Raw genomic sequence first — 117,381 nt, forward strand, 5'->3', positions numbered from 1 at the left:
TCTCTGTACTGCGGTTATTAAACAGAATGTCCTTGTTCTTAGCAAATACACACTGAAGTATTTCGGGACAAAGGGGCATGGTATCTCCAATGCTTTCTCAAATATTTCTGGAAAGGTAAATACATAATAATATATAGACATAGAGGGTGAATGAGAAAGCAAAAGGGAGTGGGAAAAGCGATAATCGGGAAGCCTAGTTAAGGATATATGGAGTTCTTTGTACAAATCATTTTTTAAAATAAATTTATTTATTTATGTTTATTTTTGGCTGCGTTGGGTCTTCGTTGCTGCACGCGGGCTTCCTCTTGTTGCAGCGAGCGGGGGCTACTCTTCGTTGCGGTGCATGGGCTTCTCATTGTGGTGGCTTCTCTTGTTGCGGAGCACTGGCTCTAGGCGCACAGGCTTCAGTAGTTGTGGCACACGGGCTTAGTTGCTCCGTGGCATGTGGGATCTTCCCGGACCAGGGATCGAATCCATGTCCCCTGCATTGGCAGGCAGATTCTTAACCACTGCGCCACCAAGGAAATCCCTACAAGTCTTTTTTTAACTTGAGGTATAGTTGATGTACAAATTATATAAGTTTCAGGTGTACACCATAGTCATTTATCATTATAAAATATTGGCTGTATTCCCTGTGTTATACAATATATCCTTGTAGCTTATTTATTGTATACATAGTAGTTTGTACCCCTTAATCCCCTGCACCTATCTTGCTCTTTGTATGAGTCTTGAAACTTTCCATAAGTTCAAAATTATATCAGGTAAAAGTTACTCCTACCCCAAAGAAATCCATGCTACAGCCCCTATTGCTATCTTGCCTCTTTCCAAACATCCTTCAAAATGCATCGATGAGCTTCTAAGAAGAAAGAGAAATCTCCAGGTCCTCTCCCCATCCCACCCATGAAAGAAAGAAAGAAAGATTGAAAGGAGGGAAGGAAGGAAGGGAGAAAGAGAAAAGAAAAAAGAAAGAAAGAAGGAAGAGAGAGAAAAAAGAAAGAAAGAGAGAAAAGAAAGAGAAAGAAAGAAAGGGAGAAAGAAAAGGAAGGAAGAGAGAAAGAAAGAAAGAAAGAGAAAGAAAGAAAGAGAAAGAAAGAAAGAAAAAGAGAAAGAAAGAAAAAGAAAGAAAGAAAGGGGGAGGGAGGGAGGAAGGAAGGAAGGAAGAAAGGAAGGAAGAAAAGGAAAGGAAAGACGGTGAAAGCAAAGGTGAGAGAAAAGGAGGAGACAGAAGGGGGAAAAAAACATAAGGAATAAGTGAAACTCCAAGTGGAAAGTGTGAATCACCACGCGGCTTCCTGGAATCTGCTGATTCTGTGATAGGGACACATTTTCAAGGCGAAGCTTAAAGGGCCACAACTTCAATGAAAACCTGGTGTTTGAAATCCCACCAACCCACATACAGTGGAATGTTATTCAACCTTGAAAAGGAAGGAAATTCTGAAGCATGTTAACATGGATGTATCTTGAAAACATTTTGCTAAATGAAAGAAGCCAGACAGACACATGAGGATAGATACTGTTTGATTCCACTGATAAGAGGTACCTAGAATAGGCAAATTCATAGAAACAGGAAGTAGAATGGTGGTGGCCAGGGCAAGGGGGGAATGGGGAGTTGTTGTTTCATGGGTACAGAGTTCCAGAGTGAGGTGATGAAAAAGTTCTGGAGATGGATAATGGGGGTGGTTGCATAACAGTGTGAATGTACTTAATGCCACTTGTAAGTAGTTAAAATGGTCAGCTTTACATCATGTGTACGTTGTCACAATTTTTTTTTTTTTTTTGCCATACTGCACAGCTTGTGGGTTCTCAGTTGCCCAACCAGGGATTGAACCTGGGCCATGGCAGTGAAAGCCTGGAACCCTAACCACTAGGCCACCAGGGAACTCCCATCACAATTTTTTAAAAAAACCACCAAACTACACTAAGAAAACTTCAAGGAGATTTTCCTGTTTCCATTTGGGGTCTCAATGGAAGAAACATGGTTCTCTATTGAAAGCTGTGTCACCACCAGACCAGTCTCACATGGAAGGGGTATAAAATCAAATTCAGTGGTGGAGGCACTCCCAAGATGAGAAATTAATAGTATCGATATTGGGCTAGTGATAGCTCTAGGGCTTCTGGCTAAAGCAAAGCAAAGCAAAGCAAAGCTTCTCTGGAGAGATGCTGCTCAACTACATCATAGAGGAAGTCTTGAAAGAGCTTATAATCCAAAGTCACCAAATACACAAGGGAACTAGGCACAAGGTAGATGCCAGCAAATGTATTGAATGACAAGGCTAGAGAGGCTCGCCCCACCCCATCTTGCAATAAATTTAAAGGGTAGAGCCGTGAGAGGAAAACGACCGTTCAAGATCTTTTTTATAAAATCATGATCTAATACACACAACATGCAATTTACCATCTGAACCATTTTCAAGTGTACAGTTCATTAGTATTGAGTATATTCCCATTATGATGCAACCAATCCCCAGAACTTTTTCATCTTGCAAAACTGAACCTCTGTACCCATTAAACAATGACTCCCCATTCCCCCCCTCCTCCCAGCCCCTGGGCACGACCATTCTACTTCCTGCTTCTATGAATTTTACTACTTTAGATACCTCGTATAAGTGGAAACACACAGTACTTATTTTCTGATTGGCTTCTTTCACTTAGCAAGATGTTTTCAAGGTTCACCCGTGTTGTAGCAGATGTCAGAATTTCCTTCCTTTTTGGCTGAATAATATGCCATTGTATGAATAGACCACATTTTGTTTATCCGTTCACCTATCAATGGGCATTTAGGTTGCTTCCACATTTTGGCTATTGTGAAAAGTACTGCTGTAAACATGAATGTCCAAAGATCTCTTTAAAAACCCTGATATCCAGAATTGTATTGCTGGATCATATGGTAATTCAATTTTTAATCTTTTGGGGAATTGCCTGTGATGGTTAATTTTATGGCTCAACCTGACTGGACTAAAGGATGCCCAGATAGCTGGTAACACATTATTTCTGGGTGTGTCTGTGAGGGTATTTCTGGAAGGGATTAGCGTTTGATTCAGTAGGCTGAGTAAAGACGTCCACCCTCATCAGTGTGAACGGGTGACATCCAACCCATTGGGGGTCCAAATGGAACAAATAGGCAAAGGAAGGGCAAATTCTCTCTAGCTCTTCTTGAGCCAAAACATCCATCTTTTTGTACCCTTGGACATCAGAGCTCCTGGTTCTCAAGCCTTGAGATACCAGGCTCCCAGCTTTTCAGATCTTTGGCCTCAGTATGAATTATACCACCTGCTTTCCTCCTCCTCCAGCTCATAGATAGGAGATTGTGGGACTTAACCTCCACAGCTATGTGAGCCAATTCCTATAATAAAATCTCCATATACATATATATAGTATATATCGTATATATACTATATGATGCATATATGGTATATATACTCTACACTGATGTATTTCAGCTGTGGAAGTAGTCAGCAAACATTTAGAGGAAAGTTGATTGTTTGAAAATTAACTAATTACCAAAAAACCCCAAATAGCTGTGAACATTTATGTGAGGTGATATTGTAGATTTGATTTGCATTTCCCTAATGATTCGTGATGTTGAGCATCTTTTCTTTTTTTTAACGCAAAGCACTTTATTTATTTATTTATTTATTTATTTATTTATTTATTTATGGCCATGCCACATGGCTTGCAGGATCTTAGTTCCCTAACTAGGTATCAAACCCAGGTCTCCTGAGTGAAAGTGCCAAGTCCTATCCACTGGACTGCCAGGGAATTCCCTTGAGCATCTTTTCACACATATATCTTATATATATATATATCATATAGATGTATATGTATATCTTCTTTGGGGAAATGTCTATTCAAGTCCTTTGCCCATTTTTTTTAATTAGGTTGTTTGCTTTTTGTTGTTGAGTTGTAAAAGTTCATACTATATTCTGACTACTAACTCCTTATTAGGTATATGACTGGCAAATATTTTCTCCCACTCCATAGGTTGACTCTGTAGATTGTGTCCTTTGATGTACAAAAGTTTTTAGTTTCGGTGTAGTCCAATTTATCTATTTTTACTTTTGCTGCCCATGCTTTTGCTGTCATATTCAAGAAATTCTCGCTAAATCCATTGTCATGAAGATTTTCCCCTAAGAAAAGCTCTCTTCTAAGAGTTTTAGGTCCTTGATTTAATTTTATTTATTTATTTATTTGTTTGTTTGTTTGTTTTTGGCTGTCTTGGGTCTTCGTTGCCGCACGCGGGCTTTCTCTAGTTGCAGCAAGCAGGGGGCTACTCTGGGTTGAGGTGTGCGTGCTTCTCATTACAGTGGCTTCTCTTGTTGCAGAGCTGCGCTCTAGGGTGCATGGGCTTCAGTAGTTGTGGCTCACGGGCTCTAGGGTGCATGGGTTTCAGTAGTTGTGGCGCCCTGGCTTAGTTGCTCCGCGGCATGTGGGATCTTCCCCGCCCAGGGCTGGAACCGTGTCCCCTGCATTGGCAGGCGGATTCTTAACCACCGTGCCACCAAGGAAGTCCCTTGTGATGAGATCTTTTAATGTGAGAAGAGCTTTTGTGTTCAGGCACAAATATTCACAACTATTTAGTTTTTTGGTAATGATTAATTAATTTTCAAACAATCAACTTTCCTCTAAACATTCACTGACTACTTTGACAGCTAAAAATAGCAAGCTGTGAGTTTCACAATTTCAGATTTCCCAAAACATTTGAACACGGATTGCAAATTTAATCAACAAACCACAAATCTGGGATCTCAGATTCCCTTAAATGAGTTAAGAACCTTGAAGAGAAGAAAAAGAGTAGGGACTTCCCTGGTGGTCCAGTGGCTAAGACTCCAGGCTCCCAGTGCAGGGGGCTCAGGTTCGATCCCTGGTCTGGGAACTAAATCCCACATACATGCTGCAACTACGAGTTCACATGTTGCACCAAAGATGCTGCATGCCGGAATTAAGACCGGTGCAACCTAAATAAATAAATATTAAAAAAAAAAAGAGAGAGAGAGTTAGTGTAGCTTAAAATTTATTTTGAAAAAGAAGAAAAAGAGTAATACAATCCTGTTTTTTTTTTTTTTAATGAAAGCAAGTTTATTGAGAGAGATACGCATTCCATAGGCAGAATGCGGTCCCTCTCAGGAGGCGAGAGAGGCCCAGAGTAATACATTCTGGATCATATTTTTCGCAAGTCTAATATAACAGATTCTCACAAATGCTTTAAATACCTTCAAAGACAGACAAGTAGGAGTACAATGATTATCACATTGATCGGTTTCCTTACAGTAAACTGGTTACAAATATGTTTATATCATATTTATATCATGGATATAAATTTGTTTCTTCAATACCTCGATTTTGATCAAAGATTTTGATTCAACAATCTTGATACTTACCTGTGATACTTCTTACCTTCAAGAGAGTTAATCTTTGCTCCTCTACCAGCTGAGTTAACAGTTTGACCATTTGATGGTTGAAGATTCAGGCCTGGGGTTGGGGTCCCTTCTAAATTGATTCTCATCAAGCTTGAGTTCCAGGAAAATTAGACTTTGTTATGACCCCATGACTGCATGAGTTAGGAAATTGACTTGGGTGATCCTGATTTATTTCCCACAGCTGTTTGTTCAGAGTGTCATACTTTGTAGTACAGCCTGAAGAACATGTTTTAAGAGTCATATCATTTTATAAATTTATTTATTTTATTTTTGGCTGCATTGGGTCTTCACTGCTGTGGGCGGGCTTTCTCTAGTTGCGGCGAGAGGGGGGTACTCTTCATTGCAGTGCGTGGGCTTCTCATGACGGTGGCTTCTCTTGTTGCAGAGCTTGGGCTCTAGGTGCGTGGGCTTCAGTAGCTGTGGCTCGTGGGCTCAGTAGTTGTGGCACGCGGGCTCAGTAGTTGTGGCGCACGGGCTTAGTTGCCCCACGGCATGTGGGATCTTCCCGGACCAGGGCTCGAGCCCGAGTTACCTGCATTGGCAGGCGGATGCTTAACCACTGCGCCACCAGGGAAGCCCCAAGAATCATATCATTTTAATAGGCTATTATTTAGCAGCTGTTTGTTCTGGAGCCTTCCCTGTTAAATGTGTGGAATATGTCCTCTTTATTTTGCGCACACAGTGAGCCTGTTTTCCCTCTGTTTGTTCTTGGGAGGCTGTGCTGCTGTGTCTTTAGTGTGAATCTCACCTTCCAACTCTGTGACCCCTTTTGACAACTAACCAGAGTGACAGGGAGGACCTGGCAGGAGACCGGGAGCCAGGACGAGGGGCCAAGGAACTTCTTTTCCAGCTCCAGTCTGCATCTTGCCAGCAGCCACAGGCAACAAGGGCTCCTGCTGCTTTGGGCACTTCCAGCAACAGCCAGCTGCATGGCCTTGGCAGGGAGATTTCCAGTTTCCTTGGACAGAGGTACTATCCCTCACAGGCCAGAGCACCTGCTGCCTGGACCCCCCACCCCAGAGGTCTGAGTTCTACCCTGCAGAGAGCATTCCTCCAAGCTCCTGCAACCCCAAGGGTTTGAGCTGCTTCAGGTCACTCCTGACTACCTCAGAGAGCATGTCTTGTTTACTCTTCCAGCCTCCTGCCACGTGTGTAACCAATTCCCTTTAATGAACTCCCTGTATTTTAAATACCTGGAGTGGGGCTTCCCTGGTGGTGCAGTGGTTAAGAATCCTCCTGCCAGTGCAGGGGACACGGGTTCAAGCCCTGGTCCGGGAAGATCCCACATGCCGCGGAGCAACTAAGTCCGTGCACCACAACTACTGAGCCCACGTGCCACAACTACTGAAGCCCACGCACCTAGAGCCTGTGCTCCACAACAAGAGAAGCCACCGCAATGAGAAGCCAGGAAAAACTCAGAAGAATCAAACAGCAGGTTAGAAACAGCAAAAGGGAGATTTCATGAAGTGGAAGATGGATCTCAGTGTATCACCCAGAAGGCACCACTGAGAGGCACGTTGATGGAAAAGAGAAGAAAAAATTAAGAGACATGGAAGGTAGAATGAAAAGGTCCGATAAACTTCCAGAAGAAAAGGTAGAAATGAGGGAGAAGTAAGCTTCGAGTAGATAATGGCTGAGCACTTCAAGAATTGATGAAACAAGTGATTTCTTAGATGCAGGAAGCACAACGTGTCCTGGCAGGATAAAAGAAATGCACACCTAGATGATCTGCAGAACATCAAAGACAAAGAGGAGACACACTTAAGAAGCCAGGGGGTGGAAAACTTGCCTACAAAGGACAATTCAATTGACAATGGACTTGTTAATAGCAACAATGGAAGCCAGAAGTCAGTGGTATAATATCTCCAACGTGCTGAGAGAAAATAATTGTAAACCCAGATTGAATATAAACCACATCAACTTCCCAAAATGAGGACAAACTAAAGACATTATCAGACAAATAAAAACTGGAAAATGGGGCTTCCCTGGTGGTGCAGTGGTTGAGAATCCGCCTGCCAATGCAGGGGACACGGGTTCGAGGCCTGGTCGGGGAGGATCCCACATGCTGCGGAGCAACTAAGCCCGTGTGCCACAACTACTGAGTCTGCGCGTCAAAACTACTGAGCCTGTGTGCCACAACTACTGAAGCCCGCGCACCTAGAGCCCGTGCTCCACAACAAGAGAAGCCACCGCAGTGAGAAGCCCGTGCACAACAAGGAAGAGTAGCCCCCGCTCGCCGCAGCCAGAGAAAGCCCGCGTGCAGCAACGAAGACCCAATGCAGCCAAAAATAAATAAATAAAATAAATAAATTTATTTTTAAAAACCCTGGAAAATGTTTACTCTACCAGTCCCTGAAAGAACTACTGAAGAACGTAAATTTACCAAAAGAAATTGAGACAACCATGGCCTCAGACTGTTAGACAGCAAGCATTACTTCAAGAAGAAAGTGCAGCAATGCTTGTCATGACCACAGGAAATAAAGTGTGATCCTAAACTTTCATACCCAGGCAAACAATGTAATGTCAAGAGACAGTATTTTTATTTTTAATTTTATTTATTTTTTTATACAGCAGGTTCTTATTAGTTACCTATTTTATACATATTAGTGTATATATGTCAATCCCAATCGCCCAATTCATCACACCACCCACCCCTGCCACTTTCCCCCCTTGGTGTCCATATGTTTGTTCTCTACATCTGTGTCTCTATTTCTGCCCTGCAAACTGGTTCATCTGTACCCATTTTTCTAGGTTCCACATATATGCAATATACGATATTTGTTTTTCTCTTTCTGACTTACTTCACTGTGTATGACAGTCTCTAGATCCATCCATGTCTCTACAAATGACCCAGTTTTGTTCCTTTTTATGGCTGAGTAATATTCCATTGTATATAGGTACCACATCTTCTTTATCCATTAAGAGACAGTATTTTTGAACATGAAGCTTTGTATACCATATACGTATATATAATGTATGTATTATATACTGGGTGTGTATATATATGTAGATACACACATCTATACATTAGGTATATATACATATGCACACACATATATATTAGGCGTATATATTATTATATTATTATTTATATAATTCGGTATCTATGTATGTTGAAAACCATGAATTTACGATGATATAGCCAATTCAAGTCTGATACCTCTAGTTTTCTCCCTTCCATATGTACACCCTCCTTCCTCCACAGTGAGAAATCTGACTTCCATTTTCCTTAATTTACTTCTTTGATCAATTCCCCTGTATGTTATCCTTCCCCTCCCCAACTCCCACCCAAACCCTCATCATACAGCTGGGGTGTTTACTCCCCAAGCCAGAGCCCTCTCCCAGCACACCTCCCACTGGGGTGCTCCCACTGTGCTGAGTTGCTCCAGAAGTAGATGCCCTTTTTACCCCACTAAGGTCCTGACACCCCATTCTGGGCTATTGTCTCCACCCCCACTCCAAGCTGGCCTTGCCTGCCTCAAACAAGAGCCTTAGGACTGTATTGTTTAGGAAGAAAAGGAAAGGGAAGAGGAAGAATATTTGACCCTATTTCATGCATTTAAATATATCAGTGCTTTCTTTTTTTAAAAAATATATTTATTTATTTATTTGGCTGTGTCGGGTCTCAGTTGCCACACGTGGGATCTTCGTTGCCGCGTGTGAGATGTTTGTTGCGGCATGCAGGATCTTTAGTTGTGGCATGTGAACTCTTAGTTGCGGCATGCATGTGGGATCTAGTTCCCTGACCAGGGAACGAACCTGGGCCCCCTGCATTGGAAGAGGAGTCCTAGCCACTGGACCACCAGGGAAGTCCCTCAGTGCTTCCTTTTATGGCTTCTAGATTTTGAGTCATAGTTCAAAGGTTTTCTCCTCAGCCAGGTTATAAAGGAATTTTCCCATGTTTACTTTTCATTCTTTTATGGTTTCATATTTTACATTGAAATCTTTGAGCCATTTGGAGTTTATCCAGTGTATTATTTTGTCTCTTCCTCGCTTCTATTGGGTTATGGGGTTTTCTTTATTCCCCTTTTTTCATATTTATTTTTTAATCAAAGTTATATATGTACCTGGTAAAGTCACAAAGTGTTATGTGTTCTGTTTAAACTTCCACATCTTGTCCCTTTGGCAATTGATCCCTGTAATTAGCAAAAACCATGTTAATCACTGACGCAGGTAAGCTCTGATATATCAATGGTTTAGGCAATTGATTTTTAATTTTCCTTCATGTAAAGTCCAATCAGCAGAGAGGAAGAGGGACAGGAACCCAGGCTGATGGCAGCTGTGTTGTCTTAACATGTATCTCCCAAGGTCTCCCTGGATATAGTAGCCAGGCTCCAAGATGAACCCCAATCATTCCCACCTCCTTACAGCTACATGCTGTGTAGTCTTCTCCCACAAGAAGGGTTGGTTTATGTGACGGGATGTCACTTCTGCGATTAGGTTATAGAGACTGTGGCTTTCATCTTGGGCTCTTTCTCTCTCATCGCCTTCCCTGGGGGAAGCTAGTGTTACCAAGTCCAAGCTCATGCTGCTCACCGCACAACACGCCAATAAATCGAGAGATGCATTTTGGGGGCAAGGAATAGCGACTTTTTATTCGGAAAGCCCACAGTCTGAGAAGATGGCGGGCTAGTGTCCCAAAGAACCACCTCCCCTGAGTTAGAATTTAGGCTTCTTTTATACTAAAAGGGGAGAGGGTAAAGTCCTCGTTCCAGTCAGACCCCGGAAGGGGTGTGTTAATTTCTTTCTTCCCACAGCCATTCACAGGTGGGCCTGGTCAGGAGGTTTCCTATGAGCTTAACAAAGGTATTTTAGCTTAATGTTCATTACCTGGGAGGCAGGGTTCCCAGAAAAGGCCATTATGTATAATTTAAGGTTATAGGCAACATCCCTTTAGTGATTAACTTGTAGCAAAAGCAACAGAATACAAAGGTTAAAGTAAAGTAAAAGAAACCGGTCCAATATGGAGTCAGATTTGTTCTTCCCTATTGTACAAGCTCCTGTGCCATGAGGACACCCAAACAATCTATGGAGACACCTTCAGACAGAGAAGAACTGAGGCCTCCAGCCAACAGCCACACGAGTGAGCTTGGAACTGACTCTTCCAGCCCCACTGAGCCTTCAGATGACTGCAGCCCTGGCTAACAGCTTGACTGAAACCTCATAAGAAAGCCTGAGTCAGAACCACCCAGCTAAAGCTGTTCTGAATTCCTGACCCTCAGAAACTCAGTGAGATAATAAATGTTTGTTATGTTAAGCTGTGAGGAATTGGGGCAGGGGAGGGGGGCGGTAATTTGTTACACAGCAATAGATAACTAATACACTAGCATCCACATCCAATCAGCAGGTGGAGAAGAGAGATATGGACACATTGGGAGATTTTTATGAACCAGGCCTGGAAGTGGAGCAGAGCTCTCTTGCTTGTATTCCATTGGCCAGAACCAGTCACATGACCTCACATGACCCAACCTTCATGCAAGGAAGGCTGGGAAATGTAGTCTCTCCTTGGGCATTATGGAAAGGGAACACAAATTCTTGGTGGTCAGCTGACCTTCTCTGCCACCAACATTCCTCTGCCTGGAGGATTCCTCTCCATCATGACCCAGTTCAAATGTCACCTCTTTAAGGACAACTTTCTCAGTCCATTAGCCCACACCACCTCTCAATGACAACTCTCACTCTACTTGATCCTCACTGAAATGTGTAAAATTGGGGTCAGGGTTGGGTTTGCTGCTAAACATATCGGATTCACCATCCATCTGTACATCCTCCGCACAGCCCTGTTTCCTGGGGCATTAAAAGTGTGTTTGGGGCTTCCCTGGTGGCGCAGTGGTTGAGAATCTGCCTGCCAATGCAGGGGACACGGGTTCGAGCCCTGGTCTGGGAAGATCCCACATGCCGCGGAGCAAATGGGCCCGTGAGCCACAACTACTGAGCCTGCGCGTCTGGAGCCTGTGCTCCGCAACAAGAGGGGCCCCGATAGTGAGAGGCCCGCGCACCGCGATGAAGAGTGGCCCCCGCTTGCCACAGCTAGAGAAAGTCCTCGCACAGAAACGAAGATCCAACACAGCCATAAATAAATTAATTAATTAATTAATTAATTAAAAAAACAAAAAAGAACTTAGCTAAAAATGGGCAAGCTCTCAAGCAAATGAGATGCTATTAAAAAAAAAAAAAAAGTGTGTTTCAGCATTGCTTCTGGGATTTTTTTTCCAAGCTGCTGATCTCCACTCAGCACTGCGAAGCTCATACCTTTGATGCTCACACACAGGCAGGCAATGAAAACTTGTAAGACGCCATGGATTATAAGATACATCCTTGGACTTCCCTGGCGGCGCGGTGCATAAGAATCCGCCTGCCAATGCAGCAGACACGGGTTCGAGCCCTGGTCCAGGAAGATCCCACATGCCGCGAAGCAAATGGGCCCGTGAGCCACAATTACTGAGCCTGCGCGTCTGGAGCCTGTGCTCCGCAACAAGAGAGGCCGCGATAGTGAGAGGCCCACGCACTGCGATGAAGAGTGGCCCCCACTTGCCACAACTGGAGAAAGCCCTCGCACAGAAACGAAGATCCAACACAACCATAAAATAAATTAAAAAAAAAAAAAAGATGCATCCTTATTTCAGAGGTTAAAATGCGCCCCTTAGATCAATGAAGCAGGGTATATCAGATATTCTGCCTGTTTGATTCATTTTGCCCTTTCACGGCATCCAAGCTAGCAGGTGGCTGCTTTACCTATGCAAGACTGAGTTGTAAATTAGAGCGTCAATATTTTGAAATACTCAGCAGGAGAAAGTTCCACTGAGGTTAAAATCCATTTGCCTTATCACAAGAACTGTCAACATTACTTTTGCCAATGAAAGAAAGGGGAAAGCTGTTAGGTTAATTTTTTTTTTTTAGGTTAATTTTTAAACTTTTTATCCTGACATATAGCATAAATACTTACTACATACATAAAACTGAAATGTATGGTAGATTAGTTTCTTAAAGTTGCTGGACCAAAGTATTATTAATTGGGTGCCTTAAAATAACAAGAAATTATTCTCTCACAGTTCTGGAGGCCGGAGGTCCAAAATCAGAATCTCCAAGTCGAAGTCAAGGTGTGGGGACTTCCCTGGCGGTCCAGTGGTTAAGACTCCGCGCTTCCACTGCAGGGGGCATGGGTTAAATCCGTGGTGGGGGAACTAATATCCCGCATGCCGCAGCACCATGCGGTGAGGCCAAAAAATTTTTTTAAAAAAAAGAAAGAAAGAAAGAAATCAAGGTGTTGGCAAGGCTATGCTCCCTCCAGAGGCTCTTAAGGGAGAATCTGTTCTTTACCTCCTCTAGCTTTTAACAGTTACCAGCAGTCCTTGGCTTGTGGCCACATGACTCCAATTTTCAAGGCCAGCATCTTCAAATCTCTCTCTGCTCCATCTTTACATCACCTTCTCTTCTGTGTGTGTCAAATATTTCTCTGCCTCCCTCACATAAGGATACATGTAATTGCATTTAGGACCTGCCCAGATAACCTAAGATTATCACCCATCTCAAGATCACTAATTTAATCAGATTTGCAATAATCTTTTTTTGTTATATAAGGTAACATTTGCTGGTTCCAGGAATTAGGACTTGGATACCATTTACAAGGACATTTTTCAGCCTACCACGTACAATTTAAGAAATAAGTATGAAGCAAACTCCTTAGCCACCACCACCCAGGTTAAGCAATAGAACATTGCCTGACCCAATTTCTTCCCACACGCACTAGAGGAAAATTGCTGTATAGCCTAAGCATGAGAAAATATTAGACAGACTGAAACTGACGGGCATTCCGCAACATACTCAACCAATATCCTTCAAAACTGTCAAGGTCATGAAAGACAAGGGAAAACTGAAAACTCACAAATTGGAGGAAACTAAGGACATAGGACAACTATATACAATGTAGCATCCTCGATGGATCTTGGAACAGAAAAAGGACAATTGTGGAAAAATTGATGACATTCAAATAAAGCCTGTCGTTTTGTTAATAGTATCATACTGTTAATTTCTTAATTCTGACAAATACACCATTGTTATATAGTTTGTTTGCATTAAGGGAAGCTGGGTGAAGGGTACAGGAAGTTTCTGTACTAGCTCTGCAAATTTACTTTGTAAATATGAAGTTATTCCAAACTGAAAAGTTGATTTGTAAAATAATCAGTATCCCACCAGAACGGAAGGAAAAAATGAAAAAACAAAACACACACACACACACACACAAAACCCTAAACTAAACTAAAAATATAAACAAAACTGAAAACACCAGGTGTTTAGCCATTCATCTGTTGATGGACACTTAGTTTGTTTCCATATCTTGGCTATCGTATATAACGCTGCTATGAACGTCAGGGTGCATGTATCTTTTCAAATTAGTGTTTTTGTTTTTTTGGGATATATACCCAGGAGTGGAATTGCTGGGTCATAACGTGGTTCTATTTTTAATTTTTTGAGAAGCCTCCATACTGTTTTCCACAGTGGCTGCAACCTCCTGTGTACTTTAAATCCTCTCTAGATTACTTCTAATACCTAATACAATGTAAATAGTTATAAATAAATACCATGTAAATGCTGTGTTAATAGTTGCCAGGACGCAGCAAATTCAAGTTTTCAATGAGCCAACTAATACAAAACAGCATGAAAAAAAAATCTCACAAAACAGCGTTGAGTGAAAGAAGTCTTATTTTATTTCACTTTCGCCTCTCATACGTGGCTGGTACGGGTGTGAATTAATACATCAGCAAATCCTGTTGGTCTGACCTTTCACCTGTACCCAGAATCCAATCACTTCTTGCCCCTGCCACAGTTACCAGCCTGGCTCTGCTGCCACCCCTGTCACCTGGACTCTTTCCATTTACAGCAGGTCAAGGTCCTTTTCTGCTCCGACCTCTTTCCTGGCTCTGGGCTCATTCCTAGAAAAGCTTTCATGCTCACCGTGGGCTTACAAGGTTCTGAAGGATCTGGCCACTCTCGTCTTTGCCCTCATATTCCACCCTCCCCTGGCTTGCTCACTCCGTTCCAGCCACGCTAGCTTCCTCCAAGTTCCTGGGACACATACGGCACCCTCTAGACTTAGGGCCTTTGCACTGGCTGTTCTCTTGGCTTGGAATGCTCTTCCCCCCAGAAGCCCTCATGGCTCACCCCTCACCTGCTTCAGGTAGCCTCTCCAGTGCCACTTTCTATGGGGAATGAGATGCTATTAGGTAACTGTTAATTTCATTAGGTGTGGTGAAAGGATTTATAGCAGAGGAGAATGTCCTCATTGTTGGAAATACAAAGTGAGGCTGGGGGGGTGGAGGGAGTGAAGACGTGTGAAATGAATTCTAATCTGGTTCAACAAATATAGAAATATCAGACAGAAGAAGCAAATGTGGCAAATTGCTGAATGCTGGTGGTGGGTATAGGAGTGAACTGTACTATTCTTTCTACTTTTCTGTACATTTGACATTTTTCGTAACAAAAAGGTTTTCTGAATGACACCTAAGTGAGGCTTTTCCCGGCCACAGTATTTAAAATTATACTCCCTTCGAATACTCCATCATCTTTCCCTGCTTCATTTTTTTCCATAGCACTCATCTTTAACATACATGCATATGAGTTGTATATACTTTATAATAAATATATACATTTAAATGTACAAACATATTATACTTCATGAAATATAAATGAACTTCATGATATAACACCTAAACATATTATACTTAATAGTTTATAAGTATGTAAATGCTTACTAATATATAATAAACACAGACTTTATAATATACATATATATACTTTACAAGAAATATAAATATATAATATATAAATATACTTATATAAATATACAATAGAAAGTATATAACTTGTAATAGTAATTTCACCAATGTGTGGTATTTACTCTTGTCCCCTGCTCGATCTCCAATCCCAGCCTAAGGGCCTGGCACACAGTAAGCTCTTAAACAACATTTGTGGCATGAATTAATTCCCCTTCCTGGGCCTCAGGAGCAGGATCAAAGTTCCCTGGGAGCACATAGTTGATCACCTGGGATGTTGGGGTGCCTGGAGGGCAAGGCCATACTTCCTCTGCTCTGTGTGTGTCTAGCTGGGCCCCACCAACTCTTAGTGCTCTGTTGCTCCCGGTCGCTGCCTGGTCCCGGACAGTGTGACAGGCACAATTGTCCTATTTAATCTCCCAACAAGCGCATGAGCGAAGTGCTATTATTATTCCCATTTTATAGATGGGGAAACTGAGGCTCAGAGAGGGGGTCACTTTGCCCAAACCCACACAGCTAGAAAACGGAAGTGTTAAGATTTTAACCCATAGTCTAGCCGCGAAGTCCACGTTCTTAACCACTAAACCTTACTTCCTGGGGAGGGCGCGCGGAGGGGTGTGGGTTAAGTCTAACGTACTTTGCACCTTCTTGCCTTTAATAAATTTAGTTTCTTGGAAGAAACATTTCCTGGTCACTGGGATTTGAGTATGTGTGTGGAGAGGGATCCCATTAACCCTCCCTGGCTGCTTAGACTGTCTCCCATTAACCAAGGCCCAATGCCACCTGGGTCACTTTCAGCATCCGCAGATTTCCACCGACCCAGAGCCGCGACTTGAGGCCTAAGCCTAGCGACCACTGACGTCATGAGATTTCAGCCATCCGATTGGCTCGCCGAAATTGGCAGGGTGGGCTGGAATAGGGATTCTTTTTTTTTTTTTAAAAAGGTGTTTTTTTTTTGGGCTGTGTTGGGTCTTCGTTTCTGCGCGAGGGCTTTCTCTAGTTGCGGCGAGCGAGGGCCACTGTTCATCGCGGTGCGCGGGTCTCTCACTATCGCGGCCTCTCTTGTTGAGGAGCACAGGCTCCAGACGCGCAGGCTCAGTAGTTGTGGCTCACGGGCCCATTTGCTCCGCGGCATGTGGGATCTTCCCAGACCAGGGCTCGAACCCGTGTCCCCTGCATTGGCAGGCAGATTCTCAACCGCTGCGCCACCAGGGAAGCCCGGAATAGGGATCCTTAATCAGGAGTTATGGATCAGGGCTGGACTCCTAAATCTTTTGAAATCACATGCAAATTGTGGGCATATAGCATAAACCTTGGTTTAGGACATAGGCGCGGGTTGGTGAGGGGCTCGGGGGAGAGACACCCTGAGTTACCCAGCCCCTTATCACTGAAGTAACATGGGCAGAGAACCTCTGAATCTTAGCATTCCCATCTGTAAATGGAGAGGAAAGAAATACTGTAGGGTAGGTGCCTAGTACTCGTTCAGAGAAAGCCTCGGAAAAATGCTAGCTATTATTTGACTATTATGGGCAGCCTTTAGCATTCTGTACATTTAACACATTGTGCATGTGTGTTAAAATTCATATAACATAAAATTCACCATTTTAGCTATTTTAATGTATACAATTCTGGGAATTCCCTGGCGGTCCAGTGGTTAAGACTCGGCGCGTTCACTGCGGAGGGCCCGGGTTCAATCCCTGGTTGGGGAAATAAGATCCCGCAAGCTGTGCGGCCAAAAAAATAAATAAATAAACAATAAAAAAATAAAGTATACAATTCAGTGGCATTTAGTCCATTCACAATGTTGTGCAACCGTCCTATTATCTATCTAATTCCAGAACATTTCATCATCCCAAAAGGAAACCTTGTCCCCATTAAGCAGTCACTCCTCTGTTCCTTCCCTCCCTCCTGCAAAACACTAATCGGCTTTCTGTCTCTATAAACTAACCTATTCTGGAGATTTCATATAAATGGAATTATACAACGTGTGGCCTTCTTCTGGCTTCTTTCACTTAGCTTGATGTTTTCAAAGTTCATCTGTGTTGTAGTGTGTGTATTTCATTCCTTTTTAAGGTTGAATAATATTCCACTTTTCCCCAGCAGCTGCACTATTTTGCAATTTCACATTCCCATTGGCAAAGCTTAAGAGTTCTCATTTCTCCACATCCTCACCAACCTTGTTTTCCTTTTTTTTGTTGTTGTTACAGCCATCCTAGTGGTGGTGAAGTGCTATTTCATTGTGGTTTTGATTTTCATTTCCTTAATGATTTGTGTGTTGAGTATATTTTCATGTATGTTTTGGCCATTTGTATTCTTCTTTGGAGAAATGTCTATTCAAGGTCTTTGCCTGTTTTTGATTTGGGTTGTCTCTCAAGTTGTAGGAATCTTGTGGGAGGAGCAGGGAGTTGTAGGAGCCTTTATAGATTCTGGATCTAGTCTTTTACCAGATATATGATTTGCAAATATTTTTCCCATTCGTGGGTTGTCTTTTCACTCTCCTGATAGTGTCCTTTGATGCACAAAATTTTTAATTTTGATATAGTCCAATTTATCTATTTTATTCTTCTGTTGCCTGTGCTTTTGGTGTCCTAAGAAACCATTGCCAAATCAAAAGTCATGATGATTTATCCCGATTTTTTCTTCTAAGAGTTTTATAGTTTTAGCTCTTACATTTAAGACTTTGATGATTTAATTTTTGTATCTGGTATGATGTAGGGGTACAACTTCAGACTTTTGCATGGAGATATCCAGCTGTTCCAGCACCATTTATTGAAGAGACTATTCTTTCCTCCATTGAATGGACTTGGCTCCCTTGTCAAAAATCAATTGGCTGGGACTTCCCTGGTGCTCCAATGCATAAGACTCCACGCTCCCAATGCAGGCAGTCCAAGTTCAATCCCTGGTCGGGGAGCCCGCATGCATGCTGCAACTAAGACCCAGTGCAACCATAATAAATAAATATTTTTTTTAAAAAAATCAATTGGCCGTTGATGTATAGATTTCTGGACTCTCAGTCTACTCCACTGATTTCTATGTCTTTATGCCAGTACCACATTGTTTTGATTACTGTAGCTTTGTAGTCAGGTTTGAAATCGAGAAGTGTGAATCCTCCAACTTTGTTCTTTTCCAAGATTGTTTTGGTATGTGGGGTCTCTTGCAATTCCATATGAAGTTCAGGGTCACCTTTTCCATTTCTGCAAATAAAGGCTGGGTTTTTGTTTTGTCTTGTTTTGGCATTTTGATAAGGATTGCATTGGATCCCTATATTTCTTTGGGGAGTATTGTCATCTTAATAATATTGTCTTCCAATCCATGAATGCAGGACACCTTCCCATTTGTTTATGTTGCCTTTAATTTCTTTCAGCCATGTTTGTCAGATTTCAGTGCATGAGACTTTTCTCTCCTTGCTCAAATTCATTTATACGTATTGTATTCTTTTTGATGCTATTGTAAAGGGAACTGCTTTCTTAATTTCCTTTTCAGATCGTTCATTGCTAGTGTAAAAAATATAGCTGATTTTTGTGTGTTGCTCTTGTATCTGCAACTCTGCAGAAATTATTTATTAGCTCTAAAAGGTTTTTTTTTTAATTTATTTTTTGGCTGCGTTGGGTCTTCGTTGCACGTGTTTCTCTAGTTGCAGCGAGCAAGCGGGGGTCTGACAGGTTTTTTTGTATGGATTCTTTAGCATTTTCTATGTATAAGATCATGTTATCTGCAGATAAAGATAGTCTTATCTGCCTTTACAACTTAACTGCCTTTTATTTGTTTTTCTAGCTTAATTGCTCCGGGTAGAACTTCCCCTAGATTTTTGAATAGACGAGGCAAAGGCAGCATCATTTTTTGCTCCCGATGTTAGAAGGAAAGCTTTCACTCTTCCACCATTGAGTGCGATATATGCTGAGGGCTTTTCTTAAATACCCAAGCCAGTGTTTCTTTTCTAAAAAAAACTTATTGAAATATAGTTGATTTACAATGTTGCGTTAATTTCTGCTGTACAGCACAGTGATTCAGTTATACATATATAATATATACATTCTTTTTCATATTCTTTTCCATTATGGTTTATCACAGGATATTGAATATAGTTCCTTGTGCTATACAGTAGGACCTTGTTGTTTATCCATCCTATATATAGTAGTTTGCATCTGCTAATCCCAAATTCGCAATTCTTCCTCCCCCAACCCCCCACCCCTGCCTCAAGCCAGTGTTTCTTAAACACCTCCTAAGAGGAGTCTTCTCAAACAGGTGTCCCTCCAGATGTTTGTAAATTTTTATAGTGCAATAAAACTGTTTTTAGTCAATCACATTGAAAACTGCTGAAATTTTTTTGGGTGCTCCCACTGTAGATCCCCTTTCTGCTCTTTCCGCCTTTGAGGCTTTAGCCCAACATTGGCCACCAGATGGCGGTGGAGGCATCTCGCAGCAGCGCCTGAGACCGGAGCTCGCAGTGATTGCTACTAATTTAGCTGAGATTTCTTTACCATTTATTTTATTTTTTAAATTTATTTTTGGCTGCATTGGGTCTTCCTTGCTGCGTGCGGGCTTTCTCTATTTGCGGAGAGCGGGGGCTACTCTTCGTTGCGGTGGGAGGGCTTCTCATTGCGGTGGATTCTCTTGTTGCAGAGCACAGGCTCCAGGCGCGTGGGCTTCAGTAGTTGTGGCACACAGGCTCAGTAGTTGTGGCTGGCAGGCTCTAGAGCGCAGGCTCAGTAGTTGCAGCGCACGGGCTTAGTTGCTCTGCGGCATGTGGGATCTTCCCGGACCAGGGCTCGAACCTGTGTCCCCTACATTGGCAGGCGGATTCTTAACCACTGCACCACCAGGGAAGTCCCCTCAATTTAATTTTATTCTTCATTATTTTGTCTTATAACAAGGAAGAGTTATTTATTTATTTGCTTATTTATTTATTTATTGAATATTCACATCATCATTTTTATATATTACTGGATGTTCCTGCGTAGAACATAAGTGATTTTTATAAATTTCTTTGATTGTTTCATCACTTAGAATTGGTGTTTAGCGTTCACAGTTAGACTAAATCTGATTTTTTGGACTTATTAATTATTGTTTGCTTTTTAGAAACCAGTAACAATGTTTGCATCCAAAAGCATGATTGTCAAACATGATTAGTGAAATTGAGGCATTTACAGCTTCAGATAATCAAATTTACAAAATGGCTTTATTATATATGAATCCAAGGATTTTTTGGTGACCTTTTCAGAATTCTGATTAAACTAAACGAAGATTCCCATTTTGGTTCTTTCCACTTAGTGTATATTTATTATTTTCTAATGAAGAACATCCTTAAGCATGAAGATGACAGAATATTTTGAACAAAATCAATTTTCTACAGCCATTAAGATCTACAGTCCCCTAAGTATTAAGCTGTATTAAATACCTTAATCTATACAAATGTTCATTTTTCCACAGAATTCAACAACTTTTTCAATAAAGCTGAAAACTCAGAATCACAAGGCAAATTCAGTTGTCAAAAATAATAAGAGCAATTTTATAGTGCTTTCTACATGCCAGGTCCTGTTCTAAGCACTTTACATTTAATCACTCATTTAATCCTCAGTATAGCCTTAATGGGTGGGTACTATGATCTTCATTTTAGAAACGAGAAAACTGAGGTTCAGAGAGGTGCACTCACTTCCCCAACATCACACAGCTGTTAGGGGATTAAAGGGAAAAAAAGTTGATCTTTAATTAGGCAACATATGAGGGTTATCTGAAATGTGAATGTGTGTACCCCAGTAATTCTCATCTGCAACCTAAGTGTCTTATTCACATTGAAAAGTGATCAAATGGAGCAATAATGATAAGGAAGGCTGCTGGAATCTTCCTACAGAATGTCTGTCTCAAACAGAAAAAGCTTGGACCCTTTAAAATGTCTACGAATGCAAAACAAGAAACAAAGTTCTTTTATGTGATAAATTGCAACCATATCAGTTTTGTTGCTTATTTTGTTATTTAACCAACACTGACATCAGTTTGCTAAGTGCCAGGCATTGTCCGTGGACAGCAGTTCTTAAACCTTTTGGTCCTGAGACCAAAAATCACTTTACACTCTTAAAAATCACTGAGAACATTTAAGAGCTTTGGTTTATGTGGGTTACATCTATCCATATTTATAGAATTAGAAATTATGACAGAAAATTAACAAAATATTCATTCATTCACTTACGAATAACAATAGTTAACCTACTGCATGTCAACATATGTCTCTGTTTACTCTCAGGTGCTTCTGCCTCAAGTGACTTTTAAAAAGTAAGTTTAGGGGGGCTTCCCTGGTGGCGCAGTGGTTGAGAGTCTGCTTGCCAATGCAGGGGACACGGGTTCGAGCCCTGGTCTGGGAAGTTCCCACATGCCGCGTAACGGCTGGGCCCCTGAGCCACAATTGCTGAGCCTGCGCGTCTGGAGCCTGTGCTCCGCAACAAGAGAGGCCGCGATGGTGAGAGGCCTGTGCACCGCGATGAAGAGTGTCCCCACTTGCCGCAACTGGAGAAAGCCCTCGCACAGAAACGAAGACCCAACACAGCCAAAAATAAATAAATACATTAATTAATTAAAAAAAAAAAAAACCGGCCTTCCCTGGTAGCGCAGTGGTTACGAATCCGCCTGCCAACGCAGGGGACACGGGTTCGAGCCCTGGTCCGGGAAGATCCCACATGCCGCGGAGCAACTAAGCCCGTGCGCCACAACTACTGAGCCTGCGCTCTAGAGCCCGCAAGCCACAACTACTGAGCCCACGTGCCACAACTACTGAAGCCCGCGCACCCTAGAGCCCGTGCTCCACAATAAGAGAAGCCACCGCAATGAGAAGCCTGCGCACCGCAACGAAGAGTAGCCCCCGCTCACCGCAACTAGAGAAAGCCCGCGCGCAGCAATGAAGACCCAACACAGCCAAAAATAAAATAAAATTAAAAAAAAAAAACCTAGCTGTTTATCCTCAAGCAACCGCTCTCTTTAAAAAAAAAAAAAAAAGTAAGTTTAGGGACTTCCCCGGTGGTCCAGTGGTAAAGAATCCGCCTTCCAATGCAGGGGACGCGGATTGCATCCCTGCGATGAACTACGATCCCACGTGCCACGGGGCAACTCAGTCCGCGCACCGCAACTACTGAGCTCGCATGCCTCAATGAGAGCCTGTGTGCTGCAAACTACAGAGCCCACGTGCTCTGGAGCCCGCGCGCTGCAACAAAAGATCCCATGTACCTCAAAGAAGATCCCGCTCGCAGCAACTAAGACCCGACACAGCTAAAAAAAAAAAAGTAAGTTTATACTGTATAGCACAGACAACTATATTCAATATCCTATGAGAAACCATAATGGAAAAGAATATTTTACAAAAAGAATATATATATGTATCACTGAATCACTTTGCTGTATAGCAGTAATTAACACAACATTGTAAATCAACTATACTTCAATAAATATACATATATAAATAAAATTTTAAAAAAGAAATGTAAAGTGAGTTTACCTCTCTGAGCCTGTTTCCTCAGGAGGGCCTCTGCCTTTTTTATCTCATAACAATGGCTATGTCAATAAAAAAAAATGTTGCCTCCCATATCGGTTAATAAAGAATGCTGCAGCCATCAAGCCTTTATGTTACAGCCGCCCTAATGGTGAGCCCTGAGGGATCTCAAGATAGAAACAGGATGCCAGCCATCAAGCAGTCTACTGCTGCCGCCACCCCACGCCCCACCCCCCTGATGGTGCACCCAGAGGAGACTCAGGATGAGAAAGCACAGGATACTGGCCCCAGATAGCTGAGGTGCATATCAAAGGAATGATTTCAGTGAGCCCAGACTCTTGCATCTTCCCATACATAGAAAAGTGTGGGAGTTCCCTGGTGGCCTAATGGTTAGGATTCTGGGCTTTTACTGCCATGGGCCAGGTTCAATCCCTGGTTGGGGGTCTGAGATCCTGCAAGCCAGCATGGCTGGGCAAAACAAAAACAAAAACAAGGCACTAAATTCCTTAACTTGAGGTATCTGGTTTTCTTTCTTTTTTTTTTTTTAAGATTTTTTTTTGATGTGGACCATTTTTAAAGTCTTCATTGAATTTGTTACAATATTGCTTCAGCTTTATGTTTTGGTTTTTTGGCCACAAGGCATGTGGGATCTTAGCTCCCTGACCAGGGATCGAACCCGCACCCCCTGCATTAGAAGGCAAAGTTGTTACCGAGTCCAAGCTCGCTCTGCTCGCCCCACGACAGGCCAATAAATCGGAGACGAGGTGTTGAGGCAAAGAATAACAACTTAATTCAGAAAGCTGGCAGACTGAGAAGGTGGCAGACTAGTGTCTCAAAATAACCATCTTATTGGGGTCTGAATGCCAGTTTCTTTTATAGAACAGAGATGGGGAGGGGGTGAGGAAGTAAAGTAAAAAGGCCATTCATTTGGCCTGGCTCGGCCAGCCTGGGGAGGGGATGTATTAATTTCTTTCCTGCAGCCACTCACAGGTGGGCAGGGTCAGGTAGTCTCCCTGTGAGCTGAACAAAGGCACTTTAGTCTAACATTCAGGCAGAGGGGCCGGGTTCCCTGAGGCAGGCCATTATGTATGATTACAATAACAAAAGCAAGAAAAGCAAAGGTCAAAGTCAAAGAAACAGATCCAAAGTGGAGTCAAAATTGACTCTTCCCTGTTACAAAGTCTTAACTACTGGACTTCCAGGGAAGTCCCTGGTTTTCTTTAATTAACAGTAATCTTTTGATGTTCTGACTACCCCGTCTTCGTTGCAAAAACTCCTATATACCCTGGCTCCCCCCACCCCCTTGCCTCTTCAGAGCAGTATCTTAGAGCGATCTAAGATGCTGTGTCTCTGGCTTAAGTCCCCAGTTTTGTCTGCCAAATAAAACATAATTCTCAACTTTTAGTTTGCGTATTTTTTTCCCCAGGCAACAGCTACTTACCCCTTCCTGATCATTCCCTTAGGATTCAAATCTAAGATAAAAATCTGGCCTAGGTCTTCATTTGGGACCGAGTCACCGGCCAGCAACCCAACTGGCTACTAGAATCAGGGATTCTCCCTGGATGCAGTCAGCTCTGGCCATCCGGAGATACACGGAAGCAAAGAAGCTTTTGACTGCAAGTCACACACACACACACACACACACACAAGTACAACTGCAAATAACAAAAGATAAAGGACCTGACAAAAGTGACTTACATGGGTTTTTGTTTTGGCTTTTTTTTTTTTAACAAAACAATCCAGAAATCAGACATTTCCCAGTTGGAGGAGCTGGGTCTTCTCTTCGTGCTTTGCCACTTTCAGTGTGCGGGCCTTGGCACTCTTGGCCAAGAAATGGCTGCAGCAGCTCCAAGCATCACACTTGCACGTAATCCCAGACAAAGCAGGTAGAGAAGAAAAGAAGAGGTAGCCCTTCTGCAGTGTTTCATCGAGGGAAGACAGCTTTCCCAGAGGCCTCCAGTCAAATTTCCCCGTGTCCCCTTGGCCTGTGGCCTTCCCTTGAGCAACGATTGACAAAAGGGAATGAGGGAGTGTGGCATTGGTTGGCTGCTGCCCCCAAAATCAGAATTCTAGTCCCAAAGTTGATGGCTGCCGGACAGGCCACAGACAGAGTCTGCCCAATAGTCCCACGGGGTCTCCCTCCAACAAACTGGATCAGAGGTCAGGTGGCAGACCCCAGGTTACACACCAAGCAGATAACAGAGGCAGGTTTGAAGCCAGATCTGCAACCAGTTATATCTGGTCCTGCAGGGGCGGCTCTGGGTGTAGAAACACCCCTTCTGGGTCAAACTGGAGGCCAGGAGAAGGGTCCAGGCAGGAGACAAGCTCTGAGCTGAAGCCAAGAAGAAGAGACAGGGCAGAGTCTGGGGAAAGAGGACAGGGCTGGGGACTCATGGGCTTTGGGGGAAGGGGTACAGTGCTGAGGGGTCTGGCCTAGTGACTGGAATATACTAGGGGGCTGTCCCCAAGATGCGGCAGCGGGGGAGGCACGGCTTAGTGGGGGAAGATACTAAGCTCAGTTTGTGAGGTAGTGGAAAAATCTCTCCCGTCAGAGAAACCGCCGGGACACTGGGGGCTTGGATTTCTGGGCCCTTGAAAATGAAATGGGCTGAACGCGGGGATTCCTGGTTAAGGCCCTAGAGTCCCTGAGTTGCATCATTGGAGATGACACCTAATGGCTTGTTCTTTGGCATTTTATTTCAAAATTGCAGCTAGGAAAAAAAATCAACGGCAGCACCGGTTGATCCGGCCTGAAAACGGAGATGCAGAGTCCGAGTCAAGGTGTATCCTTGACCCCACAACACGGAGCAGCGGGGAGTCCTGGTCCCCAAGGCCTGAGTGGCAGGGCTAGGGGCCAAGACGCCTGGGTCGGGCCCTTATGGCTTTGGGAGTGTAACGTGGGGGCACCGGAAACCCAGGCGTCCCGGCCCGCCGCCTTTTATTTCATATTGCACTTCAGGTGAATCACTGGTACGGAGGCGAAGGTCCAACAGGGACTGTATGCTACAGGTCGGTGGATCCGTGGAGCGATCCGGCACAGCCCGCAGCATCACACAGGTAACATCCACTCGTGGGCTTCTGTTCCATACTGCGGGATAACACAGGCGGAGGTGAGAGGAAGCCACACTACAACTCCCAGCAGGCCCTGCGGCGTCCCAGGCTGAGTGCTGGTGAAGTTGCGCCCCAGGACCTCATGGGAAGTGTAGTCCACTTCCCAGAAGCCCACCAACAATCACGGGGAGGGGGAGACGTGGCAAGGATGGCGCAGAGGCTCACGGGAGATGTAGTTCTGCAAAGAAGAGTTCTTGTAAGACCCTGAGGGCTCTGGGAAAAAGTCGTTTTCAGCTGAGTCAAGAGGTGTAATTCTAGGTCCGGATGCACAGGAGTTTACAGACGCTCACAGGAGTGCCAGGAAAGGCAAGATACCTCGGTCCAGACGAATGAAGATACCTCCAGAGGCTTATGAGAGGAAACATTCCTAGGCCACAGAGGGGGCCACGGTCCAGAGGCTTGTAGGAGCAAGACTTTTCAGGCCAGAGGAGTAGCCCAGGGCTCCTGGGGATCCTTGGGGATCCGACCTCAGTGGCCAGAAGGCTGGCTTAAGGTCCCAGAAGCTCATGGGATGGGGATTTCTCAAGCCAGGGCTCCAGAGGCGCACAGAAAAGGACCATTTAGCCCCAAGAAGTGTGTTAGGCCACAGAGGCTCAAGGAAAGCAAACTCAATCCCGGGCCCAGAGGCTGATGGGAGGAGCCATTATCAGCCTGTGGGACTATGGGGGAGGGGGAGGGGAGCATCAGTCCAGAGGCTCACGGGACGTGAATTTCTCTGCGGAACAAGCATCCAGCCCATTTCCCAGCAAGTGCACCTCACCTGGATCGCCTTCAGCTCCTTGTGGAAGCGGAGGATAAGCTCAGGCCCGTTTTCCATGGTGGGAATGTGGAGGTGCTGGGGAAGAAAGGGCCGTGAGGAGGCGTCCCTCCCCCTTCTTCTCTCTCATGGCCAAGGGCAGCCCTTCCTCACCTTGCCTTGGTACAGGATTCGGTGCACAGGGCAGACCTGGCAAGCGGTGCCTGAACCAAAGACCTCTCGAACCCGGCCGTCCTCCAGCGCCTGCAGGAACTCCTTCATGGTGATCTTACGCTCTGCCACCCGGAACTCACCCTGCGAGGCAAGACACAGATACGTCTGAGCCCAGTGGGCTGCCCTGCTGCAGAGCCCTGTCGCTCCCTCTGTAAGGACAGTGAGAACAACAGAGTCCCCCCACCCCGCCCCGCCCTGTCCCGCCGGGGGGTGGGGCGGGGGAGGGAAGACATGCCATTGTGCCCCAGCCCCCCCCCCCGACCGCCCCTCCCATACTCTGGCCCCCCAACCTAGCAGTACCCCAGCATGCCAGCCACCCGAAGACACCGTGCCCTCACCCAGGTCCGAGCCAGGTCCAGCAGACTCTGTCGAACTACTCCAGGCAGGATGACACCGTCCAGTGGGGGGGTCACCAGTTCCAGCGCTGGGTCAGGTGTGCGAGATGGGGGCGTTACCTCACACCCTCAGGCACACCCTCCCATCCTCTTAGGAGCCACCCCACCCACCCCTAACCCCTGAGACCTGCAATCCACTAAGCGTTCTGCTCCCACCCACTTCGGCCAGGGCTTGGCTTGGGTCATGGGTGGGCTCACCCCCATCCTCGTGGGTCCAGAAGACGAAGATGTTCATGGTGCCCACCTCAGTGAGCTGGTGGTCAGGCCCGTACAGCCACAGGACCTGTTCACACCCCTTCTTTTGGGCCTCCTGCTGCACAAACACGGTGGGCCCGTAATTCCTGGTGGATGGCAACACGGTGGACCAGGGTGAGGCACTCCCATCCTCCCCCAGCGTGGCCGACATGGGTCCTTCCCGACCAGGGCTGACCCTGCTCCTCCCCCACTCACAGCCCTTCCATGGCTCCCTAGTGGCCCCAGGACAGAATCCCTGGCCAGTAGCCTGGGGTCAAGGCTCTCAATCACCCCTCCTCCATCTCTCCCCTCTCCAGATCACAAATGCACCACTGTTTCCTCTGCAGATCACCCTCCTCACCCAGTTCCTCAACTGACCAAATCCCCCAATGTCCCTCAAAACCACCTGTGATGTCACGTCCTCTGAGAGGCGTTACTGAACCTCCAGGATGGGTTTCAGGCCTTCTCTGGGCTCTCCCAGTAAACTGGGCCACCTCTGTGTTTTCACATATCGCCCTGTTTTAACACTCACTGTCTCTCACCCAGAGCGGACCTCACCCCTTGCCTGTTCACAAGCCTCCCATGGCTCCCCACTGCCTCTGGGACAAGATCCCAGCCCTTCAGTCCAGTGTTCAGGGCTGGGCCTGGTCTGGGACTACCTGTTAAGCCTTTTGCAAAAACCAGACTCATTTTTCCTTCCCTGACTCTGCCCCTCCTCCCTGCCCCCACACATGTGTTCCGAGGATTAGAAATTGTTTACCATTTTTGTATCCAGGAAACCATCTCCTCTGTACCCATCAGACCTCCTCTGTGAAGACTTTCACAATGTCCTGGTCACCTCCACCAGAGCACATGCTGCCCCAGATACTGGGGCTCCCACCAGCCTGGGAGCCCCTGGAGGGCAGGGTCTGGATCTGATTCATCTGTATCCCCCAGCTTCACCCAGCATAGGGCCTGGCCCTCAGGAGACCTCACAAGATGTATTTTGAAAGGACCCAAATGAACTCCCAGCTGGGGCCACACTTGCTGTACACCCTTACGCCGCCCTCTGCCTTATCCCCATCCTAAGTCTCCTTGCCCTGCTGAGCCAAGGACCCTGGAAAGACAGATGTACACAGAAAGTCCACACACAGGGTGACGGGCGCTGGAGCCCCAGGGAACTATGGGAGCTGGCGGAGGCTGGGTTTTCAGGGGAGGCTACCTGGAGGAGAGACCAGTGAGCTAAGTGTAAACTTCATTTCTGGAGGCTTCCCTGGGGGCCAGTCCGAGTCTCTCCACTTACCTCCACCCAACCCCTTCCAGTCTCTGGGCCGATTTGTCCACAGCACTTAGCACACACCCTCGTACCCACCCCTCCATCCCCGCACCACGGTGCCAATGACAGTACACCCCAACATGCAAGCACAGCGGTCCCCAGCCACGTGAAACAGGACGAGGAGGCCGGTGGACATCCAAAGACACACCTGTGTCTCTGACAGCCAGTGCCCCAGACCCGCGGGCGGGGGGCGAGGGACTACTTACCCCCCCAGCTTGCAGTCACCGACCCCACCCACCCAGGCCCGGATGAATGATGGGTCGGCTAGGAGAGAGACGGGGCTCAAGGCATCTCCAGGGAAGTACGCGCCCACCGGGCAGAGAATGACGAACAGGAGGGCTCGCGTGGGCTTGCCGACACCTAGCGAGGGCTGAGATGGGCAGAAGCGGGCATCAGGGATCCAGGAGTCCAGGCCCCCGGCCGCTCCCCTGACCCACGTCTGGGTCCCCAGCCCTCCCCTTCAGGAATGCACCCCTCCCCCAAGCGTGGCTCCCCACCCCACCCCCAGCCCTGGGAGCCAGCCCACCTCGTTCCCAATTAACACAGGCCGCACGTAGAGGCTGGTACCGGAGCTGTCGGGAACCCAGGCCTTGTCCACTTCCACCAGCCGGCGGATGCACTGGAGCAACTCGACCTTGTCAAAACCCTGGGCGGGATGAAGACGAGTCAGGGGGCCCTCGCGACCCTGGACCCAGCCCGCCGCTCCCCCTCCCACCCGCTCACCGGCAGGCAGAGGCGCAGGGCCGAGCGCAGCATCCGGTCCATGTTGAGCCAAGGTCGGAAGAGGCGCACGCACTGGTCCCTGCCTTTGAACGCCTTCATGCCTTCAAAGAGCTGCAGGGACAGGCAGGCGGGCGATCAGGGCTCGGGGACCAGCTCAGCCAGCCAGGGACAGAGGCCGATACACAGGGATACAGACACAGAAAAAGGCAGAGAGCGGCGGAAGAGACTAACCTACTAGCACAGAGAGAGGGGGAAAAAGAGAAAAGAACCAGAAAGACCAAGAGAGGAGAGAGCAAAGGGCAGAGGCCAGAGAAAGCAGAACAGAGAGACCCAGAGCAGGGAGAATGCTTTGCTTAAACCCTTCCCATGTTATTAGGACTATTTCTCAGGAATGAGGATGATGTGGAAGTTACTTTCTTTTTAAAATTAATTAATTATTATTATTATTATTATTTTGGCCGCACCACAGGGCTTGTGGGAATCTTAGTTCCCCCACCAGGGACTGAACCCAGGCCCTCAACAGTGACAGCATGGAGTTTGTTTTTTTTTTAAATATTTATTTATTTGGCTGCACTGGGTCTTAGTTGTGGCACACAGGATATTTGTTGCAGCGTGCGGGATCTTTAGTTGTGGCATGCGGGATCTAGTTTGCTGACCAGGGATCGAACCCGTGCCCCCTGCATTGGGAGCGGGGAGTCTTAACCACTGGATCACCAGGGAAATCCCAGAAGTTACATTTTTAAAGAGCCTTTGTGGGGATTCAACATCACTAGTGATGCTCAACATCAGTAATTATTAGAGAAATGCAAATCAAAACTACAGTGAGGTACCACCTCACACCGGTCAGAACGGCCATCATTAAAAAGTCTAGGGCTTCCCTGGTGGCGCAGTGGTTGAGAGTCTGCCTGCCAGTGCAGGGGACGCGGGTTCGAGCCCTGGTCTGGGAGGATCCCACATGCCGCGGAGCGACTGGGCCCGTGGGCCGCAACTGCTGAGCCTGTGCGTCTGGAGCCTGTGCTCGGCAACAAGAGAGGCCGCGGTGGTGGGGGGCCCGCGCACCGCGATGAAGAGTGGCCCCCATTTGCCGCAGCTGGAGAGGGCCCTCGCACAGAAACGAAGACCCAACACAGCCAAAAATAAATAAATAAATAAATTTATTTAAAAAAAAAAAAAAAAAGTCTACAAATAACCAGTGCCAGAGAGGGCGTGGAGAAAAGGGAACCCTCCTACACCGTTGGTGGGAATGTAAATTGGTGCAGCCACTATGGAAAACAGTATGGAAGTTCCTCAAAAAACTAAAAATAGAGTTACCATATCATCCAGCTATCCAGACAAAATTTTAATTCAAAAAGATACATGCACCCCTATGTTCATAGCAGCACTGTTTACAATAATCAAGACATGGAAGCAACCTAAATGTGCATCAACAAATGAATGGATAAAGAAGATGTGGTATATATATATATATATATATAATGGAATATTACTCAGCCATAAAAAAGAATGAAATAATGCCATTTGCAGCTACATGGATAGACCTAGATAGTATCATACTCAGTAAGCCAGAAAGAGAAAGACAAATACCATATGGTATCATTTATACGTGGAATCTAAAATATGACACAAATGAACTTATCTACAAAACAGAAACAGACTCACAGACATAGAGAACAGACTTGTGATTGCCAGGGGGAGGGGGAGTGGGGGAGGGATGGATTGAGAGTTTGGGATTAGCAGATGCAAATATTATATATAAGAATGGATAAAAAAAAAAAAGAATGGATAAACAACAAGGACCTACTGTATAGCACAGGGAACCATATTCAACACCCTGTAATAAACCATAACGGAAAAGAATCTGGAAAACATATATATATACATATATACATTAATATATAACTGAATCACTTTGCTGTACACAAGAAACTAACACAGCATTGTAAATCAGCTATACTTCAATAAAATTTTAAAAAATACCATGTCCAGGAATTCCCTGGCGGTCCAGTGGTTAGGACTCCACGCTCTCACTGCCGAGGCCCTGGGTTCAATCCCTGGTTGGGGAAATAAAATCCTACAAGCCACGTGGTGCGGCCAAACAACAACAAACAACAACAGCCAGGATTTGCTTCCAAATCATACAGAAAGGGTAAAGTGTTAGCGAAGTCCATATGAAAGAAGATTGTGACCAACCAGGGCTAACTGATGAAGCAGGGGTTTGGGGGGATGGCGGAATTATTATACCTTTATGTTTTGAAATTTCTCATAATAAAAACTTTTTAAAAGAATAATTTAAAAAAGTTGGTCCCCACCCCCGCGCTATTGTTCTCAGGAGAAAGCCCAAAACCTCCCCTTGGCCTTCCAGGCCCCACAAGGTCTGGCCTCTCTCATCCCCAGCCTCCTATACTCAACGACTACCGCTGCCTGCTGGGCCTCCGTTGCTGCCACCATGATGCAGCCTCACTCCCAGACTGGTCAGGGCACCCTGATTCCTCCCGCATGGTTTCATTTTGCTTCTTTCATGTCTGTTTCACTAGAGACCCGAAGTGCCAGGGACAGGGACCAGACCTGAAGTGTCGCTAGAGAACCACCACTCCTAACCCCACTATGCCCAGGGCAGTGCTGGGCTCATAGTAGGCTTCTGTTGACTGAATGAATAGATGAATGAATAAAGAATGCAAAATAGGGCTTCCCTGGTGGCGCAGTGGTTGAGAATCTGCCTGCCAATGCAGGGGACATGGGTTCAAGCCCTGGTCTGGGAAGATCCCACATGCCGCAGAGCAACTAGGCCCGTGAGCCACAATTACTGAGCCTGCGTGTCTGGAGCCTGTGCTCCGCAACAAGAGAGGCTGCGATAGTGAGAGGCCCGCGCACCGCGATGAAGAGTGGCCCCCACTTGCCACAACTAGAGAAAGCCCTCGCACAGAAACGAAGACCCAACACAGCCATAAATAAATAGATAAATAATAAAGAATGAGGATTAAAAAAATTTTTTTTAATTAAAAAAAAAAAGAATGCAAAATAAACGAGAATAGTCGGAATATTTTGGAAAAAATTTTAAAATAAGGGCAAGAGGTAGGAGGGGGAAGTAGCCTTATCAGATATTAAAACAGCTTATACACCTACAACACTTAAAACAAAGTGACACTGATATATGAATTGACAGATTGAACAATGGAAGAGACTAGAAAGTGCATTAGAGTGTAACTGAATCACTTTGCTGTACACCTGAAACCAACACAACATTGTAAACCAACTATATTTCAATAAAAATTTTAAAAACATGATTAATTCAGTTAAATGGTGCTGAACAACCAAATATCCATCTCTGGAAAAAACAAAAATTAAGTTGGATCCCTATCTCATACTTCACATCAGGAAAAATTCCAGGTGGATTAAAGGTTTAAATGAAAAGAAATTTTTTAAACCATAAAAGCAACAGAAGAAAACAAAAGATGACCGTTTTATACTTTGAATTGGTGATGGTGTTCTAAATAAGACAAATCACAGAAACCAAAAAGAAAAGATTGATACATCTCACTGCACAAAAATAAAACGAACTGGGCAGAGACTTTCAACACATACCACAAATGGTTTAGCTAATATACAAAGTACTCCTACAAATAAACAAATATTGAAACCCACCCTGATAGAAAAATAAGCCAAGAAAATGGACAGTTCACAGAAAGGAACTAAAAATGGCTCTTATGCTTGTGAAAAGATGGTCAACTTCATAATTAGGGGGAAAATGCAAGTTAAAATTACTTTGAGGTACCTTTAAAACCACTTAGGAGATTGGAAGAGATCTAAAAGTTTGACAAGGGTCACCCAGGGTATGGAGAAAACAGGGCCGGCTAGTTAAGTGTGGAAATCGACACAACTTCTGTAGAGGTGACTATGATTCAACATCTGTCACAATTACAAGCACACATACCCTTTGAGCCAACAGTTGCAGAAACTGAGAGGAGAGACACACTTGCTCTTAAGGAAGTGAGGTGTTTCCTGGTTTATTGTAATGCTGTTTATAATAGCACAAGACTGGAAACAACCTAAGTGTCCAACGATAGGGGACTGCCTAAACAAGGCGTTGTTAGGATGGAATACTACACAGCAGCAAAAAGGAGGAAAAAGCTCTTCAAGGGCTGCTCAAGAATCCCCAGGCTACATTAACAGAAGGAAGCAGGATGCCAAAGAGTGAGCGTACCATATGCTGACTTTTATGGGGGAAGAATGGAGTGAGACAGTTATACACATCCATGTTGCCATCCGGAAAGCAGAACTCTGGAAGGACCCGGGCACTGGAACTGGGTGGGGGGCTGCTTCAGGGAGGGCAGTGAGGTGGCTGGGGGGCTGGGGAGGTATATTTGTTCCCTCTTTTTTGAACTGTGTAAATATATGAATATATGACCCCTTTTTCAAAAGAGGTGTTTTTAATTGAAAAACACTCCAAGTAAAATTAAAAGTTTAAAAATAGGGGGAGGAACTCCCTGGCGGTCCAGTGGTTAGGACTCGGTGCTTTCATTGCTGGGGCCCCGGGTTCGATCCCTGGTCGGGGAACTAAGATCCTGCAAGCCGCGTGGCCAAATAAATAAATAAATAGATAGATAGATAAATAGATAAATAAAAATAAAAATACGGGGAGATAAGGACAGAAGGCAGATTAATGGTTGGCAGGTGCTGGGGTCAGGGGCTTGGGGAGTGACTCCTTGATGGGTGTGGGGTTTGTGTTTTGGATGATGAAAAAGCTCTGGAATTAGAGAGTGGAAATGCTCTCTGCCCAACATGGGGAATGTACTAAATGCCACTGAACTGTAGACTTTCAAATGGTTAAAATGGTACATTTTATGTTATCTGTATTATTATGTATGTGCATTATTACCACGATAATAAAAAATAACAACACAAGTGGTTGGGTGTTATTCTACACAGTCCCCAGAGTCAGGATGACATGAGGATGTAATTTCCCGTGCCCTCAGCTGGCCTCAGGTCCCCAGGCGTCCTGTGTGAGAGGCATCACAAAGAACGCTCAACCCCTTCATCGGCACTCACTCCACTAAAGTAAAAGTACTGGGTCCCCAGCCAGAGAACATCCTGGCGTGTTGGGCTGAAAAGAGAGGTAAACAAATGGTGGTCTCCAAAAGCCACCTTCCTGGGGGGATCTGTGGACATGTCCTGACTGTCCGTCCTTCGCATCTAACTGCTCCCCAAGCTGGGTCTCCTCTGCACAGAACTGATCGGTTCTAGTCAAATGTCCCAAGTAGGTGGGAAGAAGAAAACTGTCAAAATTATGAAAGGAAAAGAAAAAAAAGGAAAACATCCCTAATGTCACAGAACCAAATGCCCTAAGGGACAAAACCTGCAAACCAGCTAGTAGAACTGCAACGTGTTCATTCAAATTTTGTCACAATTAAAGCTTCCACAGAAAGACCTTGCTTTCGGCCATAGCATGAAGTCTGAAACCAAATGCCTCTGGGTCTCTCCTCACGGGTCCCTCACCAAGTCCTGCAAAGTCGATCCTCCTCCTGTGTCCCCGTATGGGGACAGTCCCGTGGTCTACAAGGTCACCTGACTAAACCTCTGGGCACTGTCCTCGGCCCTCCCTGCTCTTCTCTCGCCCAACCGGCCAAATCCCTCGTGTCCCTGAATCTCTCCGCCCCTGAATCTCTTTGCCTCCTGGCCACCCCCCCAGCTCTGGACCGAGCGCATCCACCACATGGCCTGAGAGGGGTCTTTCTCTACCTGCTCCATGCCTGTTCGGAGCCCTCCAGGGCTCCCAATACCCTTGACAAGATCCCAGCTCCTCTGTGGTCCTGATGACATCTTCAGCCACCCCTACCAGGCTCCAACCCCATGCTTCCCCCCAGACATGCTGGGCTCTTCTTTGTACTATGTCTGTACTGATGTCTCTTCTCCCTCTAAGAGCCTAAGCTCCCCTCTTTGCAGGAAAGACCCCACTTCCTGTCAAAGTAGACGGAGGGTGGGCATTCCTCCTCTGGTCTCCCACAATGCCTCGGCTGCCTCCATCTGAGCACAGATCCCACTGGGTGGGGTTTTCAAGCGAAGAAGCTGGGTCTGCTCATCTCGGGGAACCCTGCATCACCCAACACGGGGCCTGGAACATGACAAGCCTCAGAAAACGGATGAGGAGTGCACGGAAATGAGAAACACACAAAAAGCAAACCCAGGGAGGTAAACCCAGCAAGAGACACGGCAAGAGGGAAGAGATGCGGAGAGAGATGGGGATGGAGGGCAGCCGCCCTGCCACCTGCAGGGAGTAGTGGAGAGCGGAGCAGGCCGGGTGCAGTGTGAGGTTCTGGAAGGGCTGGATTCGGGGCTGGCCCCAGCCCTTCTCCCGGTTCCATTCCACCATCAGCATGTGGTCGGTGAATGTCTTGCCGAACAGCAGGGGCTTGCTGGGGTCAGGCTTCTTATGAGGCTCCTGTGTCATCTCCAGCTGCAGGTCTGCAGCCTGAGAAAAGACGGGTGTCCTGGAATCCAACCACAACCTCCAATCTAAAAAACTAAAAACTTAGCCCCACGAATCCCTGGGGCTAAGACCCAGTGAGAAGAGGGAACTGTAGCCCCAGAGGCTTCTGGGACATGTGGTTTCTTCTCTTTCCCACGGCCTGATGGCGGGCAATTAGGCTACCCCATTGCCACCCACCTTCACCTTTGGACCTTGGACCTTTTGGAGATGCCCAAATCCAGCCCCCAGCCCTTGCCTCCCTCAGACCCAGTGGTCCAGGCTCCCAGCCCCTCTTCCTTGAGATCCAAAAGTATAGTCCCCTCCTGTCACCTTGAAGCTGGATGAGTCATATCTTCTGGGACCACACAGGAGCCAAGGGACAGGGAGAAATTTTCGGGTCCAAATCTGGGGGTGGGGACAGAAGTAAGAAAGGTGGTGAGGCCAGCAGACAGAGAGGGCAGGGGCCCCTGGCACCATCTTTGCCACCTCCTGCACTTGGCAGGTCCCTCCAGCTGGCTCTGTCCCAGGCCCAGTACATTCTAGACAGGGCACGTGGCCCTGGCCAAGTCCCTTCCCCCGTCCTGATCAGCATGTAGCAGGAGGAAATCTCAAAGGAGGCCAAGTCCCCTCCCTACCCCCACGAGGGCCATCCGATAAAGAGCTGAATCAGCTCCCATCCCTTCCTCCATGCTGGGGCAAAGTCAAACACAGGCGCCTCCTACCACAGGGAACTTTAGCCCCAGCCCTGAGACCAGATCAGACAGAGGACGACACAGGAAGGTGTGCAGGTACGTGAAGGCCTCCCCGGGGGACCCAAATCCTGAAAAGAGTTAGAAAAGTGATGGGCCTATAGGTCATGCTTCCCCAGGACCCAGGAGCAGGGCCCCCAGGCCCCTCCCCCTTCAGAGCCAGGATTCCAGGCCCCCAGCCTGATCCTCCCTTAGATCCAGGATTCCAGAACCCCAGTCCCTCCTCCCTCAGACCCAGGATCCAGGCCCCCAGTCCCTCTTCCCTCAGACCCAGGATCCAGATCCCCAGCCCCTCCTCCCTCAGACCCAGGATCCAGGCCCCCAGCCCCTCCACCCTCAGACCCAGGATCCAGACCCCCAGCCCCTCCTCCCTCAGATTCAGGATCCAGGCCCCCAGCCCCTCCCCCCTCAGACCCAGGAACCAGACCACCAGCCCCTCCTCCCTCAGAACCAGGATCCAGGCCCCCCCTAGCCCCTCCTCCCTCAGACCCAGGATCCAGACCCCCAGACCCTCCTCCCTCAGATCCAGGATCCAGGCCCCCCCGCCCCTCCTCCCTCAGCCCCAGGATCCAGGCCCCCCAGCCCCTCCCCCCTCAGCCCCAGGAGTCCAAGTCCTTCTCTTTCAGGGTATTAGATCAACCGGGCTCAGCTTACCTGAAGCCTCAATCCCACACCCTGGACACCAGCAGTTCCAATTCCCTTCAGTTCCCAGGGCTGAGGGGCAGCCACATGGACCTGAGGACCACCCCGGTCATCAAGAGACACTGCTCAGATGAACACTTCCCTTGTGGTCCTGCCCGAGGCCAGCAGGGGAGAGCAGGTCTGGTTGTGTCCAGCAGGATAGCTTCTCCCCAGTGGTCTCTGACCTCATAATACTCCTTTCCCCAGCCTGGTGGTAAGGCAGCTGTGTCAGGAGGTTTTGAGGGAGACAGAACAGCCTAGCCTGCTCCTGCCCTGTGAGCTGGGGGAGCTGAGAACGGATGTGAATGGCAAAAGTCACTGGTCAGTAGGTGAGTCATGAGGAGAGGGGGGCTGCGGAGTTGTAATGTCCTAAAGTCTAGGCCAGGAAGTCTGAGGAGTGGTCCTGAATGGTATGGGGCCCAAGAGCTTCTGGGATGATCAGAGTGTGGGTGTGGGTCCTGGGCATGGCCTCTAGGTGGCGCTATGTAGCCTGCCCAAGCCACTGGCCAGCTTCTTTCCAAGAGGGGACAGGACACCCATGGAATGGAGAAAATTGGGATATGCAGGGCGGAGGCAGCCAGCATGTGGGCAGGAAAGCAGCCCTCAGACTCAGAGGGAGGCCGAATGGGAAAAAATAGGGAAGCGCAAGAATGAGAAAGAGAGGCATGGAAATAGAAAACTTTAAAGAACAGAAATCAAGGCCAAGAGATGCCAAAATAGATATGATCATAAAGAGAGATCGAAACTGAGACAAGAGACAAGAGGGAGAGAAATTCAGACAAGGTAAAGCCCAGAGAAATCAAGAAAAAATAATGAAGGCAGGATAAACAGAAGCCATGAGAGAGGGAACAGGAAAAAGGAGAGAAACAGACCAAGACCCAACTTCAGGTGACAGCACAAAGTGAAAGGGAGACCTAGGGAAATGAGGAAACACTGGGAGAGACAGAGCAATGCCAACAGCTGGAGAGAAACTGTCTCAGTGATACTTGGAGACAGAGATATCCAGGAGAGACAGAGAGGAGAGGCAGAAAAACACACCCGCAAGGCAGAGAGAAGGTGCCAGGCACTGTTTCCAGATTATAAATCTGTACTGGCCATAAAGACCCTGTCACACTGGGAGAATCTGCCTTCATCCTCCCAGGACATTTTTCTGGGGGCAGGGGTCTCACTTCAGTTTGGGGAAGGTGCCCCACCAACTGATACCCCAAACCATGGGGGGTGGGAATTGGGCCCAAAGGAGATCTCAGATGATAGATGAGCCTTTGGGACAAAGAGTGTAAAAGGATTGGGGCTGAATCAGGAAATGAGAAATGGTTCGGAGTGTGGTGGGGTATGCACAGGGCAGGGCTCTGTAATATGATGGAACCTCCATTGACCCAGTCACAGCCCAGGGCTGACCTGCCAACACAGCCCAGGAGTGTCATCATCAAAGCCCAGATTGTCCCAATCACAGCCCAGGCCTGTCTCAGTCATTGAGACTCAGAAAGTAAACATCTGTCCTGCTATCCATCAGGCTGGGATAAAAGTCCCAGATAAAGTCAGGTGCAAAGTTAACAGGAACCACGTCTCCCAACGTTATGCTACAGCTGTCAAGGGTCGTAAAGATCCCCTTCTTTGAGTTGTTATTGTTTTCTTCCTCACTGAGAAGTCCTGTTCTCTAAAATCACAGACTCTCGGAAGCTCTGCCTGTTGACATCCTATCAGTAATAATGGAGGGTACCACTCTCGCCTGGAGGATCTCCGTCACTGACAATGAGATGCTGCCTCGATTTCCAACCCAGGTGCAGAGTTTCAGATAAGGGGTTTCGGGGACACAACATTCTACTTCTATCTTTAGTTCGAAGAAAATAGCGCCTTGGGTCCAATTCCCAGTCCAGACCTGAGACTGAACTCTGTGCCTTCATCCTACTCCCACTCCAGAAGTTCTGGGCGCCTTATCCCGGCGCTCCCAAAGGCTGACTATTCCCTCCTAATCCATCCCGCCAACCCAACCCCATGCTTCTCCCATTACCGTCTCCTCCTCCATGTATCCTTCCTTATATGTCCCATCTGGGTCCCCTTCCCACCGATTATCTCTCTCCCTTCACCCCCTCTTAAAGCCTCGTGCTCCTTCCAAGGGGCCCCCTCCTCCTCGGCCCCGCAGCGGAACCCGAGTGCGGGAGGAGCGGCGCCGCGCCGGACTGGCCACCGGAGAGGGGTCCGCCCGGAAGTGCGCCGCACCGCAGGGCTCCCTAGCCCCCGGGCACTGGGCCGCGAACCCACCTGCCTCAACGCCGCTGCAGCCATGGTCTGTGAGGCAGGTATCTGTGCCCGCCCAGGGCGCGGCCCGGGAGAAAGACGTTCCTGCCCCGCCCCGCTCACGCCTCCTCCCGTGGGATGGCTGCCCGCCTACCACCAAAGGCCGGCCTGGCCTTCCCAGTTACAGGGCGCCCGCGGGGAGCTGGGCCCTGCTGCAGAGCGCATGCGCTGGAACCCGCGAGGCGAAAGGAGTACGTGGAAATACACCCTCCTCCCAGCCCCCACGCTAGAGCGTGCATTCAAAGGTTTTCAAAAATGCATTTCAGTAAGTACAGTACTGTTGTGGAGCGCTGAAGAGGATAAGCAACCCGAGGGAAAAGAGGGGAAAGGCAGGGAGCAGAAACCTTCACATACCATGATTCTTGGTGAAAAGCAAAAGCACACTATAAATGTCGGTGGGCGCAGATATTAGGTAAAAATGCACCGTTAAAGGGAAAGGACTCTGAAGAGGGTGGCAGGTAGGGATGAAGGGGGAGCTTCACTCTGTCGAGATACTTCCCTGGTTGAATATAGGTTTTCTTTCCAACGAGAAGATATATGTGTATTCTTTGTAACTTTTTGAGGTATAAATACACACTCGGTTCACCATGCCTCCTCCTTCCAGCTCCCTTCATAAGTGACACCCGAAAATTTTCAATCCCCCAGTTCATCAATGAGCTTCAATGAGCAGCCCGTAGAGCAGAATTTCCTGGTTACTCCCCTTCAAGAGTGTCTCCCCAACTTCATGACCCCCAGAGGCAGAGTTAGACGATTACAGCCCCTCAGGATCCCTCTAATCGATAGCAATTCAAACCTGCACCAGTGTTCCCTACATCGTGCTCCGTGGTCACTGTGCCCCCCAAACCTTCCGTGGTCAGAGTTCCCCCAACTCCTGCATCCAGGTTACTGTGACACCAAAATATTGTTCCTCCTCTATCCTCAAACTCCGGTCCCTAGGTCACTGAGTCTGCGTAATTCTACCCTGGGACATTTTGCTCCCAAATTCTGTTCCCCAGTCCTAAAAGCCACAGGCCCAGCCAGTCAAATTCTGACCCCTCCCCCGCAGGGTGTCTCCCTGTTTTCCTTCCCTCCTCCCCAGTCCTCCCCCACCTCCTCGGCTGGAAGCAGTCAGGGCGCGGCGCCGAGACAGCGCCCGCCTCCGCCGCGGCCAATCAGCGATTGCCTCACACGCCCCCACCACCCCCACCGCCGCGGCCAATCCGCAGCAGCGATGCAGCTCCACCTCCACACCTGGGGGACTTACCCCCAACTGGGCCCCTCACCCTACCTCGGGGAACCGAGTCCGCTTCCTCCCAGCTCGGGAGTCCACGCCCCTTAGTTTCCTCCTCCCTAGTTTCCTCCTCCCCAAACCCAGGAGTCCGACCCCCAAGCCTTTCCTCCCTCTGACCCGGGAGTTTCAACCCCCCCGGCTTTCTCTTCCATCAGGACTTTTGGTGCTGGCCACCCTCCTACTCCGCGGGCAGCAAGGTCAAAACTCCTTTACCCTAAGGGCCAAGAATAAAGCGCAGATCTTTTTGCTTTACCTCCTCCATTATCTCCTAATCGGAGCTTAATTTACTCTCCCCTACGGGCCTTTTTAATTAGCGTGCTGGCGAAGCCGACCTGCAATACTTTTCCCGGGAGACCCTGGCTACAGGCTCCTGCCGCAAAGCCTGCCGGGAGTTGTAGTCCCTCGGGTCCAGGCCACGCGTGGGAATGCGTGGGGCTGGGTGGGGCGGGGGGACGGGGTCCTGGTGTGGTAGGACTCATAAAGGGCCGAAAATAAACGTAATGATGGCTTCCTCCTTCTGGCTGCAGAGCGCTTTTATGGGAACCTGTGCGGTGGTTTGGCACATTGGTAAGTGGGCTTATGTCTAGAGTTGGGGGGGAAAACTGGAATTTGGGAGACTGAGTTTTGGGTGGGAGAGCCCTAGTCAGGGAGGCCCAAGTGGAAATGTGGGAGATCACGAAGGGATGGTGGGGGCCTCCGCGGGGGCGCCCCGACCTGCCTTGCACCCATACCCCAGCTCCGCACCCCCAGTCACTAGCAGCTCAATCCCAGTGCAGAAGCTGGCTTCGGAGGCCAGGAACACAGCGGCAGCCCCCACCTCCGCTGGCTGGCCCATGCGGCCCAGGGGCTGGGGAGAGACAAGGGGAAAAGGAGGGTCAAGAGGAGCCACCACCTGACCGCCACCCCCATGCCACCTGGCCCTGGCCCCCACCCCTACCTGGGCCAGCGTGCCCTCTCGGATTGTGACTGTGGGGTCAGGCGTTGAGGCTGCCAGCTCTTCCCACAGTGGGGTCCAGATGTTTCCTGGGGAGATGCTGGGGTGAGGCAGGAGAGGGGGTCAGGGAAGTCTGCCGCAAACACTGCCTCTTGGGCTCACCCGCAGTCTTCCCAGCTCCCCCAGGAGACTCTCAGCCCACGTGGAGCTGCTCACCAGTTGGCACGGACACCATATTGACTCTCATCCAGGGCCAAGGCTTTGGTCATGGCTGTTACTGCCCCCTGCAGAAGACGGGGCATGGAGAAAGTTCAGACCAGAGAAGATGAGGTTCCTTTTGTCCTCTCCTCCCAACCAGGGGGCATCAAGCAGGGGCATCAGAAGAGGGAAGTCACGCTCTCCCTGCAGGTTTCATTGGGCTGCACCAGGCTCTGTCTCTTGGGAGACCCTTGTATAACAACATGTCACAGGTGGCGGCCATGCCTCAGGTCTGAGGCTCCTGAAGGAAGGGGCAGGGTACCTCAGTGGTGTACCTTGGTGGCCACATAGGGAACCGCCTGGGACTGGCCAATTGCCCCGACCAGGCTGGAGATGTTGATGACATTCCCCCGGCTCTTGCGCAGGTGAGGGAGAGCGAGCTGGGGAGACAGAAGGCAGAGTAAGCCACCCAAGCCCCTGGATCTCCCCCCGCCCCGTTGAAATGCATCCTGATGACCATCTCCCGGGTATGCTCACTAGTTGATCTGGGTACCTGTAGGGACAGCAGCCAGGGTTCTGGGTGCACCCTCTCTGGTTTGCCTCAGGGTCTCTGGGTCTCACCCCTTAAGGAGTCTCTCCTTGTCTGGAAGGGATTTTTCTGTCTCTTCTACTGCCTGCCTCTCTCTCTCTGTCTCTGCCTCCCCTTTCTGTGTCCTTGTCCCCCTCTCTCAGGGTCCCTGTGTCTCTCTCTCTAGGCGTTTGTATATTACTCAAAACTCCTGTCCATAACAAGATAGGAAAATGCAAGAGAGCCCAAGATGGCTGCATATTTTACAAAAATGTGAGGAATCTCTTTTATCCGTGGAGAGGAAGATGGTTTCTCTGAGTTTTAGGGAAAGCTCTGTGGTCAGAATGTGCCATGGGAAGACTTCATGGAATGTACTCCGTATTCTGCCACCAGAATTGGCAACCCCTGGCTATCCGGAGGTCCCTAAACTAACTCTCAACTCTTTCCCTCTCCCTTTCCTTCTCTCTCCCTCCCAGTTGGTCTCTCTGTTCTTCCATTACACATGACCTTGAATAAACTCAAATTCTATCCCTCCCCTTGCTTGCCTTGGGCAAGGACTGTTCCTGCCACGAAAGATTAATGGACACAAGCTGGCTCACCCAAGGGATACTCAGAATGGGAAGCTAAATTAGCTCTCTCTCTCCGGTTCACCCCACCAGCTCTTTCTAACCTCCACTCCCTCAGAAACGGCCTCCACCCTGTCCCCAGTGCTGTATCTTCAAACACTCCCCAAATTCCAACCTCAGGGCCTTTGCATTTGCTGTTCCCTCTGCTCAGAATGTTTCTCCTGACATAGCATGTGACTCACTCCTAGGGTGACCAACTTTCCTCAGTTTGCCCAGGACTGAAGGGTTTCTGGGGACATGGGACATTCAGTCCACAGTTTCAGGGCTAAAGTGGGACAATACTATCCCCTCAGCAACTTCAAATCCTGTTCAAATGTCATCTTCTCAGTGAGGATTCCCTGACTGTTCTATTTAAAACTGCAACCTGCCTACCCCTGGGTCCCCAGCCCTCTTCCTGATTCCTTTTCCCTGTGTCACACACCTCCTTCTGACATGCCATATATTTTTCTTTACTTACTCATTTGCTTATTCTGTGTCTCTCCCACCAGAATGCAAAAACCCACGAGGGACGGTTGGAATTTCTTATTTTGATTCATCCCCCGTACTAAGGTGTCTGGCACATAGTAGGTGTTCAATAAATATCTTTGGCATCAATGAATGAAATTTATTGAGGATCTATTATGTGCCTGCCCCTGTTCTCAGCTTTTTTTTTTAAAATAAATTTATTTATTTATTTCTGGCAGCGTTGGGTCTTCGTTGCTGCACGTGGGCTTTCTCTAGTCACGGTGAGCGGGGGCTACTCTTCACTGCAGTGCGCAGGCTTCTCATTGCGGTGGCTTCTCTTGTTGCGGAGCATGGGGTCTAGGCGCGCGAGCTTCAGTAGTGTAGCACGCGGGCTCAGTAGTTGTGGCACGTGGGCTCTAGAGCGCAGGCTCAGTAGTTGTGGCACACGGGCTTAGTTGCTCCGCGGCGTGTGGGATCTTCCTGGACCAGGGCTCCAACCCGTGTCCCCTGCATTGGCAGGCGGATTCTTAACCACTGCGCCACCAGGGAAGTCCTGTTCTCAGCTCTTTACACAGATTAGCTCATTTAATCCTCACGACAACCCCAAAATAAGGTCTAGTCGACAGCCCCTTCCTCCAGGTGAGGAGACCAAGGAGCGAAAGGGTGACTGATGCTCAGAGGGTCACATGATCGGTCACGAGCCAGTATTTGTGGCTTGGCCATCTGAGACCAAAACCCATAAGCAAATAAAAACTTCTGACAACTTGGGACTTCCCTGGCGGTCCAGTGGTTAAGACTCCACTCTTGGGCTTCCCTGGTGGCGCAGTGGTTGAGAATCTGCCTGCTAATGCAGGGGACACGGGTTCGAGCCCTGGTCTGGGAAGATCCCACATGCCACGGAGCAGCTGGGCCCGTGAGCCACAATTGCTGAGCCTGCGCGTCTGGAGCCTGTGCCCCGCGACGGGAGGGGCCGCGATAGAGAAAGGCCCGCGCACCGCGATGAAGAGCGGTCCCCGCACCGCGATGAAGAGTGGCCCCCGCTTGCCGCAACTGGAGAAAGCCCTCGCACGAACCGAAGACCCAACACAGCCAAAAATAAATAAATAAATAAATAAATAAATAAATAAATAAAAATCAACTAAAACTTTAAAAAAAAAAAAAAAAGAAAGAGGATAGGTCAATTCTTTAAAAAAAAAAAAAAAAAAAGACTCCACTCTTGCACTGCAGGGGATACAGGTTCGATCCCTGCTCGGGGAGCTAAGATCCCACATGCCTGGCAGCCAAAAAACCAAAACATAAAACAGAAGCAATATTGTAACGAATTCAATAAAGACTTTAATAATGGTCCACATCAAAAAAAAAATTTTTTTTTTAAAAAAAAGAAACTTCTGACAACTTTAATTGTTCTCCTCCCTGCCTCCCCTCGCTCTCACCAGCTTTGAAACCCTGCCTCCCCAGGCCCTGCCCTGGCCATATTTCTCTCCTTAACCCTCCTCACTCCCTGCCCAGCTGTTTAACTCCCTGCCCTCCCCCACCCTGCAAAGGTGAGGTCCATGGGGGCTGAGACAGGTTTATTCACCACCCTCATCCCAGCACTGGGTACACAGCTAGCGTTCAATAAATATTTGTCCCACACTCCTTGTGGCCCCTTTCCAACCCTAACCCAGGCATTCCTTGGCAGGTATCCTCCCCCACTCCTCCTGCCAAGGTCGCCTGTACCTCTGTGTAGCTGCATCAAGGACCTGCTGGTAAGAGACCTGCTGACTCCCTGTGTCCCTCCTTCCCTTCCTCCCTTCAGACGACCGATTTGAAACAGCCTGGCTCGCTCAGAGGACTCCTGCAGGCTCTCCCTGGCCTGACTCCAGGTCTCCTAAATGTTCAGGTTCCTGGGTCTGCTTCTCGCTCTCCACGCCCTGCCATGGGACCTCCCCCCTCACACTTTGCTGGGTTTCCACCAGCATCTCCTAAATCTTCCCTGGAGCCCCCTTCTGGAGCTCCTGACCTGGCCCCCTCGGGCATTTTCATCTCCATGTCTCGAGTGCAAGACTTACCCCATTGTCTCCCCCTAAAATCTGCCCCTCTTCCTGGTTCCCAGCCTCTGACATGGGGCCTGCTCCCACCCAGTTTCTCAAGCCGGAGACCCGGGAGATCTGGGGGTCTTCTGGAGCCTCCCTCACCCTCAATTCCTCATCAGACCCATCACCAAGGAGCTCTTGAATCTCTACAATTCCCTCCGCCTCGTTAATTCATTTAACAAACATTTCTTGAGGATATATTATGTGCCAGGTACTGGGGTAAATGCTGGGGATACTGCAGGAAACAAGACCGGGAGAGATTTCTGCCCTCGTGGAGCCCAAGTTCCATGGGGAGGCAGCAAGAAACAGACACAAGTGCACTATGGAATGTTCTAGAGTGTAATTAGGGATATGAAACAAGAAGGAGAGCAGGAGGAGGGGGAATGGGAGTGTAGTGCAGTTTCAAACAGGGTGCCCAAGGGAGGGCTTTGGGAAGGTGAGATTTGAGATTTTTTTTTTTTCATTCTTTTTTTTTTGGCCTCTCCTCACAGTTTGCGGGATCTTAGTTCCTGGACCAGGGAATGAACCCGTCCATGCCCCCTGCAGTGGAAGCATGGAGTCTTAACCACTGGGCCGCCAGGGAAGTCCCAGATTTGAGCATTTTGAGTCCAGGTGTGAGCTGTAGGCATTTCTTAGAGAAAACCATGCTGGGCAGAGGGAACAGCGAGTGCAAAGGCCCTGAGGCAGAACAAGGCTGGGTGTGTTTGGCAGCAACGAGGCCACTGCGGTGGGAAGTGAGATCAGAGGAGCAACAGGGGCCAGAGTGTGTGAGGCCTTGAAGGCCACCTCTTCTCACGTGCACAAGTGCGATCATCTCCTGATACGAATTCTCACCCCACTTTGCCCACAGATTTGTTCCTCATACAAGAGACAGAATGATCTGTTACTGCTAATGATCTGTTAGTATTAATGGGCTCACATCACTTCCTTGCTCAGATATCTTCTATAGCTTCCTTTTGCTCTTGAGGTCAAGACCAGATGCCTCAGCATGGCCATCCAAGCCTGATATATCTGCCCCCAACCCCCTCCTGTACCACCCCCTTCACTCACTGCACTCAGCACCTTGAGAGCTCCTAACTCTCTCCCACGGCCAGGCCTCTGCACAGGCTGTTCTCTGCCAGGAACAGCTGCATCTCCGTGTAGCTCCATCAAGGACCCACTGGACTCTTAATGGCCTGATTCCCTCCCTGTGCCCCACCTCTCCACTAGTTAATGTCATTCATGTTTCACTTCCTCCAAAAAGCCTACCCTGACCCCCAGAACCAACCAGCACCAGAACACAGTCACCCATATAAACTCGTCTCTTGTTTATTTAGTAACACTTGGCTGCCCCATGACTATAAACTCCACAAGGGCAAAGACCACGTGGTGTGTCTCCAGCACCTACAAATGCTTGGTCAGTCTTTGATGACTAAATAGATGAACGAATGGATAGGTCTCTAAGAACCAATCCAGCTCTGAGAGTCTACAATGGACACTCCTGTGCTCAAACATCTTCTGTGATCCCTACTGACAAGATCTCATTTCCTTAACTATATAAATATCCCTAATTCCTCTGTTGTTTTCTCTAGCCTAGGGAATGGCTAACTTTGGCTTGTGTCAGAATCCACCAGGGAGGCCAAAGACCCAGAGATTCTGATTCAGGAGGCCTGGGGTCCCAGAATCAACATTTAAAGAGCTTTCAAGGGACATTGGTGGTGATGATGATGATGGTGATGAAGGTAATGATGATAATGATGGGGGGATGATGGCAATGATGGTGAAGATGGTAATGATGGTGGTAAATGATGATGATGATGATGATGGCAGTCATGGTGGTGATGGGAATGACGGTGATGATGGCGATGATGGTGATGTTGGCAATGATGGTGATGATGGTGGTAATGGCAATGATGGTGAAGATGGTCATGATGATGGTGGTAAATAATGATGATGATAATGGTGATGGCAGTGATGGTGGTGATGGTTACAATGATGATGACGGCAATGATGGTGAAGATGGTAATGATGATGGTTTAATAATGATGACAATGATGGTGATGGCAGTCATGGTGGTGATGATTATAATGATGAGGGTGGTGATGGCAGTGATGATAATGATGGTAATGATGGTGATGGTGATGATGGTTATGATGATGATGATGGTGATGACGGCAATGATGGTGAAGATGGTTATGATGATGTTAATGATGATGATGGTGGTGATGGGAATGATGGTGATGATGATGATGGTGGTGATGGCTATAATGATGACGATGGTGATAATGGCAGCAACCTACACATGTTGACAAATTTCTTTACAACAGGCACTGGGATAGAGGCAGGAAGAAGCAGACAAAAGTCTCTGCCCTCTGAAAAACCAAATGCAATCGGCAGACTTTGGAGCTTGGTGTGAACAAACCAACTGTAATAAGACATTTGGGAACAACTAGGTGAATTTAAATAGGGCTTGGGTATTAAATGGTATTAAGAAATTACTGTTAATTTTCTTAGGAGATCTAATAGTAATTTGGTCATGTAAAAATGTCTTAATTTTAATTATTAACAAGAAGTTAAATTTTTTTTTTTTTTTTTTGGTCACCCCACACTGCTTGCAGGATCTTAGTTCCCAGACCAGGGATTGAACCCAGGCCCTTGGCAGTGAATGCATGAAGTCCTAACCACTGGACCACCAGGGAAGACCCCCAAGTGTATTTTTAAGTTAAAACAATATTTGGCTCTCCCTTGCCTCTTAGATGGGGGGATAACTCTGAGGTGCATGTTTCTCGCTGGCTCCCAGAGTGCCCCCAGGGGATGGTGCCCCACCTGGTGGTAACTTGCTTGGTGACGCCCTTCATCAGCTGCCTGGCAACTACTCCCCAGGCTGAAGGCAGCGATTCCTGGGATCGCCTTCCATCCATCCTGCCCTTCAATCCCCACCTGGACTCTGCTTCTGGGGGAACCCCAACTAACACAGGTGTGGCAACGGTACTGTGATAAGAATTGTAATAATCTGAATAAGAAAGTCTCTAGATTAGCTAAGATTATGATATCAATGTTAATGTTACTATGATTGTGTAAGAGAATGTTCTAGTTTTTAGGAAATACCCTCCAAAGCACTGAAGGGTAAACAGACATCATGCTTGCAACTTACTCTCAAATAGAGAGATAGAAGAATAAAGCAAATGTGGTAAAATGTTAACAACGGGGAGTCTGCGTATACAGGACTTCTCTGTATTATCCGGGCAATATTTTGTAAGTCTTAAATTATGTCAAAATAAAAATAAATAAACGTTCTAATCCATTGGTAGTATTTATGAAGTTCTTACTAATGAAATTATATGATGTCCGGGTAGGGGATGGCAGGAGGCAGTGGATAGAACAAGCTTAACAAAATGCTTATAATTGCTAAAGGGAGATGGAGATGGAGGTTCTCCTGTTCTTAAAATACACCCAGGTAGTTTCTGCCCCAGGGCCTTTGCACACTCTTTTGACAAGTGAAACACCCTGTGTCCTACTTCTCTACTTCCTTCCCTCCCATTCAAGGTTCAGCTCAGGGCTTCCCTGGTGGCGCAGTGGTTGAGAATCTGCCTGCTAATGCAGGGGACACGGGTTCGAGCCCTGGTCTGGGAAGATCCCACATGCCACGGAGCAGCTGGGCCCGTGAGCCACAATTGCTGAGCCTGCGCGTCTGGAGCCTGTGCCCCGCGACGGGAGGGGCCGCGATAGAGAAAGGCCCGCGCACCGCGATGAAGGGCGGTCCCCGCACCGCGATGAAGAGTGGCCCCCGCTTGCCGCAACTGGAGAAAGCCCTCGCACGAACCGAAGACCCAACACAGCCAAAAATAAATAAATAAATAAATAAGAAAATCCTTTAAAAAAAAAAAAAAAAGGTTCAGCTCAAACTTCACCTTTTCCCTTCTACTTCTCCCAGGATTCATTTGCCCAATATGTATCTCAGAGACTGCAAACTGAGTGAGGTGGATTGGCCGCAAGAAACAGAATGGGGCAAGGTTCACGATAAACAATAATACCTTGCAGACAGTAAACTCTGTGCCAGGTATGTTCTAAGGGCTTTGTGGGTATTTAATTTAATCTCATTCAATTCTCAGGACAACGCTGTAAATAAGCTACCACTATTAGCCTCTTCTACAGATGAGAAAACCTAGGTGCAGAGAGACTGAGTATCTTTCCTGATGTTACAAGTAGGAAGTGACAGAGAACCCAGGCAGGTGGACCCCAGATCTAGACCCTCATGTGAGGCTTCTGCACCAGCCACTCACAGGTAACAGAGTCAGGAGGCCAAGGAGGGAGAGCTGGGGATTGGGGTACAGCGGGGAGCCAGGCCACATTTAGCAGACTGTCGCCCTTGCCATGGGTCCAGTTGGACAACTTTTCAAGAGAAACCAGAAATCCAGTTGTTTGTGAGAAATTTCTCTCTTTTTAAAAATGCTGGCAATTAATGAGGGAGGGAGAGAAAGAAACACACACACACACACACACACACACATGGGAAACCCCTGGTGGTCCAGTGGTTAAGGCTCCGTGCTTCCAATGCAAGGGGCTCAGGTTCGGTCCGTGGTGGGGCAGCTAAGATCTCACATGCCGCTGGCATGGCCAAGGAAGGGAAAAAAGAATACACACACACACATACCCTTTACGGGCTGTGGTGTGTGCATGCCTTATTGTACAGAGGTGCCAATCTTTATTATTATTATTATTATTGTTTTGGCCACGTACCACTGACTTGCGGGATCTTAGTTCCCAGACCAGGGATTTAACCCGTGCCCTCCACAGTGAAAGCGCGCAGTCCTAACCACTGGACAGCCAGGGAATTCCCAGGAGGTGCCAATCTTAGAAGGTGAACAGCTGGGGACAGGAGCCAGGGTTGATTGGTTGAGAGACAGATTATCCAACTGCCCGGGGATATTTCACCTGGATTTCGGATGAGATCTGGGGAAGCACCTGAGCTTCTCCACACAGGTGACCCCTGACCCACTCCATGCCCCTCTCCCCTCTGTTTACATTCGCTTTCCTGAGCTCCTCTAGCCTCAAGCTGGTGCGCTCCAAACTGATGTCTCCAGGCCTCAACCTTTGCCCTAGACCCATGGCCCGCACGCAGATGTCTGGGCGGCATCTCTCACTCGACAGCCCCCCACCCCGCCTGCTCCTCCCCGGGCTTCCCCAGGGCAGCAGATGGCAACGCCCTCCTGCCGGTTGCTGGGGATTGGGGTTGGGGGAAACAAACAAACAAACAAAAACCCCACCCACTCCTTTCTTTCTCAAGTCTGCCGCCACATCTAGTCTATAAGGAAATCTTAACAAGCCTACATTTAAAATGCATCCAGGGATTTCCCTGGTGGTCCAGTGGTTAAGAATCCGCCTTCCAACGCAGGGAACTCGAGTTCGATCCCTGGTCAGGGAACTAAGATCCCACATGCCACAGGGCAACTAAGCCCGCGTGCCACAACTGGAGAGCCCTAACACGGCAACTACTGAGACCATGCACTCTGGAGTCCCAGCACCACAACTAGAGAGAAGCCCGCAAGCAGCAATGAAGAGCCCGCTCGCTGCAACGAAGATCCCGCGTGCCACAACTAAGACCCGAGGCAGCTAAATAAAAATAAATAAATAAATAAATAAACAGAAAAACTTATGAAAAAAATGTATGCAGAATCAGACCATTTCTCACCAAATCCACAGCCACCAGCCTGGTGGGATCCAACATCACCTCCTCTGGCCTGGACCATCCCATCGTCACCTCCTCACTGGCTTCCTGGCCTCTGCCCTTGCCCCCCCACTTTGTTCCCCACGCGGCCACCAGATGGCACCAGATCCCACTTAACAGCAGTTCGAGTTCCTCTGCTCCGAACACTCTATGGCTCCCAGCTCAGACAGTGTCAAAGCCAAGTCCTCTCCGTGGTTTACAACACCCAGCACGATCTGCCCTCAACTTCCAGCCTCTCGCTGCCTCGTCTGCTTCAGTCACGCTGCCTTCCTCGCTGTCCCTCCTACACGCCAAGCATTCCCACCCCAGGGCCTTTGCACTGGCTGTTCCTCTGCTGGACTGCAATTGCCCACATACCTCCTTGGGGTCTTGACTCAAATGTCACCTCTTAGAGAAGCCTTCTGACCACCCACCCTGTCTAAAAGAGCACACAGATTCACACTTAAAAAAAAAAAAAACCTTATCTAGTAAAGATCATACTGAATTATTTTATTTATGAGTGAAATAATGATAACTGAGATTTGCTTTCAAATACTCCAGAAAAGGTAAAGAAAAGAAAAAGCGAGGAGTCAACAAGAAGCAAGAATGACAGAATGGGGGCTTCCCTGGTGGTGGAGTGGTTAAGAATCCGCCTGCCAATGCAGGGGACACGGGTTCGATCCCTGGTCCGGAAAGATTCCACATGCCGCGGGGCAACTAAGCCCGCGCGGGCGCGGCAACTAAGCCCGCGCGGGCACGGCAACTAAGCCCGCGCGCTCTAGAGTCCGCGCTCCGCAGCAAAGAGAAGCCACCGCAATGAGAAGCCCACATACTGCAACAAAGAGTAGCCCCCACTCGCCACAACTGAAGAAAGCCGGCGCGCCGCAATGAAGACCCAACGCAGCCAAAAATAAATTAATTAAATAATTATTTTTTAAAAGTATTATAATGGGGAATTCCCTGGCGGTCTAGTGGTTAGGACTCTGCGCTTCCACTGCAGGAAGCAAGGGTTCGATCCCTGGTCGGGGAACAAAGATCCTACAAGTCCCGCAGCGCAGCAAAAAAAAAAAAAAGTATTATGATGATAAATTAAATAAATAAGTAAAAAGCACTTTGATGAAAATAAGTTGTTATCGTAGAGAACGAATATGTACATGTAGGTGCCGTATGAGCAGGGTAGTCAGGAAAGGCCTTTCTGAAGAGATGGTATTTGAACTGAGTAAGTAGGAGGCGATTTTGGGAAGATTCAGAGGAAAGGCATACAGGTAGAAGGAGATACTCTTTGCTCCTAATAGCTATTCACTGGGTAGCAAAGCTGTAACTGTCTATTACTGATTCCTTGTCCTAACTCCTTTCTCCAGATCCTTAACATCCCCCACCACTACCACCACACCACTTTGGAAGGTTCTGGAAGGTTCCTAAGAAGACCGGGCTATGTAGCAACACAGGTAGCTTTGGCCAGATGTAGGGATCTGCATGCATTTCTTTTCTACAGAAATGGAGTCCTTCTGGAATAAGATCAAAGCAAGGCACAGAAAACATTTGGCTCTGAAACAAAGTGGGTCTGACAATCTCACTGTCAGGCGGCTGCTCACCGTGGTCAGGGTGTACGTCCCCAGCAGGTTCAGCTCCAGCAGCTGCCGGAAGCCCTGGGCAGAGGTCTCCTCGGGCCACTGCGGAGGTGGATCTAAGGGTGGGGGTGGAAGAGAGAGAGAGGAGAGGATGAGGGCCATGAAGACAGGAGAGCAGGGAAGGGAAATAGGCACTGCGGGGTGCAGAGGGGAGGAGTGGCAGACAAGAGGGTCAGGGGTCCTGAAAAGGAAAGGAGGCTGCATAGTGGTTACTTAAAAAGTCGTCTCAAAATTGGATTAAGAAGATGTGGTTTGTATGTGCACTTGGAATATTAGCCTTAAAAGAAAGAATGAAATATTGCCATTTGCAGCAACATGGATGAACCTAGAGAAGAGTATGCTTAGTGAAATAAGTCAGAGAAAGACAAAAACTGTATGATATCACTTATATGTGGAATCTCACAAATAATACAAGTAAATATATATGCAAAATGGAAACAGACTCAGATGTAGAAAACAAACTTGTGGTTACCATAGGGGAGAAGGAACGGGAGAGGGACAAATTAGGAGCATACAAACTACTGCAGATACAAACTACTATGTATAAAGTAGATAAGCAACAAGGATATATGGTATAGCACAGGGAATTATAGCCATTATCTTGAAATAACCTATAATGGAATATAGTCTGCAAAAATACTGAATCACTATGGTGTACACCTGAAGCTAACATAAGACTATAAATTAACTATACTTCAATAAAAAAAATTAAAAGGAGCAGGGACTTCCCTGGTGAAGCAGTGGATAAGACTCTGCGCTCCCAATGCAGGGGGCCTACGTTTGATCCCCGGTCAGGGAACTAGATCCCACATGCATGCCGCAACTAAGAGTTTGCATGCAGCAACTAAGGAGCTGGCAAGCGGCAACTAAAGGAGCCCTGGAGCCGCAACTAAGACCTGGTGCAACCAAATAAATAAACAAATATTTTAAAAATTAAAAGGAGCAGCAAAAGAAAAAACAAACAAACAAACAAAAAACCAGTCTCAAGACCAGAAGGCCTGGGTTCAAATCTTAGCTCTGACACTTCTTGGCTGTGTGACTTTAGGCAAGTCACTTTGCCCCTCTGTGCCTGTTTCCTCATCTGCAGAATAAGGATAACACTTTGTTCTCAGGCTTAGAAATTTCACAAGTCAATATTTGTGCCTGACACTTAGTACTATAAATGTGTTTGTTAAATAAATAGAAAGAGGGGACTTGCCTGGTGGTCCAGTGGTTAAGACTCTGCACTCCCAATGCAGGGGGCCTGGCTTCGATCCCTAGTCAGGGAACTAGATCCCACAAGCCACAACTAAAAGATCCCACGTGTTGCAACTAAGACCCAGCACAGCCAAATAAATAAATATTTTTTTAAAAAATAGAAAGAACTGGGTGGATGGAAGAGGGACAGACAAATCAACATTCAGAAGAAAAGAAGCAGGAAAGATAGGAGTAAGAACAGGAAAAAAAAAATAGAAACTGGGAAAAATGGACCCTGAACCTTCCAAAGGCTTTAAGAGTCAAAGTGGATGAAGGGACAGAGAGATGGGAAACAAGACAATGGAAAGTTAATGAAATATTGGATTATTCCTCCTGGAGACCCAGGGCTTATGGCCTTGCTTCCTTCAGAGAACAGTTCAAACATCTTCAGAGAATCCACCCCAAACCCTCTGTCCAAAACAGCCCTTGCCATTCTCTAAGCCCTCAATCAGATTTATTTTTCTTCATAGCCTTTATCACTACCAGACATGCTAATATATACAATCAATTCTCCTTATTCGAGGCAGCTGTAGTCCACAAAGTCACAGCGAACACTGAATTAGTGACTATTGACCCATTGCTCCTAGGGGAAATACATATATATATAATATTACATTATAACATATACATGCTATTAACTGAAAGTTAGTGTCCCCCCCCCCCCAAATTCCATATGTTAAAATCCTAACCTCCAATGTGATGGTATTTGGAGGTGGGGTTCTTTGGGAGTTAAGTCATGAGGATGGCTCCCTCTTGAATGGGATTAGTGCCCTTATAAAAGAGACCCCCGTGAGGTCCTTCGTTCCTTCCATCATGTGAGGCCCCAGCAAGCAGGCCCTCACCAGACACCAAATCTGCTTCTGACTTGATCTTGGACTTTCCAGCCTCCAGAACTGTGAGAAATAAATGTTTGTCATTTAAGCCACCCAGCCCATGGTATTTCTGTTATAGCAGCATGAACAGACTAAGACAGGACATATATGTGTATGTATATATGTACATATATGTGTATGTATATATGTACATATGTATATGTATACAGTTATATGGCTATCTAACATAAATATTATAATCTTAAATCCTAAAAACAACCCATACTGGCAGACTCTATTTTATTTATTTTGCAAATAAGGAAGTGTTAAGTGACTTGCCTGAGGCTGCCCCATTCACAGATGCCAGAGCTGGGATTCAAACCCATCCAGCTGGCCCCAGAGGGAGCTCCTTACAGACACTGCCCTCTCCCGTCTCCGCCTCTGGGCATCTCTCTGTTTGAAAGCTGAACCCAGAGGGCAGAGCATCACCATGTTTGACCTTAGCTGGGAACATGTGCTACGAGCAACCCAAATTTTTGCCTCTCTGCGCATGTCCGTGAATACCGGGAAAGCGCAGTGAGTACTGATTCTGGGGTTACAACCCACCTTGCAAGGAGGTGAGTTCGCAAATACGGAATCCGCGAATAATGAGGATTAACTGTATCTGTCTTTTATTGTCTATTTCCTTACTCTACAATGTGAATCCCATGAGGACAGGAATGCTTGGTCAATTTTGTTCACTGCTAAATCCCCAGTCCCTAGGACAGAATGTGGGGCATAGTAGATGCTCAATAAATATCTGTTGAAAGGATCAAGGACACAGAGAGAAAAAATGCACTAGTATCTGCCGTCTCTAAATTCTTATAACAAGAGAAGGGAAGTGCAGCCCAGAGAGGGTAAGTCAATTGCTCAAAGTTGCCCAGCCAATAAGAGAGGCTTCTTTCTACCATGGCCTTGCTGTGTGACCCCAGTCCAATCAGTTCACCTCTCTGAGCCTCGGTTTACCAATGTGAGGCATTCTTATGAAGGGTAAGCATGAAGCTGATGGCAATTTCCCTTCAAAGCCTCCACACCAAGCCCTATAGACCATGTGTAGAGAGTATATCTTCTCAGTCATGGAAAAAGAGAAGGGCCATCAGTCTCACTTCATAGATAAGAAACTGAGGCTACAAGATGGCAGCTATTTGCCCAAGACAGTTCCGGTAATTATGAGGCTGAGCAGCTACACTATTCAATACTCACAATGACCCTATAATGATGACAAGGATGGTGATTTTCATTTTAGAAATGTAGAAACGGATGCATAAAAGGGCTAAGGGCACAGGCCTGGGGGCACACAGCAGGGATGGAACAGAGCCAGCATTGGGGTGGGAAGCCAGGAGGTGGGTTGACACCAGTGGAGAACAGCCCTCAGGACTCATGACTCACGGTAGCCAGCGTTGTTGACTACACAATCCAGGCGGCCGAAACGGTGGATGGTCTCAGAAATGAGGGTCTGGGGAGAAAGATATCTTGTGAGCGAGCAGTGCTGGCACCAGGCCTTGTGGAGCCGAGGGTCCCAAAAGCGAGGTGAGGACAGGAGTCACAGCTGAGGGGCCAGAGACCAGAGGGCTGGTGACATTCACACTGTGGTCACTACTCCAGAGACCTGGGGCTGCGGTGCAGGGGCAGATGTCAGAGATACTGGCTAAAGAGGACTAGAAACCCTGAGGAAAGAGAAAAACTCTTACAGAAAGAGACCCACTGTGAGGAATTTATTTGTCCCAATCCACATGACAGGTGTGACAAGAGCCTCGAAGGAGTGGGAGATAAAGGAGAATCTTCCCAGGAGACACAGGACCTGGCCGGCAGAGTTAGGGAAAGCCTTGAAATGATACTGAGCTGAAACCTCTGGGACGGGTACAATTTAGCCAGGAGAAGGGGGAAAGGCAGAGGGAACAGCATGTGCAAAAGCCTGGGGCGGAGTGGAGAAACAATTGGAGATACCGGGGGTAGGGACAGAAAATACGCTCACCCTCACATCTTCCTCCTGAGTCACATCACAGGGCAGAAAGACAGTGCCAGGAAGCTCCCGCTCCAGCGCCCGACCCCCGGACTCTGCAGGAAGAGAAGGGCTGGGGGTCTGGACTCCTGGGTCTGAGGGAGGAGGAGGCTGGGGACCTGGTTTCCTGGGTCTGAGGAAGGAGAGGGCCAGGGGTTTGGACTCCTGGGTCTGAGAGAGGAAGGGTCTGGGGGCTTGGACTCCTCCTGGAGGGGTGGGAGTGAGGACTGAAGGACCCTCACTTACCATCTTTGTCACAGATAACCACTTGGGCACCGCTTTCCACTGAGGATGGGAAGAGAACAGGTTACCCCAGCACAGGCCTTTGCGAAGCCCTCTGCTGCCCTCTAGTGGCCACCTGAAGTTGGGCCGTTTCCCACTATGCTCCCCTCGTGACCCCAAAGTCTCATGATAATCCCCTAGGACAAAGGGCAGAAGTTTTGACACATATTCTCCTTGGCTGCTCCAGGTGCTTGCTGGAGCTGCTGAGCCTCCATCCCTGGGTTCCAGAGTAAACCCTAAATCTGCAAGAGGCATGTTCCCCCAAACCACCCGTTTTGTAGCTATTACTGAGACCCGCAGAAAGGGAGTCAATGGCGTTTGGAAATCCGCCAAAATCTCAGGCCCCAGGCTACCACTGCCTATCTTTTCATTAACTTTGCAAATGGGATTTTATAAGATAAGAATCTAGATTCCAGTACAGAAGATACTTCTTTCCACACCCATTAATTATCCCCCCAGGGTCCCTCCTCTCCCAGACTCCCAATATTCAGAGCCAGCCAGACCCCACTCACCGAAGGCTCGAACGATCCCGGCTCCGATGCCGCGCCCGCCCCCGGTCACGACGACCACCTTCCCAGCATAGCGCGTTCCCGTTGCCATTCCGCGTGAGACTGTCTCTCCCTCTGTCACTCACTCCAGGCTTCTATCCACCTCAAAGTCCGGTGAGGTCGTGGGGTCGAACGGTAAATAGGGGCTGGATCCTGGAAGCCCGGCCCTGGGGGGCGTTGCCAGGAAAGCCAGAAGCCTGGAAGGTTGGTCCCAGCCCCGTCCTCCCTCAGACCCAGAGGTCCGGATCCCCAAACTCCTCTTCCCTCAAACTCAGTATTCCTGGCGTCTGGCCCCCTCTGCCCTCGGACCCAAAACTCCAGGTCCCTAGTCTTCTCTTCTTTCAGATCCAGGAATCCGGGTCTCCAGCCCCCTCCTCCCTCAGAACCAGTAATCTGGACCCCGAGCTTCCTCCTTCCTCAGACCTACAAGTCCGAGGTCCTTGTCCCATCCTCCCTCGGGGCCCAGAAGCCCACGACTCCGGCTCTACCCCTCAGAGACACCAGTGTAACAACCTCAAACAGACAGAAAGTTCTTGACTAAAAGGTCAAAGTTTTAATCCAAACCTGGACAAGTGTTGGGAAAACCAAACTTTGGCCATAGAAACCCCTCCCCTTCTAGGCCACCTGAGGGGACCAGATCACGCCCCCAGGTTCCCGGAGAGGCTCCAGATCTCCGGGAGGTACCTCCAGGCCACGCCCTCACTCTCTGATTGGTTGCCACTTTTAGGCGGGTCAGAAGCTGGACTGCAGCAGAGTGACTCGAAGAGGCCACGCCCCCTCGTCTTGGGTTAGGGCGGGAGGGGCGATCCCGGAATCCCACGTCGGCTCCCAGGAGGCGGGGCCTGCGCCGCGCCCACTACCTCTGCGGGAGAACCCCGAGGAGCGGGAATTGGCAGCTGGAGGAGATCTTGGGGGGGAGGACACCTGGGGCGGGGGCTCTGACGGAGGCGGCGGGGCAGGGGGAAGAGGGTCTCCTCGAGACTCCAAATTTCCACCTGGAGAGGACGAATGGGGTATGAGAATGGCAAACTCTGGGACCCAGAAGTTCAGACTCCCCCAGGCCTTTCCTCTCAGACCTAGGAGTCCGACCTCCCAGCTCCCTCCTCTCCCAGACCCAGAATTCCTGGACCCTGGGCCCCTCCTTCCTGGGATCTAGAACTCCCAAGCCCTGTCCAGCTCTTTCCTCATAAAGATAAAGGATTCCTCAGACCCCTACCCATCAGCACCTACGATTCCAGGCCTCCGACTCCCTCTTCCCTAAAACCCAGGAGCCCAAAGTCCCCAGCCCATTCTCACCTGTCATCATTCTGTGCCACTGCGACGCCTCAGTGGCCAGGGCTTGAGAGAGGCTGAGAACTCGCTCCCGGTGCCCTTCGGATGTCGGCAAATAAGGGGTGGTGTTCCTTGGACTAGAAAGAAAGAGATTTGGGGAAGTTGTATAATTAGCCGGTACAGTAAGGACCACAGTGCCCCGCGTGGCCTTCTGGGAGTTGTAGTCCCTAGCACGTGTCTCTAAAGGATTTTAAACTGGGCGCGACCCTCTTTTAAAAAGCCCGCGTGCATTGTGGGATTTGTAGTCCGGTTGCCGGAAATTTTCTCTGATTTCCTGATGGAGGGGCGGAGTTTGATATCGACCAAGGAACTGCAGTTCTCACTGCGAACTAGGGCTTTCTGATTCCTCAGGAACTCAAGCGTCTCTAAAAGACTCTGCGATCTGTACTTTAGTACTCACGAGTACTCAGGAGACATTAATAGCAATGCTACTCTCCTTCCCTTTGCTGATTTCCCTGCTCCTTGCCCCGATCTCCAATTCCTTACCTGCTCCAGGACCCCGAGCTTCTAAGCCATTTCTGGGCTCCTGAGTGTCCCAAGACAGGCTGCAAAGGAATTGGGGCATTAGAATTCCTCATCTGGAAGTCCTCATGTTCTCATTTTGAGGGTGAAGGGGCTCAGAAAGGGGATAAAACTGCCCCAAAGACACTGCCAATTTTTAACTTTACCTGAGCTCCTGGAAAACAAGGGGAGTTCGGAAAATCACCGCCCGCCACCCCCCCCCCCAGCCCTTTTGCATTCTGGTAAAAGGCTTACTGCAAAGAACCCCTCTTCTCTATATGACTTAGATAAGACTGATGAAGTAAAATTGCTATTTTAAGACAGGACAAGAAAAATTAAACATAAAATTCTCTCTGTGTGCTTGAGTCTCCTCCATCCCTCCCTAATGTGCAGCGTGCATCTGCATTACACATTAACCAGAGCTCCTCAGAGATGGCAGTGCCTGCTCTATCGTAAAGATCATTTTTTTTCCCCTTTCTTTCAACACTACCAATGTAACTTCTTAAAGGAACAGTATTCTTTCCCAACTCTGTAGAAGATCATGGTGACTTGCTGCTGGCTTTGTATGTTCTTCCCTAGACTATGTATCCTTGGTGAACTTTTTATGTAAAAATATCAGTATGTCATTTTTTTTAAGTTTTTTTTTTTTTACATTTATTTATTTTATTTATCTTATTTTTTTTTGGCTGCACTGGGTCTTCGCTGCTGTGCTGGGCTTTTCTCCGGTTGGGGTGAGCAGGGGCCATTCCTGTTACGGTGCACGGGCCTCTCACTGCTATGGCCTCTCCTGCTGCGGAGCACGGGCTCTAGGTGCGTGGGCTTCAGTAGCCATGGCATGCAGGCTCAGTAGCCGTGGCACGCGGGCTCAGTAGCCGTGGCATGTGGGCTCAGTAGCTGTGGCATGTGGGCTCTAGAGCGCAGGGTCAGTAGCTGTGGCGCATGGGCCTAGTTGCTCCGCGGCATGTGGGATCGTCCCAGACCAGGGCTCGAACCCGTGTCCCCTGCATTGGTAGGCGGCTTCCCAACCACTGCGCCACCAGGGAAGCCCATCAGTATGTCATTTTGATGTACGATCCTTTGTCTGGAAAATGGATATGAGTGTGCCTTTTGACTTCTAACACATGGAACAGTTCTCAGAGCGTTCTGAGAGTCTGTCTTCCAGGTTATAATCCTGTTTGGCTCAAATAAAATTCCCTTTTTTTCTTGTTAACTTGTTTTTAATAGAATTTTCATCGACAAGATTCACAGATGACCCCCCCCACCCCGTTTACCTGTGACAAGGCCAGAAACAGACCCTCCAAATTCACATTCCTTTTGTCATAAATGATTAGCTGAACTCTTTGTCCCCCCCAAACTAGCTAGACATAGAGATAAATGTTTGGTGTTCAGCTGACTTGAGATGCTCCCTGTTTACAAAAACAATCCCAACTGTAAAATCACCCCACTTGTCTAATTCCTCCCTAGAAAAGTCTAAGATGAAACCATCCATGGGGAACTCCCTGGCAGTCCAGTGGTTAGGACTCTGCGCTCTCACTGCAGAGGGCCCGGGTTCAATCCCTGGTGGGGAAACTAAAATCCCACAAGCCACTGCGCAATGGTGTGGCCAAAAACAAACAAACAAACAAAAACCCACCAACAACAAACCAACCAAACAAACAAAAAATACCATCCTGCCCGGACCACTCTGATCTTTGGATCTAGAGTCCTCTCCCCATCACCATAACGTGAATAAAATCTATTTCCTTACTTGATCAATTTTTCTTCTTTTCATTTTGCCTTTGACAACACATAGTAACTGAAAAGGAAAATTGGGCTTCCAATCCAGACCTGTGACCCCCACCCCCTCCCCGAGGAGGGAGAATGCTGGTGAGGTGGAGATGTTGTCTCTGGCCCACCCTGTCTTCCACCGATAAGGGAGCCAGGATGCTGATTTCAGCACAGGTACAAGCGGGGTAAAATCTGGAAACCTGTTCTGGGTACAGAGGAAGGAAACATCCCCATTTTACAGAGAGGGAAACTGAGGGTCCAACTAGGAACTAAGAACCCACTGCTGCTTCACCGCCCCACCCGTTTCCCTCACTTTTTGTTCTGCCTCAGGCTGGCGTCCGGCTGGGGACAGTGTCCTCCCCAGAGTGAGGAGCCGGGGGGAGGCTGGGCGAGGGAGAGGCCGTCCATACTCCTGGTGTCTGCGCATTCTCTCCAGTTGCTCCTGAGCACTCATCCGGGGCCGGGCCAGGGGGACCTGGGGAGATGAGAAACACCGCGATACTCCAACCTTGGCCTCTGTTTTCTCTCTTCCCTAAACCTCTCAGCCCCCTGCCTTGCCCTTCCCAATAAGTTCACCCCGGATCTCGAGGGCTACTTCTACACCCAGAGCACAGGCTGTCCCTCTGCTGCTCAAGTCCTTCCATGGCCCCCAAGCGCTTTCAGGACAAAGGCATTGGAGGCCCCTTGTGGCCTGGTCCCTACCCACCTCTCCAGCCTCAACTCCATCAGCTGCCCTGTTCAAACCCGAAGCCCCAGACTGACAAACACCCGCACTTCCCTGGACAGATCAAGTCTCTTTGCAGTGGTAGTCAGGACTCCGGGTTGCTTGTGATTAAAAAAAAACAAAAAAATACTCTGAATCAGCTTTGAAAACATTAAAAGGAAGAATGAGATTTATTGTGTAACTAGATCGTCAGGAGGATCACTTTGGGTTTGTCTGAGGGAGGACTTTACAAGCTCTCTCTCGCCCTCAAAACCAGAGGGAAGAGACACACAGGGAGACTGTCATGTGACAATTGCAGTTATGCTGCCACAAGCCAAGGAACTTTACCAGAAGCTACCAGAAATATGGTTCTGATGACACCTTGATCATGATCACTTACTTATAGCTTTAAGAACTTAAAATGCAAGAGGACAGAGATAAATCAAGGAGGAACTTGAACTTGAACATTTGGAACATCCGCAGCCTATGTGTATTGCAAGGAAGCTTGTTCTGAAGAGAACACCAAGGGTGTGTCCGGAAAACCATTTGCTGAGAGATTAGGCATGTGATGATGTGTGGACCCAGTAAACCAACTCAGTAGAAAAGCTGCTAAGTCAAACTGAAGGGGACAGAGATGGGACAAAATGAAGGAAGGCTGTCAGACATCTGGGATGCTACAGGCAGGAAACTGGCCAATAGAGCTGCAAACGTGTTATCCTTCCGGAAAGGGGGTAATTTGGACACAAACATGCACCTAGGGAGAACGCCACATGACAACTGAAGTTATAATGCCACAAGCCAAGGAACGGATCCCTCCCTAGCTGCTTCAGAAGGAGCATGGCCCAGGACTTCCCTGGCGGTCCAGTGGTTAAGGCTCCAAGCTTCCACTTCAGGGGGCGCAGGTTGGATCCCTGGTCAGAGAACTAAGATCCCACATGCCGTGCAGCGCGGCCAAATAAATAAATGAATTAAATTAAAAAAAAAAAAAAAGAAGGAGCATGGCCCTGACGACACCTTGATTTCAGACTTCTAGCCTACAGAACTGTAAGACAATAAATTTATTGTTTAAGCAAAAAACAAAGGGGATGAGGGTGGGGAGAGAACTCTCCACTGCAGTCTCCAACTAGAACATTCTAGGCAGACAGCTTAGATCTGTTGCTATTGTAGGACCAATCACTGCAGTTTACTCTACTTGACTCTGATTTGGTCGATCCTGAGTCACATGCCCACCTGTTAGATACATCATGGTCCCTGTAAATTGACCCTATGTCATTTATTTCTTCATGGCAGGCCAGACCAATGACCCGAAAGCCTGCTAGAGCCAAACTGAAACTTTTACACATCTCTTGTTTCAAAGATAGCTCAAGCAGACGGATATTTTTAGCCATTTAGAGCCTGCCTGCTTTGAATACTCCGTGAAGCTGTACCCAGCATCTGCTAGCCATAGGTAAGATCAACCTGTAGCTATAAAAGCCCCCAACAGGGGAATTCCCTGGCGGTTCAGTGGTTTTAAGGGCTCCGCGCTTCCACTGCAGGGGGCACGGGTTTCATCCCTGGTCGGGGAGCTAAGATCCCGCATGCCTCGCGGCGGGACCAAAACAAACAAACAAAAAAAGCCCCCAACAGGCTGCTGCCCTTAGGAGCTCTCTGACCCAGAGACTCCCCTCTGTGCTACTAAGCACATCACCTAGACCCTTAAGTCCCTTCTCTAATCTCCTTCTCTCCTGGGAGTTCCCTTGTCCCGCCCCCCACCCCCTCCTGGGCAGTGGCCCCCAAGCAGTAACCTCTGGAGGGTCTCATGCTGTGAGGGACTTCTCCCACAGGCAAATCTGTCAGTGTGGACCAACTAAAGCTCTGTGTGCTACTGCCACCTAGTGGTCATATCTTTTTCCTTGATCAGCTCTGAAATACCTAGAACCTTACACCACCCCTGGATGCTGGCCGCGGTACGGCTGAGGGATGAGCCATTCCCAAGATTAAGTGTTATTCGGCGCAGCTCCAACAATCCATGTCCTTTATACACACCACTGAGAATAAAGTTCCTCTCCTCCTAAGAAAGGACAGATTGATTACTTGGTTTCCACGGATAATAAGGAAGCACCAAAAATGCTTTTAAACTTATTCGAGGGGATTTCCCTGGCTGTCCATCGGTTAAGATGCTTCACTGCAGGGGGCACAGGTTTCGTCTCCGGTCGGGGAGCTAAGATCCCGCATGCCGCGTGGCACTGCCAAGGGAGGGGGGTGGGGGAAAACAACACCACCTATTCGAACAAGCAATCGTAACTGGCATCCCCGGAACCGCGCTCCTGAAAGCCAGACAATCAGCGATGGCCCCGCGTTTCTGAAAATCAGGCAATCAACAACAGACACAAAGTTTCCACATCTTAAAGTCGAACAACTCCTAAACCCGAAAGTCCACCGGTTTCCGAGCTCTACGCCGTATGACGTCAGCTCTCCGCTTTGCTCAGAGCGACTGTCTCTTACAAGAGGTCTGTCTTGCTTAAGCAAGTAATAAATTCAGCTTTGTTTCCGATACAGAGCTGCAGCTTCTGAATCCCCTCCATGCCTTTGCGTACATAGCCTGTTCCCTGTTTGGAGTACTGTTTCCTGCATGGCCAAACTTTTTTCATTCATCCAGACTCACCTTACCTAACCTTTAAAAGGCTTCCCAATGCTCTGAGCCCGCCTAGGAAATGGCTCATCCCTGTCGGATGTGTATGAGGATTGCATTCATGCCTCTCCCCCATCAGACTCCAGCATCAGGACTAATTCATGGCAGGGCGCCCCCCCAACACCTTCCACAGGGGCTGGTCCCTAGAAGACCAGTATGACAAGCAAATAAGGGAATTCGGGATTTCTTCCGGCACTGGCCAAAGTTTAGGGAGAAGGGGAGACATAGCAACTGCTCCTGTCACTCTACTTGGATTGGTCATCTGCTGATGGCTTAGTGGGCATCGGAGTGGTCCTGCCAAGTCCATCAGCCATACTTTTCCTGCCGGACCCCTTTGCCAGTTTCAGGATGGGGGAAGCCCCAGAAAAATAGGGATTGTGGTGCAGAGATTCACTACACGGCAAGCTCGTAAGAGTAGGTCCTTGAAAACAGGGACTGGTCTGGGGACCTCGCCTTGTAGAGCCTGGCAGTCAAGAAGGGTCTGAGGAATTCGTGGACCTGAACTGAACAACCCTGCCGTTGGCAGATGGCATTCCAGAGGTCAGAGCTCTGTGCTCCCAACTGACCATGTGCGGTTGTATGGGGTTGCTCACTGCCCAAGGGCTAAGCCCTCCATTGACCACGCCAGGTTCCGTCCACTCAGAAGGGGGCGCCTGTCTCTAATTCACAAAAAGGCATTCTGTAGGCTAGCAGAAGCCCTAGCTTCCTAAATCCCCACCTCAGTCTGGACATTTGCACTAGCTGTTTCCCTGCTTTGCCAGAGATAAATTCTAACTCAATCTTCAAGGTCTGTCTGCCTCCAGGAAACCATCCCCAACATGCCCAGGCTGCCTGGGAGCTGTCCCCTGAAGTCCCCCAATGCCTCGTGCTTTCCCCATCTCAGCACACGCCTCTGCCTGTTCTGATAGTACTTGTGTCTGAGGTTCCTGATGCCTGGGATCTGGCCTGATTCAGTTCAGGAACCCCAGTGGCCGGACAAAACCCAGTCCACAAGAGGCCAAGGACCACCCCAGCACCAATGAGAATGGCAAACTTGTTGGCTCCACCTTCAAAGTCAGTTCCCCAAATCTCTTATCTGTCATTTCCAAAAAAAACACAAAAATCTGAAACTGACATTTGTTTTTCTAAATCGGTGCCAAAATGCACCCAGTGTTCGTGATGTGAGGCATCGCCTGAGTCACACCCATCGGGCTTCTGCCGTCAACTGCAATTTTCTTGCTTGGTGTTTTGTTTTGTTACTTATGACTTCTAGTTTAATTGCTCTCTGAAGGTGTCAAAAAGAGCCAAAGATCGCCCCAAAGAGAGTGAAAAGAAACAGAAGCACCTGTCACTTCCAAGAGCTCAGAAAGTAGAATCACGTCAGGAACAGGATTGTGGAGCCTCTGCAGGGACATCTCACTAAATAGGACCCTCAAGATGTGATGTGACACAAACAGAAAGACACGTTGCGGAAGTTTTACTGGGACAGTGACACCAGGAACTGATGACAAGTAGAGAAACTCTGCAGAGGGCAAAACCTGGAGACCCGGACCCTGTGTTCATGAGGAAGTAACTGGATGCCCCCTGAATGGCCTTTGGTCATGAAACAAGCTAGAACATTCCATGAAGACCAAAACATTGATCCTGAGCATCAGCTGGCAACACTAAAGAAGGATATGATGTCAAATATTTTAATACCTGGGTGGCAGAGCATCTGCAGGTCAGAAATTACAAATGATGAGTTTGCTAAGATAACAGCTGATGAAAACTGAGTTCTGAAAAAAATGTATATGGTGGATCAAAGAGCTCCATAATGTCGCTGTGCTCCTATAAAAATGTCACCGAGGGAATTCTTTGGCGGTCCAGTGGTTAAGACTCTGAGGGCCCGGGTTCAATCCCTTGCCAGGGAACTAAGATCCACAAGCTGCACGGTGCAGCCAAAAATAATAATAATAATTGCCAACAGCAATGAGAGATAACAATGACAGGCTTGAAGGATGCCAGGCTCAGGTGGCCTGCTCATGGGCGTGCTGGGGCCACAGGCACACACACAAGACACAGGTGGCAGTGCCTGGAAAAAGCCGACATCCAAAATGTTTGGAACATGTCTACGATTTTCCTGGGCATTATTATTATGCAAACAAGAAATTGTGGCATTCCCCCCCCCCAATGTTCATGGCAGCACTATTCACAATAGCCAAGACATGGAAGCAACCTAAATGTCCATCAACAGATGAATGGATAAAGAAGAGGTGGTACATATATACAATGGAATATTACTCAGCCATAAAAAGAATGAAATAGGGGCTTCCCTGGTGGCACAGTGGTTAGGAATCCGCCTGCCAGTGCAGGGGACACGGGTTCGAGCCCTGCTCCGGGAAGATCCCACATGCTGCGGAGCAACTAAGCCCACGTGCCACAACTACTGAGCCTGCGCTCTAGAGCCCGCGAGCCACAACTATTGAGCCCACGTGTCACCACTACTGAAGCCCGTGCGCCTAGAGCCCGTGCTCCGCAACAAGAGAAGCCACCGCAATGAGAAGCCCGTGCACCGCAATGAAGAGTAGCCCCCGCTCACCGCAACTAGAGAAAAGCCCGCGCGCAGCAGCAAAGACCCAAAGCAGCCAAAAATAAATAAATTAATTAATTATTTTAAAAAATAAAAGTGCTATTTAAAAAAAAAGAATGAAATAAAGCCATTTGCAGCAACAAGGATGGACCTAGAGATTATCATACTAAGTGAAGTAAGAGAAATACCATATGATATCACTTATATGTGGAATCTGAAAAATGACATAAATGAACTTATTTACAAAATAGAAACAGACTCACGGACATAGAAAACAAAATTATGGTTACCAAAGGGGAAAAGGGAGGGAGGGATAAATTAGGAATTGGGGATTAACAGATGCACGCTGCTGTATATAAAAGAGATAAACAACAAGGACCTACTGTATAGCACAAGGAACTATAGTCAATATCTTGTAATAACCTGTAATGGAAAAGAATCACTTTGCTGTACACCTGAAACTAACACAACATTGTAAATCAACTATACTTCGATAGAAAAAAATGTTTAAGTTTAAAAAAGAAATTGTGGCATCTCTGCATACAGCTTGTAACAATAGAATTTCACACTCCGTGAAGAGCAAGGATAAACCACCCACCGCCTTAAAAAAATCAAAAAACAAAAACTGCATACTGGCTGCAGGCATCTGGAACCCAGGACCTTTTCCTTAGAAATAAAAAGCGCCTGGGGAAGAAATTGAGACACAGATGTAGAGAACAAATGTATGGACACCAAGGGGGGAAAGTGGCATGGGTGTGTGGTGGTGGTGGGATGAATTGGGAGATTGGGATTGACATATATACACTAATATGTATAAAATGGATAACTAATAAGAACCTGCTGTATAAGAAAAATCAATAAAATAAAATTCAAAAATTCAAAAAGATAAATAACTCTCCAAAAAATAAAAAGCGCCTGATATTTATAAGCTATTTTTATTCCCCTGACTCCATTTAAGTAATTCACTGCTATTTTTTTTAACTTGACATTTAAATGGTGATGTTATTTATAGCTTTTATCCCATTTCGTATGCATATTCATACATTTTATTGGAGAAATGGTAGTGCGTTTGCTTAAGTGTGCTGCTCCAGACATGGCAGGCGGTGTTATAGAACGCAGAGTACACAGTATACGCACCGAATTACTAGAATCTGCAAAACTTTGCATTTTAAACAACATCTGGTCCCAAGGGTTTTGAACAAGGTTTGAAAACCGGTATATCTAGAATCCGACTCTGTCTCGACATCTCCACTTTTTCTAACCTAGTGCAAACAACTGTTCTCTCCCCGCTGGACTAGCCCAATCACCTTCTCACTGGTTCCCTGCCTCAGCCCTTGTTCACTGTCTGTTCCCCCATGTGGCCGCCAGAGGGCGCTAGTTCCCATTTACAGCATCTCAGTGCCTGCTCAGATCTCCATGGCTCTGGGCTCACCCAGTGTCAAAGCTAAGTCCTCACCACAAGGCCCAGCACGATCTGCCCCTATTACCCCTCTGTCCTCATCAGCACCCCTCTCTCTCTTGCTCGGTTACTCGGTTACGGCCACACTGGCTTTCTAGCTGCTCCTCCAACACGCCAGAGTCTTCTGCCTCGGAACCTTTGCAAACACTCTTCCCTTTGCCTCTAATGCTCTTCCACCGGACATCCCCAAGGCTTGCTCCCTTACCTCCTCCGGGTATCTGCACAAGCATCACCTCTCCAGAAGCCTCCCCAGACCAAGCCATTGACAATTGCACCTCTTCTCCAAGTATCCCAAATCCCCTCACCGTGCTGTTTTTATTTATTTAGCACTTAGAACATATAAAATAATTTATAGTAAATTATTTATTACCTGCCTCTTCCCACTAGAATGTCAGATTCATGAGAGAAGGATTTTTTTTTCTCATCTTGTTCACGTTTGGGTCTTGAGCACCTAAACAGCTGTGATAGAACTTTCCTGAATGATGGAAATGTTCTCTATTTTCACTGTCCAACAGGGTAGCCACTGGCCATTTGTGTCTCCTGAACACTTGAAATTTAGCGAGTGAGAGTGAATTTTTTATTTTATTTCATTTAAATTCATTTAAATTTAAATAGCCCCATGTGACTACTGGCTACCTTATTAGACAGTGAAGAGGGTATTTAATAAGTATATATTGAATGAATGATTGATAAATGAATGAATGAATGAAGTGCTTGCTCTAAGGCACTACTTTCAAGCTTTATGGGCATTCATCTAATTTGACTCTTCACATCAGCCCTAGGTGGTAGACACCACTATTAGCTCCATTTTGCAGATGAGAAAATGGAGGCAGAGAGATTTCATAACTGACCCAAAGTCACACAGCTTGGAAGTGGCAGAGACAAAATTCAGTCCCAACGCTCTTAACAAATCTCGCTGTCTCTGCTCTGGGGTGTGGCCTTAAAACTCTTCTCTCCCAGATGTTTCCCCAAGACTGGGGACAGGGGGTCCTTCCTGTGGTGGTCAAAGGGTTACAGTGGACCTGAGGAGGCCAGATGGACTGCCTACCTTGGTTCCTGGCTGTGGGGAAGGGGGGCGGCGACCCTCAGGGCTGGAAGCCCGGGAGACCCTTGGCGATCCAAGACCTGAAGGAGCAGAATGGGACTGGTGAGGACCAGGAATGCCGAGCAAGTCCCTCCCGACTCCAGACGCTCACCTGAGCGAGGGCTGGCCAGCTCTCTGTCGCCCCCTGGGGGCCGCCCCCAGTCAGCCTCAGGGGACCGGGGTAGGCTCAGTTCCAAGGACTCAGGCAGGCTCTGGAGAGGTCAGGAAAGGGGAATAATAATTATCATTACCACTATTATTACCATTTTCAAGCACTTAGCAATTGAGACACTGCATAAGTAGGATTAAGATTGAAAACCAGGAGCCAGATCTGGTTTCCAAACCTCAGCTCTGCCATTTTTTTTGCTGTGTGACCTTGGGCAAGTTACTTTACCTCTCTGTGCCATATTTCACCTTTTGATATGAGGATTTTAACCTACGGCTTTTTTTTTTTTTTTTTTTTTGGCTGCGTCAGGTCTTAGTTGCAGCACACAGGATCTTCTTTGAGGCATGTGGGATCTTTCCTTGTGGCACGTGGGCTCTTCATTGCAGTGCGCAGGCTACTCTTTAGCTGTGGCGCACAGGCTCCAGGGCACGTGGGCTCTGCAGTTGTGGTGCGAGGGCTTAGCTGCACCGTGGCATGTGGGATCTTAGTTCCCTGACCAGGGATCAAACCTATGTCCCCTGCATTGTAAGGCTGATTCTTTACCTCTGGACCACCAGGGGAGTCCCTGATTTGAGGATTGAATCGATACAAGTAAGGCACTTAGAACAGTGCCTGGCACATGGCAGGGCATTATACATGTGAGGTTTTATAATGATTATGTATCTGGCACGGTGCTAAATACTTCACCAGCATTATCTCACTGAATCCCCTCGGTAAATCTATGAGACAGCTAATATTATCCCTATTTGATATATGGGGAAACTGAGGTTCAGAGAATGAGGTCAATGACTGATATCACAAAGATAGCAAAGCTGAGATCTAAACCCAGGTCTCCCGGATACATGATCTGATGATCAGCTATGACCATTGTGGCTCCTGATTCCTGTCGGCTTACTCTATGTCAGGCACATTCTAGTCAGTTTCTCCTTCTTACAGTACCCTGCAAGGTAGGGGTTAAGATCAGCGGTGTCTGGTAAATGTTTAACAAATGCCCTCTGGGAGAAAAGAGCACTGGTTTGTAGCATTTGCCAATTTCCATGGTGTAAATACTCCTACCATGGTCAATTTCAAGCTACCAACATGACATCACTGAATGTGGAGTTGAGAAGAGATGCAGGCAATTGGACCTTGGGAGGTGCTGGAAATTGGGTCCAGCACACCACTGGACAATTATCATAGTATAACGAATAAGAAAACAAAGGCTTCCAGAGCTTAGGATACGTGCCTGAGGTTGGTTAGCTGCTCAAGGGAGAGAGAAAGAGGTGAGTAGGTAATGAGTTGGGCCGGGGCAGCTGGAACAGGAAGCTGGGGGTGAGAAAAAGGTGAGTCTCACCTCCCTCTCTAAGGACTCCTCGCCTTGGAGTGCAGGGGATGGGGAGTCAGGGTCAGTGTGGTGGGGTGGTTTCTGGGGGCCCCCCAGACCTGCCAGTGTGTCTTCCACCATCCACAGTTGCTGTTGAGCAGATGCTCTGTCCTGGGGAGAGGAAAGGAATTTGTTACTCACAGGTGGGAAAATGCAAGGAGGGTTAAAGTTGATAGGCCATGGAAAGGGTCTGAAATTTCCATTTAGATATCCCACTTACCCATTATCATTTATCATAAACATTGTTTTTTCTGTATGGCTCTGTAGTGTTACCTCTGTTATAAATAGGTGACCATAGAAATATATGTGAGTCTGTTTCTGAATATTCTATTCTTTCCTTTGTTCCATTTGTCTAATGTGTCAATACTATACTGCCCTCTTATTAACTATAGCTTTACAGTCAGACTTGATTGATATCCAGTTGTGTTAGTCCTCCAGCTTTGTTTTTGCAGGTTGCCTTGTCTACATTTGGCCTTTTGCACTTCCAGATAGAATTTAGAGTCAGCTTGTCAAACTCCACATAAAAGCCTTCTGGATTTGTATTGGGATCGAATATCCCCACTGGGGAAATCAATTAGGGGAGACCACATCTTTACATTAGTGTCTTTCCTATCCAGGAACATGGTACATCTCTCCATTTATATCGGTCTTCAATTTCTCTCAATGACATTTTGTGGCATTCAGAGTAGATGTCGTGCATATCTTTCATTATATTTCTCCCTAGATATTTAATCTGTTTATGTTAATTGTAAACACTATTGTTTATGAATATTTATTTTCTAATTGTTTGTTATTAGCATACAGGAAGACAATTGATTTTTGCATGTTATCCTTGCATTCAGTTACCTTGCTGGATTGGCTTATTCTACCAATCTTTCTGGAGATTGTTTTGGATTTTCTACATACACAGTTTTGTCATCTTTAAATAAAAACAGCTTTACGTCTTCCTCTTTGGTCCTTATACCTTTGATTTATGTCTCAGACTCCCTTGTACTGCCAAGCAATGGGGCTTCAGGAGTGGGGCTTGAACTAAGGGATTGGATTTAGAACTGCAGCCTCCAGAGGATAAATTTAAAAGTGAAAGTCAGGATGCAGAATGCAAGAGATGAACTTGCAGGATGGGACAGGGCTGAGGGGCAGAGTTTTGACCCCAAGGGTAGGGCTTCAAAGTAAGAGGAGAGATTTAGAACCAGACAGGGCAGTGGTTCCGAATCTGAAGATAGGTCTTGAAATTAAGGGCACTGTCTTAATTATTGGGTTTTAAATGAAAGGAAAAGGCAGAGGGGGAGGGGCTAAAGATCACATGGGAGGGGCTTTGATTCTATGGGAGGGGCTTAAATGCCAAAAGGGTTTCCAAGTGATCTCGGAGTGCAGGGTGGGGCTTGGGGGCTTGGGGCAGGGGTGTACCTGGGGGGACCCGAGGTGCAGCAGGTACTCAAGGGTCTCTCTCAAGGTGCTCAGCTCCTGCTCCAGGCTGTTGTACGTGTCCCAAACCCGCTCTCGCTCCTCAGGTCCCAGAAAGGGGGAGAAACAGAGTTAGCATGCCCTCCCACCAGATCTTTCCCAATCCCATCTTTTCCTAGATTAGCAGGAGGAAGGGTGGCCTGGCCCCAGGTGCCCTGGGGGGTATATGGACTGCAATTCCCAAGGGCCTCTTTGCTCAGACTACTGGGAACCCCAGAGTCTGTACTGAACCTGCCATTCCAATGAACTGCTAGTGTAGACAAATAACAGCTTTCCCTGAATCTTCTGGACTACCTCTGCACTCCTCTAGGATGGCAGAGTCTACAGATCTAATGAATTCTTGAAACAGACAAGACCACGAGACCTATACACCCCTGGGCAGCAGAAACTTCCTTGCCAATACCAGTAACAATAGCAGCTAACATTTACTTGGCACTTACTATGTGCCAGGCACTGTTCTTAGCTCTCATTTAATTCTTTTGAGGTAGGTACTATTAATGTCTCCATTTTACAGATGGTAATAATTACAGCTAACACAAGTATTGCTTACCATATACTAGGTACAAAAGTGTTAAACATTCACTCATTTACATATATTTATGAAAACTTCACGATAGCCCTATGAAGTAAATATTATTTTTATGATCTCAAGTTTATATGAGAGGCATCTAAGGCCCAGAGGGATTAAGTAAATTCTCTAAGGTCACACAGCAACTATGAGTGGAAACTGAGATTCAAAGCCAGGAAGTCTGTATCAAAATCACCCCCTTGGGACTTCCCTGGTGGCGCAGTGGTTAAGACTCCACCTGCCAATGGAGGGAACACGGGTTCGAGCCCTGGTCCGGGAAGATTCCACATGCCGTGGAGCAACTAAGCCTGTGTGCCACAACTACTGAGCCTGCGTGCCACAACTACCAAAGCCCGTGCACCTACAGCCCGTGTTCCGCAACAAGAGAAGCCACCGCAACGAGAAGCCCGTGCACCACAACGAAGAGTAGCCCCCGCGGGCTTCCCTGGTGGCGCAGTGGTTGAGAATCTGCCTGCCAATGCAGGGGACACGGGTTCGAGCCCTGGTCTGGGAAGATCCCACGTGCCGCGGAGCAACTGGGCCCGTGAGCCACAACTACTGAGCATGCGCGTCTGGAGCCTGCGCTCCGCAACAAGAGAGGCCACAATAGTGAGAGGCCCGTGCATCGCGATGAAGAGTGGCCCCCGCTTGCCACAACTAGAGAAAGCCCTCGCACAGAAGCGAGGACCCAACACAGCCAAAAATAAATAATAATAAATAAAAATTTAAAAAAAAGAAAAAAGAGTAGCCCCCGCTCGCCGCAACTAGTGAAAGCCCTCGCGCAGCAATGAAGACCCAACGCAGCCAAAAATAAATAAATAAATAAAAAAGAACTTACTAGACTGGAAACTAAATCTATCTCAAAAAAAAAATCTCCCCCTTAAATGGCTAAATTAAATACTACTGTTTCTTGGCTGCTTGCCCCTCACCCTCTAGGAATGTCAAGCTCATTGGCTTAAAATTGGGGGGATTCTCAAGAACCACCTTCCCAAGAGCCTTTGGGGGCAAGTGCTCTTTAGTAACAACCTGTAGAATCCTGGGGTCTCCTTGGAGGTATGCCCCTTCCCAGATGCTCACCTGGGTCAGGTGACAAAGAGCGGCCCTCACACTGACCAGTCGGTCCTGCAGGAGGCGCTGGCGCCCCCAAGCCCTCCCAGGAGCTGCAGCCTCCCTGGTTGTTTGGCCCAGCTGCTGTCGAGTCAATTCCAGGGCTGCTTCTAGCTGCTCCTGCACCGAAAGGGAAGATGGTTAGACTTCTGAAACCACCCCCAGCCTCAGGAAAAGAGAAAAGGTGTCTTCCCATATCCTTGGGTATGCTGGGGATCAGGATGGGCTAAGGGCAGGTGGAGAGGCCAGATGTTCCTCCCCTGTCCCAGAGCCCTGTACCTTCTCCTCCTGCCTCTGATCTATCTCCTCCTGCAGCCTCCTCAGGAGCCGGTCCTGCCCACACAACTTGGTCAACAGAGTCTGGAGAAAGGAGGACAGGAGCTATTTATGGACCAGATCTGGCTCTTCCCCCTGCCCCACAATTTAAACATTCTCTCCCCAGCTCTGGGAACTCAGCAAGGGTTCGATCAGGAGAACTTACATCTGTCTCCAAGCTTTGGTGGAAGGTTGAGTCCAGAGGGGGACCCGGCTGAGGAGAAAGAGAAAAGTTGGAGGTCACATGCCCAAACAGGTCCTTATTGTAGCTCAGCACTGAGCTGAGCCCTGTTTCTACTAACAGACACCCCTGTCCTTATTAGATTTGTTCCAAGCTTTAGCAAACCTCAGTAGACCAATTGCCAGACTTTTGGCTTTAGGAAGTGGTGTTTGCTACCAAATAGCTATAGCAAATAGATAATTAATGGAGAAAACTCAGAGAGTTCCTTTATGACTGAGAATATAATAAGGATGCTCACTACCACTGTTACAGTTTAACACACTATTAGAGATCTTGACCAATGCTATAAGATAAGAAAAAGAATAAAAGTGTAAGGATAGGAAGGGGAATGATAAAACCATCATTATTTATGGATGATGTGCTCATCTACCCCCCAAAAAACAATAGCATAAAAAAATTATTAGAATAAATAAGAGAATTCAGCAAGGATGCCAGGTGTAAAATGAAGTTACAAACATTAATAGCATATCTCTACACCATCAATAACTAGAAAATATTTTTTAAAAAAGAAGAATATACCATTCAAATAACTATAAAAACTATCAGGAGGGAATTCCCTGGTGGTCCAGTGGTTAGGACTCGGTGCTCTCACTGCCAGTGGCCTGGGTTCAAACCCTGGTCAGGAAACTAAGATCCCTCAAGCCACATAGCGTGGCCAAAAAAACTCAAAAAACTATCAGGAATTTAGGAATTACCTTAACTAATAGCACACAAAATCTCTATGGAAAAACTCAAATGACAGACCTAGAAAATTATATGAATGAATGGAGAGATATTCTATACATATATGCCACCCAGTTTTCAGCAGCCCTAGGAAACTAATATATATCCAGGCACCTTGAAATACCCAGTCTTCTCTAGGCACACTAATCCAGGAGATGACATTCATCATAACAAAGAAAGCAAGGGAGGGGGCTCTGGCAGATTCGAGGTGCCCCAGGATACCTACCAATAAAACCATGGAAGCCCGGGTCCCAGGAGGCCTCGGAGGGAGCTGGAGATATGTGGAGGAACCAGAGGGGGCCTGGGAGGAATACTGAAATAGAGATGTTTAGAAATTGGCATGTCTTAGTAACAAATATTAGAATGGATGTGTCCTGAATTGCAGTGCCTTAGGAGACTCTTTGAGGTTCAGAACTGGGCCCCCAGAACTTCCTCAACTATCTGCTCTCCAGCTGTGTGCCATTGTGGGGACACAGAGAATGATAATAAACGGAAAGCCTGGCAAAACAGTCCCAGGGACCAATGGAAGTTGCAGTCTACTCTCACTCTCACATTCATGGTTAGCTGTGGATTTTCTGGACTACAGTCCCATGATGTTCAGAGGAAATAGTAGGTGACCAACTTGGAAAGATAAACTGGAGACACAAGGCAGATGCAATCGACGCTACCGCTCACAGCACTGTCCTAGAGGAGAGTATTCTGGACTACAATCTCCATAATGCTTAACGGGTAATGGCCAAAGACCAGCCTGAAGAGAGCCCTGAGAACTCATGGGAGTTAAAGTTCACTCTCCCTTTCACATCTGAACCCAGCTGTGATTATGCTGAACTACAATCCCCATGATACCCAGGGGCCAGTGGCCTAGAGACCAGCCTGGAAAGACAGGCCCATGGCCAAATGGGAGATTTAGTCCCTCTCCCCATCACCTCTGCTCACCGGTGTTCTGGCCTCCTGACTCCAGTGCTGGGGACTCCTAGGGTCCCTTCCTCCCCCAGCCTCGGAGGAGGGTCCTCGTCGGGGAGTGGGGGGCCTGGAGAGTGTCTGGCGCTGGGGGCCCCAATCCAGGGGAGGCCGGACATCGATGCGACTCAGGGGGGTATGGGGTCTGGCAGAAGGTGCTGTGTCTCCAGAGGAGAGAGGGGGTCTGCGCGCAGGAGCAGAACGGGGCCGGGGGAGGCTCAGAGGGGAGGGAGAGCGAGAGAAGGGTGTGAACAGGCTGTAGGGAAGAGAGAATAGGCGAACTGCGTCAACTAGAGCCCCCTCATCCCACTACCTATCAAGCCAGCCTCAAAGATGTGTCTCCCTTCAGGGTGTCTCACTGTCCCTCTGGAGTAGAACCCTCCTCTAGTAGCCAGATCCTGAATAATTTCCCTCTTTGTGGCATCCCTTCCTTGAGATTTCTCCCCGACAGGCACTGACCCCACAAGAACCCAGCAAGTCACACACATCAGTGAGAAAGCACTAAGTCACTCCTCTAATCAGTCCCAGCCCCGCCCTTCGGCCACGCCCACAGCATTTCCTCTGAAGCTCAGCCCTATAGAACCTTCTCGTCCCAGACTCCCTCGTCCAACTCACTCTGGGCTCCTTGTCCTCCGAATTCGGGGTCCAGATTGGAGGTCAGCCATGGGGCTGGGAGTGAGCAGCCGGCCACGACCTCTGGAGAGACGAGCCACCTCCGGTGATTCTGAGCCGCGCCCCTCTTCCCCTCTGCTCACCTCTGGGGGACCACCGGGGCCGCCAGGGCCCTCCGCAGTCTGGGGACGTGCAGATAACCTGGGTTGCCCACTAACGAGCGGACACAGAAAAAGACATCACTCCTTTGAACTTTATAACAGCCCTTATTCCCATTTCACAGATAAGGACACAGGAACCTACAAAGAAAAAAAGGGAGGTAGTGCACTGTAAATTGTTTTCCCCATCTTGCAGATGGGGAAACTGAGGCCCGAGTTGGCAGTGACTTGTGCAGGGCCACAAGGTCCATCCAGGTCGCTGGGCCCAATGCCCTAGGCTATGCGTCTCCAGCCTGAAAATTCGGTCAGGCAGACAGAGCCTGGAGCCTTCCTTTTTTTTTTAATCTGACATTTTTTAGGTGGCAGCCTCAGGGGGTGGAGACTTCTGCGGGAGCCAGTTAGAGAATGAGCAATACTGATGGACCAAATGGTGGGCGGAGCTTACAAGAGATAGACTCTTTGCTGATTGGAGATGAAGTCCCCTGGACGTGGGGCCTGAAGGGCGGAGTTTCATAGCTAGAAGAATAGTGATTGGACACTGAAGAGGGCAGGGCCTCAAGGGGAGGGGTTAGCCGGATAATTTGCAGGATCCAGACTGGAGGTAGAGTGTCAGGAGCGTGGCCTGTACTTATGCTCACCAATCGTCCCCCTCCGCGCGGGAGGCCCGCCCCAGCGCCCGTAGCCAGCCCCTCAGGTCCTCGAGCGTGTCAGCCGCCAGAACGTAGGTCCTCATGCCTGGGTGCTCCGCCTGCGGGAAGAGAGAGCTGGAGGGCCCGGCCGCCGTGCCCTCTAAAAAGAAGGATGCCATGGACCCTGGTCTTTATCTCCAATAATGGATGCTCCATGCCTGCCCCCATCGCCTAGTGCCTTAGTGCCCATGGGGGTTGGATGCACTCACGGTGAAGGTGAAGCGCCGCCCTCGGGGGGCTCCTGGACCGTCTGGCCTGATACTGTAGCTGGGGAGCAGGACGCTTCCCAGGACGCTCTCCTCGCGGCTGTCTGCAAAAGACAGGCTGGGGTCAAGTGTCACACAGGGATCTAGAGGCCAAGAGGCTAGAGGAAAGGGAGGGTGGGAGGGGGGCCCGCCCACCCCATGCCAGCTGGGGCACTGACCCTTGTAATAGAAGAGGCAATGGCCAGAGAGGACGAACCAGCGGCGTTTCCAGAGCCGGAGCCCGGAGCTGTCCTGGAGAGACAGAGTGGGAGTAGAGGGGGGAGGGAAAAAAGGAGATGGAGACAGTGACACTTGGGGCCAAAGACCCAAAGAAAGGAGAGGAGCAGAGACACATGTTTGGTGCAATAGATTCAGGTGGAGAAGTGGAAACCAGTGGGTTGCAGTTGAGAGGACATAGATTCTGGACACAGGTGGACCTGAGTTTGACTCTTAGCTCCACCACTTTCAAACTGTGCCCTTAAGCAAGTCATCTCCCCACTAGGAACCTCATTTTTTCCTCACGTGTCAGTTGGGGATTGAGAAGTTACAGGAAGATTGGGACAGATACTGTACCACACACGGGCAGCGGCTTTATATAGGAAGACGTGGCCCGATCATTACGGAGTGTGAGACACAGAGAGGCCAGGAAGGTGGTGCTGAGCCATAGCCTGAATCCTGCATCTCCCCATCTCCTCTTCCAGAACTGCTCCATCTCTAACCTGGTGCCCCTCTTCTCCCCTTCAATCCATTCCCACAGAAGCAGCATGATCTTTTAAAATTATAAATCAGACCATGTGAGTTCCCTGCTCAAAACAGAGCTTCCCGTCACACTTAGAATGAATCTCAAGTTCCTTACCCTAATTTGCTGGCTTACAGGGAATCTAAAACTTGGGTGCACATAAGAATCACCAGGAGGGCTCATTAAAACACAGATTCCTGGGTCCCATCCCCAGAGTTCTCCAGTCAGTAGATCTGAGGTGGGAGCTGACAATTTGCATTTCTAGAAAGTTCCCGGGTGATGCTGGTGCTGCTGGTCTGGGACCACACTTAGAGAAACTCGCCCTGTCGCCCTGCCGTCCCTCCTCTCTCTCACCTTGGCTTGCTCCAAACACCAAACTTTGGCCTGCTGCAGGGCCCTTTGCTTTCAGATTCCCTCTGCCCCCCAGATCGTAACACAATGGGCTCCTTCTTGACATATAATTCTCAGCTCAAATGTCATCTCCTCAGAGACGCCTTCCCCGACCAAGTCAAAAGTAGCTCTCATCCCTCAGCCACTTTCCAGCACATTCTCCTGCATTATTTCTTCACAGTGCTTCATTTCCCACCATCCGAAATCACTTAGTCCATTTGTGGTTTTTTTGTTTTTTTTTTTTAAATTTATTTATTTATTTTTGGCTGCGCTGGGTCTTCGTTTCTGTGCAAGGGCTTTCTCTAGTTGCGGCAAGCGGGGGCCACTCTTCATCGCGGTGCGCAGGCCTCTCACTATCGCGGCCTCTCTTGTTGCGGAGCACAGGCTCCAGACGCACAGGCTCAGTAGTTGTGGCTCACGGGCCCAGCTGCCCCGCGGCATGTGGGATCTTCCCGGACCAGGGCTCGAACCCGTGTCCCCTGCATTAGCAGGCAGATTCTCAACCACTGCACCACGAGGGAAGCCCAGTCCATTTGTTTTATACTAATTTATTATCCATACCTGTCCAACCCCCATCTTGAATGTAGATAGATACTTATTTGTCTTATTTGCATGGTATGTGACCCAGGGCTTGGCACATTGTAAATGTTCAAGAAGTGGTCATTGGACTTCCTTGGTGGCACAGTGGTTAAGAATCCGCCTGCCAATGCAGGGGACACGGGTTCGAGCCCTGGTCTGGGAAGATCCCACATGCCGCAGAGCAACTAAGCCCGTGCGCCACAACTACTGAGCCCGCGAGCCACAACTACTGAAGCCCGCGCGCCTAGAGCCCGTGCTCCGCAACAAGAGAAGCCACTGCAGTAAGAAGCCCGCGCACCGCAACGAAGAGTAGCCCCCACTCGCCGCAACTAGAGAAAGCCCGCACGCAGCAACGAAGACCCAATGCAGCCAAAAATAAAATAAAGCATAAATAAATTTATGAAAAAAAACAGTGGTCATTGAATGAATGAATGAATGAAAGAAACGACAGAATAAGGGAGGAAGCAGTGATCAAAAAAAAAATATTTGGAGAAGACTTGGAAGGAGAGAAACAGTGGACAGCCAGGGGCACAGCCTCTAACATCACTTGGAGTGTCCTTTCCCTTCTCCCGCTCACTCTACCTGCTTATGAAGCCAGCCTCGGATGTGCACGGGGAGGTTAGGGTCCCTTCTGAGCGCATTGCCCCTCTTCCCGAAGGCATGCACCTTGCTTACCGCCCGGGTGGACTTCTGAAGAGACAAGGAGGACAGAAGTGAATATGGCCTTGGGATGGGCTTGGGGAGGCGGTGCAGTGGGACTCAGGCAACCCGAGGCCCTCCTCAGCTGCCTTTAGAAACTGGGTCAAGGAGGGAGCTGAGGGAGTTCCCTGGTGGCCTAGTGGTTAGGATTCGGCGCTTTCACTGCCGTGGTCCGGGTTCAATCCCTGGTCGGGGAACTGAGATTAAAAAATACATAAAGAGGGATCTGAGTTTGGGGATGAGAATTGCATGTGCATACTGCAGAGCTGACAGACACTTTTCATGCGTGGAGGGAAGTGTCTGGAGGCAAGGAAGAGGCTACTGGCCACTGCGGAGGGAATTTGGGGATCAAGGGTCCACTGCCAAGGAGAAGATGCTCTTGGCCACCAGAGCCAGAGATGCAGTAGAGCCTTTGGGACCCGAGATGGCAATACTGCCTGGGAGGTCCCCATAATCAGGAAGGACCTCTGTGCTGAGTCCCTGGTGGTGGGTCAGCTGGAATCAAAGGATACCTCAGTGCCAAGGAATGACATTCCTTAGCGATCATGTCCAGGGTGGCGGTGGGAGCTCCAAATCCCTTCATCCCAGTAGATGGGCCTCCCTCTCCTGTCCACACAGATATCCCAGGCACCCACGGCCAGATTCCCACAGGATGCCCCTCCTTGGTGATGATGCTGATACAGGTCAGGATCAAATCTCCAGAATCTGAACTTGGGAAGCTAGAAATGAGTGAGGGGATGTCTGGAGGACAAGAAAATGAACGTCATGACTGGACTTTGGGCTGGGGTGATGATTTAGGATGCAAGAATCTCAGGCCACATGGGGCATATTTATTGTTGGAGAAGGGTCTTTCCTTTATCAGATTTCAGAATTGGGTAGATGGGATGGCTAGAGACAGAACACGGATTTCTCATTCCTAATAAGAGTAGCCACTGAGTTCCTGGCTGGGGAGAGGGGAGGTCACGGCTGGGGAGTGGCCTTATCTTAGCAACCAGAGTTAAGCAGGGTTGTTACTTTGGCTTCGAATTAGGAAAATACAAGGGGTGGGGACAGCTGGGAGTGCCTCTGAATTCCTAGCTGTGGTGGGTGGGAAATTTGGGACCTTGCTAGGTTCGGCACACCCCGTTGCTAAAGATCCTTGCTTTTGACAACCAGAGTCCCTCGGGTGGCACTGAAACCAGGGTTCGGAAACAGGAGGATGGGGCAGCCCAGAGCACCCCCCTCCTCCCCAGCCCCACCAAGAAGCTCGAACCTTGGTGCTCAGGCTGCCGAGCGAGGAGATGGTAGAGGCGCTGCTGGCCAGGCTGAGGCTGCTCCGAGGTCTGCCTTCCTCCATCAAGGGCTTGGGGAGAGAAAAAAAGGGGCTGTGTGTGCCTCTCTGCAGATGACCCGGCCGGGGACAGAGACAGGGTCAGGGGCTTGCAGGTCGGAGGAGGCGGAGGAGAAAGAGCCTGTTGTTTGGGGCCTGGGGGGACTGGGGGAGGCTCCGGCCCGGGACCGCATACCAAGAGTGATGCCAAGAGAGGTGGGCGGCACTGGCAGCTGCGGGGAGGGGGCAGCTGTCTGCAGCCAGAGACAGAGAATAGGAGCCCCTTTATTCTTGCCCCCCGCCCCCGCACACTGGCCAGGAATTTGACCCTCTCTGTGCTCAAGACCCCCCATTCCCTGTCTCTTTCCAGCTGTCCCCCCAGCTACCTGTCTCCTGCCCTCCCACGTGCACCCCCAGAACATCCCCACTGAGACCCGGGCACCAGGAATGTGCACCCAGGCAGCTCCTCCGTCCCAGCCCAGCCAGGGAACTTACCAGCTCCGGGGTCCCAAGGGCAGAGAGCACAAGAGGGCAGCGCGGATGCTGGGACACCCAGGCACAGTGCCCCTCCTCCTCTGCCCCTTAGGGGATGCCTCTCATAGCCCTCAGTTCTCACCTGCTCATTCACACCCTTTGGTCTCTTTGTCTCTGATAGTGAGTCTTCCTCTCACGCTCTACCTTCCTCTTATACTGTCTCTCTCTCCAGTCTCACCTTCTGTCTCTCTCACTCTCTAATCTCTGTCTCTTCCAGTCTCTCTCTTACTCATTCCCTCCTCGGCGCAGCATCCCCACCCCCACATCACTTTCTCTCCCAATCTTTCTGTTTCTGTCCAAATCTTTTTCTGCGACTCATGGAGTCTCTTCTTTAAGTCTCCATCCCGTTCTCTCTCTCTCTCTCTCTCTCTCTCTCTCTCTCTCGCTCTCTCGCTCTCTCGCTCTCGCTCTCACTCTCGCTCTCTCTCGCTCTCTCTCGCTCTCTCTCACTCTCGCTCTCTCCCTCTCTGTTCCACCTTGTCTCTCTCTCTCCCGTACACTCAATCTCTTTCTCTTTCTCCGTGGCCCTCCACGTCTACTGTTTCCTCCTCGCTCAGATTTCCCTTCTCACTTTCTCTCTTCCCCGCTCTCCCAGTTTCTCTTTCCTCTCTGTGGGTCCTTCCCTCCGTCTGCCAGGCGCCCACGCGGCTGCCTCCCCTCCCAATCCCGGCTGACCCCGCCCCTCTTGGCCTCCCCACCACAGCCTGACCTCTGGCTCAGCTGACCCCATGCTGAGGGGCCACACACACCCCCCTCCCCGATCCCTAGGTCCCTGCTGGACTGGAGCCTGGGGAGCCAGGGTCCCATAAAGGCTGAAGCTGGGATTCCTAAATGTTTGGAGAGTAGGAGCTGGGCCTGGACTCCAGGGCCTCAGTGGGCTGGTGGTAGTCAGGGGCCTAAGTCATGGGCACCACGCCCCTCCCCCGAAAGGAGATGGCTAGGATCTTGGAAGGGGTGGGGGCTGAGACTCCTGGGTACCTGGGAAGGTGTGAGCTAGGAGTCAGGACTCCGGAGCTGTGAATAGAGCTGGGGGTCTGGAAGTGTGGCTTTAAGTGGATGGATCCAAGTCCTCCAGTGAGGAGGGAGTGGCCCCGGATTCCTGGGTGCTGGCGAGAGAATGGTCAAATGGCCAGTGCCAATCTCCACCTCAGTTTCAGATGAGAATTCTCTTCTAGACTGAGGTTGACCACCTCAGGAGGGAGACATGGGTTCTGGGTGTATTTTGAGGGAAAACATTACGGACCAGGTCAGGGGTGGGTGGTGCGGCTTGACTGAGATTGTGTCCCTGGGCCTGGAATTTGTGGCAGAAGACCCCACTCTCCCATGAGGTTCCGTTGGTGCTCCCCAGACAGAATTTCAGTTTGTGTAAGCAGAGGTTTTGTACAAATTTGAAGCAGGTGAAACCTAAGAGTGGAAACTTGTGCCTAAGACAGGGAAGGTGTCTGAGTTTTTGGTTTAGTATCTCCTCACCACATATTTGTTGAGCACTTACTATGTGCCAGGCAGTGAGCAACGCAAGGTGCCCGCCTTCAGGGGGCTTACACATTCTGTCTCTTTTGCAATGAATCTAGACTCTGCTGTGACCACCTTGAGCAAGTGATTTCATTCCCAAGCCGCAGTTTCTCCATCTGTGAAATGGAAACAATAATACTCTCCCACACCGGGTAAGAAGCCGACAGGATGGGAAAGTGGGAGACCCTAGACTGGGGCCTGCTGGTTAAATAGGGGGTAGGCATTTGCCTGGAACAGGGGTTAAGCGAGCTCCCTCACTGCTTAAGCGGTTCACGTGTTTGAGTGACAGCTTGCTTGCTTGGGGCGTGGCCACGCTTGGAAACGCCGCCGCCGCCGTGACGTCACAAAGCCTGGAATCTCCGCGAGAAGTCCAACCTTGTTTTCCGCTCAGATCCTCACGTCTACGTTTCGAAACCCCGCCTCCCCTCTTGACGTTAGCACGTCCGGCTGCGTTGGCCTATAAAAACCCTGCGGGTAGCGTCAGCGCAAACTCGTTCAGTATCCTACTTGTTTGTCTTTATGCGTCTCCCGGCACGATCCCGAGCCCTTTTGTCGCGATAGCACTTGCAGCGGTCGGTGACAACTTGAGTCCCCAAGCCCAACGCCGGAGATCGAGATGAACGCGCTGGCCTCCCGAGCCGTCCGAACCTGTGATCGCTTGTGGCAACCCCAGCCGGCGCTCCTCCCCCCAGGGTGACTCACGGTCCCGAGCCGGTGAGTTGGGGGGTCGGAACACCTAGGTCCCCAGGGGTTTGGGAGCTGGGATCAGACTGCTGGTCAGTTATGAGGAGGGAGCTCAGACTTCTGGGTTCCGAAATAGGAGGGTTCGGGGCCCGGACTCCTGGGTCCTAAGGAGGGCCTGGGAACCTGAACTCTTGTGTATGGAGGGGTGGGACGGACCCCAGGGCTCGGACTTAGGAAGCAGAAGGAATTGGGAACTTGGAGTTCTGAGCCAGACGGAGGAGGGGTCTGGGAGCCAGGCTCTTGGGTCCCCAATGAAGGAACCATCTGGGGATCGGAATTTTTGAGTCTCCGAGGGAGGAGGGTATGGGGGTCTGATTTGTCAATCCTCAGGAGGTTGTGAGAAGCAGGGACCAGGACTTTGTCCCCAAGAGAAGCAAGTAGAGGACCTGTGTTCTCTCTTCTTGGGACTAGGACTTATGGGTCTGAGAGCAGATGGGGCTAGGGGCTTGTTGAGCTAAGGACAGAGAGAATGGGGACCCAAACGCTTGGGTATTGAGAGAGGAGGTGGTGAAACAAGGGACAGAGATGGGAGTGGCTGGGATCCGAAAGGAATGTGGGGCGGGGACTCTCCTGTTGCTATTTGTTACTTTGCTATTTGTTACTATTTCCGTTGCTATGACTCAAGGTCATCCTCTGATACTATCTCCTAAATGGCTTCTAAACTTGATTCCTTTTTTTTCTCCCTTTTTCCCAGTCTAGACAGATGGCCCCAGGCCAAGTGCCCCATCAGCCTGCCCCCTGGAGGGATACCCACCCCTTCTGTCTCCTGTCCCCGCTGGTGGGCCTTCTCAGCCGGGCCTGGAGCCACCTGAGAGGCCCAGGATCTCCAGAGCCCTGGTTGGTGGAAGCAGTAACCAGAACAGATCAGAGAGCTGTCCCGGAGGGAGAAGCTAAGGCTTCTCTGGCCACTCACCATGCCCCCAAGGTCAGGCACCCTCAAGAGGAGACTGGAGACAGTGGAGCAGCTGAGGAGGATGGAGAAGCATCCCGGGGGGCCTGCCCTGACCTGGAAACCAAGTGTTCTCTTCTTGAAGGCTGGGGACTTTCAGATGATGATGACGAAGAGTATGGCAGGGAAGAAGCAACCAGTGTCCCTAGAGAGCAGGGAAGTGAATTTAGGGATGGCCAGCCTGCTCCCCTGTCCCCCAGCCTTCTGGTAACATCCCTGCAAGACCTTCCTGGGGAGGAGGAATCTAAGGAAGAAGGGGTTACTGAAGATAAAGAAGTGATCACGTTCTCTTTTCCTCCATCACACTGGGAGTGTTGTCCAGGGGTGGAGGAAGAGGAAGAGGAGGGGGAGGAGGAGGAAGAAGAAGCTGTAAATAAAGAAGCTCCTAGAACATCTACCTCTCCCTTAGCTCTGGGATGCAAGCCCAGAGCTTGGGTGTGCTGCCCCCTGGATGGAGTCACAGAGGAAGAAAGAACAGAGACTAAAGCGGCCACGAAGACCTCCATTTGCCCCTCATCTGCAGGCTCCCGCCTCAGGGCCCGGGAGTGCTGTTCAGGAGGGGAGCCTGAGGAGGAGAAGGCCAAAAAAGCTGAGAAAGGAGAGGCTGACCCAGAGCCACACTCCTCAGTTCTAGCCCAGAGGCCCCCGCTCAGGACCTGGCAGCATCAATCCAGTGCGATCACAGAGGAAGAAGAGGAGGAGGAGGACCGTGATGCAGGAGAGGCTGAGGCCTCCTCTTCCATCCCACCCACAAGTGCCTTCCTGAGGGCCTGGGTGTACCGACCAGGAGAGGACACAGAGGAGGAAAGTGAGTGTGAGGATGAGAATGAGGATGAAGACGGTGAATCAGAAGCAGCTGACTTGGAACCAAGTCCCTCCCTTCAGGCCCAGAGTGCCCTCTTCAGGGACCGGATATATCAGCCTGGAGAGGAAGCAGAGGGAGGGGAAGCTGCCACAGAGTGGGGAGAAGCTGAGCCCTGCCCCTTCCGAGTGGCCATCTATTTACCTGGAGAGAAGGCCCCACCTCCTTGGGCTCCTCCTCCGCTGCCCCTCCGTCTGCAAACGCGGCTCAAGTCTGCAGAAACCCCCACCAGGCATCGGGACCCTGAGCCTCCCCTAAAGACCAGAAAGGTGGGTGCTGAGGGCTCAGATTCGTGAGGTTAGCGAGGAGAGGGCTGGGAACTGGAACTCCTGGGCCTGGGGGCCAAAGGGCTGGAGGCCCCGATTCCTGGGTCCCCCGTGTTGCAGAGGGTTGCATGTGAGCTCCGTTGGGACGGCTGTGTTCACTGTAATGCAATCCTTTGCAAGAGGCTGGGCCCTTGTGGGAGGGAGGAGCAGCTGCGCTGATGTCAACCCCAGGGAACTACCTCCATCTTCAGTGAGTCAGACGGAGGATCCGATGGCAGGTGAATGACTAGCCAGATAACAAGCGTTGTTGTGCAACTAATTTTTGTTTGGTTCTCTCTCTCTCCCTCTCTCTCCCCACACCCCCCAACCTGTGGCCGTTTGTATCTTGTGTCTGTATCTCTGTGTCTCCCCATGTCTGTGCCGGTCCATCTCCAGGTGCGCTTCTCTGAGAAGGTCTCTGTCCATCTCCTGGCTGTCTGGGCGGGACCCGCCCAGGCTGCCCGCAGAGGCCCCTGGGAGCAGTTTGCCCGGGATCGCAGCCGCTTTGCCCGACGCATCGCCCAAGCCCAAGAGGAGCTGGGTCCCTACCTTACCCCTGCCGCCCGGGCCAGGGCCTGGGCACGCCTCGGGAACCCTCCCACTTCTCTGGCCACCATACCTGCCCCTACCCCGACCTTACCCATGTCGCCCATGCAGACCACGCCTTTGAGCCACATTCTGGCCTCTCCGTCTCCTCCCTGTGTGTCTCCTTGCCTGGACTTCAGTGGGGGGCGTGGCTAAGATGAAGTAGTTTTCCTGTTATTAACTATTTATTTTTTTAAGTGTTGGTTTATATAAGGAATAAAGCTTTTCATAGTGAGCAGCATCTCCGTGTGTGTCTGAACTGACACCATCCACTACTCCTGGGTCCCCAAAACAGTTGCGGGGGAACAGCATAAAGGCGAGCCTCTCAATAGAGGATAAACTACATTTCCCATCATCCCTTGAATTTGCCTCTTCCCATTCCGAGGCTTCTTTTGAACTAAGGACGGGTGGGTTTTGTCGTTTTTCTTTGGCTTCCACCTAAATTTGATTAAACCCCGGACAGTTATCTCCCCAAGGCGGCTGGGAACTGGACTCACCAAAAAAGGGTTAAGCTCCAGTTTTCTGTGTGTCCCTGTAATACAAAGACTCATCCTCCTACTGGCAGATGTGCTGAGTTCCTCAAGGCTTTCGCATTTATGAGTGGGCCTGATTTCACATTTATAAATCCTGTGTCCATAGACTCAGTTTCCTTATCTGTAAAATGCGGCTAACAATTGCACATACCTTATAAGTTTGTAAGGCCCCAAAGGAAGTCATAATTACAACAATGTTTGTCAAATAACATATAAGCGTTGGCTAGTATTTATTCTCACTCTCAGGGGTGTCTTCAATTACCAATCCTACTTTACCTCACCAGCTTAGAACTCTTCACAGCAGTTCAAACAAAAGTGGCCCGGGGGGCTTCCCTGGTGGCTCAGTGGTTAAGAATCCGCCTGCCAATGCAGGGGTCACGGTTCGAGCCCTGGTCCAGGAAGATCCCACATGCTGTGGAGCAATTAAGTCCATGCGCCACAACTACTGAGCCTGTGCTCTAGAGCCCACGTGCCACAACTACTGAAGCCCGCGCACCTAGAGCCCGTGCTCCGCAATAAGAGAAGCCACTGCAATGAGAAGCCCACGCACAGCAACAAAGAGTAGCTCCCACTCACCACAACTAGAGAAAGCCCGTGCGCAGCAACGAAGACCCAACACAGCCAAAAAATAAATAATAATAAAAGATATTAAGAACTAAAGAGTAAAAAAAAAAAAACAGAGGCTTGGAAAAAAAAAAAAAAAGGCCCAGGCTTCCCTGGTGGCGCAGTGGTTAAGAATCCGCCTGCCAGTGCAGGGAACACAGGTTCGAGCCCTGGTCCAGGAAGATCCCACATGCCATGGAGCAACTAAGCCCGTGCGCCACAACTATTGAGCCTGCGTGCCACAACTACTGAAGCCCATGTGGCTAGAGCCCGTGCTCCGCAACAAGAGAAGCCACCGGGATGAGAAGCCCACGCACCGCAACGAAGAGTAGCCCCTGCTCGCCACAACTAGAGAAAGCCGGCGCACAGCAACGAAGACCCAACGCAGCCAAAAATTAAAAATAAAATAAATAAATAAAATTAATTAATTAGTTAATTTTTTAAAAAAGTGGCCCAAACGTCCTGCACCCTATCCAGCCTCATACCTTGCCCCTCCCCATTGGTTCCCCAGGCTCCTGCTACACTATCCTTTCATTCCCAAACCGACCAAGCCCCCTTCCACCTTAAGACCTCTGTATGAGCTGTGGCTACTGTCTGTTCCCGTCCCTGACCCCTCTGGCTCAGCTAGTTCCTTGTGATTCTTCAGATGTAGATGAAAAAAAAAATTTTTTTAAAGAGATATCTTGCTCTGACCCAGCCAACTTGTGTGCCTTCCTCGTTCATAGCAGATGAGCATTTTGATTTTTTTGTTGTTTAAGACCCATTCCCCATGATCGGACTGTGATTTCAGGAGAGCAAGTGCTGCCGAAAAGCCCACTGCCTAGAGCACAGGACGGGGCACCCAGGCGGCGTCTAATAAGTGTTGGTTATTAGTAAACTGGTGCAAAAGAAGGCACGCTGGGGCCCTTTCCCCAAATGAGCAGGCACACAAGCTGATGAGAGTATTTCATTGAATTACTCACATGCCAGCTTCCCATCGAAACTGGACAAGCAGATGGCGAAGGCTTGGAGCGGACAAAGTGGGAAGCGGAAGTCCATGGTGAACGTGTCTGGGGCTACGCGACCGAACTGGAGCACCAGGTAGTCCGCTGAGAAGGAAATCAGGAACTAAGAGGAGCGGGTGTCATTTCCCTGCCGCGGGCCTCTGAGCCGCGAGAACTACGACTCCCGAGAGGCTGTGCGGCGCCCTCACTATGCGCGGAATCCTCCGGAAGTGCAGTTTACATGGCAGAGGGCCTTGTAAACTACACTTCCCAATAGGCTTTGCAATAGCGTGGAGTCGGCCCTGCCTAGAAAAACGCTCAAGTGCTAATGGGAGAAGTAGTTCTCGTCCCGCTCCCTTGCCCAGGGAAACCAGTTCCTAGGAGCTCACGGTCATCCGGATGCATGATCTGGAAGTTCTTGACCGAGGTTCTAGTGACGCGACCATGAAAATTGAGCACGTACGCGCCGCTCTCGTCGCTCCACGATGGGGCTTTATTTTGCAGCAGGACCAGCCCCTGGCTGGCCCCCCGTTGGAGGCGACTCAGTAGCGACTCCTGTTCCTAGAGGGTAAAGTAGGGGACGTGGTTAACCAACTACCAACCAGCTTTTTTTCTCCAGACGCAGAATTTTGAGTCCCTAGGCTGTCCTTCCTGAGAAACATAAGTCTGACAAACTCCTCCCGGCTTCATATATGACCTTATGCAATCCATCGGCTCCCTCTCCCCTTAGGACCTATGGCCGGTCCCCCAGCCCTTCCTCCCCATTGACCCAGAGACACTCAACCTTGGCGAACTCACATTTTGTGGCTGGACACTGATTCTCTGGTTCTGGGCGTCGATTCCTGGAATGATCACAGTCATTTTCCGGGGCCCTCGGAATCCCAAGACGTTGGTCTCCTGAGGGTAGTATGCTCCATTTGGCCTGCTTCTTTCTCCCTCCCCACCGTCCTGCTCCACTCTCTCTCATCTCCCGGACACTCACATAACACACAGCCCCCAGCTCCTCCCTGATCGGAGCAGTCTCTGGGACAAAATTCTTCCTTTCTGGATTCACCCCATTGTCGAAGATGGTGAATTTGGTGCCCAAGACATTAGATCTGCTCCAGGAGGGAAGTGGTCAGAATAAAAATAATAATTATTCCTGTTTTACATTAACTGCTTTCCCATGTCATCTCATGAACTCTTCCGATCAATCCTCTACAAAAGACTCATGTTCTATGTTCCATGTATCCAGTCCCAGCCCCCTCTCTTTCTTTGGTGAGCCATGATTTTAGCCTCCTGCCTTGGCCCTTTAGGAACGCCCTTCCAAGACAAAAGAACTCACATATCCCAGCTCTCTTCTCCCACAGGAACTTAGGAATGCCAGCCCCGTGTCTCTCAAGAAGTCAAATGTCTTAAATGCCAGCCCCTGCTCCAAAGCCTTCAGTTCTATTCCCAACCACCCCGGGGTTGCAGCTTGAAGAACTACAAAACCCATCAGTCCCCAAGAGAAAAAGTTCTAGGGCAGGTGGAACTTGTACTCTACAGCCCGCTGGGAAATGTAGTTCAATTGTCCCCTCCGCCCCCGCAACCCCTGGCCCTCTGCCACCTGTTTTGTCACACACATCAGGACTCTGCCCACCTGACTTTGCCCACAAAATTGTCCCCATCCCGAGATAGGTCTGTGGGGTCCAGGGAGACGAGGTAATTAGAGGTTTTGCTCCTTTTTCTCTTGCGCCCAGCCAGAAGGAAGTACTGTGGATGTGAGAAACAGCCCATTAGAATCGATTTCTGGTATTTGGCTAGGGCGAGGGGTCCAAAGCAAGGAAACACCATGTCCCCAAGACAGAAGAAAGGGTAATGGAACAATAAGCGTCCCAAGGCTTGCTGGGAGATGCGGTTCTCACTGAAGGAAGTCATCAGCTGGGTCCTGAATGGGGAGCTTCATTTCACATCTTAGTATCTCCCCCTTATTCCTTTGGCCATTGGGTGCAGGGTTGGGGCTGAGCCCAGGCAGGGGCCAGCCTGACTGGCAGGCAGGGCCTGGCTTTGGAGAATAGGGAAGAGCCTCACTTGGAACATCGCAGCAGGACTTCAGTACGTGTTTCATCTGGGAAAAACCAGGTCTGGCACTGAGTAGGGGAAAAGTCTCTTTCTGGGAGAGAATGAGTAATTGAGGAGAAGCGGCCACACTTGAGAGAGGAATGGCCAGACTGAGAGGGGAGTCGCTTGGCTATGGGTGGAAAATCCACGAAGGAAGGGGCTTGGCTCCTGAGAGGCGGGGCCTGTCCCAGGATTGGGTGGGGCCTGATAACACAGAAGGCTCATTGAGGGGCCAGACTTGGATCGACAAAGATGGGGCCAGTACCTCACGAGGGTCTGTAAGGGGTGGGGCTTGGGACCTCCCAACAGAGCGTGGCCTAGCTTTGAGAAAGGCGGGCCCAACTCGAGAGTGGACAGGGCTATATTATGGGATGGGGAGGGCCTATCGGGCTCTGAGAGGAAAGAAGCCTAGTGCTGTGAAGGGCAGGACTTGGCGCTGGAGCTGACTATTCCTAGTTCAATGACGAGCAAGGCCTGGATTCGCCTAAGTCTTGACCTCGCTCAGAAAGGGGCGGGACTTGCCCTTGGGAGGTGGGACTTGCTTCCGAGGCTGCCAGACCGCACCTTTCGGCCGTCGGCCGCCTCCAGGTAGAGATAGTAGAAAGGGAACATGCCCTTGTCTACCCCGCGCTTGTCGCGGCTGATGCGACACTGCACCGTGAGACCGCGCAGCGCTGGCCGCAGCACATACGCTTCCATGTCCTCGCCCAGCCGAGGGCCTGGGGCGCAGGGAGGCGAACGGAGCGAGCTCCCCACATCGCTGTTGCCCGCGCCGCCCGCGCCTTCCGGGGCCTCGGACACCTCCTCGTCGGCCGCCCATGGGGAGTTCCTCACTGTAGACTCCAACTCCTCTTTCTTCTCTTCCAGGTCTTCGCCCTAGCCCACGCGCCAAGTTCAAGTTGAGGGACAGCCGAGACCCGCCCTCCCCCCGCCTTGCCAACTAGCGATTGGCCACCCCAGCTCAGGGTTACGCCCTCTCTCGACCCAGTTTTCTATTGGTCAAGCATCTCAGCCACCTGCTGATTGGCCAGTACGTTCAAGGGGCCCACCCCGCCAAGCCCTCTTCATGTGTTGATTGGCCAGCACCATTAGCCTCCCTCTGCAGCCACACCCATTCCACCTACCGATTGGAGAATCCCTTTGAAAGCACTGCCCATTCCTCTAATACCAATGTTCATTGGGTCTAGATAACATATAGTACCGCCCAGATCTACTCAACTGAAACTCTCACTTTCATCAGTAGCAAAGTGAGTGTCATTTGCCCCTTTCTCACCCTCGCCAAAGCTCGCTGCCTTTCGAGGGGCTGGGTTTTAATGTATATGCTCACATCAATTCAAATCCTCTAGATTGACTCAATAAATGGTGCACCCATAGAGCCTCTGCTAGCACAAACATAACAGGTTCCACTCACCAGTAAAAAGGGCCCTTGACTGGGCTGCAGAATTTTAGAGTCCCGTCCCCCCTAGAGTCCGAAACTAGCCCTCCTCCTCCTATATCCTTATTGCCTGTGCCACCTCCCACCTTGTTGGAGGCCAAGTCTCCATGGCCCCCGACACCATCCATTCCAGGGTTTGGTCTCGGAGTGGGCACCTCGTATTCATCTCCAACATCCTGGGATTCGCTCTCGTCCTCAGCACTGCCCCCTAAGGGGTGGAAGAAGCCCGAAGAAGACTGAGCTCAGGACACCTGGGTTCCAGGAGCTCGGGACAAGGTCATCAGTGCTAGCTGGAGAAGGCCAGAACTCTTGGGTTTCCGACCCCTACTTATTTCTCATCAACCTCACTTGCCAGGTCCTCCTCCTCCCCCATGTGCACAGGGGTCTCTACAAGCTGAGGAGTCTCTGACTGCTCTGGATCTAAGGACAGGGAGGGGTTAGAGTCCTCTCTTTCCCTTGTCCCAGAGAGAGCATCCGGGAGACTGGGGAACTAAAATGGGAGGAGGGAGCGGAGTTTGGGGTGATAACCCAGAGTCCTGTTATTGAAATCGTTGGTCATGTCGTGAGAATAAAAGGAAATGTCACCACAATAGAATATTAAGAAATAAAACTACTTCAACATAATAAAGGCCATATATGACAAACCCACAACAAACATCATTCTCAACGGTGAAAAACTGAAAGCATTTCCTCTAAGATCAGGAACGAGACAAGGATGTCCACTCTCACCACTATTATTCAACATAGTTCGGGAAGTCCTAGCCACGGCATTCAGAGAAGAAAAAGAAATAAAAGGAATACAAATTGGAAAAGAAGAAGTAAAACTGTCACTGTTTGCAGATGACATGATATTATACATAGAGAATCCTAAAACTGCCACCAGAAAACTGCTAGAGCTAATTAATGAATATGGTAAAGTTGCAGGATACAAAGTTAATGCACAGAAATCTCTTGCATTCCTATTCACTAATGATGAAAAATCTCAAAGAGAAATTATGGAAACACTCCCATTTACCATTGCAACAAAAAGAATAAAATACCTAGGAATAAACCTACCTAGGGAGACAAAAGACCTGTATGCAGAAAACTATAAGACACTGATGAAAGAAATTAAAGATGATACCAACAGATGGAGAGATATACCATGTTCTTGGATTGGAAGAATCAACATTGTGAAAATGACTATACTACCCAAAGCAATCTATAGATTCAATGCAATCCCTATCAAATTACCAATGGCATTTTTTATGGAGCTAGAACAAATCATCTTAAAATTTGTATGGAGACACAAAAGACCCCGAATAGCCAAAGCAGTCTTGAGGGAAAAAAACGGAGCTGAAGGAATCAGACTCCCTGACTTCAGACTATACTACAAAGCTACAGTAATCAAGACAATATGGTACTGGCACAAAAACAGAAACATAGATCAATGGAACAAGATAGAAAGCCCAGAGATAAACCCATGCACCTATGGTCAACTAATCTATGACAAAGGAGTCAAAGATATACAATGGAGAAAAGACAGTCTCTTCAATAAGTGGTGCTGGGAAAACTGGACAGCTACATGTAAAAGAATGAAATTAGAATACTCCCTAACACCATACACAAAAATAAACTCAAAATGGATTAGAGACCTAAATGTAACACTGGACACTATAAAACTCTTGGAGGAAAACATAGGAAGAACACTCTCTGACATAAATCACAGCAAGATCTTTTTTGATCCACCTCCTAGAGTAATGGAAATAAAAACAAAAATAAACAAATGGGGCCTAATGAAACTTCAAAGCTTTTGCACAGCAAAGGAAACCATAAACAAGACGAAAAGACAACCCTCAGAATGGGAGAAAATATTTGCAAACAAATCAATGGACAAAGGATTAATCTCCAAAATATATAAACAGCTCATGCAGCTCAATATTAAAGAAACAAACACCCCAATCCAAAAATGGGCAGAAGACCTGAATAGACATTTCTCCAAAGAAGACATACAGACGGCCACGAAGCACATAAAAAGATGCTCAACATCACTAATTATTAGAGAAATGCAAATCAAAACTACCATGAGGTGTCACCTCACACCAGTTAGAATGGGCATCATCAGAAAATCTACAAACAACAAATGCTGGAGAGGGTGTGGAGAAAAGGGATCCCTCTTGCACTGTTGGTGGGAATGTAAGTTGATACAGCCACTATGGAGAACAATATGGAGGTTCCTTAAAAAACTAAAAATAGAATTACCATATGACCCAGCAATCCCACTACTGGGCATATACCCAGAGAAAACCGTAATTCAAAAAGACACATGCACCCGAATGTTCATTGCAGCACTATTTACAATAGCCAGGTCATGGAAGCAACCTAAATGCCCATCAACAGACGAATGGATAAAGAAGTTGTGGTACATATATACAATGGATTATTACTCAGCCATAAAAAGGAACGAAATTGAGTCATTTGTTGAGATGTGGATGGATCTAGAGACTGTCATACAGAGTGAAGTCAGAAAGAGAAAAACAAATATCGTATATTAACGCATGTATGTGGAACCTAGAAAAATGGTACAGATGAGCCAGTTTGCAGGGCAGAAGTTGAGACACAGATATAGAGAACAGACATATGGACACCAAGGGGGGAAAACTGTGGTGGGTTGGGGATGGTGGTGTACTGAATTGGGCGATTGGGATTGACATGTATACACTGATGTGTGTAAAATTGATGACTAATAAGAACCTGCAGTATAAAAAAACAAACAAACAAAACAACTAATACTAAACTTTCATTGGGTTATTTGTATGGAAATATGTTAATATAAATGTTTCAGACATTACATGAAATTTCTAAAAATCTTATATGTTCTGGTATAATGTTATAAGTCATAATCCTAGTTATTACTTTAAAATGTATATCTCAGAAGTAACTAATTTTCTTTTCAACTGCATTATTATGAACTTTCATCAAATCTTTAACCGTGGTCATTTTTAAGTCTTTTGTCATTTACAGACAGTTCTGGGTGTACTCTGATGCTTTTGCAAATATGTTCCTATAAAAGAGTTTCATCTTCAAGAAATTCATGGAAAAGATTCTGACAAGTACAGGTTTCTGGTAACTGACTGTACTGCTGAACTGAATGAATAAGCATTTTCAGAACTCTAATGAAAAACTGATGAACTCATAAAAGTGCTAACAAAAGATCAAGATGAAAAAAAAATTAATTACATGGGACTGAGTGAACTGATGAGGATGAGTATAATTTTTGTGACTTTCTGTTTGAATTAAAAAAAAAAAATCCCACAAGGACTCAGAGGCAAAGAATATACAAATCAATTTTCACTGCAAATTAAAGGAGCTGTTACAGTGGAGGATTACTGGACTGAATGTCAATATTATGACATAGTATGAGTGTGTTTCATGTTTAGTAATTGCAATCATTGTTGCTTTTGTGTGGTCATCCATGTACAATGCTTGGTGTCAGTCTATTTATCTCTTGTAAAAATAAAATACAGTGTGTGTGTGTGTGTGTGTGTGTGTGAAGAAAAAAAAAGTATGGGGAAGGGAGGGATGAGTAGGCAAACCACAAAGGATTTTTAAGGCACTGAAAATACTCTGGATGATAGTATAATGGTTACTATACTAGACTTTCATTCAAACCCACAGAATGTACAGCACCAAGAATGAACCCTCATGTAAACTACAGACTTTGATAAGGATGTGTGACTGTAGGTTCATCAACTGTAACAAAAATACCATTCTGGAGTGGGATGTTGGTAATAAAGGAGGCTATGCCTGTGTGAAGGCAGGGGGTATATGGAAAAAAAAAAGATTATATTATTATAGTGTAAAATTGTCTTGAGGCAAATTGAAACTAAAAAACCCCAAAACAAACTAGAAATATTATCACAAATGACATATTTAAAAAAAAAAAGGAATGAAATACTGATAATGCTACAACATAGATGAACATTGAAAGCATGCTAAGCAAAAGAAGCCAATCACAAACGATTATATACTGTATTATTCTATATATGAATATAGAAATATCCAAAATAGGCAAATCTAAAGATACAGAAATTAGATTAGTGGTTACTTAGGTCTGGGAGAAACTGGGGTGGGGGGGGAGTTGACTGATAAAAGGTATAGGGCTTTCTTTTGTGGGTGATGATAATGTTCTAGAATTCACTGTGGTGATTGTTGCACATCTTGGTAAATATACTGAAAACCATGGAATTGTAAACTTTAAATGAGTGAATTGTATAGTATGTGAAATATATCTCAACAAAGCTGTTACCAAAAAGGGGGAGGATTTGCCACATAGACCAGGGGGCCAGATTTCACCCAATGTCCCAGAAATTACCAGGTCGTTGGCGGGCTGGCCAACCCCTGCGCCGAGTCCCCGGAGGCTCTTCATAAGGAGGTGGTGAGGAAGGAACATACTCCACGGAGACTTCCTCCAACTCGAGATCGGAACTGTCTGGTAATCAGGATAGGGAGGGGGTCTGGAGACGGGGATTTCTGAATACTGGGGGAGGAGAGGGCTGGAGATACAGATTCTTGCGTGTTGGAGAAGGAGAAGGTTCGGGACCTGGACTCCTTGGTGTGAAGGATAACGGGGCCCCTGGGGGTCCTTTGGAGAGCAAGGACTGAGGTTCCAGACTCCTGGGCTCTAGTGGGAGTGGAGTTCTAGTGTATAGGCGGCCCAAGGATTTGAGATTACCTGCTTCTGTCGGCGATACCAGGGGTCCACGCTCGCCACTGCCATCTCCACCGCAGCTCACGGTGCTCAGGACACTGCGGGCACCAGGGTGCAGATGTGCCTCTGGCACTTTCTCCTGAAGGAAAGGGTTCCCGGGGCCTGGGAGAAGGTGCGGCGAGGCCCATTAACACGATGTATAAATTCCGGTCATCTGAGAAGATCCGCCTCCTCACTGGTCTCCGAGACATCGTCCCTGATTAACTGACCACCCAAACCCCCGAGACCCACTCAGAACCCTAACTCCATCCCAAGACTCAAACAAGCACAGCCCTACCGCTAAATTGTCTCGATTCCGCGAGTAAACAATCCCACGCGGGCTCTCCAGTACCTCGGCTCTAAATAACCCAGTCCCGGCCCTCGGGCTTTGCCTGCTTCAGCAGTGAGGTTTCTGCCTAACTGCAACCCGGAGCTTTTCCAGGCCCCGGCCTAGCACTCTCTGGGCGGTCCGCGGCTCCCCCAGGCTCCGCCCCGGAGCTCTAACAAGCCCAATCACAGGACTCTTTCGGGCCCCACCTCTAGTTGCACCACACCCCGCCCCCGAACTCTCACAGGTTCTGCCCCTGGGCCCTCACAAGCCTTGCACTCAGGCTCTCCTGGGCTCCACCCAAGGGTTCTGTGAGGCCCCGCTCCCGTGCTCTACAAGTCCCCGCCCCAGGGCTCCGGCAGGCCCTTCCCCTCTAAGCCCTTTAGGCCCCGCACTCCCACAGACCCCTCCCTCCAGGGCTGTGCTCCTGCCCGACCCTGGGAACCTTTCCTCACCGCTGTCACCCGAGAAGCGCTCCTCCCGCTGCCGCGGTCGCCGGGGCCGCAGGGAAGCGTCAGGATTGGCCTGAACCATGAGGGGCTCTTGGCGCTTCCGTCGCTGCTTCATCTCAAACAGCCGCCGCTGCGGGAGCGGGAAAAGGGTGTATGGACGGGAATGGGAGGGTTGGAACCGGACCAGAAGACATGGGTGAAAGGGGGCCTGGGCAAGGGGCGTCCTGCATCGGTGGGAGAGTTCCAGGCCTTCAGTCCCTCAGCAATTCCTTCCTTAGATCCAGGAGTCCTGGCTCCCAGGCCCCTCCTCCCTCAGGACCTAGGAGTCCTGCTCTCCAGAACCCTTGTTCCTTAGAAATTTTGGAGTCTCATCACCAAGGTTTGCTTCTTGAGGATCCCAAATTCCTATTTTCTCATTTCCCAATTGCAAAACTTGAGGCTCCGAGAGAGCCAACGAGGACCAGGAGTCCCAGAGCAAGTCCTGGGGATGGGGCTTCTGGGGAGGTATGGAAGATGGAAGAGTCGGGGGTGGCAGGATTCCTGGGCACAGTACCTGCTGTTCCAGCTTCTGCAGCCTCATGGCGGCAAGCATATCCCCCAGGGCCCTGAGAGAGGTGCAGGTTCATAGTGACAGCAAGCAGGGCACCCTGGTTGCCCAAGAGCCCCTCCCCTTCTTCCCCCTGCCGACCTTAGGGTTCTGAACATTTGTGAGGACACAGAAGAGGCAGAACCCGAGCCTGCTCCACCAGTTCTGAAGCTCTTTCTCACAGCACTGGCCTGTCTAGAATCCAGGAGTCAGAGATCCCAGGCCCCTCCTGTCCCAGGACTCAAACCCCCCATCCCTTCCTCTTTCAGACCCAGGAGTCCTCATTTGTAGCTCCCTCCCTTTAGGTAGGACCCAGAAATCCAAGCCCCCAGGCCCTTCCTGCAAGGCCAATGGTGCTGAACCTGCAAACATCATGAGACCAGAGCTGAGTAGGTGTGGGCATAATCAAACTTTGAGTTCCCCCTTGCACCTCCATCTCCACCCCTGCCCATCTCATTTCCCCCACTCACTCTTTCTTCCATGTGTCATTCTCCTGAGACATCCTGGAGAAGCAAAATGAGGAGTCAGGACCCAGACCCAACATCCCAATGGACTCTTCCCTTCAACACCTGATCTTAAGCTTTAAATTTTCCCCTGACCCAGGCAGCCCGAATTCCAGCACCAACACTTGCTAGGGATCCAGCGGCCTGTTTCCAGCTTTCATCACTATCAGGAGCCCAGGAGTCCAGCTCTCTCTTCCCCAAATACCTAACTCTCTCCTTCGCCCAGGCATGAGAACTCAGGACTCTGGACCCCAAACACCCCATCCCCAGTGATCCTAGACCCCCAGCACCCACCTACCTAGGATCCTGGAGACTCTCTCTCCTCCTCTCGTGCCTGGAGAGGCTTTTCACATTCACACCTCAGTTCCTTGCCTCTCTGGCCAATTTCTCAACATACCTGACCCTATCTTTGGGAACCAGTGACGTAATCTCTGGGTCTCTGGGAAGTAAGCAGGGGGGAAAAAGAGGACTTAGAGGGAGGGGGGATTCCCACTGGGACCTGCCCTAAGCCCCTCCCTCCTGGCTCCCCACGTTCGGCTTCCAACAAAGCAATGACCCCTGGCCTCTGCTGCAGCCAGGCAACCCTGCTACAGGGGTTCTGAATTGGAAGAGCATGCAGGTGTTCCTTAAAGGGACCTGACAGAGGCCGCATCGCAGGCTCGCTCTACACCTCTCTCTTATATAAGAAACTTATAACGTGACCTGTGCCAACTACTACCGATCTGTAATTTACAGCCACTTCTAGGGGAGAAAATAAATGGGAAAACTACAACTCCCATGAGGCGAAGAGGCCAAGATGCCCGCGGAAGTTGACTAATTTTCCTCCGGTCCAACAGGGAGTTGTAGTTCTCTTTGAAAGTCTCCGTTCTTTCGCCTAAAAAGCAGGATATGTGGCGTCAAAAGGTAGGGCTTCCGAGGAAGGAGGCTCGGCTTTCGAGAAAAGGCCAGCGACTTCGACAAGGGGCGGGGCCGCTAGACAGGGGCCCGAAACCTGGAGCCAGCGTGGACCAATCAGGCTGCTGAGAGCGGATCCTCTGCGGGGAAAGTGGGCGTGGCCTAGGGGGGACATCGCAGAGAACACACCGGAGGTCCTAGCCCCGGAAAACGCCCTCTGCGGTGAAGGAGAGGTAAGTGGCTGGAGGGTCCTGGACTCTTGTGTCCTGGGGAGAAGGGAAGCGGGGCACGAGAGGGCTGGAAAACTGAGTCTCGGTGGAGGACACCGGTACCTCCAGATCCTGGGAAAAGAGGAGGCTGGGGCCCTGGACCTTTGGGCCTGGGGAAAGAGGGGGTCGAGATCCCGGATTCCTAGTCTAAGCGAAGAGGGTGCTGGAAGTCAGGACTCCTGGGTCTGAGGAAGGAAAGGCTGGAGGCTCGGAATCCTGGCTCCCGGGAAACGAGACGCTTTGCGTCTTGATTCTTGGAAGGGGGCAGGGAGCGGCGCCGGGAGTCCAGACTCCTGGGTCCAGGGGAGAAGGCGGCTTGGGACAGACTTATTCCACCTCTCCGACCCCACAGACCACGCCGCCATGCCTCCCGCTGGGCCCCGTGCAGCCCTCCTTCTCCTGTCACTTCTGCTGCTGCTGCGCGCTATTCTGACCGTGCCCCTGGAGCGGGGGGCGCCCAAGAAGGAGAATCCCGCGACCGAAAGCCCCGTGAGTGGCCCTGCCCTGCTCGCCAGCCAGGTGTTTGCAGTGGTACTACAATTCCCGTGCCCCCATGGCCCCTGGCTGGCTACGGATGCGGCTTGGAGTTTGCCTGCCATTCTTTGCCGTCCCAGGGTTTTGACGTGGTGGAAAACTTGGGTGTGTGTGTGTGTGTGTGTGAGAGAGAGAGAGAGATCTCTAAGCCCCTGACTTTGAGATATGGAAAAACAGGTCAGATTTTAGATGAAAAATCTGCATCACCCCCCCCCCACCTAAATCTCTCTGCTCTTTTAAGACGCCCTCCCCTCAAGAAGGACTCTGGAAAAAAAAGAACTACATTTCCCAGTAGCATCTTGAGCAGGTGGTGTTAGCTAACTGGGGTGTTCTCACATCATGGAGCTCATGGGAGTTGTAGTTTAAATTATGATGGGGCACGGTAACTGCTCATTTATTCCAACGTGTGTTTATCGAACACTATGAAACCTTTGGTCTTAGGGAATTTGGAACTTGAAAAGATCCTCAAGGCCAGTGCCCTGATTTGTGGCCCGAATCCTACAGCTCCCACTAGGAATGGACACACCACTGTCTCTGGAACAAATCATCCCATGCTCCTGTATGACAGGTCCCCACCCAGCAAGTGAGGCCTTTGCTCCGTGAAATCTTTGCAGACACAGAAAGGCAGCTTGAGTCCCCTTGCCTTTCATTCATTCCACACATTTCTTGAGCATCTTCTAGGAGCCAGGCACAGTGCTAGAGCAAGCCCCCTGCCCTCACAGACCAGCTTAGTTCGCTGGGAAGACAAACGGCAGGGCCCTCTGAGAATGGACACCAGGGGTGATGGTCAGGGAGGAAGGAAGGGTCATTTGAGCTAAGATCTGAAGTGTGGGGAAGAATATTCCAGGCAAAAGGAACAGCCTGGGCAAAGGCTGCTTGGTGGAGGAGAGCACAGAGAGTAGAAGGACTTACAGGAGGCCAGTGTGGCTGAAACAGAGTGAGCGAGGAGGAGATGAGGTCAGAGAAGGAACAGGGGGAGATCCCACGGGGCCTTGTGGGCCATGGTGGAGACTTTCTTTATTCTGAGGCTACTAGAGGGTTATAAATGTCCGTAACAACAATCATAATAACATTGACAGCTCTTACTAAGTGCCGAGTTAAATATTTAAAGATATTAACTGCTCTAATCCTCACAACAGTCCCTATGAGGTGGGTGCTCACTAACCTTACTTTACAGGTGCGGAAACTGAGGCACAGAGACGTTAAGTAACTTGCCCAAGGACTAAGATTGCCAGACTTAGCTAATAAAGACACAGGACACTCAGTTAAAATTGAGTGGGTTTCAGATAAACAATGAATAATCATTAGTATAATATACTGAAAGTTATTCATTGTTTTATCTGAAATTTAAATTTAACTAGGCATCCTAATGGTCCTAACAAGGTCACATAGCTAGTAATTGGCAGATTTGGGATTCCAGCTCACTGTGTTTGGCTGAATGATGGCCCCCAAAGATGTCCATGCCCTAATCCCCAGAACCTGTGAATATATGGCAAAAGAGTGTTTGCAGGTATGATTGAGTTAGGTGGAGAAATTATCCTGGCTTATCCAGGTGAGCCCAATGTAATCACAAGGGTTCCATATAAGAGCCAGGCAAGAAAGTCAGGGTCAGAAGTGATGTGATGATGTAAGCAGAGGTCAGAGTGATGCAAGGCCACAAGCCCAGGAGTGTAGGCAGCCTCTAGAAGCTGGAAAAGGCAAGAAAGCAGATTGTTCCCTAAAGTCTCCAAAATAAGCTCAGCTCTGCTGAACCATTTTGGACTTCTGACCTCCAGAACTCTAAGAGAATAAATTTTTATTGCTCTAAGCCACTTAGTTTGTGATACTTTGTTACAGCAGCAATAGGCGATTAGTACACCCACAGTGCCATAGCTGGGTGATCTGCTCCCATTTATCACCTATGGTGTGTTCCTCAGCAAATGTAATGATAGCTATAGTAGACTGAGTATCTTCTAAAGACTTACCATGGTGCCAGGCTTTTGTGGGGTTTTTTTGGTGCCAGGCTTTTTATCTCTTACTTTTCACCACAGCTCTGAGAGGTAAGAAATTTATTGCCTATTTTACAAATGGAAGAGTGAGGCCCAGGAAGAGGAAAGTGCCAGCCACCTACACGTGGCAGGGCTAGGACCAGGAGCCCAGGGATTTTTGTCTGTCTTGTTCACTTGCTGTGCCCCATAGAGCAGTGCCTGGCACATGGTAGGGGCTCGCTGCATGCTTGTTGAATGAATGAATGTACGTTTCACTGCTTTCCAACAAATACCAGTGTGTCCACTCTACGGGCAGTGTTGGGCTGGGTGTTTACCCTTGTGATTTTAATTTCATCTCCACTGCAGACAGACCTGGGAAGAGGTAAGAGCTGTGGCCCGGAGGATCAGGCAATTTGCCTGGGGTGACAGAGCAACCAGGGTCTGCTGGCTCTAGAGCCTTTATCCCATGGGGCAGGGCTCCTGCTCAGGGTTGGGGGCTGATCTCTGGGTCCCTCAGCAGGTGCCCAGGGGAGCAGAGCCTGGGTCCTACCTGCAGAGAAGAACCAGAGAGGGACCAGGGCTGAGGCTACTATGTTCATTCTTTTTGCCTCAGGACACAGGCCTGTACTACCACCGGTACCTCCAGGAAGTCATCAACGTGCTGGAGACGGACGGGCACTTCCGGGAAAAGCTGCAGGCCGCCAATGCTGAGGACATCAAGGTGAGGCTGGGTGCGAGCACACTGGGAGGGCATGCATGCTCAGAGGGCAGAATTCCAGAACGGATCAGGTTCCCCAAAGGGGAACCTTCCAGCCATCACAAAACTGAGACTGGGGAGAATTCACTTCTCGGGGTCACATAGCTGGGAAGGGATCTGGGGAAGACAGAATGTGTGGTTAAGTGTGGATGTGGATGGTACATGCCTCCCAGTATCAGCTCTACCAGCTGTGTGGCCTCCCTTCACTGTGCCTCAGTTTCCCCATCTGTAAAATGGGGTAATAATAGAACCTGCATCATAGGACTATCCGAGGTAAGACGTGTAAAAGGCATGGATGTGCACAGTGGCCATTCTCAGTAAGCGCAATGTGAGGGCTGGTTCTGCGAGTTCTCAGCATAGTGCTCTCTACACAGGAAGAATTCAAAACACGGGAGATGCTGTCATCACTCACATCACCTCTAACTCTCATGTTAGGCCTCTAGAGGAGCTGTGATTCTCCCCATTTTACAGAGGTGGACACTGAGGCCCTAGTAGCAGTGTTTTTCCTTCCTGGAGGCCTGGGTCTCAATCCCTGGACTGACTGAGCCCAGAGCCCATATCCCACCCCATCCCCCAAGCAGTGTTCCTCAGAAAGGATGCTCACACACACACACACACACACACACACGCCATGAGGAGACAACACTGCCTGCCACCACCCCACCCCACCTAGACTCCCCTCCCCGTTCGGGTACATGTTGGAACATCCCACCTGGGGGATCCACGCCGAGTTCTCCAAACACCTTGGCCCAGAGGAGGCCCCAGGGCCTGGGACTGATGGGGGGAGGGCAGCCCTGCTCTCCCCAAAACCTCCCAGCATTCCTTGGGCTCTTGTCCATCCCCATCCACCTGGCCCCTGACAATGGACGGGCATAACTAGAGACTGCTGAGCCCAGCCCATCCCACTGCCCAGCTGAGGAAACGGAGGCCCTAGAGGCCACCCAGCTTGTCCAAGGTCATACAAGTGGGAAATGACATCAGAAACAGTGGCCGCGTAGGCAGGCAGGTTCTGGAGTGGGACAGTGGCAGGTTCCAATCCCAGCTCCACCTCACACTCTTCTGTGCAAGTGGTCACACCCCTCTGTGCCTTGGTTTCCTTCTCAGAAAACGGGGAGGCTCATGCAGCACTTTCACTGTTGGGGGGAGATGGGGGTGGGGTTGCATGAATCAGCGATAATCCCCACTTTGAGGCTTTGGTCCAGCCTGTCATCAGCCTTCAGTAAATGTCAGTTGTCCTTGTCACTGGTGGTGATAATCTCAGCCCCATTTTTGAGGTCCAGGGTAGGGAAACAGTGTGCTGGGGTCACGTAGTGCAGTGGTGACAGGACTGGGATTTGAACCCAGGCCCCAGGACTCTCACTCTGGGGAGACATGACCCCACCTATGTCACCAGGCTGGAAACTGGCCTCCTATCCTCACTGTCTGAGGAACCTTGGGCCAGGGGCTTCTCCTCCTGAGCCTCAGTTTGTTTATCTATAAAATGGGGTTGTGGGCAGGATTAGAGGACGGACTCAGTGAGTTCAGTGCAGGACTTGACTCATCGTAGGTGCCTGACTGGTTGAGGTTAACATGACTGGCACTGCAGTCCCTTTGTCCTGCTGCTTCTGCAAAGGCCACGCCCCCTGCAGGCTGGAGAGACCGAAACGAGTGGCTGAGAAAGCCATCTGAGACAGTGCAGGGTGCTGGGGTAGCCCGGGGGAGGGACCCAGGCCGTCCGACAGTGAGAGAAAGCTTCTAGGGAACGGATTCTCCCGAGTGAGGTTTGAATTCTCAGTGGGATTGTCTGGTATAAAAGTTGAAACGGTTGGGGGGGGGGGGAGGGGGGAAGGGCGACGTTTCAACAGTAGAACTGTGTGTACCAGTGAAGCATTCTGGTACCTTCAGCTGTCTGCTGGTGGGCTCCTTATAACTGACATAAAGACAGAGGGATGAGGCTGGAGCGGGGACGGCCAGGAGGAGGGGGAGGCATGGGCAGATGCAGGATCTTGCGGGATCTTCAGTGCTAGGCCCAGGGATTCGGTCCTGTGGGCACTGGGGAGCCACGGGGGTGGGGGTCTGTGAGCAGGAGAGGGGTGGGGTCAGCACAACTGAGAAACGGACATAATCCAAAGTGATGATAGAGGTAACTCAGAGAAGGCACCTTGCTCAGCACGTGTGAGTGTGTGTGAGTGTGTGTGTGTGTGTGTGTGTGTGTGTGTGGTGGCGTCAAGGGGGTTGTCGGGGATTCTTCCAAGGGAGGTGCCGTCTGCTTTGAGTTTATTTTGTTTGTTTGTTTTAATTTTATTGAGATATAGTTGGTTTACAATGTTGTGTTAATTTCTTCTGTACAGCTAAGTGACTCAGTTATACATATATGTATTCTTTTTCATATTCTTTTCCACTACGGTTCATCACAGGATATTGAATAGAGTTCCCTGTGCTATACAGTATGCTTTGAGTTTTGAAGGACTGCAAGGATCTGGTTAGGCTTGGAAAGCAGTGGCAGGGAGAATCCCAGGCAGAGGGACCAGCATGTGTAAAGGCCTAGAGGTGGGAAAGAGCCGTGAGCCGTGAGTGTGATTTGATGAGTGACGGGAAATAAGAAGGGCCTCCAATGCCAGGCTGAGGGGCTGGAATCTTGTCCCGGGGCCTCTGGGGAACCCCAGGAGGCATCAGAAAGCTGGTAGAAGCCTCCAGAGAGGGCAGCCTGATTTGTGTCCCCTCTCTCCCGGGCAGAGCGGGAAGCTGAGCCGGGAGCTGGACTTCGTCAGCCACCATGTCCGCACCAAACTGGATGAACTCAAGCGGCAGGAGGTGTCGAGGCTGCGGATGCTGCTCAAGGCCAAGATGGACGCCCAGCAGGAGCCCAGTAAGCAGGCCAGTGGGGCGGGTGGGGCCGGTGGGGTGGGTGGAGCTGGCGACGTTGGGGGTCACGGGGCAACCTCCCTCCCCGGCCTCCAGGTGATTTTGGCAGGTGGAGCTAACTGGGGCCTCATTCTCTCCACCCCTGTAAAATCCGCATGGAAGATTGATCGAGTTTTCTTCCTAGCACAATCTACTATTAACATTACTCGGGAGATGTTAGTAATCTTAGTTGCTCGGGTGGTTTTTGATTTGTTTTTAATTTTTATTTTAACAAATCAGGGTCATTTAAAATTTTGATGTTACTTCAAACTTACAGAAAAGTTGCAAGAATACTACCAAAAACTCCCAAATACCCTTAGCCCAGATTCTGTAATTGTTAACGTTTGCTCCATTTATCTGTGGTTCACATTTGTGAGTTCCCTGCAGACACCGTATTCCTTTATGCCTAAATATTTCAGTGTGATTTTTCTCAGAACAACAATGTTCTCCTACAATACTATAGTACCGTGATCAAAGTCAGGAAGTTCAACAGGTTGCATTGTATTTTTCCTTGCATACTTATTCTTTCTCTCCCCCACTAGAATGATTCTAATTTCCTGGCATTTATATGTGAGGCTATATTTTATAATCTAATTGTATGGCTAAAAAAGAAAAACAAAGAAAGAAAAGAAAAAAAAATGTGCCTGGAAGAGGGAGATTTGAGTGGATTTAAATTCCAAGATCCCACCTTATTTCTAACATTCCTAGATATAGTTTCTTGGAGCATGCGTCTGGACCATGCTATTTCTTTTAAATGACTTTATTGAGGTATGATTCATATACCAAACAATATACCCATTTGAAGTGTACAGTTCAGTGATTAGTATATTCACAGGTATGTGCAACCATCATCAAAGTCAATTTTAGAACACTTTTATCACTCCAAAAAGAATCACTAGACCATGTAACTATCACCCCTCTATTCCCCCACCCCACCCCTGGCAGCCTACTTTCTGTCTCTATAAATTTGCCTATTATGGACATTTCATATAAATGGAATCATACGATAAGTGATCTTTTGTGTCTGGCTTCTTCTAGTGTAATATTTTCAAGGTTCATCCACACTGTAGCGTGTATCACAGCTTTATTCCTTTTTAGGGCCAAGTAATATTCCCTCGTCTGGATCTACCATATTTAGTTTGTCCATTCATCCATTGATGGATATGCGTTGCTTGCATCCATTGGCTACAATGGACCATGCTATTTTACTCATTGTAGCTTTGTGGGATATTCTGGTACTGCTGGGGCACCTTTTGGCTCGTCACTAAGTGTAAGAACAAGCCCACTTTATTGAGATTTACCTCCAGCTTCTTCTTTCATCTCCTGACACTCTTGAGGCTCCCGTGTTACAGATGGGGACCCTGAACGTTGGTAGATGGTGTTAAGGGTCAGTAAGAGAGCTGAGCTTTGTTTTCATTCCTATCTGATGCCTCTTATCCATTGATCAAATATGTCTTGAGTTCTACTCTGTGCCAGGCACTGAGCGGGGTGCTGGGGCTCTAAGGTGACCAGACGGACATGGTCTCCAGCTTCCTTCTGCATAACCATCCACGCTTTCTCTGTCTTGCTGTTTTAATTACTACAGTTTCAGAGTCTGACTTGATCTCTGGTAAACTGGATGTTCCCTTGTCATGAATGAGAAAAAAATCCCTCCCATCAATTGGTTGCTTATTACATCCCATACGCTAAGCTATGTACTTCAACTTTTGTCCCTTCAACAACTCAGGAATCTCCAGAATCTGACTACTCTCCACGTCCATTGCTGTCACTGGGTCCCACTTGGATCAGCGCAGTCTCCTCCTCCCTGGGCACCCTGCCACCGCCCTTGCTTTTCCCACTATTTGTTCTATTTCCCGTGGAACAGCCGTTCTTAACAGAATCCTGTTAATATCTGGATTCATTTCCTGTGGCCACTGTAACAAATCAGCAACAACTTAGTGGCTTAAAACAACACACATTTATTCTCTTTACCTTTTGGAGATCAGAAATCCAAAATCAGTTTCACTGGGCCAAAATCAAGGTGTCAGCAGGGCTCTGCTAGTTCTGGAGGTGCTCTGGGGGGAAATCTGTTTCCTTGCCTTTTCCAGCTTCCAAAGCTTCATTCCTAGGCTGGGAACCTCTTCAAATCCAGCAGCGTAGCGTTTTTCTCCAGTCATCACATGGCATTCTTCTGTAGTCAGATCTCCTGCTGCTTCTCTCTTACAAGGATTACATTTAGCCGCCTTCCCCAGTTAATCCAGGATCATCTCCCCATCACCAGATCCTTAATTTGATCACATCTGCAAAGTCCCTTTTGCCCCATGAGATCACATATTCACAGGTTCCAGGGATTCAGATGTGGACATCCTGGTGGGGGCATTTATTCAGCCTATCACAGCACCCCGTTCGAGTCCTGTGCCTCCTGTGCTCAGAACCAGCCATGCCTCCCCAGTGCCCTCAGGATCAAGTCCACACTCCTTGCTAGTTGGAGGCCAAGCTGAGCCCTGCCACGCCCGTCCCAGCCCCTCCCTTCACATGTGTGCCCTCTCACCCGACCCTCTGGCATCAACATTTTTAGTACGGAGGATAACACATCTTTCTCACCTTGGGACTTTTGCCTGTGACATTCTTTCTCGGGGGTCTTGGCATGGCCAATGGAGCTTTGGTCTCAGCCCAGATGTCGCCTCCCTCGTCCTGCCCTGACCGTCCTGCATGAAGAATCCTCCATTTGTTTGAGTCCTTTGTGGTCGTGTGTTTGTCCCTTACTCACCTGTTCTCCATCTTGACCGGGTGCTCCAGGTGACAGATGCCGTCACCGTCTGGTTCCTGCTGTGTCCACAGTGCTAGCCACAGGGTCGGGCCCAGAGTATGGCTCAACACACATCTGTGGCATGAATAACGAATTATGAGACTTGATCTGTGCCTGTCTCCTGGGTCTGTCCCTCCTCTGGGCTCACCCAGGCCCAGAGCTGCCGCCACTACAGCCTGAGTCACCTGGATTCCAGCTGCCTGTGTGTGTGCCTTTCACCCCCACCAGCCCAGGAGCCGCTGGAGGCGCAGGCCCGGGTCTGATTCACATGGGGGCCCCCAGGAGGCCTCTCAGGATGTGTGTCCAGTGAATGAGTGGGTGCCAAGTGTGTCCTGCTCTCTCCCTCTCTGCCGGGAAACTCTTGTACAAGGAGGCTGCACTACTTTGCTAGGGCTTCTGTAACAAAGTACCACAGACCGGGTGGCTTAAACAATAGGCATTGATTGTCTCACAGTTCTGGAAGCCAGAAGTCAAAAATCAAGGTGTCAGCAGGGGGTGGTTCCTTCTGAGGGCTGTGCCGGAGAATCTGTTCTGGGTCTTTCTCTTTGATTTGGAGATGGCCACACACAACACACCCCCGCCCCCACCATGTCTGTTCACATTGTCTTCCCTCTGTGTGTGTCTCTGTGTCCAAATTTTCTCTTTTTATAAGGACTCCTGTCATATGGGATTAGGGCTCATCCTCATGACCTCATTTTAACTTGATCACCTCTGTAAAGCCCCTCTCTCCAAATAAGGTCACATTCTGAGATACTGGGGGCTATCAACCTCCCTGTGAATTTGGGGGCATGCAGTTCAACCCATAACAGAATTAAGTGTCATGTGCTCTGGAGCCCAACTAATCCTCACTCTGCCTCTTCCTAGATGGTGACCTAGACGTCACTTCCCCTCTCTGGGCCGCAGTTTTCACATCCATAAAATGGGATAATTACAGAACCTATGTGAGATTTTTGTGAAAAGTAAATGCATTAATATATTTAATATGTTTAGGGCAGGGCCTGGCACATAGTACATGTTTGATACATGTTGGTTATCATCGTGGTTATTATTATTTTCAGCATCAGACTCAGTTGTGGCATCACCTCCTCCAGGAAGCCCTCCCTGATTGCTCCAGGCTCATTCAAGCCATCCTCTGTGGGCTTCTCCTGTGCCCTCTGTGACCTCCTTTAGAGCACATCCAGCCCAGGATAGTTTTTGTTTGTTTGATTTTTGTTTGTTTTTTTGCCGTGCTACGCGGCTTGTGGGATCTTAGTTTCCCAACCAGGGATTGAATCGGGGCCCCTGGCAGTGGAAGCCTAACCACTGGACTGCCAGGGAATTCCCGCAGGATAGGGATTTTGAAAGAAAGAACGTTCCATGAGTTGTTCATCCCCGCCCCCAACACACACCCCGTCTTCCCTCTCATCCAGATGTACAGTTGGATCACCTGAGCCTCCTGAAGCAGTTTGAACACCTGGACCCTCAGAATCAGCACACATTCGAGGCCCGGGACCTGGAGCTGCTGATCCAGACAGTAGGTTGAGGGGGACCTGGGGGCAGAGGACTGAGGGAAGCTTTGTAGAGGGGGAGAAGGGAGCAGAGGCTGGGATGTGAGCCCACTCACCCCTGCCTGGTGTTCTCTGAGGCCAGCGGCTGCAGAAGGGCTGGTTGTGCCTAAAAACCTTCCCCAGGTTCTCTACAGGAAAGCGGAGTTGTGTGCGTGTGTGTCGGGGTCGGGGGGTTGGCTCCACTCACACCTGGATTCAAATCCCTCCCCTATGACTGGGGGCAGGAATTCCCTCTGTGTCCTTGCTGTAGGCAGAATAATAGCCCCTCAAAAGACGTCACATGCCGTCTGCGGAACCTCTGGCTCTGTGACCTGATGTGGCAAAACGGACTTTGCAGTTGTGATTAAGCTGAGGAGCTTGAGATGGGGGGAATGAGCCTGGTTTATCCAGGTGGGCCCTAAGTGTCATCACAAGGGTCCTTGTAAGAGGGATGCACGGAGTTCCCTGGTGGCCTAGTGGTTAGGATTCTGGGCTTTCACTGCCAAGGCCCAGGTTCAATCCCTGGTTGGGGAACTGAGATCCCACAAGCCATGTGGTACGGCCAAAGAAATTAAAAAATAACATAACATAACATAAAATTAAAAAGAGGGAAGCAGAGGGAGATCTGACTACAGTAGAGGGCGGCAGTGTGACGACCAAAGCAAGGTGGCTCTGCTGCTGGCTTTGAAGATGGATGAAGGGGCCACAGGCACGTATGCAGCTCTAGAAACTGGAAAAGGCAAAGAAGAGGGTTCTCTCCTAGAGTCTCCGGAAGGAGCACGGCTCTGCCAACACTCTAATTGCAGCCCAGTGAAACTGATTTCAGACCCTGGCCTCCATGCTGTAAGATGATAAGTGTGTGTTAAGCCACGATAAATAATAATTTGTTAGAGCAGCACAGGAACAAATGTGGTCTTTGTGTGAGAAGTAGGATCTACAGCCCTGCCTCATGGGGAAGGCCAAGTTCGGGGTTGGGGAGTGGCAGGGGATGCTCAGGTCTGCCCCTGCCTGTTCCCTGCTCACAGCCCTTCTGTAGCTCCCCAGCACCCCCAGGACAGAAGCTACCTCTCTGCCGGACTTGAGCCTCAGCCTGCTTTTCTGGCTGACTGGAGCTCCATCTAGTGGCCATGAAGATAATAGCAGCCATTTGATTGAGTCCATGCCTGACCTTCGTCCCCGAGAGATGGTTCTGCCGCTTATTTCCAGAACATTCCAGAAACTGTCCGCTTTCCTGCAGCCGCTCTGTCATTCTCCTGGTCTCAACCCCAGAGATGGGCTCCTTGTTTCTGCCTTCCACACTCAACAGCAGGGTTTCTCAGCTCGACACTCTTGACACTTAGGGCTGGATAATTCTTTGCTCTGGGGGCTGTTTGTGCATTGTGTGATGTTTAGCAGCATCCGTGGCCTCTACCCTCTAGATGCCAGTAGACCTCCCCTAGTTGTGACAACCAACAATATCTTCAAACATTGACTGCTGTCCCCTGGGGACCACAGTCACCCCAGGTTCAGAACCTCCGTCTGTTCCCCACACAAGAGCTGTATTGGTTTTCTATTGCTGCCATATAACCAGTTACCACACACTCAGTGGCTTAAGACAACAGAAAGCTATCCTCTCACAGTTCTGGAGGCCAGAAGTTGAAAATCGGTATCACTGGGCCAAAACCAAGGTTTCCTTAGAGACATCTGCTTCTTGCCTCTTCCAGCTTCTGGGGGTTGCCAGCATTCCTTGGCTTGTAGACACATCACTCCAGTCTCTGCCTCCACCATCACGTGGCATTCTCCCTGTGTCTCTCTGTGTCTTCTCTGTCGCCTTCTTGTAAAGACACTAGTCATTAGAACTAGGGCCCACCCTAATCCAGTAGGACCTCATCTTAACTAATTACATCTGCAAAGATCCTGTTTCCAAGTAAAATCACATTCTGAGGTTCTGGGTGCACGTGAATTCTGGGGGGACCCTATACAACCCAGTATAGTATTGTTATCACCATTTTCCAGAGGCAGAAACTGAGGCACAGAGAGAATGAGTAACTTGCCCAAATCCACAGCTAGCGGGATTTGTTCACGTGGCAGAGCCTAGATTTGAACCCTGGGCAGAATAATTAGAGACCTCATGTTGTTTACCCCCTAGCTGTACTGCTTTCCATATTAAGCCACCTCATGTGCTGTTCCTTATTATTTATTCCTCCAAGATCTTGAGATTGTGGAGGACTTGAAAGAAGTGAGTTAAAGTTGCTATTGTCTAACCATCCTCGTCTTTTTTTTTTTTTTTTTTTTTTTTCATCCTCGTCTTTTGACCAAAGAGGGGAGGCTATGTATTATGGGACAAAAGTGACATCGGGACATAAGACCCAGCACACGTGGAAGTTGGGCCAGGTTCAGAGCTAAAGGCCTGGCATTCGGAGGTTGGAATTAGGGGCTGGGCATAGAAGTGAGGTGAGAGTGACCGTCTGCCTTTCCCCAGGCCACCCGGGACCTTGCCCAGTACGACGCAGCCCATCATGAAGAGTTCAAACGCTACGAGATGCTCAAGGAACACGAGAGACGCCGTTATCTGGAGTCCCTGGGAGAGGAGCAGCGAAAGGAGGCAGAGAGGAAGCTGGAAGAGCAACAGCGCCGGCACCGAGAACACCCCAAAGTCAATGTGCCTGTAAGGACCCCCATTCATGCCTACCCCCCCCCCACCACGTCCAACTTTCCAAGCTCCACAAGAAAGTAGCCGAAAAACTACAACTCCCAGCAGACATTGAGGCAAAAGGCCCCTTTTAATGTACCCAGCTATCTCCAGGGGCTGCTGGGAGTTGTAGTTTTCTTTTCTTGCTTGAGGGCAATGACATTTGAGGGATGGGGGTAAAGGGTTCTCTAGCTTTATCCTATGGGACCCAGACCTCTTGCTCATGAGCCCCCGGCTCTCCCTTCCACAGGGCAGCCAAGCCCAGTTGAAGGAGGTGTGGGAGGAACTGGATGGATTGGACCCCAACAGGTTTAACCCCAAGACCTTCTTCATACTGCATGGTAAGGTGGGGAGGGAGTCCCAACACCCAGGCTAACGCTCAGGCTCTGACCTTTCTGGGGCCTGAATGCTAAGAAGGGGTCTCCCTCACTCACAGGGCTTAGGGAGGCCAAAGAGGTCTGAGCCCCTCTCCCCTGGTGTTCTAGAAGGCCCTATCCCTCCCTGTTGTTGGGAATAGGATCTTCCATGGAAGAGCTGGTCCTTTTATCTGGGATACACCAGGCCTCTGGGTTCTAAGGACTGACTGGTAACTGAGCAAACCAGGCTTGGCTAGGCCTGGGCCCCCCTCCCATGGCAGCCCAGAAGCCCCGGTCCCTTCTGGGGGCCCTATCGCTAAGCAGGGGCTGCTCCCTAGTAACCAGGCCTCCAGGGGCCCGGGAAGCCCCTTCTCCATGGTGATTCAGGGACATGGTCCCCTTCATTTTCTTCCTGTCTGGAAACATCACCTCTATGTCCAGCCTTTAATTCCAATCTCCAAATGCCAGGCGTTTGGCTCTGAATCTGGGTCTTATGTCCTGATGTCACTACTTTTTTTTTTTTGCACCATGCGGCTTGAGGGAGCTTAGTTCCCCGACCAGGGACCGAACCGGGGCCCTCGGCAGTGAAAGTGCGGAGTCCTAACCGCTGGATCACCAGGGAATTCCCCTGATACCACTTTTTGCCAGGCCCCCTCAGGTGTGCCCAGGAACCCGAACCAAATGCTATAGCCTGTCACCAGAGCTTAGCAGGGTCTGATTCATTCATTCAGCAAATGTTTACTAAGAGACCTCTAAGGCCCAAGCTTCATGGAGACCCTGTGTATACAGCTGTGAACAAAAGAAAGTCCCCCTGGCATCACAGAGCCAGGGATCAGGCAAACAGATAATTCTGTATTTCAGTGAATCTAAGTGACCATGAAACATAAGATGAACACTTGAACACTTGAATTTTACATAAACCGCCCATTAAACTAACACATCATCGATGATAAGCTACCTCCCAATTTTATGGTTGATAAAATATGGGGAGAAAAAAAGTGCATCTTAGAATCAGTGAAGTAGGTTCTATAGTAGATGATCAGGTAGTCACATTACCATGGAAAGCAGGATAGCGGGATTAAAGGTCTAGAATGATGATTTTAGATAGCCTGGTCTGGAAAGATTTTTGCCAGACCAGCACTGTCCAATAGAACTTCCTATGCTGATGGAAGTGTTCTGCAGCTGTGTTGTCCAATATAGCAGCCACCAGCCCCATTTGGCTTTTTTTTTTTTCTTTTTCTTTTTCTTTTTTGGCTGTACAGCATGGCATGTGGGATCTTAGTTCCCCGACCAGGGATTGAACCTGTGCCCCCTGCAGTGGAAGAGCGGAGTCCTAACCAGTGGACCGCCAGGGAAGTCCCTTTTTTTTTTTTTTTTTTTTTTTAAACAAATGAGACAATTTATCAACCCAGCATCATTTGTTCTTTTTTTTTTAATTAATTTTTATTGGAGTATAGTTGATTTACAGTGTTGTGTTAGTTTCTGCTATACAGCAAAGTGAATCAGTTATGCATATACATATATCCAGTCTTTTTTAGATTTTTTTCCCATATAGGTCATTATAGAGTATTGAGTAGAGTTCCCTGTGCTATACAGTAGGTTCTTATTAGTTCCCATGTGGCTATTATTATTAATTAAGCACTTGAAATGTGCGTTTTACAACTAAGAAATTGAATTTTTTTTAATCAATTAACTTTTTTTTAAGTTTATTTAATTTATTTATTTTTGGCTGCGTTGGGTCTTCATTGCCGCGTGCGCACTTTCTCTAGTTGCATCGAGCAGGGGCTACTCTATGTTGCAGGGCGCGGACTTCTCATTGCGGTGGCTTCTCTTGTTGTGGAGCATGGGCTCTAGACATGTGGGCTTCAGTAGTTGTAGCACACAGGCTCAGTAGTTGTGGCGCACGGGCTTAGTTGCTCCGCAGCATGTGGGATCTTCCCGCACCAGGGCTCGAACCCATGTCCCCTGCATTGGCAGGCAGATTCTTAACGGCTGCACCACCAGGGAAGCCCCTGATCAATTAAATTTTTAAAAATTTGTAATTGTGGTAAAATACACTTGACATAAAATCTACCATCTTAACCATTTTTAAGTGTACATATCAATAGTGTTAAGCATACTCACATTATTGTGCAACAGTCTTTTCATCCTTGCAAAACTGAAACTCTGTATTAATCAACTCCCCATGACCCCTCCCACATCCCCTGGTAACTTCTATTCTCTTTTGCCTATGAATTTGACTCTTCTAGCTACCTCATATAAGTGGAATTGTACAGTATTTGTCTTTTTTGTGACTGGCTTATTTTACTTAGCGTAATGTCAAGAAAATGAATCTTTCATTGTATTTGATTGTTACTCATTTAAATTTCATTTGCCCATGTGGCTAGTGGCCGCTGGATTGGACAGCACCGCTCAAGAGAGATGACATTTGAACCAAGACCTCAGTGAAGTGAGGGGGTGAGCCTCGAAGATATTTGTCTAGATGGGGGGGGCATAGCAAGCACACGCAGGGGAGAATGAACTTGGTGGGTTTCCAAGGTCACTGGAGCCGAATGCTTGAAGAGAAGAATGATAAGAAAGGGAATTCCTGGGGGGTGTGGGATGAATTGGGAGATTGGGATTGACATATATACACTAGTGATACTATGTATAAAGTAGATAA

The 117,381-nt window shown here is 48.8% G+C and overlaps 6 protein-coding genes and 1 long non-coding RNA gene across 18 annotated transcripts; 3 read left to right on the forward strand and 4 right to left on the reverse strand.

Annotated features, from left to right (window-relative positions):
- Window positions 1-25,344: 25,344 nt before the first annotated feature.
- Window positions 25,345-40,873, reverse strand: BCAT2 (branched chain amino acid transaminase 2). Of its 3 annotated transcripts, none has more exons than XM_007168251.3 (11): window positions 39,571-40,186; window positions 36,209-36,283; window positions 35,678-35,881; window positions 29,416-29,526; window positions 29,219-29,338; window positions 28,899-29,062; window positions 27,342-27,484; window positions 27,087-27,172; window positions 26,689-26,829; window positions 26,539-26,613; window positions 25,345-25,755 (listed from the first exon to the last, which is right to left on the reverse strand). In XM_007168251.3, exons 1-11 carry the CDS (start codon window positions 39,592-39,594, stop codon window positions 25,717-25,719), a joined length of 1,182 nt encoding a protein of 393 aa, XP_007168313.1. In that variant the 5' UTR covers window positions 39,595-40,186; the 3' UTR covers window positions 25,345-25,716. The 3 variants fall into 3 exon arrangements, with proteins under 3 accessions (XP_007168313.1, XP_057390422.1, XP_057390423.1); XM_057534439.1 differs by lacking the exon at window positions 25,345-25,755 and adding an exon at window positions 25,796-25,956 and having other exon boundaries at window positions 39,571-40,217; XM_057534440.1 differs by lacking the exons at window positions 25,345-25,755; window positions 39,571-40,186 and adding exons at window positions 25,797-25,956; window positions 40,850-40,873.
- LOC103016370 (uncharacterized) lies at window positions 36,579-39,065 on the forward strand. The gene is made up of 3 exons (XR_449824.2): window positions 36,579-36,666; window positions 37,516-37,637; window positions 38,978-39,065. It is a non-coding gene; the product is annotated as an uncharacterized LOC103016370 (long non-coding RNA).
- A 518-nt stretch (window positions 40,874-41,391) lies between the features above and the next one.
- Window positions 41,392-58,471, reverse strand: HSD17B14 (hydroxysteroid 17-beta dehydrogenase 14). The gene is made up of 9 exons (XM_007168260.3): window positions 57,922-58,471; window positions 57,374-57,412; window positions 57,101-57,183; window positions 56,515-56,581; window positions 53,003-53,094; window positions 42,344-42,448; window positions 42,027-42,094; window positions 41,814-41,910; window positions 41,392-41,723 (listed from the first exon to the last, which is right to left on the reverse strand). The coding sequence occupies exons 1-9, from the start codon at window positions 58,007-58,009 to the stop codon at window positions 41,550-41,552; spliced, it is 813 nt and encodes a 270-aa protein (XP_007168322.1). The 5' UTR covers window positions 58,010-58,471; the 3' UTR covers window positions 41,392-41,549.
- A 24-nt stretch (window positions 58,472-58,495) lies between these two features.
- On the reverse strand, window positions 58,496-90,110 carry PLEKHA4 (pleckstrin homology domain containing A4). 9 transcript variants are annotated; one of them, XM_007168255.3, is made up of 20 exons: window positions 89,939-90,110; window positions 82,293-82,382; window positions 80,924-81,031; window positions 78,813-78,885; window positions 78,598-78,698; window positions 78,338-78,447; window positions 77,545-77,754; window positions 76,906-77,185; window positions 76,196-76,282; window positions 75,172-75,219; window positions 74,970-75,050; window positions 74,661-74,810; window positions 72,959-73,057; window positions 71,522-71,662; window positions 70,135-70,234; window positions 69,987-70,063; window positions 61,871-62,032; window positions 59,776-59,834; window positions 59,254-59,366; window positions 58,496-58,952 (listed from the first exon to the last, which is right to left on the reverse strand). In XM_007168255.3, the coding sequence occupies exons 1-20, from the start codon at window positions 89,951-89,953 to the stop codon at window positions 58,690-58,692; spliced, it is 2,367 nt and encodes a 788-aa protein (XP_007168317.2). In that variant the 5' UTR covers window positions 89,954-90,110; the 3' UTR covers window positions 58,496-58,689. The 9 variants fall into 9 exon arrangements, with proteins under 9 accessions (XP_007168317.2, XP_007168319.2, XP_007168318.2 ...); XM_007168257.2 differs by lacking the exon at window positions 89,939-90,110 and adding an exon at window positions 82,966-83,533; XM_007168256.2 differs by lacking the exon at window positions 89,939-90,110 and adding an exon at window positions 82,845-83,532.
- PPP1R15A (protein phosphatase 1 regulatory subunit 15A) lies at window positions 84,875-88,081 on the forward strand. 2 transcript variants are annotated; one of them, XM_007168253.2, is made up of 3 exons: window positions 84,875-85,109; window positions 85,834-87,219; window positions 87,652-88,081. In XM_007168253.2, exons 2-3 carry the CDS (start codon window positions 85,843-85,845, stop codon window positions 87,994-87,996), a joined length of 1,722 nt encoding a protein of 573 aa, XP_007168315.2. In that variant the 5' UTR covers window positions 84,875-85,109; window positions 85,834-85,842; the 3' UTR covers window positions 87,997-88,081. The 2 variants fall into 2 exon arrangements, with proteins under 2 accessions (XP_007168315.2, XP_028018834.2); XM_028163033.2 differs by having other exon boundaries at window positions 85,839-87,219.
- A 145-nt stretch (window positions 90,111-90,255) lies between the features above and the next one.
- On the reverse strand, window positions 90,256-98,636 carry TULP2 (TUB like protein 2). Its single transcript, XM_057533993.1, has 8 exons — window positions 98,558-98,636; window positions 98,191-98,328; window positions 93,563-93,684; window positions 92,606-92,917; window positions 91,581-91,693; window positions 90,942-91,056; window positions 90,758-90,856; window positions 90,256-90,520 (listed from the first exon to the last, which is right to left on the reverse strand). The coding sequence occupies exons 3-8, from the start codon at window positions 93,602-93,604 to the stop codon at window positions 90,278-90,280; spliced, it is 924 nt and encodes a 307-aa protein (XP_057389976.1). The 5' UTR covers window positions 93,605-93,684; window positions 98,191-98,328; window positions 98,558-98,636; the 3' UTR covers window positions 90,256-90,277.
- A 2,349-nt stretch (window positions 98,637-100,985) lies between these two features.
- NUCB1 (nucleobindin 1) lies at window positions 100,986-114,765 on the forward strand. Its single transcript, XM_057535032.1, has 7 exons — window positions 100,986-101,201; window positions 101,590-101,726; window positions 104,352-104,459; window positions 107,211-107,343; window positions 111,576-111,679; window positions 114,154-114,339; window positions 114,614-114,765. The coding sequence occupies exons 2-7, from the start codon at window positions 101,601-101,603 to the stop codon at window positions 114,737-114,739; spliced, it is 783 nt and encodes a 260-aa protein (XP_057391015.1). The 5' UTR covers window positions 100,986-101,201; window positions 101,590-101,600; the 3' UTR covers window positions 114,740-114,765.
- The last annotated feature ends 2,616 nt before the right edge of the window (window positions 114,766-117,381 follow it).

This window comes from Balaenoptera acutorostrata, chromosome 19, assembly GCF_949987535.1.
Source record: "Balaenoptera acutorostrata chromosome 19, mBalAcu1.1, whole genome shotgun sequence".
Classification (NCBI taxonomy): Eukaryota; Metazoa; Chordata; class Mammalia; order Artiodactyla; family Balaenopteridae; genus Balaenoptera; species Balaenoptera acutorostrata.

Bases quoted from the DNA above. Each gene is read 5' to 3' on its own strand.
- BCAT2 (XM_057534439.1), bottom strand. From the start codon at position 39,594: ATGGCTGCAGCGGCGTTGAGGCAG. The intron at 29,527-35,677 runs GTGGCAGGGCGG...CTGTCCCTGCAG, and splicing joins CTCTCCACTACTCCCTGCAG to CTCTTTGAAGGCATGAAGGC. The intron at 29,339-29,415 runs GTGAGCGGGTGG...CATCCCGCCCAG, and splicing joins CCCTGCGCCTCTGCCTGCCG to GGTTTTGACAAGGTCGAGTT.
- HSD17B14 (XM_007168260.3), bottom strand. From the start codon at position 58,009: ATGGCAACGGGAACGCGCTATGCTGGGAAGGTGGTCGTCGTGACCGGG. The intron at 57,413-57,921 runs GTGAGTGGGGTC...TCCCATCCTCAG, and splicing joins CGGGATCGTTCGAGCCTTCG to TGGAAAGCGGTGCCCAAGTG. The intron at 41,724-41,813 runs GTAGGGGTGGGG...GTCTCTCCCCAG, and splicing joins GAGAGGGCACGCTGGCCCAG to CCCCTGGGCCGCATGGGCCA.
- PPP1R15A (XM_007168253.2), top strand. From the start codon at position 85,843: ATGGCCCCAGGCCAAGTGCCCCATCAGCCTGCCCCCTGGAGGGATACC. The intron at 87,220-87,651 runs GTGGGTGCTGAG...GTCCATCTCCAG, and splicing joins CTCCCCTAAAGACCAGAAAG to GTGCGCTTCTCTGAGAAGGT.
- PLEKHA4 (XM_007168255.3), bottom strand. The intron at 77,755-78,337 runs GTGAGCATAAGT...TCCGCTCGTTAG, and splicing joins CGCGCGGAGGGGGACGATTG to TGGGCAACCCAGGTTATCTG. The intron at 59,835-61,870 runs GTGAGGGAAACG...ATTCCTTTGCAG, and splicing joins AGCCTGAGGCAGAACAAAAA to CCTGTCTTGGGACACTCAGG.
- TULP2 (XM_057533993.1), bottom strand. From the start codon at position 93,604: ATGGATGGTGTCGGGGGCCATGGAGACTTGGCCTCCAACAAG. The intron at 91,694-92,605 runs GTGCGGTCTGGC...TCACATCCACAG, and splicing joins AGGCGGCCGACGGCCGAAAG to TACTTCCTTCTGGCTGGGCG. The intron at 91,057-91,580 runs GTGGGCAGAGTC...CTCCTGGAGCAG, and splicing joins AATTTTGTGGGCAAAGTCAG to ATCTAATGTCTTGGGCACCA.
- NUCB1 (XM_057535032.1), top strand. From the start codon at position 101,601: ATGCCTCCCGCTGGGCCCCGTGCAGCCCTCCTTCTCCTGTCACTTCTG. The intron at 104,460-107,210 runs GTGAGGCTGGGT...TCTCCCGGGCAG, and splicing joins CCAATGCTGAGGACATCAAG to AGCGGGAAGCTGAGCCGGGA. The intron at 111,680-114,153 runs GTAGGTTGAGGG...GCCTTTCCCCAG, and splicing joins TGGAGCTGCTGATCCAGACA to GCCACCCGGGACCTTGCCCA.